Source organism: Diospyros lotus, chromosome 4 (genome assembly GCF_014633365.1).
Source record: "Diospyros lotus cultivar Yz01 chromosome 4, ASM1463336v1, whole genome shotgun sequence".
NCBI classification, from domain to species: Eukaryota; Viridiplantae; Streptophyta; class Magnoliopsida; order Ericales; family Ebenaceae; genus Diospyros; species Diospyros lotus.
The window spans coordinates 1,967,727-2,089,956 of NC_068341.1; the positions used below are offsets into that span (position 1 = coordinate 1,967,727).

General features: G+C 37.5%; 14 protein-coding genes and 1 long non-coding RNA gene across 29 annotated transcripts in view; 9 read left to right on the plus strand and 6 right to left on the minus strand.

Moving 5' to 3' along the window:
• Positions 1-170, minus strand: part of LOC127799137 (uncharacterized) — a 660-nt gene extending 490 nt beyond the window's left edge. The window contains exon 1 of the mRNA XM_052332885.1: positions 1-170. This exon is cut by the window's left edge and continues 490 nt beyond it. Coding sequence (XP_052188845.1) covers positions 1-170 — 170 coding nt within the window.
• LOC127800380 (eukaryotic translation initiation factor) overlaps positions 1-5,021 on the plus strand; it is a 26,164-nt gene extending 21,143 nt beyond the window's left edge. For both annotated transcript variants that reach the window (XM_052334967.1, XM_052334966.1), the window contains one exon: positions 4,445-5,021. The gene's annotated coding sequence lies outside the window, so the exon portion shown is untranslated. The remainder of the gene's footprint in view (positions 1-4,444) is intronic.
• Positions 5,022-5,305: 284 nt separating this feature from the next.
• On the plus strand, positions 5,306-8,076 carry LOC127800382 (uncharacterized). Its single transcript, XM_052334969.1, has 2 exons — positions 5,306-6,463; positions 7,567-8,076. The coding sequence occupies exons 1-2, from the start codon at positions 6,219-6,221 to the stop codon at positions 7,628-7,630; spliced, it is 309 nt and encodes a 102-aa protein (XP_052190929.1). The 5' UTR covers positions 5,306-6,218; the 3' UTR covers positions 7,631-8,076.
• A 1,734-nt stretch (positions 8,077-9,810) lies between these two features.
• Positions 9,811-15,097, plus strand: LOC127799196 (heterogeneous nuclear ribonucleoprotein 1-like). Of its 2 annotated transcripts, XR_008022558.1 has the most exons (3): positions 9,811-10,150; positions 12,758-14,080; positions 14,588-15,097. XR_008022558.1 is itself a non-coding variant. In XM_052332992.1 (2 exons), the coding sequence occupies exons 1-2, from the start codon at positions 9,929-9,931 to the stop codon at positions 13,955-13,957; spliced, it is 1,422 nt and encodes a 473-aa protein (XP_052188952.1). In that variant the 5' UTR covers positions 9,811-9,928; the 3' UTR covers positions 13,958-14,295. The 2 variants fall into 2 exon arrangements, 1 of the variants encoding a protein (XP_052188952.1); XM_052332992.1 differs by lacking the exon at positions 14,588-15,097 and having other exon boundaries at positions 12,758-14,295.
• A 445-nt stretch (positions 15,098-15,542) lies between these two features.
• Positions 15,543-26,474, minus strand: LOC127799195 (uncharacterized). Of its 3 annotated transcripts, XM_052332988.1 has the most exons (24): positions 26,277-26,474; positions 23,611-23,828; positions 23,019-23,124; positions 22,823-22,924; positions 22,606-22,665; positions 22,416-22,494; positions 22,174-22,321; positions 21,327-21,450; positions 20,232-20,412; positions 19,611-19,639; positions 19,254-19,402; positions 18,562-18,664; positions 18,275-18,370; positions 18,148-18,203; positions 17,930-18,053; positions 17,586-17,648; positions 17,415-17,474; positions 17,165-17,326; positions 16,756-16,829; positions 16,588-16,681; positions 16,298-16,434; positions 16,113-16,193; positions 15,916-16,021; positions 15,543-15,830 (listed from the first exon to the last, which is right to left on the minus strand). In XM_052332988.1, the coding sequence occupies exons 1-24, from the start codon at positions 26,472-26,474 to the stop codon at positions 15,750-15,752; spliced, it is 2,631 nt and encodes an 876-aa protein (XP_052188948.1). In that variant the 3' UTR covers positions 15,543-15,749. The 3 variants fall into 3 exon arrangements, with proteins under 3 accessions (XP_052188948.1, XP_052188949.1, XP_052188950.1); XM_052332989.1 differs by lacking the exons at positions 22,606-22,665; positions 22,823-22,924; positions 23,019-23,124; positions 23,611-23,828; positions 26,277-26,474 and having other exon boundaries at positions 22,174-22,333; XM_052332990.1 differs by lacking the exons at positions 22,416-22,494; positions 22,606-22,665; positions 22,823-22,924; ... (1 more) ...; positions 23,611-23,828; positions 26,277-26,474 and having other exon boundaries at positions 21,327-21,400; positions 22,174-22,315.
• Positions 26,475-26,509: 35 nt separating this feature from the next.
• LOC127799194 (protein unc-13 homolog) lies at positions 26,510-32,259 on the plus strand. 2 transcript variants are annotated; one of them, XM_052332987.1, is made up of 6 exons: positions 26,510-26,559; positions 28,294-28,849; positions 29,072-29,962; positions 30,128-30,583; positions 30,663-30,849; positions 30,933-32,259. In XM_052332987.1, exons 2-6 carry the CDS (start codon positions 28,379-28,381, stop codon positions 31,904-31,906), a joined length of 2,979 nt encoding a protein of 992 aa, XP_052188947.1. In that variant the 5' UTR covers positions 26,510-26,559; positions 28,294-28,378; the 3' UTR covers positions 31,907-32,259. The 2 variants fall into 2 exon arrangements, with proteins under 2 accessions (XP_052188947.1, XP_052188946.1); XM_052332986.1 differs by lacking the exon at positions 26,510-26,559 and having other exon boundaries at positions 28,180-28,849.
• A 166-nt stretch (positions 32,260-32,425) lies between these two features.
• LOC127800623 (protein NRT1/ PTR FAMILY 5.2-like) lies at positions 32,426-36,899 on the minus strand. 4 transcript variants are annotated; one of them, XM_052335335.1, is made up of 4 exons: positions 36,656-36,899; positions 34,297-34,514; positions 33,628-34,202; positions 32,426-33,336 (listed from the first exon to the last, which is right to left on the minus strand). In XM_052335335.1, the coding sequence occupies exons 1-4, from the start codon at positions 36,807-36,809 to the stop codon at positions 32,493-32,495; spliced, it is 1,791 nt and encodes a 596-aa protein (XP_052191295.1). In that variant the 5' UTR covers positions 36,810-36,899; the 3' UTR covers positions 32,426-32,492. The 4 variants fall into 4 exon arrangements, with proteins under 4 accessions (XP_052191295.1, XP_052191297.1, XP_052191298.1 ...); XM_052335337.1 differs by having other exon boundaries at positions 34,297-34,522; positions 36,656-36,819; XM_052335338.1 differs by lacking the exon at positions 36,656-36,899 and adding an exon at positions 34,613-34,925 and having other exon boundaries at positions 34,297-34,522.
• Positions 36,900-40,867: 3,968 nt separating this feature from the next.
• On the plus strand, positions 40,868-48,602 carry LOC127799233 (cyanate hydratase). Its single transcript, XM_052333068.1, has 4 exons — positions 40,868-41,169; positions 41,705-41,776; positions 48,011-48,119; positions 48,357-48,602. The coding sequence occupies exons 1-4, from the start codon at positions 40,907-40,909 to the stop codon at positions 48,393-48,395; spliced, it is 483 nt and encodes a 160-aa protein (XP_052189028.1). The 5' UTR covers positions 40,868-40,906; the 3' UTR covers positions 48,396-48,602.
• A 2,196-nt stretch (positions 48,603-50,798) lies between these two features.
• LOC127799234 (uncharacterized) lies at positions 50,799-58,726 on the plus strand. The gene is made up of 2 exons (XR_008022566.1): positions 50,799-58,142; positions 58,265-58,726. It is a non-coding gene; the product is annotated as an uncharacterized LOC127799234 (long non-coding RNA).
• A 1,785-nt stretch (positions 58,727-60,511) lies between these two features.
• LOC127799053 (uncharacterized) lies at positions 60,512-80,771 on the plus strand. The gene is made up of 10 exons (XM_052332764.1): positions 60,512-60,687; positions 62,139-63,559; positions 63,660-63,797; positions 70,227-70,298; positions 78,354-78,395; positions 78,477-78,566; positions 78,733-78,840; positions 78,998-79,090; positions 79,200-79,279; positions 79,400-80,771. Exons 2-10 carry the CDS (start codon positions 62,213-62,215, stop codon positions 80,301-80,303), a joined length of 2,874 nt encoding a protein of 957 aa, XP_052188724.1. The 5' UTR covers positions 60,512-60,687; positions 62,139-62,212; the 3' UTR covers positions 80,304-80,771.
• Positions 80,772-81,388: 617 nt separating this feature from the next.
• LOC127799012 (50S ribosomal protein L28, chloroplastic) lies at positions 81,389-83,762 on the plus strand. The gene is made up of 2 exons (XM_052332688.1): positions 81,389-81,717; positions 83,410-83,762. The coding sequence occupies exons 1-2, from the start codon at positions 81,516-81,518 to the stop codon at positions 83,640-83,642; spliced, it is 435 nt and encodes a 144-aa protein (XP_052188648.1). The 5' UTR covers positions 81,389-81,515; the 3' UTR covers positions 83,643-83,762.
• A 696-nt stretch (positions 83,763-84,458) lies between these two features.
• Positions 84,459-102,638, minus strand: LOC127799011 (AUGMIN subunit 1-like). 2 transcript variants are annotated; one of them, XM_052332685.1, is made up of 7 exons: positions 102,397-102,638; positions 86,016-86,313; positions 85,798-85,930; positions 85,587-85,721; positions 85,372-85,495; positions 85,021-85,158; positions 84,459-84,929 (listed from the first exon to the last, which is right to left on the minus strand). In XM_052332685.1, the coding sequence occupies exons 2-7, from the start codon at positions 86,278-86,280 to the stop codon at positions 84,822-84,824; spliced, it is 903 nt and encodes a 300-aa protein (XP_052188645.1). In that variant the 5' UTR covers positions 86,281-86,313; positions 102,397-102,638; the 3' UTR covers positions 84,459-84,821. The 2 variants fall into 2 exon arrangements, with proteins under 2 accessions (XP_052188645.1, XP_052188646.1); XM_052332686.1 differs by lacking the exons at positions 85,587-85,721; positions 85,798-85,930; positions 86,016-86,313; positions 102,397-102,638 and having other exon boundaries at positions 85,021-85,163; positions 85,372-85,488.
• Positions 87,291-91,004, plus strand: LOC127799013 (uncharacterized). Of its 2 annotated transcripts, none has more exons than XR_008022514.1 (3): positions 87,291-87,589; positions 90,027-90,139; positions 90,634-91,004. XR_008022514.1 is itself a non-coding variant. In XM_052332689.1 (3 exons), exons 1-3 carry the CDS (start codon positions 87,391-87,393, stop codon positions 90,689-90,691), a joined length of 351 nt encoding a protein of 116 aa, XP_052188649.1. In that variant the 5' UTR covers positions 87,293-87,390; the 3' UTR covers positions 90,692-90,998. The 2 variants fall into 2 exon arrangements, 1 of the variants encoding a protein (XP_052188649.1); XM_052332689.1 differs by having other exon boundaries at positions 87,293-87,570; positions 90,634-90,998.
• Positions 102,639-105,473: 2,835 nt separating the features above from the next.
• Positions 105,474-111,366, minus strand: LOC127799014 (protein NPGR2-like). 2 transcript variants are annotated; one of them, XM_052332691.1, is made up of 6 exons: positions 111,015-111,366; positions 110,085-110,328; positions 109,324-109,576; positions 107,369-108,585; positions 106,845-106,998; positions 105,474-105,971 (listed from the first exon to the last, which is right to left on the minus strand). In XM_052332691.1, exons 2-6 carry the CDS (start codon positions 110,319-110,321, stop codon positions 105,655-105,657), a joined length of 2,178 nt encoding a protein of 725 aa, XP_052188651.1. In that variant the 5' UTR covers positions 110,322-110,328; positions 111,015-111,366; the 3' UTR covers positions 105,474-105,654. The 2 variants fall into 2 exon arrangements, with proteins under 2 accessions (XP_052188651.1, XP_052188650.1); XM_052332690.1 differs by having other exon boundaries at positions 110,085-110,373; positions 111,015-111,363.
• Positions 111,367-116,654: 5,288 nt separating this feature from the next.
• LOC127800082 (glycine-rich cell wall structural protein) lies at positions 116,655-118,067 on the minus strand. 4 transcript variants are annotated; one of them, XM_052334504.1, is made up of 3 exons: positions 117,195-118,066; positions 117,102-117,158; positions 116,655-117,059 (listed from the first exon to the last, which is right to left on the minus strand). In XM_052334504.1, the coding sequence occupies exons 1-3, from the start codon at positions 117,976-117,978 to the stop codon at positions 116,821-116,823; spliced, it is 1,080 nt and encodes a 359-aa protein (XP_052190464.1). In that variant the 5' UTR covers positions 117,979-118,066; the 3' UTR covers positions 116,655-116,820. The 4 variants fall into 4 exon arrangements, with proteins under 4 accessions (XP_052190464.1, XP_052190462.1, XP_052190463.1 ...); XM_052334502.1 differs by having other exon boundaries at positions 116,655-117,158; XM_052334503.1 differs by having other exon boundaries at positions 117,102-118,066.
• Positions 118,068-122,230: the final 4,163 nt, after the last annotated feature.

Below are 122,230 nucleotides of genomic sequence, written 5' to 3' on the forward strand. Positions count from 1 at the left end.
CCCTTGATCTTCATGGTCTGTGGAGGTGTTAACCCCACCACAGAATTCAGGGATAGCTCCACCACTTCCCCTATTCTGACTGTGTCTTCTGTTTCCCTTGAATTTTCTCTAGTTTCAGCCTCTACTGTTTTTTCTTCTCCATCTTCCTTTTCTTCCTCATAAATTACCATCACCTACAGCTCTCTATTCTTGCACTTGTGCCCCACCGAGTACTTCTCATCACAACGAAAACAGAGACCCTTCGCCCGTTTGGCTTGCAACTCGCTCTCGCTTAGCCGTTTAAAAGGAGGGTTGCTCCACCTACCGATGGCTGGTGGCCGATGCGAGGAGGCGGTGCTGTGTGTCGCCAACTTCAGCGGTGCTGGTGGAGGGGGCCGAATCACCGGCTGGGTGTTTGTTACTGGGAAGGAAAGGGCCGATACTTGAGTTGGGCCTGATCCAAGATAACCTCCGCAGACCACCTGATTCCTCTCCTCAATCCTTTGGGCCAGCTCCATCATCTGCTCCAGTCCCGTTGGCCGCAGTACCCTCATCTCCGCCCAGATATCCAGCTTCAGGCCATTTAGGAAGTGACCTTCCAGAAACGCTTCTGGCAGACCTTCAAGTGATGAAGCTAAGGTCTCAAAACAAAGGCGGTAGTCCTTGACGGACCCCGTCTGCCTAAGCGCGAGGAACCTTTCCTCCGCGGTGCCTTCTTGAGTCAATCGGAATCGATTGACCAGCATCGCTTTGAGCTCCTCCCAAATCCTCACGCGCCGATGCCTTTGCTCCCACTGAAACCAGGCGAGAGCAGCTCCTTCAAAACAGAGCGCCGCCGAGTCCAGCTTCTCCGCGTCCGACAGTCGATTCACAGCGAAGTAGCGTTCTGCCCTAAAGACCCACCCCTCAGGGTCGTCTCCCTCAAACAGTGGCATCTCCAAGCGTCGACCTCTCGTCTCCAGTCTTGCGAAGTCCTCAGGCACTCCGCATTTGTCTCTCACTCTTTCTCCCACCCCTGGTGTCTCATCCATTGTAAAAGAGGAACCCAAGGGTACGTTCTCCTCACCTCGTTTCCCTTTCCTATCCTTCTCCTGTGCCTCCCACCTCTCTATCAGTAAGTTGAATTGGTCCAACATCATCACCATGTTCTTCTCTATGTTATGCACCTTCTAGAAGTCATTCCGCATAGAATCCAACCCCACTTGCAATCCCTCCATTCGCCCTTCCATCTGTTGTTGATAAGTTTCCAATCTTCCCTCCAACTCCCCTACTCTCTCAGAGACGGAGATACCCATGGATCAATGCTCTGATACCAGAATGATAGAACTCTTACTCAATTGATTGAATTCAGCTATTACAGTGGAAACTACCCAATTACGGTAGCTTGCAGCAATGGAAATCAGCAATAGCAAGAAAAGAAAACAAAAGAAATCAGGCCTATTCTAGAGGGCCTCACTCTCCCACACCTTTCTCTCTCCTTTCCCCTCACCTTATATACCTTCTCCACAGTCTGTTACAGCCACGTGAAGGAATATTCTTCCCCTAACAAACTTTGGACTCTTCTATCCCTTGGTCAATTTCCTTGGCTACCCTTGATTTCTCCCCTCCTTTTATGCCTCTGATAGGTATGAATAACGGGGGTCCTAACAAATATGTCAAGATATTATGTTGTCGGTGTAGTAATTTCTTGTATTGGGTTCAGGCAGCTTTGACACATAAGCTCAATCACTCCTCCTATTAGGATGTGTACAGCAATACAAACCTGAGCATTTAGAGTTTGATAAAAACTTAAGTTTTCTTGTCTTTCATACACTTAATTCCTGAATTTGAAAGATTTAGCGATCTAAAATAATTTAAAAGATATAACCATTTCAGTGCTGTATTCTCGGAATCAAATGAAAAGCTGTAATTACTCTGCTGTTGCTGAAATTATAGCAACAATCAATGTGATGTGTTTCTGAGGAAAAATAATTCATCGTCTTGACACCATGGGTCCTCACACAAAATTGCTAACTAAAGGTGACTTGTGGATTCACGGAAGCAGGTAGCTTGCCCAAGACCTCCCTAGTAAACTACTGATGTGGGAGTGAGTCTTAACCAACTCCTCTCCTTTAATTCTCGGCATTCTTGCCAGGCAAGAAACCTCATATCTCAATGTAAACCAAGTTAGTTTGAAACACTTTCTTAGCCCTCAGCCACTCAATAATAGTCCTGGGTTGGCTTTGACACCACTAATTACACCAGAGGTCCTCACCCAAAAGTGCTAACTGAAGATGACTTATGGGTTCAAGGAACCAAGTAATATTTACCCAAGATCATCTCATTGAACTATCAATGCGAGATTGGGTCTTGACAGTCCAGTTATCTAGATATTATGTTGTTGAGGAAATTGACAACCACTCTTGCCAGGAACAGTCAAATCCATGAAATTTAGCTCTTGAGCAGATTCTCATGATCTTATTAGATCATATCTTCATCTAGTCATTTTGAATTTTAGGAACTTATCAGCTTCTTTGTACTCCTAAATCTTCCATCAATTGCTTCCTATTAAAAATTAATGAAATTAATCTTGTTATGCAAGAGTCAAAACCAACAGTTTAGCAACATGTTGTCTGCTGTTGGTTTGTGTTTATCTTTAGCCTAATTAAATCCCAGGTTTCCTTCAATTGCTTATTACAGGGTTTTGGCTAGCTTCTGTTTTTCTTTTGAAATATGATCTTTTCTTTCTGTACTGATCTGAGACCTAAATGCTGAAGGCATGAGGTGGACCTTTGTTACAAATTGATGTTCCTCTATGGTTGTTCCAGTACGTGAAATTTGCAAGGATTAAAGAATAAATATAAACAAATCACATTAAGAATAACAATGATAGAAACAGAAGCCACAATGGATAGGATATAGTTCAAATTAAATGTGCTAGTATAAAAGAAAAAAGAAGCAACATGATGACAATTTTAAGATTTTCATTATATTACCCTAATCAACCTTTTGAAACTGTTTCTCATCCTCCTCCGCATAAAACCTCCACAGCACTATTTGATAGTCTTGTCAGCATAGAAATGAGAAATCCAGCTGTTAGTGATCCACTAAAGCTAGAAAGAAATTTTGGCTTCTCAATTCGGTGAAGGGATGGAAGTTAAGCAGGCTTCCAAACAGACTTATCTAGCTTTTACCACCTTTTCTCTCATTCTCTGTTTAGCAATCTTGTAAGGAATTATCTATTTTTCAAATGAACTCCACACCTCCAAAAGGACAACTAAAATACACATATATATGTTTCTGCTACAGTTTCTGTCCTTGAAGTTCCATTTAGTACCCAGAAGAAATGTAGTAACATAATGCAAGAGTAAAATGAAATCATGTAAGAAAAACCAACTGTTGTCATGTGGAGTTTTAGCCTCCATGTTAGAATGTGGATGCTCATATTGGGAGCAGCAGCCCGGGGATGGCATTGAAGTTGATATCAACTAGTTATTAAAGGGATGTGATGCTGAGAATTGTCAAAAAGATATGGACTAATAGTTGGAGTAGGTAAAAATTATGCACCTATTTGCTTCAACATTAAGAATCATGCTACATACTTTCTCGCTGTAATATGAGCCTTTGTGCAAAATTTTCCAATATTTCTCCATCTCCATCCTGTTCAGACATTATCTTTCCTGCTAGTTTCTTGACTTTAATCATGTTTACTTTTGCCTTATTTTCAAAATTGAAATGATTTTTGGAGATAAAGGTTTGGATACTGAAGTTTTCATCTCTCCTTTATTTTTTATGGTGTATGATTGGAAAGCCAGTCAGATCCATGTGATTTTAGGGACATTGTAACAACTCATTTTTTCTGTTCAAATCAAACTAGGGAAGATAGGATTTAAAATCCACAGATTGATCAAAATATGTGCCAGTTTAGTAACATAGTGTTGCCCACGTTTTTCCTGAATGTAATATTCCAGTAACCCAAGTTCTTGAAAGTGATGATCAAGCTCCAGATGCTTTTTCAGCAGTAATGAAAGAAATGATGCTGAATATGAAAATACTTAAGTTCTGCAGTTAATACAATTTGGTCGATCCAGAGCAGGGTTAAGAAGGAGATTTTTTATGGGTCATATTTACACCAGTACTGAGATTCCAATCTTTCTCCCATCTTTATTCCATGTTCTTTCCCCTGATTGATCAAATTACCAGCTGAAGCTTGTGCACAAAATACCAGTTGCATAGTACCTTTATAAAGCTAACTAAAATTGAACCGTTTGGTTGTGGTGCTGATAACTAGCACACTGGAATGTAATGAATGAAATCCAAGCATAATAGATTAAAATTGCTCTCTATAAAAATAGACGTTTTCTCATCTTTCAGTCCTTGCGGAGGGTATCTGGTTGAGTGTGTTTATGTATATTCATCAGAGTTTACCTTTTCGATAACTTGACTGTTACACATTTGGGGACTTAACCTAAATTTTTGTTTTCAGGTTTTGCATATTTGAATCTGAATTCTGGACTGCCTATATTGGCGAGTAGGCAATTGAACCCATACTTGATTAAACTTACTGGAAGATATTTCAGCGTTGCATTTCATGGGAGCACTAGATTTCCAGATTGAAGAACCAGAAAAGGGATTTCAGGGTGGAGAAGTGACAGCTCCCAACCGAACTATCTCAGAACCCACACCTTCAAAATGTTCATTGCAGGACCCATCACTGGATATCTACCTGGAAAACAGCTCAATTGCCCAAAGAGTTCCTTCTTCATGCAGATTGCCTCCAGTTTGTTCAGCCTTGAACTGAAGAAAATATTTCCACCTCCTCTACCGGCATTTGGCACCTAGCTTCGGCATCAAAATTCAAGTGGTTTTGAATAGCAGGTCACTTTTGTGCCCAATCTTGTAATGCACAGGATCAAAATAATTTACTCTTCTCGTGTTTCTAGAGGTTTGCTTCTTTATGAAGCTGCAATAAGTCAATAACAGTTTGCATTGGCATGTAATGACTGAAAATTCATCACTCCTGTATTTCCAATATTTGAATTACTGGTCCTCCTGTTTCTCCACTTGTTCTTGGTTAGCATTATAACATTGTTAGTTGTTACACATTCAGTTTCAGTTAAAGCTTCAACCTAATTTACTGGGAAAATGTTATCTTTTCGATATAAAATAGGTAACAGCCCACAACTTTGTGAATTGTGACGATACTTTTATCATTAAAAAACTTGCATTCCTCCTATGCTAAAAATGGTGATCTGGTGCATATATATCGGATGGTGTTGTAGAAAGAACAAGTCTTTTCTGAAGCATCAGTGAGTTATCTATTATGTTGATTGTTCCCTTGCCTTTTGCGAATAAAACAAACAAACGAATTCGAAAGGAAGTGCCAAATGGAGTCGACTGTTGACGTTAACTACTAACGTGTGTATATTTGTACGTTGGCAAATACAAATATACGTTCAAGAAAGATGTCGTTTTCAAAGTCTTCCCGTCAGAAAACTAGCGCAAAAGTGAAAAATAAGCGCACTTTCGCCACTATCGGTGTTTCCCATTCGAATCGTTCTCTCTCCCCTTCAACTCCATTGATTTTCTGGGTTTCCTGTTCTTATACGTGTATGGTGTATAAAGTATAGATCTTTACATCAATATCTTGATTCAGATATTTCGAATCTTAATTATTCCTTTTATCAGTTTATCTGTCCTTCAATTATCCCATCGTTGGTCAATCTCTCTCTCTCTCTCTCTCTCTCTCTCTCTCTCTCTGTGTTGATATTTAACCTTTTTAAGTGTTGAATTAGTTTTGTTTTGGGTTTTTGTTCGTTTCTTCATTGGTGTGAAAGCTGTAACGTGCTGTGGCGTCCGGGCGAGTTGACTTTGTTGGGTGAATTACAGCTTTCGTGAAAGTTCTGAGTTTTTGATGTTAGGGTTTCTGTGAAGTGGGATTGTTCATAAAGCGATTTCTTTTCGTTAGGGTGCTCATATTTTCGGTTTCTTCTCTGGAGTTGATTTACGGATAAAGCGCCGAGTCTCTGCACCATACAGAAGCGTGCAATGAGATTTGGCGGCTAGGGTTTATCAATTGAGGTACTTCTATCTATGACTTAACTGCGATTGTTCAGAAAACGTTGTGTTTTAGATCAGTTGCCAATTGTCGAGCTTCTTTGCTCTGGGATTGATCCGTAGATTAAGCTCTGAGGGTGCACATGATACATATATATTTGTATTGCTGGAAAAGCTTGGAGTGTTTAACACTATAGCTATCAATGGATACAAAGGGCAAGAATTTTGATGATCTGAAAGATAGCTCCCACAATAAGCCCCTGGTTAGTGTAGACCAAGAAAAGGTCGAATTGAATGGAGCAATGAGAGTACATACTGAGGAGGAATCATTGTTGGCGCCCCCCAGAAGAGGTGGGTTGTCGAATAAGTCAGAGAAGCCAAAGCTGAAGGTGCAGTGGAATGACAATGTAGGGAATAAGCTTGCAGAGATAGTGGAATTCCAACCAAGGTAATGTGTTGCTTCAGTTCATTTAATCTTTCATCTTTCGATTGCGGTTTATATGGACTGGCAAAGCTGTTTTAGACGTCAATTTGTCATCTGAAAGCATAAGTTGCTTGCTGTTTATTTTGTCGGGTTCATGAGGCCTGTACCACGCATCTGGATGAGAAAGTAGCATAATTTCATTTAAGATTAGTGCAAAATGCATTTGTGGATGGTAATTCTGTTGATTTTTCAGTTAAGAAACGAAGTAATAAAAAAGAAATAAGGATTATTGAAGTACTGCTGTGTCTCTTTATATGGGGCAGAATTACGGCTTGGCATTCTGGTTTAAGACCTATTCCTTCTAATCAACTTCAGCTTTAGTATTTTTCATGGATGGAGCAGGAAACTTGAGTTCTTTGTGAATCCCAGCTGAGTTGGACCTATGTTATCACTACCCATCAGGAATATTGCTAGAATCACATGCATTATGATAAGTCTAAAACCTTGGTTTGATCTCTAAGCTAAAGTCCATCCCGGGTCTTTTTGGCTTTACAAGTCCATTGAGTCCATTACTAGGGTTTTGTAGCTGTCCAATTATGCGATTACTGCCTTTATTACTTCTCAATTATCAAACAAAAACTGAGTTCATAACATGTTAGATAATGTTATTCGCACGCTTCCTTTTACTTCTGTAGAGCGTGACGAATATTTATGATGATTATAACAGTTAATTAGTTTGAAAGAAAGCTATCCCCAATCTAAAATCTGAGATGTTGGCATGGGGAAGCTTAAATGCCATTTCCTAGTAGGTTCTTGAAGTATGTAGAAAGTAGTGTTTTGGGGTGATGTAGATATGCATACCAGCAACTAAATATGGCTTTCTTCATTTCTTCTGTGAGGACACTTGACTGCATTTAATTGGTATCTCGCAATGAAACCTCAACAACTAGTGGAACTAATCTCCTAAACTGTTCAATTCCTTCATTGCATCCATAACTAAGATCAGGATAATCTCTCAGTCTTGAGATAATCTGCAAACCAGAAGTGTGATCTACTATTTCCTGGATGACACTGGAATAGATAAACTGTACTGTTCATTATCATCGTTATCTTATTTGTGGCTGCAGTGATGTCAGTGACTCAGAGGATGAGGATGCCGATTCAGATGCTTGCATCTGTGCTATAATGTAGAATTAACGTCAATAGACAGACTCACTTACCAGCAATGCCCGGTGAAAGAGACTCCCCAACAATCTCCATTTCTGAGCCATTTTTCCAAAAAGTTGGAAGCTGGAAGCTGGAACTCCTACTAACTTCCTGCTGTATCAATGCGACAAATCCCTGATATTTGACACAGCAATCACTCAGGAGAAGTTGCCTGTCTTGTCTTTCATCCGAATTGGTTCAAATTTTGGCCGTTCACCTGAAGAAATCAGTTCTTTGCCCTGGCTGAGAACAGCTGAAGATGGCGACAACGACAACCACGACAATCTTAGTCCTGGGTTTTGTGCCATGTTAAGTTTTTATTTACTTTGTCCATCACAGTATGGTTGGATGTGTGTTTGATACTTGTTTAACAGGGTCTTGTGTATGTATAACCAATCATATGTATAATGAAGTGTTGAAATTTTTTCTTATTTCCCGTCAGCACAGGGTGGAACTCCAAAGAAAACTATTCAACTTCAACCTCATATTGGGATCTATATTAATGACCAGTTAGTTTTTTAACAATAAATAGAAAGTTGGGTCTATAACGATAATAGAAAATTGTTAAAAGAGGTTGTTCCAAAGAGATTTTTTGTTATTTAAGATGGGGGCGGTTAAATTTATATTTTTGTTATTATATTTTCATGTTTTTTTTTGGTGATCAAGTAAATTTTTTGTTATTTTCGATTATACGTTTGACTTGAATTAGTTTAAATTTTGACCATTTACGTGAACTGAATAAATCAGTTCTTTATCCTGACTAAACATATGAAGATAGTGATGACGATGATGGCGACAATCATAGTCTTGAGTTTTGTATCATATTAAGCTTTCTTTTTACTTTGTTTGTTATATTATAGTTGGATGTTTGATTGATATTTGTTCAACATGATCAATCATCATGTACAATGAAGTGTTGAAAATTTTTCATATTTCTCAACACTACATAGTGAAACTTAAAAAAAAAAAAACTATTAATTTGTTCAACTTCAACCTCATATTAGGATTTATATTATTGACCCTTACTTCTTTAACAATAATACAAAGTTAGGTTTACAATGATAATAGAAAGTTGTTAAGAGGTTACTCCAAACAAATTTTTTGGTATTTAAGTTAGGGGTAATTAAAGGCCAAATTTATATTTTTGTTCCTATATTTTTTAGTCTCTTTTTCTTGTGATTATTTAAATTTTTTATTGTTTCGATTACACCATTAATCTACATTTTCAATTTAATTTAACTCTTAATACTTTGATTTTTTTTTTATATATATGACTACGCAAATTTTTCATTATTTTGATTACACTTCTGTACTTATATTTTTTAGTTAATTTAATCTCTATATTTTGACGTGTAAAAAAAAGTTAAATTAACTTATTTTACTTTATTTTATTTAAACATCAAATAGCATAGTTAAATTAACTAAAAAAATACAAGTGCAATAGTGTATCAAAATGACAGAAAAATTCAAATTGCAATATGAAAAAAAAAGTTAAAGTGTATTAATTAAATTGAGTTAAAAATATAGATGGTGAGGTATAATTAAAATAAGAAAAAGTTTAAATAATTATATAAAAAATTATAAGGGTGTGTTTGATTGGAAAAAAATGAAAAAAAATATATTTTCTAATTTCATGAAAAATAATTTTCACCTCCTCTCTAATTACAATTTTTTATGAAAAATAGGTCAAAACATACTTTAATGTGTTATATCATGAAAATTTTTCATAGAAAATATTATGCAATATTTCTATTGATATGATATTTTTCATGAAAAATAATTTTAATTAAACATATCCTAAAAATATAAGAATAAAAATATATGTTTAGTAAGAATGGTATGTGTATATTTGGCACTATCTATCATTAGGACAGTAATATTATGCTGGATAACTTGCGTGACATCATATTTGTATTATTATATATTATGAGGATAATAATAATAATACAAAAATAACTTAATATTGGACCGAGTGGAAGAACTGTTGAGAATATCTATGTAATGCCCTTATAATCTAACGTCAAGAAATATCGGCCGTGAAATCGGGGCCGTCAACTTCCACTCTGGAAAGCTTAAAAGATCTCAGCCCTCCAAATTCGTCAATCTGGTCCGTAGATTGAGATTACTTTTTTCACTTTCTATTTAGCCCCCGTTTGACCATCCCTACATACCGAGTCGGCGTGTTCGCCGCAAACCCTCATTCTCACTTGCCCGAAATCTGTCTGCGGTAGCGATAGTTTTAGAGAGGGAAAGCGTAGAGAGATTTAGGTAGAGAGAATAGGCATGGATTCGGATCAGGGAAAGCTATTCATCGGTGGGATTTCATGGGAGACCACCGAGGAGAAGCTGAAGGACCACTTCGAGATCTACGGCGAGGTTTTGCAGACCGTCGTGATGCGAGACAAGCTTAATGGCCGCCCCAGGGGTTTTGGCTTCGTGGTCTTTGCAGATCCTTCCATCCTTGATAGGGTTCTTCAGGACCAGCACGTTATAGATGGTCGAACGGTGAGATTTAATTTAACCTCGATTTCTCCTTCGGATGGGTTCCTTTTTTCATTTTGCTTTTTGGGTTCCCACTTCTTGAGTGCTACTTTTACTGTAATTATTTGTGTTCTCTTCATCTTCGTTTGTGGGGTTTTGCAACTTCAGTACTATCCTGTTAGGTGCTAGGGTATAGACATACTTATATGTACCTGTGTAGACATACCTATCTGCACATATGTGCTAGTGCCTACTCGCATGATTTAGAATGTAATTGGTAATAGAGTAGTAGTAATATCTTCTATGTGAATCGTGATCTTGAGCAAGTGCATAAACATACTCCTTTGAGTGGGTATGTGAAATCATATTGCTCAGATCTATCTGGTTTTGAATATCTTTAAAAACACTCTCTTGACGTTGATATAGAACCAACGATAGAGTAGTTGGGTGGTTCATAGGTACAACCTTTCAAATTTCATGGTTTACTGATGGATTTTCCAGTTATTTGGAAGGCTGCAATTTCTTAGTGGCCAAACTTCCTGTTCGTATGAATTGGCTGTGTGTATATGATCGTTCTTTCTTATGTTAATGTACATTTTAAACCTTTTGTGGTGATGTTACTTTTGTATGGAATAATTCATTGGTTCAGTTCTTTGTTTGTGATTAGTTTACTCATTTTTAAGGTAAATGGGGGATTTAAGTTGTTTTTGTATCAGGACGGTTCTTATTCTGCATGCACATGCACAGACATGGTCCCCTATATTGTTTTCAGTGCTTGTATTGTTCTGTGTTGTTTCCAAGTCATTCTTTGGTGAGGCATTTCATTTTCCTGTCTGTAATTCAGTTTTAGGAATATAGATTTTGTTAGGCGTTTGTTGCTTGGACAGCTTTTGATTAGTTATTTACGTCTTAAAATATGGATAATTTTATAATGATATAGTATAATGGGTGTTTTCTGCATTTCTTTGCTTTCTGGTGTCTGTTTATATGGCTAAATGTCATTATTTGAAGAGTATTTTACAAAATTAAAACTACTCACAAAAATAATTCCTAAATAGAACTCCTCCAATGCATCACTTGTCACCTGTTACATCACAATTTCATGAAGTCAGTAGGTAACCACTGGCTGATCCAGCACTTCTCATTGTGGAAAAAATTCTTATTTTGTGAGTTTTTTTACGACATTAAAACTATTCACAAAAAAATTCCAAGACAAAACTCTCCCAAAACCACTCTTCCAACATGTTGCCCAACACATCGCGCAAGGCAATGGGGTTATGGGAACCGTTGGCTAAGCCAGTGGTTCTCATTGGAATCACAATGGAAACCATTGTTGGGAACAACGGTTCCCACTTCAAGAACCCACTTTTGGAACTGCTAACTGGGCCAATGGTCCTTTTTTTTAGCTCCTATGACAAGTTCCTTGGTTTCTTATCTTGCATTATATCCTGTCGGGTGAGGTGGTTTATTTTGGGAAATAGTTTAGAGGGAGTTTTATTTTGGGAAACTTTTTGATGGAAATTTTTAATTTGTGAGAAACTCTTACTGCTATGTTTTCTTGTTATAGGGTCAGTGAATCTGTGTCAATCTTTTTCAATATAGTATCAGATCAAATTGAGTGATTTATGATATTGTTTCTTGTTTTGGCCTTTGGACATTCCTTGCTACTTGTGGTGGTGTTTTTTTCTTGGCTACACATTTTTTCATGTTCTTTTTTCTGTCCATTAATCTCGCAGTTAACTGAGTCCCTTGGATTGTGATCCACAGGTGGTAAATTAAATGGGTTCATGGTCTCTATTCTTACCAAAGAGAATCGGATGGAGTGATTATGTTGTTCTGTTTTGTTTTCCTTTTTTGTACTTTTGTTTTACCCTATTATATGCTTTTGCTGTTTTCTTATTTTTTAAAAAGATGAAACAACTATTTTCCTTTTGTTTTTTGTCTGATATTAAATTATTGGCTTTTGTTACAGATGAGTTTGTCTTCTAGTTATTGGCTCCATCCATGTCATAGGATTTTCATTTTTCTTTTTTACTAAAATATCAAATGTAGGAGTGAGTTATAGTTTAAGGTGGAGGAAGTATTGTCTGGAGGATTTGGGTTGCATGCCCTGCTTTGCTGCTTCTTTCATACACACAATGAGTTTTTTCTATTCTTTTCCTTGTGCTACATTGTAGATCAATTTGAGGCTTCAGGTAATGAGCCAAACAAGAAAAAAAGAAAAGCTGTAGCTTCAGGCATGGCTTTGGTATTTGCACTTGCATATTTTTGGAATGTCTAAGCCATTTCCTTTTTTTTTTTGTTGGACTGTCAATGACGTTTTACGTGTTGATAACCCTATCCATGATTTCCACGCCCTACTAACATTTCTGATGCTTTTGTTAATGGATTAACATGTGTTTGTGTGAGAATATTACATAAACTGATTGCGTGAAATTCTATCTTCCTTTTTTAGTTGCATTTTCACCCTTTTTTTCATAATTAAATCAAAGTTTGAGCTTACATTGCGATCATCAGTGAGATTTGACTTTCTTTATGTATGGTTGAAGTTGCAGATAAGCATGATTGAACTTTCTCTGATTCTTGCTTTGTTTCCATTTCACATTATAACTAGTGATTTTGATTGTTTAGGTCGAGGCCAAGAGAGCATTATCAAGAGAAGAACAGCAGACTTCTTCCAGGGCTGGAAACAGTAACAATGCTAGAAACTTTGGTGGTAGTGGAAATTTTAGAACCAAGAAAATTTTTGTTGGAGGCTTGCCACCTAGTTTAAGTGAGGATGGATTCCGTCAGTATTTTGAGGCTTACGGTAGTGTAACTGATGTAGTAATCATGTATGATCAGCATACCCAGCGGCCCCGTGGATTTGGATTTATTTCCTTTGATAGTGAGGATGCGGTTGATAGGGTTTTGCATAAGACATTTCATGACTTAAATGGTAAACAGGTGGAAGTGAAGCGTGCTCTTCCTAAAGATGCAAATCCTGGTGCTGGTGGTCGTTCCATGGGTGGTGGTGTAAGTGGCGGTTCTGGTGGTGGTGGTGGTGGTTATCAGGGTTATGGTGCAGCTGGTGGCAATTCAGGTTCTTATGATGGCCGAATGGATTCCAACAGGTACATGCAGTCTCAAAATACTGGAGGCGGGTATCCGGCTTATGGTTCTTCAGGATATAATGCTCCTGGTTATGGATATGCTCCTACCAACAACAGCATGGGTTATGGTGGTTATGGGGGTTATGGTGGTGCCAATTCTGGGTATGGAGGCCCTGCTGGTGTTGCCTATGGGAACCCAAATATGCCCAGTGCTGGCTATGGAAGTGGTCCACCAGGTGCCCCACGAAGTTCATGGAGTTCTCAGGCCCCCTCTGCTTATGGTGCTATGGGTTATGGGAATGCTGCTTCTTGGGGTCCTGCAGGTGGTGGTGGTCATGGTAGTGGTGGGCCTGGTTCTGCATCCTCAGGTCAATCTCCAGGTGGAGCTGCGGGATATGGCAACCAGGGTTATGGTTATGGTGGATATAGTGGAGCTGACGGGTCTTATTCAAATCAAGCTGCTTATGGTGTTGGAGGTCGTGCTGGAAATGTTCCAAGTAACAATGCTCCTGTTGGTGGGGGCGCTGGTGGCGGAGAGCTACAAGGCAGTGGCGGGGGCTATATGGGAGGTAGCTATGGTGATGCCAATGGTAATTCAGGGTATGGAAATCAAGGATGGAGGTCTGATCCATCCCAAACACCTGGAAGTTATGGGGCTCAAGGAAATGGACCTCATGGTGGGCAAGCTGGGTATGGTGCTGGATATGGTGGGGCCACTCGACAGGCTCAACAGCAGTGATTTGACGTCTTTATTCTGTCTGGAACGTGTCTTCTTTGCTCCAAGTACATTCAATCACTCCTTTTCCCGTTCAGCATGCAGGAGCAGTGTCTCTGGTTGGATGTCATCCAGGCAATGGGACTGGTTGGATTGCTTGACTCCTAGTAGTATGCAGTATCTATTTAAGTACAATTTTTGGGGAGTAGAGTTTTACTCTTCTTTAGTAATTGCCCTCGAGTGTAGTTTAAATTCTGCGTGCTTATAGTTGTGCCATTAGCTGATCTGGATCATTCCGTCATTATCATGTTTAAGCTTTAGTATCTTATATTGAACTTTATTAATATGGTTTGGTTATGTCACCATCTTTTTTGTCAAGGAATGAGGAGTTAGCATTTTCTCTGGCCACTTACGCAGGATTTAGTTGATATAGGCAGAGTCTTAGATACATGTTTGATGATAGTAGTATCTCATACTTTTTCGTTGATATGACTAGTACAAATGTAGAAATACTTGTCAGGTTTTTCATTTTATAGGACTGGAGCTCTAGGCCAGTTGGGTTGATCACTGTAATGGATAGTGATAATCATAGTGGTAGTTGAACTTTGAGAACAGCATAATCATTTCCCCTGTATTTGCCCTTGTGTTGTACAGGAGGGATGCTCGAGTTCTAGAAGTGGAGCCAACTGTCCACTCAGCTGAACACGAGCTTCATGATGGGGGTGAGTTTTAACATGGAAGGGGACTTGGAAATTGCTGGTTGGCCTAATGGATTTGCCTGAGATTCTCATGCGGAACCAGGCCATGCTGGTGCCATCATTTTTGCAGACCATGACATTTCAAGTTTGGAATCTCACAAATACACCATTCAAGAGGTTGTGAGCTGGTGGATTATTGAAAGCTGAACAACCTGCGGTATGGTGACTGGTGCAGTTGGGCAAATTTTCACTTCAAATTTCATTCAGACCCTAATTTTTCTGAGATCATTAGTTCTATAGAGACTTAGCGGTAGGTCATTGGTTACAGAACTTGACAGTGATGCCCATATTAGTATTTAAGCCCGCTGACTAAAATCCTAATAGGTTGCTGCTTGGTAAAGAATTTGCCAGAATAATGAATGCATTTACTAATTGGTTTTATTTTATTTTATTTTTTGAAGTGCAATATTGTGCCAGTAGATGAAAATGCTAGTCTCCCGTGTAAGTGTGATTTATCTGCATCCATGTCATGCTATTAGCTTTGAATCTATTGATTCCTTGCATTGAAGAACATGATTGACCTTACCTGTGAGTCTTATCTACTAGAACCGATAACCCATTGCTTGGTGTCTATATTTCTTAGAAATGTGCTAGCCTAGTAATCTGCTAATCTTTTTGTTAGAGGTGCCCTCCGGTCCAGTCTTTCTTGGCTGGAAATATGGCCAGGATTACAGGGATACGATTCTGTGGTTTGAACTTTACGAATCACCCATTGAAGAGTGATTTGGAAATCGTTCATTTTCTTCTTGTTGCTAGGAGTGTGACATTTTTAACCTAACTTGCTAGACTTGTATTTTTAGATTTTGAGTTGCTCTCGAGTATGCTGTCAGGTCTTTGGGCTTCTCTTTGGTTCCAAGATTAATGGTAGTTCTGATTGCACCTGAGAGTCAGTTTACTGGAATCGTATGACGGCAACAAGCAGGAAATGAAAGATTTTTTTTTTTAAAAAAAAAGTGTAAAAAATGAATAGGGATTTGGTCACTGAGGCACAAGTCACTTCTTCCCCTCCCCACCAAAAGTTACAATGCTCGCATCATAGGCGAAAGCCTCACATTTGACTAAGACAGTCCATAGGCAGAAGGCACATTGTTGTATGGATTCCCCAATGCTGAGACATTGCCAGGACGTGTGAGCACGATCTGCATTCAGATTGAAGCCAATTTCATTCGTATGAAGCAATAATAGTAGTGGAGGGATTTATTCTGGTCCACTATAGAGTAATACCTGGTAATTTCCAAGCGTACAAGATTTAAAGCCAGCTGCACAATAATCAAAATAATACTCCCATGTCCGGATGAACTTCTCATTGAATCCCAGAGCAACGATTTTGCTGAAAACAGTTAAAAGAGTTACTAAGCGTGTTTGTTAAGTTTATCAGTGTGTATTTAACAGACGATAATCGTGCATTGTGGGTGTGGTACCTCTGTTGGTTCAGAAAATTCTTCCTCCAACGTCTGAGGGTCTGATAGTAATGGAGGCCAATGTTTTCCAAGTGCTCAACACTGCACTCGAGCAATGGATTAAAGTTTTCGAAAAATGAAGCTTGAACGAGAGTTGATGATAAATTATATACGAACCAATATTTAATTTTACTTTTAATTATTACCAGAGTCTGGATGAAGCAGCCATTGCTGATGTTAATCTGCTGAGTGAAGGTAGGCATCCCCCGGGGAAAATGTATTCTTTTATAAAGTCTGAGCTTCGCCTGTACTCCTCATATCGCTCATCTGGTATCGATATAAACTAACCACAACATCTTAACAGTTAGCAAAACACCGAATGCCCATTTAAGTTGTTAAGGTAATATTGCTCATAAATCTTCACGAGTTCCAATTCAGAACACATATGGTACACAGTTATCAATTCTTTTTCTTCTTATATATACGTGTATTTCACCTGTAGAACAAGAAGCCCATCTTCTGCCAATACTGAATCACAACATCCAAAAAATTCCTTCATGTACTCGTGGCCTACGGCTTCTATCATCTCACTGCAGATGATTGTCAATAAAGTGTGAGCATGGTTTTGCTACAATCCGGATAACTTCGAGATGGAGGAACTCACCAGGATATGATTCTGTCGTATTTGTGTGTTTTGGGTAATTGGCGGTAGTCGCAAAGGAGCAACCTTATGTGGTCCTGGCAATGAAAAATTGAATGTATAATAGACTTGATGAAGCACAGCTAGAGAGATGCAAAAGATTTTGCATTCTCAATCAGGTTCTCAAGTGAAGGGGCAAAATAGAGCCCAGAGGTTATATAGTTAGTGTATTTTGAAGGGTAGGTGCAAGAAAGGATTAACAATGGTATGAGAATCATAGTAACCAAGAATCAGCAAGAGTTGGGGGTTTGAAGATGATCTTGGCATCTACACAAAAAGGGGACTTATTTGCTTAAGCAACTTTTATATGCTTCAGAGAGTAGACATCTATGCTGTAAAGTGATCCCAAGTAGAAAGTTAAGAGTTTAATTACCTCAAGACCAGCCTCCTTGACTTTCATTTCTGCAAATCTCAACTGCTCCTCGGATAGGGTGATGCCGGTGTACCTGCATCCAGTCCTCCTGACAACTTCAATAGCCAAGCTTCCCCATCCACATCCAATCTCAAGAACTTCATGCTCCTTGCTGATTCTTGCCTGTATTGTTAATCAGTCATTGGAGTGTTTCAAAATATGTTACAGCCAACACTTGAACTAAAGCCACCTTTTAAACATAAAGACTCACTTTCTCAATCAGAACAGAGATTTTCCTCATTTGTGCAACGCTCAAGTCTTCATCGTCTGACTATATAATTTTGAAATAGAAATTAGACTGACCGTAAATCAGCTAGTTGAACAAATAAAGCAGATGAACTTTTCTCTGGAGAAAAACAATCAGAACACTGGAGTCCCTGACCTTAAATATTGCACAGGAATATGTCATTGTCTCATCCAAGAAAAGCGAAAACAGATCATTACTCTAGAAACCCCAAAACAGAACAAATTTATTTGTCAGCATTAGGTATTGTGTAGCCCACATTAGCTGCAGTAATACAGAAAGAAACTAAAAGTTCTGAGAAATGCACAGGGATTCTGAAAGAGTATAGCTTCAACATAGGTGATTCCAATTCTCTTTCTTCACCTAGTGGTATTAAGGCATGTGATTCTTCTTGTTGTTGCATTCCAATTCTCTTTCTGACTGATACTCTATTATAAACTTGATGGAATAGATCGAGTAAGCACATTAGTAGTGTGTTATACCAGGTCATAGTGCCGAGATATGTTTCTGCGAGCTTGGGTAAGAGTATTTTGCCGTGAAACATGCTGAAAGAAATATTTTGCTGATCCAATACATGAAGTGAAAAGCAATGGTGTCCACCAACCCCTAAAGCCAATACAAACACATAACCAATTAATGAAGTCTTGGAAATGGCTGCAAGCAGCAGTCTATTTCATCTAGTCTATGGTACAAACTTCACCTTTTGTTATTTAGCTTTGAGACAGAAGTCTTCAACTCTCTGTTGGCAACAAAAATCTGCAACAGAGTTCAGCAACACAAACGCCGATACTAGATATTTGAAATTGATCGAAGACTGATTGTCTTACCATGAATAGGTTCTGAAGACCTTCATTTTTATCAACCAGAGAAAAATCTCCATTAATATATGCATCTGCTAGGCCTAAGTCAGCATGTGTAGCAACCTGTCAAAAATAATGTGTAGCACAGAGATCTGGTTAAGTTAATCAGCAGAAGCATACTTGATTTGCTCCATCTGGTTATAAGTTTTTTTCCCCCTTTTTGCCTCATAATACATGATTTACGAAACTACCGGTTTTATCTTATCCTCTTATTTTCTCTTCTTCAGTTTGCAATGGCTTGAAAAAATACATACCTTCCAGTAAAACTGGGGATTATGAACTCTCAGGGTAGTTTTAAGAAGACATTTTCCTGAAGTTCCTTCAAAGGTGAAAATTGTTCCTCCTTCCTCCAGTAAACTGCGGTACCACAAAGAACATCACTTTCTGGAACACATTGTCTAATTTTTTTTATTATTGCCACAATAAATTGAAAGAAGAACAGTTCCCTATTGATATTGAATAGCGGGTCATCTATCCATTGAAGGTAGATTGAAGTATATGGATAAATGAAAAACCAATTAACCAAGGAGTTGAACAAAAAAAAAATCGATATGTGGCTCCTAGGATCAATGATAGACAGCAGTTACCATGTAATTATGATGCAATTCTTTTTCTTCATTATGAATAGCAAAGAATGGAATCATAGACTGTCAAGAACACAACATCTTTTAAGTATAAATGTCAGATGCAGAAAACTTTTGAGTATGTGTGCCATCAACAGACCCTCTTTGCAAGGCGGAATGCTCAAATTTCTAGCCTTCAATCTATATATTTGTCTCCTAATAAACTGAGACACCTTAAGCATTCATTGAGACTACGACGGACAAAAAATAAGATGATGAGCTTAGGTATGCATGCACACCAAAGACGTAATATCAAGGGTGAAAATTTTGAAACTTCAAAAATTAATGCCAAGGAAATTAGATATTCTTTTGAGTGAACTCACGTTAAACAACCAGTTGAGATATAGTATCCCAGGAATCTCGTAACAAAAAGGCGAGCTCCTGTTTCTAGCAAAGAGGGTACCATATGTTTGGGGTTCTCAAGAACAACACAACTTTTTCCAAGCAAGCCATGTGCAGCAACTAGGCCAGCCTGTGAAAAGATTTAGCTAATTGTAAGCAGCTATGATGCCAACAAGAGAAATCTTCATATTTGGGAGGAACAGAGATGCAGGAAACAGCTACTAGATGAGCCACATTAGCCTTGAAGAGCACTTAAGTGTTTGGATTTCCTTTGAAGTAACTATGACATGCTTGTTCTAAAGGAAAACATCAGCACATTTTAATTAAATAAACCCTACCTTTAGTCCATCCTCATGGAAGCCATAAGCTGCAGAAACCAAATATAAAATGCACAAAATGAGTCAGTAAGCTAAAAGCTATTCAACTACAGTCACCTGACTGGAGCAAATGCAAGCTACAAATCTTTTATAAAAGGGTAGGCATGGTACCATATGATACAGTTAGAACAGTTTAATGAAAATTGTAATGAGAATTTAAAGAGTCGAAACATGATATCTCTTTCATATCTCTTTCAAAACAAAATGGAGAGTATGTAATCTTATGCGGAGCTTTAGTTCTTTTACTAAGGAATATTAATGAAAACAAGCATAGTTACTGAAAATTTTCCGAGTGTAAAAAGTGTGTATATAAAGTAAATTTCTTTATATTGCATTTTTGTAATTGTAGTAGAAGATTTTTTTTGGGCTGGCTACCATAATCCGAAAATCACAGTTCCATTACCCTCTTTCTTCCCGAAGATTATACTTAGATGCTACACATGTATTTCAATTTTGCATCTAGCGAGCTGAGCTTTAATTGTGAATGTTTGCATTCTCAACAGTCGCCAAAATATGAAATCCCATGTAATTCACAGAAAAGGTTTTTGTCTGTCATCTAACCAAAGAACAGAAGACACTCACCCTGGTATGCTCCACAGAACCATATCCCTCTTTTCCCTTGAATATGGCTGAGCTCAGATGATGCTTTTGCTGCAGCAACTGATGGGACTGGATGGCTAGTTGACCATTTTAGCAATGAATGTTGTGGTGCAAAAGGTGGATTTAGAGTTGCCAGATAAGGTAGCTTTGTCTCACCAAGGTTCTACGTGTTAAGAAGCAGCGCTAGGAACAAATTAACATAATAATCCCAGAAAAGGGCTCATGTATTGGGATGCAACAATTTACATGTAATTTTAAGGAAGCTGAAATTTTGTAATAGTTGGTTTTTACTCCATCTGTGATCAGGCCACTTACTATACATTTTGACTAGCATTTTGTGCTTTCTACACAAGTCTAAAGTAATAACAGAGAGCTTAAATGCTTTGGGTAAATGGTTGATTCGCCTTGTAAGTAATTTGCTAGTCTTGTGATTAGGACCAGCTGTTGCTACTCTCAGATGGCAGCCTCAGAGGAAGGTGACTTCATGTTTGAAAAAACTGTCCCAAGAGTGAGGGAACCTAGATATGGCAGACAAAACTTCTGCAATGTGATCAAAACGGTTAATTATCTGTCCTAATTTCAGGGGTATACCATTCCCCGAATGCTGACCTTGTCTTACTTCCTACGATCTGTTTTTAGCAATTTCCCTGATATCAACCCCTTTTACCTAGCTAAAAACTTGCCATACTGAACTGTTCCCACAGTAGGTCAAACTATTATGGCCAAGATAGAACTTGGCCAGCTGAATTTTACAGTTAAAGTTACATTGGGGTTAGAAAGATTCTTTTGTTTTCTTCTTTTAACTCTTTATCTCTGGCTTTAAGCTTGATGAACATGCTAGGTGCTTTCAGGTTTCCATTTACCTATTTAATGGTGTTCCCTACATTGTTTGAGAGTATGCCTTTTTTTGTTTTGGAAAGAGAATTAAGTTGTTTTTTCATTTATTTTTAGGTAATGACTAAATTTGTGCACATTAGTTGCTCTGTGACATATCAGCCAATCGCATTCTAAGGCGAAATAGTGCTACTTGTATATATAGAAGTGTGTGTAGTTACATGAGAAGAATGTGATACTAACCTGGAGCACATTAAGCCAGTATGTCACACATACTTTGCTATCAGTAGTACCAAGAAAATTCCATGCGCTCCATGCTGCTGGGTTTCGGGGCATTAAATTTTTGTCACGATGAAGGAAAATATCACTGCCATTAAGAGTTCAAAGAATGATTGTGCACTTGAGATGACATAGTGAGGAGAAAACTTGCACCAATTTCTGCACTCTCTCTTCACAGAACCCAATAAGTTTCCATGTCATATTTGTCATGTACATCTAAATAAATTTATTTTTCATGTCACAATTACAAAGTTTAGATCATTTGCATCTGAAGCCACAAACATATGGTACAAAACACCTGGAGAAACACAGGATTGTAGAACATATAACCACATCAGTGAGAGATTAGATCGATCTATATCAGCTGGAGCTCTTAATTTTGGGTCAACGAGACCTGAAAGAAAGGGGCATATGGTACTGAAAGAAAGGTTCTTCTCATATTTCCATTGACTTTAAACAACATAAGGATTTCTATCAATCAAAGGATTTCGAAAATCAGTTTTAGAAAAGAAAAGAAACAAATCTTCATCATGTAAAGGATTGGTATCAAAGGATCTACAAACTTATACAAGGTTGTTTATACTGTTAATACTTATCTCTGCCTTTTACTTCTCCTAAATATTCTGCTCTTTGTCGTCATCAAAGCAAATACATGAACTAAGCAAAAACTAATTCTGCATGGTTCATCATAAAAACAGAAAGACACAAAAAAGATGTATGGAAAATGTATCCTTGGAAATTGATTTTAATCTGCAAGCTGAACATATTTCTAGTAAAAAAGTAATATCGACAGCAAAAGTAAGGACAGTACCTATAGACATATTGGAAAGCACCAAGTATTCTCATTTCATCATGTGTTGCTTGTTTTCCCAACATTTTCAAAGCATCTGGAGCATGAACAGCCATTATGCATCCATTGTATGTTTCTTGTGAACCATCTTCACAGGTTATGAGGCAACCTGCTCAAATTCCTTTCAGATTTACAATTAGAATACATCATAAAACCTTGACGGGTACAGTAAAGGAATAAGAGTAGAATCACAATTATGTTACCATCATCAATCGTTGAAACAGATCGAACCTCACAACTGCTTCTTATTTGACAACCTCTACTCACCAACTGTTCTCTAACCTGTACGTTCATTCTTTTAACATCAGTTAGCAATTAGCATATTCTTTCTCAGTCATAACCACCTTGGCATAGTTGCAGCTACTAGGTTCATAACTTGCTAATCGAACTCACCTTATTGACATATTTATGTGAGCGCCATTTGACAGTGAGCCACTGAGGCCGGCCAAAGAGCTGTGCAGAAAGAGTTTGTACAAATTTAAACAACACTTGAAATGCACGAGGGAAAAAGAAAATAAACCTCAGTCTGTAACATGGAATGAACATTCTACATGAACCACAAGACCAACGAGAAACTATTGATGCAACTATGAAGATATGGCCAACGTACCTGAAGCAAATGGTGATTGCGACAAAACGAAAGGATGGAATATGCAGAAAAGCTCATTACTCCTTCTGAAGAACATGACCAGATTGAAGCACATACTGGAATCTGTGAAATTAACAGATTTTGAATTGCTTTAAAATCAGAATTATATTGATGCAACTGCTATAAAGCTTTAGCATGTGAAAGGATGCAGTCTCACAAGGTAAGCTTTTTGAAATAAATCAGAGTAACCCCGTATTTTGATGAAATGGCCCAAGGTCTCATTACGATCAATGTCCGGGTTGTTTTCATGATCTTCAAGGTACCTGCAAAGCTATCAAATTTGAGATAAACAAGTCCCCCCAGTAAAAAGGAATTAGTATTAGGCAAGAAGCTTATTGGTCAGGCAAGTATTAGTTCATTATAGGCCACATAGATGTCTTCAGTTTGGAGTTGAACCTGTGTCCTAATACTTCAAACTTGTGGTCAGGCAAGTACTAGTTCTTGTTTGGACAAAATTCATGAGGAACAATAAGTTTTAGGCTGGGAGATACAAACCAATTTCTTTCTGAAAATGGGATTTTGTTCAAGAATTGTACTGGTGTTGAAACAAGATTCTTACAAGCTGCAAATGCATAGTTTCGTATTAGCATTTATTCAAACACTGAGAGGGCATGACCCACATTATCTTCTTGCTTTAAGGCGCATTCAAGAGGAATCTTTTCATCAACATTGAGAAGCTACATATGCCCTGATCAAGTAAATGAACGTTGTTTACACATAGAGAAACTATCTCTCATGGTTACAATTACCTTAGAACATCCTCCTTGAACTTGATGATTTCTCTAATCATTTGCCAAAAGTAGGGATTCAGCACATTCTTCTTCTGTGCAAACAAGCCTGACAAGCCATTTCGGCTGCCCCACTCACAGCCCTGGCCTTTGTCTAGGCTCACTGAGAATGACATATCAGAAACTTCCATATCCACTCCAAGACTTTCAAAAAGTTCCATCATATTTGGATATGTTACCTGTCCAAGTGTGCAATATTTGCTTAATTATTTTACCACGCGACACGATACATAATGATCAACTCTATTTAATAAGATTAAGATATGTGATGGCTGTTATCATATTCTCATTTTTCATATCAAAATAAGAAAGAAAATGAAGAATCTACCTTAGATAGGATTCTTAAAAAGGTTAGGTCACTACAATTGTCTCATTCATTCAATTATAAAGTCCTGGGTAATGCATATGGCCCATGTGTAAGGTTTAGGATTCAAATCTCAATTTAAAGGCTAAATAACATAAATAATCGCTAAACTTCAATTTAGTATATAATTCCATAACTAACACTAATTGTTGTTAAAAAAGGCTACCGAAATACTAACATTTTTATACTTTAGTGCAAAGTTTGGTGATTTTTTTTTTTTTTTACTTTTGTGCAAAATTTAGTGATCATTTTTGTGTTGTTTAGCTATCCACCACATTATTAGATACGTCAACAAACATGATTCTTGTTAATCTCTTTTAATTGGTAGTAAATATGAAATTGTATATTGAATTGAAATTTAATAATCTTTTAGTTTCAAATTGAAGTTTAGTAGCCTTTTTATATCTTAATAGTGATCATTTATGTTATTTAGCCAAATTTAAAAGATAAAACAATTATAATTAAAACTAAAATACTTGTTAATTGCGTCCAACTACCATAATTAATATCTTTTTTCTTCTATTATCTGTTCTTAATGGATAAGTTTAATCAAACAACACTTTCACACAGTATTATAACGAAGAACTTGTGGTGTTAAATTATTAAGTTGATGACATCCCAACCCACTAATCATGCAACAATAATCAAATGGATGATATGCTTTCTAGTTCTAACAACAATCGAGTGAATCTTTGTGTATCTCGAGGTAAAATCTAGATAATTATTTGATATTGATGATAAATAATTAGAAATAATCATCGAAATAATTTAAAATTAAGTTGTACGGAGACAAGAAAAAGAATACGATATGATATGAAATATAAATTGAAAAACAGTATTTTTTTTAAAAATAGAAAATGAAAATGTGAGAGAAACGAGTAAATAAAAAAATATAAGAGTTTTTTTTAAATATAATTTATAAAAAATAGTTATTCAATCCAAAAATAAACATAAATTCTATAATACATTTAAACAAATTTCAAAAATAAACTCTAGAAAAAATTAAAAATTTTAAGTTAAAGAAGAAAACAGTTTTATCTCTAATCTGATTAGAGACAAAATAATCTCTTTGTAAATGAAAACGTGTTTCCAAATTAAAAACATGTTTATGATATTTTTTCTAGTCTTATGAAATGATCTTGGAACTTTTTCGAAATTATAAAAAGTTTAAAAATATTTTTTTTGCTTTTTAGTATTTCAGAAACATAAATATTTTGGAGACGGTAAAATGACGCTCGTGAGACGTTTTCATGCATCATAAATTAAGAATTCAAAAATTAAATTAGTAAAAATGTAACTTCAATATATATTCAAGAGTGACAAATAACGTGACACTATTATTTTAATATATTATGTATTTATATTAACTAGACACAATATTATATACTAGTATAACAGTGTTACACCAAATATTATTTGATTGTCTAAATAATATTTTTATTAAATTATAGCCATTTTTCTCGTTTTAAGTGTTGATCATCAATATATAGTTTTTTATTTTTTTTTTAATAATGATGCGTGACATCTCACAAAGTATACACAGTAAATAAGTGTACTTAAATTTAAACTATTGAGCTAGCTTCAAAAAATAAATCACAAGAGGCTTGAAGTATGAAGATAACCCCACACTAATAATAATACCCATAAAAATGGCTCAAAGGTCAAAGCATAGAGGAATTAACCCATCAACTAACCAAGCATAAGGTCTATGATTATACAGAGCTGAGACCTTGTTTTCTTGACTGTTTTTTTAATTAAATTATATTATTTTATCAAATTAATATATATCATCAAATAATAATGTATGTATATTAATGATGATAAAAAAAAATTAATATTCATTTCTTTATTAAAAATATTAAAAATTTTATCGTTATTAATTAATATATATTATTATTTAATGATGATGTGTATTAATTTGATTAAATGACATCATCTAATTAAGGAGACAACCAAAGAGAGAACGGAAAGGGACAACAGATGTGGACTTCATGGTCCTGCATTCCAACCACCCCACATGGGTCCTGCACGTGATGTTTGTTTGGGGTGGGTATGGCCAATCAATCCTCTTTATAAACAGTAATTATAAAAATATATTACCTTAATAAGACATTCTAGAAACATATTAAATAAATAGTATTTAAAATTTGTTAATATAAATAAATAAAAACTGATATAAAATATCACTGGGCTCTTTGGATTTTAGATTGTGTTTTGAATCGTGTGGTGTGGAGGAGAGCATAGAGCATTGCAGAACACTTACTCGGTTGAAGACCATGAAGCCGAGGTCCAAATCAACGCCGTCGACGGCCACCGTCCTGGCATGGCCACCCAAGTAGTCCTCCTTCTCGTACAGCACCACCTCCACCTCCGAGCCGCCCTTGGCCGCTACAGCCGCCGCCGCCGCCAGCCCGCTGATCCCTGCCCCCACCACCGCCACTCTCATCCTCCTCCTCGACATAATTATTGGTCAGATTAATTACTCACCGGCCGGCCCCCAAAACCTGCCCTTGTATAAACAACAGCTCAAGATTTACTACTGTGCTGTACGTGCTACAGTAACTCGCCCATCGTTATTAACAATTACTGGAACACTATCTCATTCATTCAGAATACGAGAAAAGGAGAAAAAGAGAAAAAGAAATTGTTTGATTCAATAGAAGCTAGCTAGAATTGGAGTAGTTGGTGGCATCTCATCGTCATTGCCTCGGTTCTCCAAAATCAAGTCGAGTTTTCAAACATTGCACAGAGTACAGATATTTCATACATATATATATAATGCTTGAGAGAGAGAGAGAGAGGGAGGGAGAGGGGGGGTGAAGGGGGATAGGGAGAGAGAGACCCAACCATTTTTATCTCTGCATCTCCTCAGCTTCTTGTTGTGGTAGAATTGGAGAGAGAGAGAGAGCGCACACACATATATACACATATATATGCGCAAATATACATATACAAATATTGGAAATGTTGACCCACAAATGAGGGTAAGTTTCGTGGATTCTCTTATAATTGTAGAAAAGTACCAAAAGCTAGAGAATTGATATGAAGTATGAAATATATTCCGGAATTTTGAATTACGAACTCTTTTATCTTTGTTGATGGATGCATGAAGTAGACCAGACAGACACTTCAATCCCAATTCAACTGTTGAATCGTGAATAGCATTAAACTTAGTTTGGTATGAATTTGTACATGATGATAAATAAATAACATTAAAAATTATTTAAATCAAACAAACGAATAAGTAATTTATTAATGTCAATTTAATAAATCGTGAATTCGATAGTCCTGTTATATAAAGATTAAAAGTTAACGTGCAATTTCCCTCTTCTCATAGGATAGAAGTAAGGAGGGTCATACCAAATAAATAGCATTAAAAATCAATATTATTCGTCCATGTGGGCTGCTGGAACACGACCCGATTTTATTGGCACCTTTCCCAAAGATGGGTTGCTTTTTCTGCCGAGCCACGCAGTCAATCTCTAGCCACAAGATTTTGGTTGGTTTATTCGCATACTCTTCACTTGCCCTAAAAATCAATCGTGCGATGGGGTGGCAGATTAGGTTGCACCCAACCCAAACCGGCAATTAGATGCCATCCAAAATAGAAATAGGAAAATATTTTTTTGTTAAAAAAAATTTAGAAACAAAAATGTTGGAAAACTATGTAAATAAAAAATAAAAGGACTTCTCTTATATTTTATATTGTATAACATAGGGAAATTTTGTCTGTATAGATATTTTTTAATATTTTTTAAAATTATAAAAATGATTTAAAAATATTTTTTAATGTTTCAAATTTTTAATACAAAAAATATTTTAAAAATATCAAAATGACACCCGAGACGATTTCGTGCGTCATAGGTAGGTAGCGGGGAATGAAAATGAAGCCACTACGGGCTTGGGTTTGCTCTTGGGTTGCTAAGCAAAATAACTGTGGGGGACCCATATGGTAGTGGGCTGGACCAGGCCCAATACGTAGTCAGCTAAGTGGACAAGACGGGAGCCCAAACTGCCTTGGCAGTCTCTTGGAGTTGGGACCAATGCCGAGATTAATTTATTCATTCATAATTTATTAATTAATTAATTAAACGAAGGGAAGCTTTTCCTTGAAAAGTATGAGAAATATACGGAAGGCTAATAAAATCCAATGACCATTTCTTTCTCGTTTTCTTCGCAAACCCTCTCTCTCTCTCTCTCTCTCCTCGATTGCTGTCATTGCCAACATCAGCAACTCTAACTTCCTTCTCTCTCTCTCTCTCTCTCAAATTCTTCTAAAGATGCTCGTCTTCTCATTCCTCGGCCGGAAACCAGACTGCGATAAACCAATTCCTAGCGCCCGAACCTGACATCCCTTCGCCAATCATGGGTCACCAGGCCCGCCGTGAGTTTCAACCCGCGTCCAACACCGTCGAGGTTTCTGACCTCGTATGGCCCTTCGGCCGCCTCGACGGCATCGACGACGACGACCTCCGGGAGACAGCCTACGAGGTATTCTTCACGGCGTGCCGGTCGTCCCCGGGCTTCGGCGGGGGGAGGCACTCGATGATCCACCCGGCGACGGAGGGGGGAGAGCCGGCGTCGCCGGGGAAGGTGAACGGGGTGGGGATGGCCGTGACGAGCAGGATCAAGAAGGCGCTGGGTTTGAAGATGTTGGGGAAGTTTCAGTCGCGGAGGGCCAGCTCGATCGGGTCGGGCTGCAACAGCCCCGTGGCGGGTCGGTCCAGGGTCCGGCTGCCCATGACATCGGCGGAGATCATGAGGCAGCAGATGAGGGTGACGGAGCCCAGCGATAACCGGCTTCGTAAGACGCTCATGAGAATCCTTGTCGGCCAAGTATGTTATAATTCATGATTCATTTATACATGCATTAATTGCACGTGCATAATAATTATATATATATATATGCGGATGTATATGATCATAAACTTTATCGTTTCTTTCTTGAAATCAAACTGATTCTTTCATCTAATTGTGTTTAGCCATATGGGATTACGATGAATCAACTGTTAGATGCATGAATTCTGATTTGATTAATTAATGTATGATATGAAACAGATGAACAGAAGGGCAGAGACGATAATCCTGCCGCTGGAGCTACTCCGGCACCTGAAGCCGGCGGAGTTCAACAACGCGAGCGAGTACCATTTCTGGCAGAAGCGGCAGCTCAGCCTCTTGCAAGCAGGCCTCCTCCACCACCCTTCCGCCCCACTCGACCCCTCCAACCCCTTCGCCGCCCGCCTGCAAGACATTATCCGCTCCGCCGACGCCAAAGCCGTCGACGTCGCCAAGAACTCCGAGTCCATGCGCGCCCTCTGCAATTGCGTCGTCTCCCTCGCCTGGCGCAGCTCCGAAGGCTCCCCTGACGACGTCTGCCACTGGGCCGACGGCTACCCCCTCAACGTCCACATCTACACCGCCCTCCTCCATTCCATCTTCGACCTCAAGGACGACACCCTCATCCTCGACGAGGTGGACGAGCTCCTCGAGCTCATGAAGAAGACTTGGTTGACGCTCGGGATCAATCGCTCCATCCACAACCTCTGCTTTACATGGGTTTTGTTCCAGCAGTTCGTGGTCACAGGTGAGGTGGAGCCGGAGCTTCTCGGCGGGGCGCTGGCCATGCTGAAGGAGGTGGCGGCGGACGCCAAGAGGGCAGACAGAGAGCTTGTGTATGTGAAGATGATGTCGGCGGCTTTGAACTCGATGAAGAAGTGGGCGGAAAGGAGATTGTTCTGCTACCACGGCGCCTTTGATCGGGCACCGGCTGGCTTGATGGAGAGCCTTCTTCCTCTGGTATTCTCCATCAACAAGATTCTAGAAGATGATGCCATCGGGTTTCCGGCTGCTGATCAGCAACAGAAAGTGGACGTTGTCTCAGCCACGGATTCAACTAGGAACAGAGTGGATCGATATATCAGATCTTCTCTCAAATATGAATTTGCCAAGGTTTGCTTACAAGCCTTTAAAATATATATATATATATATATATGAGAACCTGCATAATTATTTGCACGTAGGGACAAGAAAAAGTTCCCTTGCCCATGTTTTGTTATGAAACTAATAGATCTATATCTGTTCTTTCTTTGTTTTTGTGTCAATGTTGTGACATAGTTGCTGGAGAATGAGAAGTTCGATGATACTACTCTTGAAGTGGTACCAGAGGTGGCTGAAACCCTCATCAAGTTAGCCAAAGAGACTGAAGAGTTAGCCTTGAAGGAAAAGCTAATCTTCAGTCCTGTGCTCAAGAAATGGCACCCAATTCCAGCCGGGGTTGCAGCTATGACGCTGCACACTTGCTATGGTACCTTGCTGAAGCAATTTATGGCCGGGGTTTCCTTGCTCTCAGCCGAGGCGATCAATGTCTTGCATAGAGCCGGAAAGCTAGAAAAGGTGCTAGTTCAAATGGTGGTTGAAGATTCGGCTGACTGTGAAGATGGTGGAAAAGGCACTGTGAGAGAGATGGTTCCATATGAGGTTGATTCAATCATATCGAACTTCTTGAAACAATGGATGCATGAGAGGTTGAAGAAAGGGAAAGTCTTCCTTCAAAGAGCTAAGGAAACTGAAGTATGTATCTCTGTTAATTGTTTATCTGCATCTTTTGATCTTAGCATACGATTTCTAATTCTTGAAATTTGTTTTGCAGTCATGGAGTGCGAGATCCAAAGGCGAACCATACGCACATTCAGCTGTAGAGCTAATGCTAATTGCCAAGCATACTGTGGATGACTTCTTCGAGATTCCATTAGGCATTTCTGAAGATCTAGCTCATGATCTTGCTGATGGCTTGGAGAATATCTTTGGGGAGTTTGCTACTTTTGTTGCATCATGCGGTGAGGATCAACTCTTCTAAATGTTGCTTCTCAAAAAGAAGATGAAAACTGATGGGTTCTAAAATCCTTGTTTCGCTCTGCAGGATCAAAACAGAGTTATGTTCCAAATCTGCCTCCATTAACGCGATGCAGCAGTGGCTCGAAGATCTTTAAACTATGGAGAAAGGCCAGCCACTGCAGTGTTAGAGCACACGAGACACATCTACAAGGTGGCTCAAACGAAGGCCAGCATCCCCGGCCTTCGACTAGCCGGGGGACACAACGACTCTTCATCCGGCTCAACACCTTGCATTATCTTCTTTCCCAAATTCAATCCCTCGACAAAACCCTATCACTTTCCCCTCGAATCGTTCCCTCCCCGAAAAACCACCACAAGCACAGACATCATGGCTTTTCCTCCTGTTACTTTGAGAAAGCCTGCTTGGGCATTCAAGCTGCCATCCAACGTGTCTCAGAAGTTGCAGCGTACAGGCTCATCTTCCTAGACTCGAGCTATGTATTCTATGACAGTTTATACGTTGGTGATGTAGTGAATTCGCGTATAAGACCGGCCTTGAGGATTCTCAAGCAGAATCTCACACTGCTTTGTACCATTGTCACCGAGAGGGCTCAGCCATTAGCATTAAAAGAGGTTATGAGAGCCACTTTTGAGGCCTTTCTCATGGTTCTACTTGCAGGAGGAAGCTCCCGCACCTTTTTGAGGGAGGACCATGATATGATTGAGGAGGACTTCGACAGTTTGAAGCGGGTTTTTTGCGCTTGCGGGGAAGGTTTGATATCTGAGGATGTGGTGGAGAGGGAGGGTGAAACGGTGGAAGGGGTGGTGGCATTAATGGGGCAGCGCACTGAACATCTTGTGGAGGATTTCAGCATTGTGGCTTGTGAAGCAAGTGGAATAGGGATTATGGGCACAGGGAAGAAGCTGCCGATGCCTCCAACAACCGGCAGATGGCATAGATTGGATCCAAATACCATATTGAGAGTGTTGTGCCACAGGAATGATCGGGCAGCGAATGACTTCTTGAAGAAGGCATTCCAGTTAGCGAAGAGGAGGTGATGAAGAACGAAGATGATGTGTACAGTAGAAGCAAAAAGGATGCAGGCTCATCTTTTTTACTTTTTTGTATCGAAATCTGAGATTGGATTCAGATCATGTGAAGGTACTTGCAGGAGATGCATTGTATCAGAATTGCAATGGAATGGAATTTATGTAAGAAGTCAGAAAACTAACCGATTGCTGTAATATGAACAAATTGTTGGGGGCTGAGAGAGAATTGTACTTATGTTGCTAGCTCCTTGTTCTTTGCAGCACTAGGAGATTTAGTACGACTTACAGGTGGGCATATGCAAATGGATTTTTTGCTCTTCCCTTTGTTAATTTCTCTGTTTTATGTACATCTACTTACTATATATGTTCTTGAGCTATTGTAATTTTTTAAGTGGTTAGGTTAGTTTGGTTGAAGAATAGTATTCTAAACATTAACTGCAAAAAGTAGAAAAAATCTAGAAGATATATAGTACAAGGTGGCATATATATATATATATATATACGTCATCCACTCAACCATGCATTGAATTAGCATCATCTAAAGATCATCAAACATTAAAGCTGGAACCCATATTAGTAGCTAATTAATTTGCATTCAAATGCTATCCGATCCTCGTCTAAGAATCTCCATTGAATCTGAAACTTCAGCCTTGTATACATAAATCCTAGTCACGATCGAGAAGAAAATGAAGTTCAACAAGTTTAGTACCGCGAAAAACGCATAGTAATAGTCCAGATGAGAGGCATTGAGGTTGTTGAGAATCCAGCCATGGTGGCCATGCTCCATGGTGATACGAGCAACTGTCGAGAGAAGGAAGCTGCTCAAGAAGTTCCCGATCCCCAGACTAGTCATGGAGTAAGATGTCCCCAGGCTCTTCATGTTTTCAGGCGCCTGGTCATAGAAAAACTCGATCTTCGCCACCTCCAGAAATGCATCAGCTGTTCCCATGAGCACAAACTGAGGCAGCAAGATGAATATAGTTAAAGGAACTTGCTCTCCATTTTCAATTAGGCCATGGTCCCTGGCAACACCTAGCCTAAACCTTTCGGTTAGCGACGCGATTAGCATAATAACAATATGGAGAACCAACCCTATTCCCATTCTTTGCAGGAGAGTGATGCCTCTAGGGTTCTTCGTCCATTTCCTCATAATTTTCACAAAGTAGAGATCATAGATAACTATACTGATAAGCAAGGAGATTGTCACAAATCCTGCTAGGCTGGCTGGAGGAATACTGAATCCAGCAAGCTTTCTGTCTAGAGTAGTGCCTTGTTTTACAAAAAGGGTGTTGATCTGTGCAACCATTGTGCTGGGAACAAATGTGGCAATCAAGATGGGTATCATTCTCAGCATCTGTTTGGTTTCCTCCACTTGGGTAACTGGGCATAGCATCCATGGTGTAGATGGGCCTGCCTTCACACAAGCTTTGTTCAGGAACCTGCATAGGTAAATCCAAACATCATATACCACAGACATATCAAGTTTTTATTTTGCTATGGGATCTGTTAAACTAATTCTAATTCATTACTAATAAATGTCTGTTATCTTATATTTTTACAAGACTCTTGCAATTCATATCATATCTAAACTTCTACCAAATTTATTTCTTGATTGTCTGATATTTTTAATTATAAACTATTTTAATTAACATTTAATTCATTCATTTATTATAATAAAAAATGAACTAGACCATTTTGAATAAATTAATTAAAGATGGGTAGAAGCAAACCTCAAGGTGCGTGTGGGATCAATCCGAAAGGACCGAAACTTGCTCTTCTGGGTGTACTTCTCCAAATCAAACTCATACAGCTCTTTAGGATCGCTTGGAATGGGTAGCCGCCACTTCCTCAGGGCAGCCACTATAACCTTAGCCATTCTTGTGAATGGACTCCCAGTGGGCACTCTGTGCCTGTAATAAGGGGTGCCCGCCAAAAAGATCAGAATGGACACGGCAAGGCCCAAAGTTGGAAGCCCATAGCCCAGAGCCCAGCCCACGTTGTCCTGTATGTAAACCAGGATGGTGTTGGCGAAGAGAGTACCAAAGAAGATGCTGAACATCCACCAGTTGAAGAAGGAGAGCTTCTGGGCCTTCTCCTTGGCCTCGAAGTCATCGAACTGGTCCGCTCCGATGGTGGAGATGTTGGGCTTCGTGCCGCCGGTGCCGATGGCTAAGGTGTAGAGTGCGCCGTAGAACACCGCGAGTTGAAGAGTCGAGGCCTTCCGGCAGCGGGTCGGATCAGGGTCCGAGCAGGTCGGAGGTCGTAGTCCGGGAACTGAAACTGCCAGTGTTAGCAGTGACATTCCCTGTAACCAACAATAACAAGGTCTGAGTGTGTTCTAATCGGTTGGTTGGAACTTGGAAGCGAAGGAGAGGATGATTGGGTGTAGTAGAGCGCACCGAGAGATAAATGGCGGAGGCTATCAGGAACGTCCAGTAACGACCCAGCCACGCGTCCGCTACGTAGGCGCCAAAGATGGGGGTGATCCAGACGGTGCCGACCCAGTTGGTGACGTTCTTGGCGGAGGCCACAGTGCCCTGGTGGAGCCTCTTTGTCAAGTAGAGTATCAAGTTGGACGAGATCCCATGGTAGGCCATACGCTCGAATACCTCGTACACTGCAAACCTTGATCAAAGGAAAATTCTAGAAAGGCCGACCAGTTTACCGATTGTGTTATCGAAAGAAGGAAAAAAAAAAATGATATTGCCCCCATACCTTGCTCTCTTCTTTCTCTTTTCATGGATTTGCGCAGCTCCTGCTCTGTCGTTGCTTGTGCCATGGCCACCCCTTGTCTCGCTGTCATCACCTCGTCTTCGTCGCCTTATCTCATCAATAGTTGTTGTATCGACTGTTGGCGAGACGAGACGACGATGGCAAAAAAGTGACGAAAAAGAGGCGAGATGACGGCAATGGCAGGGGGGACGACAGAGTAGGGGCAAGGGCAGCGGCGGGGGCAATCGTCTTTTTACCCTCTTTTCGTTAGGGCTCAGTAGGCACGTCGAGCCCTCACGACTCTTGATCAAATTTATATTTTTAAATTAATTTAATTTTTATAGTAATGTGTATTTTATTATTTTATTTATATATGAAAATAAAATTAATTTAAAAATATAAATATAGAAAAATAATAAACATAATAAAAAAATTAAATTATCATCGAAAATAATATCAAAATATAAAAAATTAAATTGATTAAAAATTAAACTTAAAGATATAATTAAAATAACAAAAAATTCAAATGATTATAAAAAAATAAAAATACATAAATAAAAATATAAATTTAACCAAACAAATTTACTATTCAAACTCACAAAATAATATTAGGCGTTCATACATGATACATTCATGTTAATTATGAAAATATTATTTGAAGACAAAATTATAATAATTTTGATGACACTAACATATTAATATATTATAATTTGTATCAAATTGATATATAATAATAATGTATAAGTATTATAAAAAAATATGCTCAAATTATATTTTTTGTATTAATTATTTGAGTCGATCAGAAATAAAGACGAGTCGTTGTTAGCCGTACGATGGGACAGTGAATAAAGTAATGTGTCGGTGGATGGTAGGCAGCTGTCCCTGAAAGGAATCCCGAACGTGTGAAGATGTGACGAGACACGTGGCGAAATTTGCTTGGTGGTTGGAGAGAGAGAGAGAGAGGGAGAGAGGTTTTGGACGTAGGTGAGTAGCAGGAGACGGGTGTAAATAAAGCTGAACGTATGGGTGGTCACCGGCAGCTTGAACTTTTCAAATCAATTTAACATCTTTTATCTTAGACAATTATAAATTTTTATTATTTTAATTACGTTTTTAAATTTATATTTTTAAATTAATTAAATTTTTATATTTTAACGTAAAATATAATGTATAATTTATTATTTTACTTTACTCTTTTTTATACATAATTATATAAAAATTAAATTAATTTAAAAATATAATTAAAATAACAAAAAAATTAAATTATCATAAAAAAATAAAATATAAAAATTAAATTAACTCTAAAATTAGATTCAAGAATATAATTAAAATAATAAAATTTTAAATAATTATATAAAAAATATGAAAGTAAAAAAATAAAAATATAAATTTAACTCACATTAATTAATTTCGCAACATATATGCATGCATGTATGAGATTATCACTAATTGCGTATTAAATTACTTTAAATTCTGCTGCCAAGAGAAAACTTGGACGAAAATATGATGAACCCTTCATAATTACGTACCTATTACTGTGATTTTTAAAACGTGAATATACCCGAGACAGTATTTGTTAATTATAATATAGATAAAAAAAAATAAAAAATATTTTAAATTATATTTATTAAATTTATTTATCAACTCACTAAAAAAAATCACATCACTTCTTATTTAAAATTTTATAAATAAATTTATCTAAAAATTTACGAATAAATTTATATAAAACCCATATGCCCATCTCAAACAAGTATACTTCTCAATATATTTTAAAAAATTTAACAAATAATTTCACATAAATCTTGAAATAAATTTGAGTCTTATTTTGATTATTTAATATTTTAATTTAAAAATTACTTCAATCTTAGGTGCTAATTTTAATAAACCCATCCTTAGAATATATAAATATATGACAGTTGATCGAATAATCAGAATTACCCAGGAAAGAGAATCTCAATGAAGAAGAAGAAGACCATTGAGAGGCTTTTCAACAAATGTGGAGCCATTACTGCACAGAGAGAGAGAGAGAGAGAGAGGGGTACGCACCAACTACGAAGGAGCATGCCCTCCATCCGCCTCGGCTAGATCTGAGGGCAGGGTTTCCTTTGAGATCCACAGTTCCATCTCTTGTATACTCATGATGATGAAGACCATGATCATCATCAGTACTCCTTACTGTTAGCCCTTCTTCCACAGCCATCTGTATATATGTATATATATATATATTCCTCTCTTTCACTCTGCTTATATAATTTGATGATTGATGCTTTCGGACTCGTGAATGGCTTTCGATCGGAACGAAGAGCAATAAATATAGCACACGTACACACTCTAGGGCCTGTTTGGCTAGGCTTTTTTTTTTTTTTTACTTTTGAGTGGGATAGTATTTAATTTATTTAAAACGTTTAAGTTATAATATGTTTGAGTAAATGTACTCTTAAATTATTAATTAAAATTATTAATTAATAATTATGCATTTGATTTGAAAGAGTTAATAAATTATTAGAATGTGACAAAAAAGATAAAAATAAATATGTTATTAAATGAACAAAAAAATCATCAAATACTTATTTTTAATAGAGTTAATTATAAATTATTGTTATATATATTTGTTAAAATTAATTAAAAAATATATTAATATAATATATATTGTTGTTATATATATATATACACACTGTTATATCACAAAGACAACTATGAGGAGATGGGCAAATAGGGGTTCTAATATCCCATATTTCCTAGTGTTGAGCAAATTCAAATAATTGGAAATTGATTTTAAAAGATAGTTAATTAATTGTCAAATCAATTGAAGGGAATATCTCAAAACATGAATATCTTAGAAAAAAGATATCTCATTGACGAGTGTCTTGAGATGAGATTTATGGCATTGAAAGAAATCGGAATAGAGACAGTTCCCGATACAGCTAAGCTATAGCCTCAGAGATTGAATAATGGTGATGGATTTTCGAGAAGTTAACGGAATCCTGAGAAACTTCATATTTTGCATAAAGAACAACTCTCAAGTGGTTTCACAATAAAACAAATGGATTTATAATCAAAACATATATTCGACCCTAAGTGTAATTTCTTAATCTTGTCGAGGGAGGTCGAAAATATGGTTTTTTTTAATCTTCAGGGGTGAGATAAAAGGTTTAGTACTTATGAGTCTTAATGGGATTGTTGGAAAACTCATGGACTTTAACCAAAATGGCATTTAAAAGAAGCTTGGGATGATAGTGTAATTTTTGAAATTTGCAGTGTGAACACAACAGCATGGTTGACCTGCCGCTGCACGTGGAGCCAAAATATGGCGATGGGACGACCGGATCTTTGTAGGGTATAGCCAAACATGGGCCTAGGAAGCTTGTGGATGAAGTAATAATCGATGATTGGCCAAATGACGGCCAGATATTGCCTATAAATAGCAAGGGTTTTGGTCAAAATTTAGCACACAAATTACTCGAGTTTGGGAGTGTGTTTGAGGGATTGGATAGAGGGTTTTCGTTCATGTGTCAAGATGATCAATTTTGAAAATTTTAGAGTGTTTTCATGGTAGTTTAAATGGGTTTCAAAGGTCGCCGGTAAATCGGGTAGGGTCGTCGGAGCCAGTTTATAAATGGCCAATTTGGGGCATTTTTAGTGAAGATTTCAGGCAAATAAGGGTGGCATTAAGACTGACTTGAGGCGTACTTCAAAGAGGTGGCAAAAGATCGGCCATCGAAGGAGATTCCAGGTCACCGACAGTGAAGTAACTGCTGGATAAAACAAGGTGCATACATCACGTGAGCGGATCCCACGCGCAACATACGCACCCAACTCGTGAGGTGAAGCCAGGGGTAAAATTTTTTTTTTTTAATATTTTTAAAAACTTATTTTATGAATTATGGTGAAAAAAATTAGAAAAACCTTGAAGAAGTATTTATTTTATAATTTTTTAGGAGAAAATAAAAAAAATTATGAAAAATAGAAGTTGATATTCTTTTGAATGAATATAATGTATAGGGATCGTTGGGGCCAATAAATTGATCCAACTTGCTAGCTGGTTGTGCCAAAAGAGATAACTCATGTTTGAAACTGTTGCAAATACAAAATCGTGATTTATAACTGTGAACCAATTTTGCAATTGTCTTTCAATATGTCTTTAGAAGTAAGCCTAATGCATTAAAAGAAAGAAGAAGAAGAAAGTATGGATCTTGGGAAGTAAGCCTAATATAATTACAACCTCTTAATCAATTTAATTATGTTTTTGTTTCTTTATTTATTGAGATTGTCCCTCAAATTTGAGTAGGTCAAACTTTGATTGCTTCCATATGCTTTAAGAAATGAGGTCATATTATTTCTAAAGTATAGATCAAATGGTTGAGTTATGATAAGTTGAGATTCGTATTAATAGGTTATAAGTTCGACTTTTTGTCTTACGCAATGAAGTAAAATTTTTATTTGTGATTTATCTTCTCTATCGAAATTAAATATACGGATGACGAGAAAGTGCACAACAATAATCTCAAAAAAAGGAGACCCCATTTCTTGATAGAACGAAATTTTATGAGGATGAGAGACAGAGAGAAGTGTGAAAGACAAAGTAAGATACGTGAAAGTGAAAGAGAGACTCGGAAAAGAAGGTGGTAATTTGGGTTCAAAAATATCACAAGAATTTGAGTTGTAACAAAGTTGTTTCTACGTAGCATTGTCCCTTGATTGCCCTGACGACCGTAGTATGGATGGTTTACAGGGTAAAAGATTGCATCCAAGGATGCAGGTTTGAGTCATGACAACTATAGTGTGGGAGTTTCATTCTTTTGTTTGAGTGATTCCTTATGGATACTATATATTTTATCTCCTACTTTAAGGATCATCGTGTATCGTAATTAATCACTTCCACATACATGGGATAATACGTAGGACCCTCAGTACGTGGGACAATATGTACGACGTTAAAGTGATCGATGAATTTCACCTTTTTGCACCAAGCATTGTCCCTTGATTATTGCTTTTGTTGTCCCGTTCATGGTACGTCTCAGCTTTGATTGCTGTCAGTAAGTACTGTCAATTTATAAATATATAATAATTATTAAATTGACAGCATGACACCGTACTGCCAATTTAAAAATTATTTTTTTACCAAAATTAAATAAATTATAAGGAGTAGATGGCTGAAAATTTAAAAATGGGTAGAGACATGAAAAGTCGAACTTTTAAAACATCTTAATAGATATCTTTGTTATAAAAAAGTGAAATTATTAAATATATTTTTACCCGTGCTAGTGAACAGATTTAATAATGTCACTTACCCTTTTTCTTTCTCTAACGATAAAGCCATCTCTCTCTTTCTCCATTAATAAGTGTTTTGGAGCCATTTGTTTGAGAGATTTGGGGCGAGGGTTTGGTTGTGGAGCTAGTCGAGAACATTATACTAGGCGACAAGGAAATGGTGCTCAAGGGCGAGGCGATAAATAATGGAGAGGACAAGGGTAGGGGTTTGGGTAGCTACGGGAACGAAACTGCTTAATGGGTTATGACTTTCTAGTATTGGAAAAGAAATATTAAAAGAAAAGTAAAGAGGATATCTCTAAATTATTTTGTGTATAATTTGTACACAATATTAAATTAAGATTTCATACATTTCATATACAATTTTGAAAATATTTTGAGGCAACATTTCGGTGTTTTTGAATCATTTCATGTATCAAAAATGCTAAGAAATACTAAAAACACTTTTTTGGGCCCTTTCTACAACATCGAAAGCATGTTTCTATCAACGAAAATGTTAGAGATGAAAAAAAAATTGTCTTAGACTCAAAATATTTATATTTATTGTTTGTATTATTTTTGATTAATTTTTAAAATTTATTATTTATTTTTTAACTAACAAGTCATGCTTTGTAGATGATAAAACTTATGTACATATTTATTTGAATTATTATATTATTTATATTTTATTTTTTAATTGAATAATTATTTTTTATAATTTTATATATTAAAAATTATATGTACAAAAAACGCTAGAACTCTCTGAGATTGGAAATAGAAGTTGTATTATAGCTAGGTGACAAATGTTTTCTTATCGAGAAAACAAAAATATCTACCAGCACGCCAGACTTGATAATATCTAATGGTCCGGCCCATTCAGGAACAAACGGGCTTATTAGATCCATAGGCCGTGGCCCGAATCGGCCCCAATCTACAGCCAAGTTCTCTGGGCCCACGCCAGCTCACCCAGATCGTTCTAGTTTCCGGATATGAATAGGACGAGAGAGAGAGAGGCTGCGTGTTTTGCATCTGCTTCGATCAGGAGCAATGGAGAAAACGGCCGTGGTGACGTCGTTGCAGGCCGTGAAGCAGAAGTCCGGCAAGACGCACGGCCAGATAGCGGCGGAGACGGGCCTCACAAACGTCTACGTGGCGCAGCTATTGCGGCGCCAAGCACAGCTCAAGCCGGAGACTGCCCCAAAGCTCAAGTTGGCCCTGCCCGAGCTTCCCGATCATCTGCTCCAAGAGATGATGCTACCCCCCATGAGGTCCTACGACCCCAATTTGATCCAAGAACCCTCTGTTTACAGGTTCCTTGTTCTGTTCTCATCAATTAATTCTCCATCTTTGTGGTTTTGTTTAATTCGTCCTTCTTGGTTGTTTGAATGGAAAGGGGTTTGGAAAAGCAACTCTTCTATCAGTTTAATCACCGTACAAGATAAAATTCCTTAGATATGCTTATCTGTTGGTTAGAAATTGTTTTTTTTTTTCCACTGTTGTGGATATGCTATCTTTAATTGACAAATTGTTATGCTTTATGAATATGATCCTGTTGTCAAACATCTAGAATGGTCTAAATGTGCTATTCTTGGAGACTGCTGGGAAACTAGTTATCATTTGATTCGAAATCAAAGAAGAAATTCCGTGATGATTGGTGCTTATTATCCTTACTGGGTGTTCTGTTGATTGCCGTTCTTATTGGAATATGTGTGTAAATATGGTGTTCATAAATGACATATCTTGAGGTTTGGAACGTGTGAAAAGTGTGGAGAAGTTTAATGTAAATACTGATTCATGAGTGCTACCAAGTGCTTGTCTTATATTTACTGATTGGTTTGTTTATAGACTGAATGAAGCCGTAATGCATTTTGGTGAGAGCATCAAGGAAATTATTAATGAGGAATTTGGAGACGGCATGTAAGTTTCTATTTCCACTCATTTTCTTAGCTTTTGGTTTTCTATTCCATGTGCCATTTCAAGACCTTTAATTAGATTTCTTGTGTAGAAAACTGTGTAATGCTTGTTTTAATGCTTTATGTTATTTTTCCTGTCATTCATTTGGGAATTAGTCGATTTGTTTGCATTGCACTCGGTTGCTTGGTAACTATAGGCATCTTCACAGGACTTAGAATTACTAATCTTATACTATAAAAGGCTGAGTGAAAGGTGGCCCCAACATATTTTACCTACCTAAGTGGCTAGTACACATATGTAGAGGAGCTATGAACATGTTCGATGATGACACTTCTTAAACATTTGTGGATACTTCCTTTTTAACACGTCTTTGTAAATGGCTGAAGCATTTAATGCTATGAGGTGAATGAGGCTCTCTAAGCCAACTTCGCTGTATTTCACAAGGGGAGACAAGTGAAAGGTATCTTGAGGCTTCGTCACTTTGAAACATTTCAAAATATCACAGAAATTCTGCTCTCTAGAAATTTGGAAGGCCCCAGGACCGCCCTTAGTTGCCCTATAGGCTATAACCCCCGGCCCCTATGCCAAAGCAGTTGAGTGCAAGGAGGTCAGAGCAGAGCTGCAGAGGAGCTTCCCAGGTCACAAGCTAGTTAGGAGAAGCAATTGACGTGATGTTTACCGTTGAGAAAAAAAACCATATAGTGATTTTGAATTCTAATCTATTCTTTGCACTACCAAGTGTAGCTTTCCATGATAACGCAGTAGCAATTAGCACTTATTCTGATCTGTTCTTGCCAATTGGTCCTCTTCACCAATATAATCCACTTTCTGTATCCAATTCCAATGGCTTGATTTTGTATTACAGGTGATGTTGGGGTAACAAATATCGCATTTTTAGCTCTAAATATGTTTAGGGTTTATGTTGCTATTTGCTAATGGACAAAGATCAGTAACTAATAGTGAGGTTGACTTGAAGAGAGTTTCGAAACTTTCGAATCCTGATTTCTTAAAGAATCTTGTTGTGGTTGTTGGGAAAATCGGGCAATTTTCCCCAAAATCAAAAGCACCAAAATAATACCCGATAAAAACTATTGAATATAAACATAAACAGAACACCAGAAAATTAACGAGGTTCGACCAATATGGCCTACGTCCTCGAACACCACCAAATCTTCTCTAATATCAAAGAGAGAAAATACAAAGTGTGTAAGAGAAATACACACTCAAATGAGGGGGTACAAATGCAATAAATGCAAACTTGTTAGGATACATTTAACAAAGGGGAAGGGGGCATTAAATAAGGTGAAGGAGGATCTCCCTCCCACTGCCCAACCGATGTGGGATATGGGAGGAAGCCATAAAAAGTCTACAAATCTCCACCTTGGCGAATCTCTCAAATTCCAAAAAACCTCAACAATCTCTTCAAAGAATCAATAATCAGTAGGTGTCTTCAAATGCGCTATGAAGCGCCAACTTCAAATACTAAGGATATAAATCAAGTCCAAACAATGTTGAAACTTGACTGCTGTCACAACCTTAGTCATCATATCAGCAGGATTTTCAGCAGTTGGGATCTTCTGAATCTGTATCTCTCATTCTTCTAGAATTTCCCGTACAAAATGATATCTTACGTCGATGTGCTTCGTCCTTGCATGATAAACTTGGTTCTTTGCTAAATGAATAGCACTCTGACTGTCACAATGTACCTTGATGTACTTTTGACCAATTCCCAATTCATCAAGCAACCCATAAAGCCAAATAGCCTCCTTCATAGCCTCTGTAACTGCCATGTACTCTGCTTCTGTGGTAGACAGAGCAACTGTAGACTGTAAGGTAGACTTCCAACTGACCGGTGCCTTTGCTAATGTGAACACATAACCAGTCGTAGATCGACGTTTATCCATATCACCAGCATAGTCGGAATCACAATAACCAACTATGCAATTATCCATTTTCTCATCCTGCTCAAATACTAAGCCAACATCTACGGTGTTCAGAATATACCGTAGAATCCATTTCACAGCTTGCCAATGTTCCTTTCCAGGATCATGCATATACCTGCTCACAACTCCAACTGCCTGTGAAATATCGGGCCTTGTACACACCATAGCATACATCAAGCTACCAACAACTTTTGCATACGGAACCTTTGACATATACTCTTGTTCCGCAACACTCTTCGGAGATAAAGATGTACTTAGTTTGAAATGAGGAGCTAACGGGGTACTCACAGGTTTTGACTTTTCATTCGTGCCGAAACGTTGTAGTACTTTCTTCAGATATGTTCTCTGAGTCAAACAAAGCCTTCCTCTTTTCCTGTCTCTGATTATCTCCATGCCAAGAATCTTCTTGGCTTCACCTAAATCTTTCATTTCGAACTCCTTATTCAACTGAGTCTTCAGTTTTTCAATTTCTCCACTATTCATTGAAGCTATCAGCATATCATCAACATATAAGATAAGATAAATAAAAGATCCATCTTGTAGCTTACGCAAATACACACAGTGATCATATTTGCTTTTTGTGTACCTCTGCCCCAACATAAACTTGTCAAATCGCTTGTACCACTGTCTCGGAGATTGCTTCAATCCGTACAACGATTTGTTTAGTTTGCAAACCCAATTTTCTTTATCAGCAACTCTGAATCCTTCTGGCTGAGTCATATAGATTTCCTCTTCCAAGTCACCGTGTAGAAACGCAGTTTTCACATCCATCTGAACTAGTTCCAAATTCAATTGCGCTACCAAGGCCAACAAAATTCTAATGGAAGAATGTTTCACAACTGGAGAAAACACTTCATTATAATCAATACCTTCCGTCTGAGCGTAGCCTTTAGCCACCAACCTTGCCTTGTAGCGAACATCATTCTTGTCAGGAAATCCATCTTTCTTTGCATATACCCATTTGCATCCAATTGCCTTCTTTCCCTTCGGTAAGCTGGCTAGCCTCCATGTCTCATTCTTCTTAAGGGACTGCATTTCTTCATTCATAGCTTTCCTCCACTTTTCATTTTCTGAACTTTGGACAGCTTCATTGTAAGTGGCAGGAACTTCATCATTTACAATTGGAGATGCATAGGCCACCAAATCGACAAATCGAGTAGGCTTTCGAATCTCTCGTCGTGGCCTTCTTGTTGCTATTGATTCTTGTTGCTGTGGAGGTTCTTGGGTTGGAACCTCTTCTTCATCTGACGACTCCTCTGCCACAGGAGTGTCTCCACCTGATTTGATACTTATTGCTGGGTCAATTCTTCTTTCAAACTCCACCTGTTTTGGAGTATTCTCCACCTGTTGTGGAGCATCATCAAACTGTTGCACAACTTCATTTGTTACTTTTTCCAACATGGCAAATTCATCAAAAGTAACATCCCTACTAAAGATTATCTTCTTCGATTCCGGACACCAGAGTCGATAGCCCTTTATTCCAGAAGTGATCCCCATGAACAAAGCTTTCTTTGCTCTTGGATCCAACTTGGATTCCTTAACATGATAGTATACAGTGGAACCAAAAACATGTAAGGAATTATAATCATTAGCAGGTTTTCCAGACCATACCTCGAAAGGTGTTTTTCCACAAATAGCAGTTGATGGCAATCGATTAATGAGATGACTCGCATAAGTCACAGCCTCAGCCCAAAATTGTCTGCCCAACCCAGCATTGGACAACATACACCGAACTTTCTCCAGCAACGTTCGGTTCATGCGTTCTGCCACCCCATTCTGCTGTGGTGTATCTCTAACTGTAAAGTGTCGAACAATACCTTCATCTTGACAGACCTTATCAAATGGATCATTTCTATACTCACCACCATTATCTGTTCTGAGTCGTTTGATCCTTCTGCCAGTCTGAGTTTCCACCATATTTTTCCATTTAAGGAAACATCCCAACACTTCATCCTTTTTCTTCAAAGAATACACCCATACTCTTCGGGAATAATCATCAACAAAGGTTACATAGTAGTGTTTACCTCCCATAGATGCTGTCTTGGATGGTCCCCACACATCTGAGTGAACATAATCCAGAATACCCTTAGTATCATGGATTGCAGTGCCAAACTTCACTCTCGTCTGCTTCCCTTTGATACAGTGCTCACAGAAGTTTAATTTGCAGGTCTTGACGCCTTCCAATAATTCTTGCTTGGCTAAAATTCGCAAAGATTTTTCACCTGCATGTCCCAAACGCATATGCCACAGTTTGGTTACTTCTGTATCCCTGTCATCATCTGAAGCTATTGCTGCTGTTGTCCCAATAGCTGCATTACCCTGATAGTAATACAAGTTATTCTTCTTTCGTATACCTTTCAATATTACAAGTGCGCCAGAGAACACTTTCATAACTCCATTTTCTGCAGTTACCTTCAATCCCTTGGACTCCAATGTTCCCACAGAAATGAGATTCTTTGTCAAACTCGGCACATATCTTACATCTGTCAGTATTCTGGTTGATTCATCATGATTCCTCAAATGGATTGTGCCAACTCCGTTTGTTTCACAAGGTGTGTTGTTTGCTGTGTAAACAACTCCTCCATCAAGTTCTTGAAAGTCAAAGAACCAATTCCGATTAGGACACATATGGTGGCTGCAACCCGAATCCAAAAGCCAAGCTCCAGAATAGCTTGTTGAAGACGTAAGAACTAATGAAAGGTCTGAATCTTCATCATTAACTTCAGCAATATTTGAGACGGCTTTCCCTTTGTCAGATTTGCCCTTAGCTTTTAACTTTGGGCAGTCCTTCTTCCAGTGGCCTTTCTCCCGACAAAAGGCACATTCATCTTTGTTCGGTCTGGGTTTCGAACTGGACCTCCCTCTCCTTCCTTTCTTTTGGCTTTGCAAACGGCCTCTTACAATCAATGCTTCTGCTGCGTCATGCGTTGTTTCCTTTTTATCTTTCTTTCTCAACTCATAACTATACAAAGCAGCACAAACTTCACTAAGAGATACCTGAACCTTCCCGTGAAGTAGAGTCGTCTCAAGAAATTCAAACTCCTCGGGAAGGGATCCCAACAGCATCAAAGCCAAATCCTCATCTTTGAACGTTTCATCTAAATTTATCAAATCAGCTACCAACTGATTAAAGGTAGTGATATGATCATTTATTGTGGTACCAGGAACATAAGTAAAGCGGAACAATCTTTTTTTCATGTAGAGCTTATTCTGACCGCTTTTCTTCAAAAATTTCTCCTCCAATGCCTTCCATAGTATACCGGCAGAATTTTCCTTCGAGAATGCATACTTCTGCTCTCTGGACAGGCATGATCGAATTGTACCACACGCCAATCGATTGATGGTCTTCCAATCTTTTTCTTCAACATCTTCTGGTTTCTTTTCTTCAATGGCGATGTCTAGACCTTGCTGGAAAAGAGCGTCTAGAACCTCGCATTGCCACATGCCGAAATGACCCGAGCCATCAAACACCTCCACTGCAATTCTTGTATTCGCCAGATTCCTCGCCCAAGTGGACGAAGAAGAAACTCCCGATGTGGATTGTTCTGAATTCTTTTCGCCTGCCATCTCTGCCATCTTCTATATTCAATAGTTATCAAAGCGGAAACAATCCAAGAAAATCTTTTCTGATGTGGAAGATCAGACACAACTGCAACCACAGAGCATACTAAGAAAAACTTGGCCAAAAAAAGGAATCTTTTCTGATGTGGAAGATCAGACTCAACTGCAACCACAGAGCATACTAAGAACCTTGGGCTCTGATACCAATTGTTGGGAAAATCGGGCAATTTTCCCCCAAATCAAAAGCACCAAAATAATACCCGATAAAAACTATTGAATATAAACATAAACAGAACACCAGAAAATTAACGAGGTTCGACCAATATGGCCTACGTCCTCGAACACCACCAAATCTTCTCTAATATCAAAGAGAGAAAATACAAAGTGTGTAAGAGAAATACACACTCAAATGAGGAGGTACAAATGCAATAAATGCAAACTTGTTAGGATACATTTAACAAAGGGGAATGGGGCATTAAATAAGGTGAAGGAGGATCTCCCTCCCACTGCCCAACCGATGTGGGATATGGGAGGAAGCCATAAAAAGTCTACAGTGGTAGCCTGTGTGTTTTGGATCTGTCATATTTTACAAATTAGAGGGGGACGGCCGGCTACATTTGGATGACTTTGCAACAACTTTAACATTTTATTTTTGTGCTTGGTTATAACAATTTCGCTTTGTATTCATAGATTTCTAACATAATTGGACTTATTATTATGTCTGGATGTTTAGCATGTCAGCTATAGATTTCTATTGCTCGGTTGACAAAGTTAAAGGAGTGGATGGGAAGGACCGCGTGGTTGTAACTTTTGATGGCAAATACCTGCCCTACACTGAACAGGTTAGTTGCTTGTGCTGCTACTCTTTCATTACATACGCTCCAGTTTTGTATATTCTTTCTCGTTTTACTTCGAGTTTCTTGCTAGCCAAACAACCTCATGATTTTCAATGACGATGACACACCTGCCAACCCAGCGCCACCCCCCCCCCCCCCCCGGGGGGGCGTCTTTCTTTGACTTTGATCTTCAATCTTTGTGATGACTTGGATGTCCCTCTCTCTTCCCCTCTTCTGTTGCAGAAATCTGAAGATATGGTCTCAAGATCTCAAGGAAATTAAAGATGATATGGCTCTTCAGCTGGTAAAGGAAGTTTCTTCGTCACTCATAGCTTTAAACTTGCATTGTCCGTCCTCTATGGCCCTTAAAATAGTGTTCATCATTGAGCTGTTTGTATCTGCACTTGCAAGAACATATGAACTTCACGCGTGTATGTGTGCTTGTGATGGGTACTCAAATAACTCGTAGTAAATCATGCTTTGCACTCACTCACAGCAATCTTGCAAAGGTCGTAGGGTTTAGGGTCGCTAATTCTATTTCTTTAGTCTCTTGGAAATTTGATTTGTACCACCTACTTAACTCATGAGCATTCATTTTTTTAATGGGTTCATATGGTAAAGGGATAAATTCATATTTTTGTCTTTGTATTTTTATTTATTTTTTTATAGTCACTCAATTTTTTTACTATTTCGATTATATTCCTAGACAATATATTTTCAAAAAATTTAACCTTATATATATAATTTTTTTCATGTGATAATTTAATTTTTTTATTATTTTGATTACACTATTGGATCATGCATTTCTGAGTCAATTACATATCTCAAAAATATAATTGAAACAATGAAAATGCAATTGGACCCTGCATTGGCGATATGTGCAATTGATTAAAAAATGTATGGTCTAATGGTGTAATCGGAATAATAAAAAGTTTAGATTATTATACGAAAAAAAAAAATTAAAAAATAAGGGTTAAATTACTCGAAAATGTATTGTTCATAAATGTAATTGAAATAGTGAAAAGTTTAAATGATCATTTAAAAAAAATGTAAAAATACAATAGTTAAATAATGGGTTTGATTTACCTTAAAGAATTATGACTCCAAGTGAAATGTGGAGATTTTAATGCTATATGAGATTGTCAAGTGTATTGAAAGGCGAAAATGTACTATTTTTCTAATTTACATGTTCTTAATGTAGAGTTAGAAAGAGTCATAGAGGGGCTTACAGATTGGGGGCAAAAAGACAAAATTGCCTCCGTTTACTTTGTAAATTTGCAAAGTGACCCACTGCCCCCGCCCCTGCTCTCTCTTCTCCCATCCTATGGCCACCGTCCTCGCCTCTCTACCATCACTATCTCCCCTTGTCGACAGTCGATATAACGACTATCGGGAAAAAGGTGATAGCAACAAGATGGCGATGGCAGCAATGCGACAAAGACAAGACGAGACGAGACGGGGCGGTGATCATGGGAAGGGAGAGTAGGGGCAGGGCAATCCATAGGAGGAGAGAGAAAAGAGCAGGGCGTGGGGGCAAAATTATCTTTTTGCCCCCATTCGGTAAACCCGTTGATTATCATCCCGGGCTCTCAAGACTTTTCCCTTAGTGTAATATTTAATTGAATGAGCATTTTATTCTTTTTTTATCTCAACAAATAATATGAAATAATAATATACGGTTAATATTAAATTCTTTCTAAAAATCAGAGAAGTGATAAACATTTTAGTTAAATCAAAATAATTAAATTGAATCAATTAAAATTGTTAATTTTATTTGGTACAATTTGTAGGTTGATTCAGTTTTTAAATTTGACAATTTCATTTATTTTAATTTTTATAATAAAAAATTTAAAATAACAGAATTGATTAAATTATAAAAAATGATGTTATTTTTTTATTATTTTGTTCAATTTGAACATTTATTTGATATGTTGGATTCTATTTTTAACATAAATTATGTTCAACGAAATCGATATACTTAAGAACTATATTGTATGGAAACACTTTATAGGAGTTATTTTTTTGTTTCTGAAACGTTTTCTATTCCTGTTTCATATCATATTTATGTTTATTTTTTTAAAAAAATATTCATTTTCACGTTTTCATTTTCTATCGAAAACATTTTTCATTTCTATTTTCCTTGTAACATAGCTTAAGAATATTTGAGTAATATACTTATAATGTTGGGCTTTCATTTCAATCCACGTCAAAATCAAATATTAGCTTGAATGATTTACTTACCAAAAAAAAACACTGGATTTCCAATTTTTCTCCTGAAATACCACAAATACCCATTCTATCCCACGGAAACCCTCCGTTCCCTCAGGCTTCCCAGCTATATATATGTCCTTCTATGAACACAAGAATGCAACTTCGCCGCCGCCGGGTTTTTCGTTTCTGGCCGTCTCTTATCTGATCGCCGGGTTCTTCCCTGAGGTCGTGAAGAAGATGATGATGTAGTGCGCATGATGTTTCAAAACTTGATGGTAAGACATTTCCGTGAGGCCGTGAAAATGAAGCTTGTAAGTTTGCATTTAGCTGCTCTTCTTCACCATGATTCTTGTGTTTCTTGGACACTGCAATGCAAATGATTTTCATTGATTTCCTCTTCACAGGCTTCCCTGAAGTTATTTGAGGCCTCTCCCTGCTTCCAATGTCTTGTTCGGAACAAATTTATGGGTAAGATTTGCAGATTTAAATTCTTACCCAAAAATGGTGGAGTAGGGCTCCTGGCTGTAACACTCTAATTTTGTTTGGTTTTCTTTTGTTGTTGTTGTTATCATGAATTACTTTACAAACTGTTAATTTTGAAGGACCTAGTCCATCTTGGCAAAGCTTAAGAGCTTGTGATAAGCAATGCTAAGCTTTGAATGCTAATGGACTCAGATTAATTGTCTCTCCTCCCTGTTCTGGGCTTCTTGTACTTGTACACTGTGGATCTGCAGATCATAGGAGAGGGATCATGAAAATGGTCGTCTCTATCTCATAAAAATTTGTTTGGCCTTGTTTGTAACATTTTATCTTGTAACTCATGATATGAGACACATATCAACACTGCTTGTCAGATTTCCCATTCTCTCTTTTCTCCCATTTTTCTATGGCTTTTTACAAGACCATTTTGGTAGGATTATAAATATGCTAATTGGATCGTATTGACCCAATCGGGCCTGGCCCGATAGAGGCCCAAAACCTCCACCGGTCTTCCGGCCCAATCTTGGCCCAACTTCAACTTGCAACGACCATCATCACCATTGTGTATTGGCACTCCCGCGCCCACTATGGATCCCATTCGCATTTAATGCAAGTTCCATCTGCATTTATTGTCGGTCCCGTCGACACCACTCCTCCATTAGGGAGCCTCACCAGCGCCGGATATCATTGTCCCATCACCTTGCGACACTCGAGACAAGCATGCATACAGGGGGACTCTCCCCTTCTTTATTCTATATAAACCAGCCTGATCACAGACCAATGTATGTTCTTTTCAGTTGATCGACACCCTGCCAACTTAATCCCTTACTCATTTCACCATCAGAGTATTTTACGGGTGCTACCACCTCCCATTTCAATCATTAGAACTAGCTTCGACATCCTGGAATCTCCCATTTGGCAACCCTTTGAGCTAGAAGGAACATTTGGCGCCCATCGTGGGACCTGATAAAACTTACTTATCCCATAATCTCACCAAACCCTTTCAAACCAATCCCACCACCTTCCCATGGTGCGAACCAGAAGCATTCCTAACCAAGAACCAAATGCCAACAACCACCAACCAGAGAATCCAACCATCATGGAGGTCCTCTTTCGAACCGTCCAACAACTCCAAAACCAGGTTGTTGAGTTAACCCAAAATTCGCAGCGTGACCAAGGCAACGAGCAGGTCAATGACGACACAGAAGGTAGTTGCCGCCAACAACACCAAGCTACCCACACTCCCATTCTTTCACTTTCCACATCCCTATGTGCTCTGGGCCACCCCTTCTCATAGTTCATTATGTATGTACCTTTGCCAGATGGCTTTCGCCTTCTCAACACTTTGGAACCATATGACGACACCTTCGACCTCCAGGAGCGCCTGACTATGTTTAATGCCACAATATTGTTAAGCGGGAGCCCAGATCCGATCATGTGTCGAGCGTTTCCCAGCACACTTAAGAAGTCAACCATGTTATGGTTCTCCTCCTTGGAACCAAACTCTATTCATCACTTCTTCAAGCTAACCACACGCTTCGTCACCCACTTTTCCACCAGTCGAACACATCATAAAACATTGATAAGTCTCATCAATCTGAGGCAAGGAGAGAACGAGTCACTCCAAGCCTTCCTGCATAGGTTCAACCAGGAGGCCATTCAGATTAAAGATCTAAACCCAACCGTTTCTCTACATGTTATTATGACCGGGCTTAAACCGAGGCCCTTCACTGACTCGCTAGCTCAAAAACCTCCAGCTAACCTAGACGACCTCGGGTTACGGGTTATATAAATATGGAAGAAGTCTCGGTCGCCCAACACGACAACCCCCAACCACAGGCTTGACCGCAGCCAACCCAACGACCAAGACCCTTTGTTGAGCATCAATGCTGTCTTGAGAGAGACTTTGGCCGAGTACGAGAAAATAAAGATCGCCATAGGAGACGCAGAGAGTCAGCCTAAGTCCTTGAGCCACGTCGATTGTGCTATGACAACTACACTCCCTTTACAACCTGACGAGATCAGATTCCTCCAAGAGGTTTACAATTCAAGGGTCATCCTACTCCCCAAGGTAAGAGCTAGGCCTAATCTTGATCCCAACTTAGACACCAGTAAGCATTGTGATTACTACAGGATGTTCGACCACACGATCGAAGAGTGCGCAGCCTTTAAGGATCAGATTGAAAGGCTAATCAGATAAGGTCACCTTCTGCGGTATGTCTACCAAAGGTGAGGACGGAGTGTCGAGCCAAGTGATGTTTGATGCCCAAGGAGAAGCTACAGCCCGCGAAACTGACCTAGGGCTAGGAAGGGTTGGGATACTCGGTCGAATCCCGCTAATCAGATAAGGGGGGTCATCAACACAATCTCCGGAGGTTTTGCGGGCAAGGGAAACTCGAACTCGACAAGGAAGCGACATCTTCGGGCAGTGATGTCGGTAAGCAATGCCAAGAAGAAGTCATAGAGGATAGCCCGGCATCCGGTGATCTCCTTCACCAACGAAGACTTGAGGAGATTGATCAAAATCTCAACGATCTTATGGTGGTCTTGGTTGTTACCGCCAATTTTTTAGTTAAAAAAGTCCTTATCGACTAGGGGAGCTCAGTGGACCTACTTTATCTGTCAACTTTCAAGAGATTGCATATTCCTGAGGAAAGCCTTAAGCCTTTCCATGGGAGCCTGGTTTGGTATCTCTAAGGAACAAGTAAACATCAAGGGCTACATTGAACTACTTACCACATTCGGCATGGTGCCTCTCTAGAAAACCATCAATGTTAGGTACCTAGTAATCGATTGTTGGACTCCATACAATGCATTCCTCAGCTGCCCTTCTTTTAATGCCCTGGGTGCAGTTGTCTCCGCCTCGCACTTGGTAATGAAGTTCCCGATATAGGCCACTGAAGTCGGGGTAGTTCATGTTGATTAGAAAGAAACTCGGCAATGCTATAACGACAGCTTGAAGCCTCGAAACCCTGAGCCTCGCAAGGAACCCAACAATAGACAAGACCTTGGTGCTGACGTTCCCAACACCAGCTCCTGAGCTCCTCGGAAGAATGTGAACATGGTCGAACTTGATCCTCGGAGTGGGCCCCTTGATAGCCGCCCCTGGCCCACGGAAGAGCTATTTGCCACAAGTTTGGGGCCTTGCCTGGAGTAAATAACTTAAGAGCAATTGGTCGAGCTCTTGCAACAAAATATCGATTTATTCGCCTGGACACTTGCAGACATGCTCGAAATCGACCCCTCGTCTGCCACAAGTTGGCATTGGACTCGTGTGCAAAGTCGGCCGAGCAAAGGAAAATGAAGTTAAGGGAAGAAAGACAGAAGGCGGTGGTTGAGGAGACAACCAAACTGTTAAAAGTCGGGTTCATCGGGGAAGTACCATACACCATGTGGCTGGCTAATGTGATGATGGTAAAAAAAAGCTTTTAGCAAATGGAGGATGTGTGTTGACTTCACAGACCTAAACAAAGCATGCCCGAAGGATTCGTACCCTTGCCAAACATTGACAGACTCATCGATACAAGTATCTGAGCTTTATGGATGTGTACTTGGGCTACAATCAAATCAGGATGCACCCGAACGATGAAGACAAGACAACCTTCATTATGGAAAATGTCAACTTTTGCTACAAGGTTATGCCCTTTGGGTTGAAAAACACCGGGGGCAACTTGTCAGCGGTTAATAAACAAGGTATTTTTTGAACAAATAGGCTGAAATATCGAGGTATATGTCAATGACATGGTTGCAAAAACCCCAGAAGACAAAAATCACTGCTCGGACCTGGCCGAGATCTTCAGGCAAATCTGGAGACACAATATGAGGCTCAATCCAAAGAAATGTGTTTTTGAGGTATAGGCGAGAAAATTCATCGGATTCATACTCACCAACCGAGACATAAAAGCCAACCCTGACAAGTGTCGCACAACCCCAACACGGTGAAAGAAGTGCAACGCCTAACCGGAAAGATTGCAGCTCTCTCTCGGTTCGTGTCTAAATCGGCGGATCAATTCTTGCTATTCTTTCAATGCCTCAAGAAGCCAGTAGAGTTTCGTTGGACAGAGTAATGTGAAGCCGCTTTCTAGGAGTTGAAACACTTTCTGGCCATCCCTTTGATCCTGACAAAATCGGAATCAGGCGAAGAGCTTCTACTCTACCTTTCAGTAACCGAGAACACACTCAGCTCCATCCTGGTCAGGGAAGAAGACAAGAAGACACAGTGGCCGATCTACTTCGTCAGCCGGGTCCTGCACGGGCCCAGGGTCCAATACTAGAAAATAGAGAAGTTGACACTTGCATTGGTGACAATAACCCAAAAACTAAGGACCTATTTCCATAGTCACCAGATCATAATTCAAACTAATCAGCCAATCTGGCAGATTCTCCAAAAGCCTGAGCTCTTTGGGAGGATGATTGCGTGGTCAGTAGAATTGTCCGAATTTGGAATTCAATACCAACCTCGAAAGCACATCAAATCTCAGATATTGTTCGACTTCTGTGTTGAGTTATCCTCTCCTACCCAAAACTCGAATAGTAACCCCTAGGTTTTTTTTGTCGACAGAGCATCCAATATGAAGGGAAGTGAGGTCGGCATCATTCTAGAGGGGATTGAAGGGATATTGATTGAGCAATCACTCAGGTTCGGTTTTAAGGCAAGCAACAATCAAGCAAAGTATGAAGCTCTTATAGCCGGACTCATCCCATTCCGACAGAGAAATTTGACGCCAAATGGGTTGAGCGGAAGACAAAATCCTAAGCAAAAACTTATTTCATGAATCACTATGTACCCTTTCGACATAGTAGCGACACAAGATTCATCCAGCTTGGGCAATCTGGCACGATAAGAAGAGGGAATACGATTGTTGTCCACCAATTAAGCAACCTTGTTGGTTGTTGGGATGGAATGGTTGGCCATAAGGAATCGACAGGAGCATCCCTCGAGATCCTGAGTACAGAAATAAACACTCCTTGGTGCCATACTATAGAAGGGCATGAGGAATAAAATCAGAAGATACAAGGCTTAAAGGAAGAAAAGATAATTGTAAGGGTTCGGTAGCCAAAGGACACGTTTCCCCTAAAAATAGCACAAAAGAATGAATTTTCTCAACAAAAGAAGGGGTTGTGCAAAAAAGAGAAAGCGGGTAGCACAAAGGAAGCAGTGGGGTACAAAGAAAATCTAGATCCTTGTGGCAAAGGTTGGATCCTTGCAGTAGTAAGGGTTGAGATGCTTGCAGCAAAGAAACCAAGAAAGATGATAGATCCTTGCGACAAAGAAGACAAGATGGAGAAGAAACTCTTGCAGGAAGAAAGCCAAGAAAGAGGAATCCTCGCGGCAAAGGCCAAAAAGGAAAGGAACCCTTGTTGTAATTAACACAGAAAGGAGAAGAAGTCCTTGCGGCATAACAGGGGAGGAAACTCTTTCAACAAAACAGAAGAAAAAGTGGGGAGATCCTTGCAGCAAAAAAGAAATCCTTGCAATAAAGGCCAAGAAAGAGAACCCTTGCAGCAAAAATCCATGCGACAAAGAAGACAAGGACATAAATCCTTGCGGCAAAGGCCAAAAAGGAGAAGAACCCTTGCAACAAAGGCCAAGAAGGGAGAAGAAATCCTTGTGGTAGAACAAGGGAGGAAAAGAGTTTTGGCAAAATAGAAGAAAATCCTTGCGGTAGAGAGGAGTTACTTGAAATTTTGTTGCGACGGAGAGATATTCTTTCCAGGGAATAGAATAATGTCACCAAGGGTAAAAGCACAAGGAATGACCAAGGTAAAAAAGCATGGAATTTATAGGAGTTCTTGTTGGAAAACTAATGGACGACGCAAAAACCATCCCGTGGGTAATAACTGGTCTCGCGACAAAGTGGGGGGCAATAATTTTGGAAAATTTTCTACTCTTCCATTTTACCTTAAGGTAAAAAAAGAAGAGTGAGGGACAATTGTTGTACTGCCTATAGAAAGATGATAAAGAAAAAGAGAGGATTTTTTAAAGTAAAAAAGGATCCTTAGAAATGACCTTGCGGCAAAGGTGGCCTTGTGGCAAAAGGGTCTTGCAGCATTGGCCTTAGTCTTGGCATAGAGGGATCATTGAAACAACATGCCTTGCGGTGATGGTGTAATTTCGATGTAAATATGCCTTGTGGCAGTTTGATGCTTGTGACGGTATGGTTGTAGTGGCTAAGTAATCCTTTTGGCAAAGAGCTTCACAAGGCCAAAGACCATCGCGACAGTGTGATGATGTTCGCTTTGGGAATTATCTTAACAAAAGCCTCGCACGGCTAAGGGGCTTATGGCCAAATAATCCTTGCAGCAGTGTGATTCTTACGGCGCAGTGGTCTTGGTCTTACGGCAAATGCCTACTCTCGGCAAGACCAAGGCTTCCTCTTAGCAACTGACATGTGTCAACACCCGATATTATCGAGATTTGTGCCCTACAAATACCCTACTATAGAACTCAGAAAGAGGGAAAAATTTTGGTAAACTCTAAACACTCAAAGCATTTCGACTGCTTCTTTGCGAATACTTGTTTCTCGTGGGTATTGATTTAAGCAACGGAGGGTCATCACGGGTGAGGATTCCCACGAGTCTTCTAACCTTATTTTTTTTAAGTATCAACAGGAGAATAGAGAATTTTCAGCAAGCCCAATTCCTTTCGGCAAGAGACTTAATCCTTGCGGCAAGCCCAATTCCTTTTAGCAATAGTCTTAACCCTTGTGGCATCATCCTTGAGGCAACATCCTTGTGGCAACCACCTTGGGGCAATAGAATCCTTGCGGCACTCACATCCTTGGGGGCAGTTTTATTCTTGTGGCAGCTTTTGTTCCTCTATACAATTATAGTAACCTCAACAGCCCATGCCTTTCTAGCGGCATATAAATTCCCTTTTGGCAGTATCATTTCGCTTGGACATTGAGCTTAGGTACCCACAATTGCTAGTTTTACATCATAAAATCTAATTGTTGTATTTTAAGGTAGTATCTGACTGTTCTCTTTTTTTATAGTTCATGGAATTGTTGGTCATTGGAGATGAAACATTAAAAGGACAACCTTTTCATGATTTTGATTAAGGGGTGATAGATCTTGGTGATAGTCAATGCTATACGTCATGTTTGCTACTTCACATTGCAGTTTGATATTCTCTACATCAGAATAACATATTTTTAGCTCTTCCAGTCCATCTTGGCAAAGCTGATAGCCATGCCATGGCAATGTTCAGCTTTGAATGCTAATGGACTAATATCAAATGTCTCTCTAACTGTTCTTTGTTTCTTAATAGTACATGGAACTATGGATCAGTGGAGATGAAACATTGTCACTTCAAAAACCATGGTCTTGGCTTGTGTGGTAATTTTTGACTCAAATTACAACTGGGTTACTAACAGTGAAGGCGTGGAAGAATTTATTTAATAACTATGTCCTACTCCATTGCTACTCTCCTTCAAACTCCTTCACATTCTCTGGTGTAGGAATCAGTGACTGAAGAAAGGCAAAATTCGGACCAACAGCAATCAACTCACACAATGGCAAAACGGTGGCTTGCAGTGATGCAATTGAATTGCAGCCGCTCTTTCCTTGTTTTGCCAAACACAAGAGGACCTTTTTACCTTCCTGGCCTTAAACCTTAAATCCTAAATTCTCTTATGTTAAAGTATCGAACTCTTAACTTTGTGTATATTCACCAAGATTTAAAGGGACTCTTTCTCTATGTCCATCCATATCGAGCTGGATAAGTAGAGAATCTTTTCAATGTGCAGGACCCATTTTGTTAATGTTTCAAAGATATAGATTGTTTTTTCTACTAGGATTGTGTTGTGTGAAGAGTTTGTAAGGGACATTGGAAAAATTTGTCTTCCAAACAGTCTTCAAGCAAAGTGACACATTATTGTGTATTTGTAGTCACAAGCAATGGTTACATATTATATTTTTCATTTTTCATGTCTAATTTTCAACTTCACCTTCATTTTTCCTTTTTAACAAACAATTGGTATAAGTTTAATAGTAGGGTCAGTAAAATTTTGGCTTAATCAAAATAATCAAATCAAATTGATTGAAATTGTTGGTCCAGTTTGATTTTTTTATAAATTTTATAATTTTAATTTAGTTCAATTTTTGTATTAAAATAATTAAACTAAATGAAATATATTTTTTATTCAAGTAAGATAAATTTTTTTAATAGAATAATATTATTTTTATTTAAGTAATAATTATTTTTAATCTAGTAATATTTTTGAATTGAAATTTGTTTATAAAGGGTAATTGAGTACAAATTATTTTTAATTGAGTAATATTTATTTTTTATTTTTAGGTTTTTTTGATTGGTTTTGTTTTTTTTTTTTTGTATTTGTTTGATTTTTTTAGTCTTCCATTTGTTCAATTTTTATATTTATTCAGTTGATTCGGTTTGATTTTTACAAATGTTTAATTATTTTGATTTCAACATATGTAAAACTATTTTGTTACATTGAAAATTGAAGAAAAAAGTATTGCAATATCAAACATGTTTTCTACTATTATATAATGCAATAATGTATTTGTATTTCGTTCAATAATGTTATAAACATTAATAATCATATTATTACTATTATAAAGTTATATTTTTTATTTTAATAAATTCTTGTTAATATGATTATAATCAAATTAAGAAAAATTAGGTTGAATAATATTATTAAATTTGATATTACTAAATTGGCATTTGGTATACTGTTAGTATTTCAATATTAGTGGTAATAAAATTTCTATCATTAATGAAATTGTTATTTATTTTATTATATTATTACTGATTTTTTCCTACCCCCAATTCGCCTTTGGGGTTGATTGTGGGTAAAGAAGGATTTGGACCCTAAGACTATGGTTCATAGTCACGTGCTCCAATCCTGTATCTTATAATTTTATAAGTTATAGGTCTCACGTGATTTTCACGATATTTATAATTGGGAGTATTCTCAAAAAAATGAGTTTAGCATCTCCTTAATTATTTCGAGTTAAGAAAATATAAAAGCAAATCAAATTGAGTGTATCTAAAATGATATTATATTTTCAATAAAGTTTGTTAGAATTAGATTTAAGTGTTAGATAAAAATTATGTAAGAAGATGAATAGCTTGAGCTTGAAGACGTGGTTATCCAACAAAAAGATCTAATTGTTATATAAATATTATAGTGAAATATATATCCTTAAGTAATATTTGTTAATTAAGATTAGGATTGAAAAAAAGTGAAATATAGACGATATTTAATATAAAAATATTTTTTATTGTATTTGTTAAATTTATTTGACGATTTTTAAAAAAAAAAAGTCATGTGATTTATTATTTAAATTATTGATCATTTTATATATTGATTTGGAAAGTATTTTAATTTTATATTAATACAAATTATTTTACTTATTTTAATAAATACTATTTTAGGGAAATATATAAAGGTAGACTTTTTTTTATATTTATATATTATTAGTAAACTTAAAAATTTGTATTTTTTATTTAAATTGATATTAATATTGGATTTGGTTAAAGTAGGGAAAAATTTAGTAACTTTCCAAAATTGACAAATTGGAATATCCATTTTTTTTTTTATTTAAAAAATTTATATTTAAACACGTTTCCTAAAACTTTTCAATTTATATATGAGATAATAAAGCTTTTTACAAATTATTTTCACAAATCAACGGCCCGGAGCGTCAGCAATTGCTTAAACCCATAGGGGCACTACGGTAAATTCACGTCCAGATAATGGCATCCCCCCTTCCCAAAATGTGCATTCTAGGTTTCTGCTCCTCCGAAACACATTGATTGATTCAACTCCGACCTCTCTGAAGTCGTCTTCTGCAACCGACTCTGCTTTCCTCACTTCTCCGGCGAAGATCTCCGTTTTCGTCTCCTGTTTCCATCTCAGTAAGTTTATTGTTCACTCTTTCCCCGATGCCCTAACCTCAATTCAAAAGCCTCCCTTTAGTTGTGCGCATAGTTTGTATGTGTATTGCTCGTCCGTCCCTGATATTCGAGTTTAATGACAATACCATGAAGGCCAAGAATGATTCCATGCGCAAGATTTTGAATCTTTTATGTTTATTGAGTTTCTGTGTTTTCGCTTTTCATTTGCCTTTTTTTTTTTTTGGTGAGTAAAACTATCGTTGAAAGAAGAACAAGTGACAACTTACAAATTGGGGAACCTGTAAAGAAAGGGAATCTTTAGTGCATGAGGCTCCCTGCATTGCGAATGTCAGTTGAGGGTTATACTTGTAAGCAAGCTTACTGTAGCTTTGCAAAGAGGCTATTTTCACTTTCACAGCTTTAAATTAGGGCCTTCTAGTTGAGAAGGGTTATCCTTACTGTTGCAACCAAGAGTTATATTGTTACCTATGAAAATAAAAGAAGTAAGAAATATTGAAATAGGATCTAATCTAGCCGATCATGAAGCTGTAAAAGAACAAAGATTAAAGGAGTCTTTTATTAAAAAAGACTAGAAGGAGTGGATGCTCTCAAACCACAGGAAAGGGGATATGGGAATAGATCATTCCAAAAATGTCCAAGGTGCACTAGGCGGGATTGGACCCAGAACCTCTCAGTTTACATGTAGTCTCAGAGTTCTATTTCTGCTGAAGTTACTACATGGGACTATCCCTTTACCAAATATTGCATTGCCATATGGGTGATGCTCCTCTTCAAACGCTTTGCGTGAAATTCAGATATGATTATGCATTTAATAAGAGGTCTTAATAATTTTTTCCCATGCCATCTTCTTGCTTCCCAGTACCAAAAAGGAAAACAATGTCATGTGCGCTATTCGTTATTCATTGCCATGTTATGTGTACTATCCGTTATTCATTGTCATGTTATGTGCACTATCCGTTATTCATGTCATGTTGTATGCACTATGATATTACATTCAGTTTTTTAATAAACTAGCATGGCATCGCCTTACCATCCAAAAGCTTAAGCTTGCAGCCCTTGTTTAGACTCCATATATGTTTTTTATTTGAAGCAAAATAAAGAACAGAAAAGGTAAAAAGAAGAAACCTCAATAATAAGATATCTATTCAGCTTATTATATAGAGTCTGAATTTTTGCAGACAAGCATTATTTTCACCCAGTTGTTTGTGGGGTGTATAATTTTAGGCTTTCATAAAGATAAACATCATTAAGTTACCTTGTAACATTTTATGCCCACTAATAGAGTTTGTCATGACATAAAATGTGAAAACAATGCATAGGGAGAAAGCTTGAAATAACTAAAGGCGTGGATTTTGCACTTTAGAGCTTTTTGTTGGATAATATGTGAGTACTCATGTGTGTATATATATTCTGATATATTATTTCCTACCATGGCCCATAACTGACATCAGATGTGATTTCAAAATTCATCAATGTTCCTAGTGACACTCATTGTGTCCAATATGTCAATAGAAACTATACAAGGATGAGCAAATCAAGTCGGCATAAAGAGAAGCATGGAAGCAGGAGCGAGCTTTCTAAAGATAAATGGAATGAGGGAACTGCTGCTAGGACAAGACCTTTTAGTTTTGATGAGATAATGCTTAGAAGAAAGAACAAAAAACAGTCAGGTGATCTTGAAGCTGCAGGTGGAGAAGAAGGAAATAGATCAAATAAAGAGATTGTTGAGAAAGCATCTGATCATCCTGAATCTGGCAGAGTTTACAGGAAGAGCATTGGTTCTGTTGTTGTAAAGCACTCTTCAGAGGAATTGATGAAGGTTGGTTCCCGAAAAAAAGAAGATAATGCTTCCATGAATGAAGACAAAAGGAATTATAAAGAAAGTCGTGAATCCCAAATCAAATCAATGGCCTCGCTGAACAAGGATGACAGGCAGAGCCGGCGCAGCAGAAAAAATGAAGAGCGGTCAAGTGGTGATTCTGAAAATGAGCATGAAAAGAGACGTGCAAGAGACTTGGTAAGATGGGAAAGATACGAAGAAAGAAGTAGGGGAAAATCTGAAAAAGAAGCCAAAAGGAAACACAGAAATGATGATGATGAGAGAAGTAGGGACAAGGACACTGTGAAGAAACATGATTCAGGGAAATGGCACAATTCAGAAATTTCAGAGAGGAAGGGAAGGACTGAGTCATCAAGACTGCATAATGAAGAATCGAGGTCAAGAAAGAGGCGGTCAAGGAGTAGAGAGTTGCGTGATAAGGACAGGGTTAGAAGGTCTCTTTCACTCTCACCAAGGTCTCATAAATGCACTACAGATAATGTTCGGGGACATGGAGAGTTATCTACAGATAGGTCAAGAAGGCAGCAATCTGATGATGATAGGAACAAGATTTCGGTTAATAGTTCAAGTAATCACTACAGGAGACATGGTGGATCTGCAAGTGGACTAGGTGGTTATTCCCCAAGGAAAAGAAAAACTGAGGCTGCAGTTAAAACTCCTTCTCCACCTCATCGGTCTCCAGAGAAAAAAAGTGCAGGGTGGGATCTCCCACCAGCTGGAGCAGCCATCAATACTCCTAGTTCTGTAATTTCTAATCTACAGTCTTCCAATCAAACTGTGTCATCCACTAATGAGCTCTCTACCGTTACTCCTGTCTCTTCCATGACAGTGAGGGCCCTTCCTGGGGTTTTTGCAAATGCTGCCATTGAATCTATCCAGCTAACACAAGCAACGCGGCCTATGAGGAGGCTTTATGTTGAAAACTTACCTGCTTCAGCTACTGAGAAAGGTGTCATGGAATGTCTTAATAATTTTCTCCTATTTTCAGGTGTTAACTATATACAGGGAACCCAACCATGCATCAGCTGCATTGTGAGTGCTTTACTTTTCTTTTTTGTATAATTTAAATTGTCGTATTTAATTTTTTTCTAGTATGGAAATTTTTACTTGTCTAACCTTGTTTTTACTGCAGATTCACAAAGAGAAGGGGCAAGCTCTAGTGGAATTTCTTACACCTGAGGATGCTTCAGCAGCTCTTTCTTTTGATGGAAGATCCTTCTCTGGCTCCTTTCTTAGAATTAGACGACCCAAAGACTATGTTGAAGTGGCTGTAAGAATTATATATCACCCACCTCCTTTTCCTACTGCTTATAGATTTAATTTATTATTATTATTATTATTTTGTTGTTCTTGGATTTAGTGCGAATATGAAGTCATATCAACATTAATTTTGGTAATACTTTGCTCAAAAAAGTAATTTTAGATGATTAAATTGGATTTGGACTTGTCACTTCTTTTTGTTTTGTTTGTTTCCTTCTTCCTAGTGACCAATGATGAATGCTGACCTAATTTTCCTCCTCCAGTGTTTGATCTCATTTTTGATTGCTGTATAATTAAGTCTTTCTTCCCTTGGTTTAGATTTTGTACAATTTCTATTTTATCTGCATAACATAGAAGTTGCTAGTTCAGGAGCTGAATCACCTGTTATATTAGAAACCATTAGAGGACTGTGCTTTAAATAATAGCATATCCATGTATAGGGTCACTTTGCAGGGAGAAAATGGAGAAAAGAGAAAAAGGGTAAAAGTGCTGAACCATTGGTTGCAGCTGGAATTTTTTTGCTTGGATGATAACTAGGTCAAAATATACATTTAGACTGGCCCCAGCACCATAGAATTGTTATTTTCATTATTTTCCCCTGAGAAACCTGAGAATTCAATAAATGAATGATACTAGTCTTGTCATTGTTCAAAGGAGTGAATTATTTTTTTTATAGGTTGGCCTTTCCAATTAGGTTCCACGAATGGTTGAAAGAAAGTTCCGTGGGGTTGATCCCTTTTCTTTCCCTTGCTTTTTACTATTTATGAGCCATTCATGCATTCAAAGAGGGAGGCTTGAATTGATACAGGATGTTGTTGCCCAAATTTGTCTCTTATAATGGCTTTAGGATCCTTTTTGTCTGGTTGATATGGTAAATATTAGGCTATGGATGAGTGTGCAACTTTAGCCATCACAAGTTGTCTTCTGCCACCTGATGAGGGAGACGGAGGGAGGCAGAGAGGGTGTTGTCAAAATTTATCTTGCAGTATTGCTTATTGTTCCTCTTCATGAAACTGATATGGTTAACAATAATCTATGGGTAATATTGCAACTTCATCTGCTAAAATTTGGCTGCTGCCACCTAATGATTATTTCAAAGTGCCTTTTGTTTTCTACTACAATCCCAATCCTTAATCCCACTAGGTGGGGTCAGCTGCCTTTTGTTTTCTGTTCTTCCCCCCCCCCCCCCCCCCCCCCAACTTTTTCAATCAAAGCTAATTTGCATGTCTAGTCTTGTAGAGCATGAGTTTCAAATTTCTACTGACGGTTCCTGCAATTAATTTTTAATGTTAATGGCTTGAAATTCTGGTTATCAGCATAGATGCCTCCCATTGTAAAAGAAGTGTTTTTTTCCCCAATTAAAACCTTAAAGAAAGATCATTTTTAATATTCACGCATAAAAAGTGTGACATGCCATCATTAGAGTATCTTTATCATTCTTAACTTATGAATTAATCCACGTGGTTGCTGTTTTGAATTAAAAATAAAAATGTTCATGTTTATGGAACTTCAACACTTTTTTTTTTTATGAAGCTATTTATTGTATGCTATTTGGGATTCAGGAGTGCTTAGCCATTATGGGGTTTAAATTGAAAATGATAATTCTTTATCCATATTTTGGAAGGCATGACATTTCCAGAACACCCCCTGCCCAAAAAATAATATGTATATTTATTAGCATCCTTGAATTCAGGGCGGATCTAATTCTAGAAGAAAAAAAATTAATTGATGGTATATTCTTTAAAATGGAGTAGTTTGCCTTTTTTTTTCACATGTGGAATAGAATTCATATGGAAACCTCAACTTTATTGCTGTCATTTTCTTCCGCACATAATTTAATCTGTACCCTCTATGTAGAGAGTTTTTCTGACCATTATCTTGGATCTCTTAAATAGGGTGTTTATGTTGGGTATGTCTTAATTCACATTCACGATGGTGATGAAGCTGACTCCTAAATAAAGAAGAATACCAGGTGTAGTGGCAAGTTTGTTGTGTTTGCTGCTTCATTTGTTTTCTTTTGCCCCTCCTTTTTCATCCCCTGAGAGCTGTTCTTGACCTAGGCCATAGGAACATGCATGCTTGTGAAATGCAGTTTGGTGTTACCTTTACGTGATTTCAACTTGCTAAGGGTATGGGAAGTCTGTGTTACCCAGTTGAATGGTTGCCTCCTGGTTCCTTTCTTTTTGATTTTGGATCAAATTCTTACTTGATTTAAAGAAATTGATGACGGTTATGTGATTACAGATGTGACCCTTTTTACATCCTGCACATGATTTTACCCATTCTTTTCTCAGCCACCCATCTTCCTTTTGCTTCTGTATGAGAACAGAAGTCACTGGGTTTTTTATTTTGGTTGTTGAAGAGATTTTCTTGACATTTTTCAGAAGACATAATTACGTATGATGTTTATATGTTTAGAAAAAGCTCATGACAAAGTTCATAGAGAAGTCTTATGGAGGGTCTTAGAGAAGAAATGAATCCAAATTACTTATATACAGATTTTTAAAGATATGTATCATAGAGTAGAAAAATGTGTCAGAATATGTGGAGGAAATATTGTGGCTTTCGCAAATATAATTGGATCACGTCAAAGGAGACGTTAAGATTGTATCTCTTTGCCCTAATAATGGATTAACTCATGAAACATATAAAAAAAGAGGTGCTTTGCTGCATGCTATTTGTATATGACACATAGTTGTCAAAGGAGCAAGGCGCACAAAGGCAAAGAGTGCTTGGGCCTAGGCATGAGGCGCAAGATGAAGCATGAGCCTCGTGCACATGAAGCACACATTAATTCAAAATGCTTATATAATACTTATACACCATTTTTTTCAATATGTAAGGAGGTAGATGCAAATGTATAAAATCATAAATGACAAATAACCAAACCCTAGAATAATAACTAATATTATTGCGGAAAAAACAATTAGTTTCTTCTAACTACAAATGAAATTAGAGGGGAAAAAATGACAGCTGAAAACACAAAAACAATTGCCAAAAAACAATTAGTTTCATGTAATTTCTTTTGCAATTAGAAGAAAGAAAAAATTACAGCAGAACACACAGCAAAAACAATTAGTTTCCTTTAAATTGCAAAAGAAATTAGAAGACAGAAAAATAATCAGTAGAGCAAGCAATGAAAAACAATTATAGAATATCTTTACCTAGCCCCCCCCCCCCAAAAAAAAAAGAAAAAGAAAAACAATTATAGAAAACAATTTGTTTCTTGTTATCCTAGGGTTACTTAAATATGAATCTTTAGCTGAAAACACACCTCTCACATACACAATCATTCACGGTTTGAATGATATCAATCAGAACAGAAAACACAAACAAATTAAAAGCCAACAGTAAATACAAAAATGAACAAAAACGGAATTGAAAGAATAAGAACGCGCAAACCAAACATCCACAAGAACATCGAGATTATCCTGGTTCAGATTGCCCTTTAGGCCAACCTTACATCTAGCCTAAGAACCCTCCAAGAGCAGCCTTCTTTGATTCAAAGAACAATGACCAGTATAGCTGGTTGCACCCACGATTACAAGCCTTCTCTCAAGATTACAAAAGCTATTCTAAAATCATAACCTTTCCTCTCTCAAAGCTTTCTCATGAAACAATAATATCATACGTTAATGATGCCTAGCTCCCCTTGACATATTTATAGAATATTAGGGCGATAACTCCTAGGCTATTACAAAATCAGGTATTGATATTACCAGATTACCCCCAACTTAACAACTAATTACAAGTGAGGCCACCGCCTATCTCTATCCTCTAAAACCGCATAATAACCTGTGCAAAGATACTGATATCACTGCCATCAATACTCTAGACAAACTCTTAACATCTTTTGCAATTAGTTTCTTCTAAATTGCAATAAAAATTAGAAGAAAGAAAAAGAAATTAGAGTAGAATACACAGAAAAAAACCATTACAGAAAATAATTACTTCCTTTTGCATTTAATTTCTTCTAAATTGCAAAGGAAATTAGAAGAAAGTAAGAAAAATGTAGCAAAATGCACAGTGACACAACCAGCAACCACAATGTCATGCTGGCTAATAGAGAAAAGGTCACAGAGAGGATGGCTGACTGCCTTTGGGTGGACTCTGTAGGTGAAAACAGGTTACCAGGGGACAGACGAGTGAACATCACCACTAAAGGATCCCGTCAAGTGGGAGATTCGGTGGACCTCTGGCTTTCACCACTAGGTTTGCCTCTCATAGATATATGATAATATGCAATCAAATCAACAAGAAATAAGATCTAAGATGTCAAATCGTCAAGAAATATGTACAAGGCACATGAGGCGTGTGCCTAGGTATCACCTCATGCATGGCGCTGCACCTTAGTGGTAATGAGGCACACAGGGTTGCACCTCACACCAGGCATGTCTTTGACAACTATGATATGACATTATCTCAGTAAATGAGACAAAAGGAGTGAATACAAAGTTCTAGATATGGAAGAACACTTAGAAACTAGAGGTTTTAACGTTTAATTTAACCAGATTGAAAACTGCATATATGGAATGTAAGTTTAGTAAAATTTGGATGATGTTGTGGTAAAATTTGAAGATTGGGTCATCCTAAGAAAATATTTGTTCAAATATATTAAATCAATCGTTCAAGAGATGGGGACATTAATAAGAATCTTACCCGTAGGTTAAGGCAAGATGGTTAACATGAAAGTTGCATTAGTCGTTTATGTGATCATAAGATTCTATGAAAGCTAAAAGGAAAAATTTTATAAAACAGCTATAAGATCCAACTTTTGTTGTATGGCATGAAATGTTGGACAATTAAACATCAATATGCGAACAATGTGAGCATAGTAGAGATGAGGATGTTACGATGGATGTACGACCATATAAGAAAAGATAAATTAGAATGAGACTATTTGCAATAAGGTCAGAGTGGTTACCATTAAAGATAAGGTGTGAGATACAATAAAGATAGTTCAGGCTTGATATGTTGTTAATAATTCAGTGTTGATGTCTATGGACATTGTCATGGTTTTAGAGATGTCAAGTAGAGAGCCTTCTTGCCACAACAAAATCTAAAAATGAAATTGGTTGCAAAGAGCCTCTGTCTTCCAACATTCCTTAGTGTTTTTCTTGTGTCTTGTTAAGTTTCTTTTTCAAGTTATGGGCATGTCCCTACTTCTCTCTCCCATAGCCTCTGCTTGCCCGAGCAGGGACGTGGTAAAAAGCATTTCTCTACTTCTGTGGATCTTGAGACCACATATTATATGATCAGTTTTTTATGCGTTTATGGCCCTCATGATGCTTCTGCCTGCTCTAGTAGGGACTTAAAACAATTCAGTTCTTCTACAACCTGTGATCAGTTTCACATGATTAACTCCGTGAATTAATTGATTTCTCATGCTAATTTATTGATGATATGTGTTCAATTTTATTTATCACTGTATGGTTTGATCATTGGTAAGTTTTTTGGAACTATGGTAGCTGCTCTTACGTAAAGGCATATTCTAATGATTTGAAGACATTTTGATTCCTTTATTATATCTTATCACTTCTTAAAGAATATGGTTTTACGTGAAGCTGAATTGTGCTCTGTTACATTGGTAAATGCATATATTACTCAGTTTCAGAAGCTTCTTTTTTTTTTTTTTTTTGGCTCACATTCTTGTGTTCCTTTTCACTTGTTATGTGATTTTCAGAAGGTTGATTCACAGTCCTCCATTTGGTACACTTTTTTTTTACAAGCTTATGATGCTATAGTTGATATATTCAATTATCAGGAAAAAGTTTCACCGTATTCTGGATGCTATAGTCGATGGATTCAAGTTATTTCTGAGTAATTGTTGATTCATTCTACATTTGATTGGGCAAATACTTAATGGAATGTGTTCATTTTTAGTTATGCAAACAATGGATTTTGATACGTCATAACGGATTATAATTTTCTTGGAGATAAGAATTAGATAAGGAGTCCTCTTTGAGCTATCACATTATTTTTCCAAAGGAAGAACAGTCCCCCATTTTTCCTTAGCTTGAGCTTCATTGCCTCTATTAGGATTAAGCCTGGAAATAGAGTCTCCATTATTTTGACATTTATGCTCAGTCACAAGTAAATGAGCTAGCTCATGGACTTTTGGACTTTTTTTGCTTAGAATTATTCTGAGGAATTATAGTAGAATATTAGATTACATGAGATGATTATGTGAGAGTACTTATCAGGGGAAAAAATGAAAGGAATAACATGAGTAAATTATGTGTTTATTGTTATCCATCTCAAACTCAAATTATTACTATCTAGTTTCCTCCCACTTGCTGACTGCATTTATGTGATAGTGTTCTCTGTTGCTTTAATAATTTAATCTATGTCTGGTAGCATCTTATGCTTTGCTTTTCTGAGGTGTATTGTGGTTACTATTCATGTAGCAGGTTTTCAGACAGTTGCTATTTTCATGCAGACTGCTGTTTTTGACAAATCAGTGGCTGCAGTAGATACCACAAGTGATATTGTGAAGGATTCACCTCACAAGGTGTGACATAAAACCAAATTTAAATAGCTCTTCAATCATCTGATTCCTTGAATAGCTCTTCAATATTTATATATGTATGTATATGTATATATTTAGCTTTGCATTTCTGTTTATGTAGTTCAGTTATTTCATTCAGTTCATAACCTAGTGTCAGGACCCTGTGTTCTGACAGGGAATTTCTCCTCGGCGAGGGGAATTAGGGTTAGGAAAGAGAGAGAGAAGGAGAGAATGAAGGGGGGGAGAGAGACGAAACAGGGGAGTTCTGAGAGAAGTTGAAGAGAGAGAAAATAAAATATCAATTTGGTTATGAAATTCATTAATTCTCTTATTGAATTGGGAACCCTTATATAGCCCCTTTCCCTGCCAACCTCCAGTGGTTATGTTAGCATTCGGAATATTCAATGTGATATGAGTTTCCTAAAATCGGGTTAGGGAATCTTGGCTAAACCAGTCTTAGGAAACTCTCCTAAATATACAGCTGCTATCATTTCCTATTGTATAGTTTCCTATTGTGTATAGATCTATAGTATCTATAGTTTTCCTATTGCATAGATTGATTGCTTTCCTTTTATGTAAATATCTCTTAGATTGATTGCTTTCCTTTTTATGTAAAACCTCTTTTATAAAAGAAGAGCCCATGTAATTAGATTAAATGGAATAATAGAAAACATAATTTTTATTCCATTGCTTTCATCAGAATTTTTATTCCATTGCTTTCATGGTATCAGAGCCATCACAGCCCTACAAACCCTAGTGCCTTTATTGCACCTTTCAGCACTGCACCTTCCGAAACCCTTCCTACATCACATGCATTCTTCCTGCCTTGCTGCCGGCCTTCTCGCATTTTTTTTTAGCTCTCTGTAGCATGTTTGAACTATTTGAAGGAGTGATAACCGGAGAAACCTCACCAGCAGTGATCAAGTTCCCGCAACAGGCCCAGAAGCTGGGCATGGAGCAGCATCAGGGGAGTTGCCCAATTTCCACCTGTCCTATCGACTAGATGGGAGAAACTACCTGTAGTGGGCTTAATTGGTAAGGACATTTCTTAAAGGAAGGGGTAAGATCGGTCATCTCACTGCCTCTCCACCAAGGCAACCGATCCTATGTACCCAAAATGGGATATTGAGGATTCCCAAATAATGTCCTGGTTGTGGAATGCTATGCTTCCAGAGGTAAGTAAGAATTACATGTTTTTGGGTACTGCTAGGGAGATTTGGGAAGTTGTGAAGCGAACTTACTCCAAAATTCAGGATGCATCAATCATCTATGAAGTGAAAACTAAAATTAATGGTTCTAAACAAGGGGGGGCTGTCTATCACTGAGTATTATAATCATATGAATGGTCTTTGGCTTAAGTTAGACCACTACTAGAATATAAAGATGATTTGTAGCATGGATGCTGCAACCCTTAACCAAATAGTTGAACAGGATAGGATTTTTGAGTTTTTGGCTAGCCTTAACCCCGAATTTGATCAAGTGAGGGTGTAGCTACTTGGTTGGGGAAAACTTCCCTCTCTTAATGAAGTATTTGCTGTGGTAAGAAGTGAAGAAAATAGAAGGCTGGTGATGCTAAAGGAATCTGCCACTAACGGATCAGCAATGGCAGCGAACAAAGGAGAGGTGACACGACCTAGATCTGGGCGAATAGAGGCTCAAACTCGAGCCAATGGAAGAGATGGACTATGGTGCACTCTTTGTAAGAAACCCAGGCATACCCGTGACACATGTTTCAAGCTTCACAACAAAGAGGCTGTCCTAAATAGGAATGGAGGAGGATTCAAGAATCTGACTGCAAGAAATCACGTTTATCTATCACATAAGGAGCAAGAGGAGGACCAGCCAGGAGTGGAAGCTGAGGCTGATAGCAGCTCAAATCTCACTCCATTTAATGCTGAGGAGATCAACAAGTTGAAGTCCTTCCTCAAATCAATGCAAGATGGATCCTACTCTCTAGCACAATTGGAAATCTTAGGTAAATGCACTCATTCTGCATTCTGTTCTACCTTAAAAACTGATCGGAATGATGTTTGGATCTTGGATTCAGGCAACAGACCATATGACACCTAACCCTTATGTATTTTCCACCTATCAACCTCTCAGGACCACCAAAATGATCACAATTGCTAATGGCACAACAATTCCTATTGCTGGCCATGGCAATGTGGATCTTGGCCCTAATCTCTCCATTAAACCGCCCTAATCTCTCCATTAAACCAGTCCTTCATGTCCCACATTTATCAGCTAATCTGTTGTCCATTCATCAACTCACTAAAACCTTAAATTGCCAAGCTGTGTTTTCACCTAATTTGTGTGAGTTTCAGGCACTAAAGACAGGGACGAGGATTGGTGTTGCTAAAGAAAAAGGTGGGTTGTACTGCTTTGTAGGGAAGGCTTCTTATCCATCTAGAAACCAGCCACCGGTTGCCTGTTCCTCTCAAACTACAGCAGATCATCACAATATATGGCTGCATCATTACCGCCTTGGTCACCCTTCTTTTACTCTATTAAAAGTTATGTTTCCTACTTTATTTCATTCTATTGATCCCAATATCTTTCATTGTGATGTATGCATTCTTTCCAAACAGCATCGTGTTCCTTATCCCATGAGTAATAAAATCAGTTCTAAACCCTTTGCTCTAATTCATTCTGATGTATGGGGGCCTTGTAAAATTCCTAATCACTCTGGGGCTCGGTGGTTTATCTCCTTCATTGATGATTGTACTCGAATGACATGGATGTTTTTGCTAAAAGATAAAGCTGCCATAGGAACAGTATTGCCAAATTTTTGTAAGATGATTACTACTCAATTTGGAACCCCTATACAGAAATTTAGAACTGATAATGCCCGGGAGTATTTTAATCACCATATGCACCAGTTTTTCCAACAAGAAGGAATTGTTCATAAATCTTCTTGTATAGATACTCCACAACAAAATGGAGTAGCTGAGAGGAAGATGAGACATCTCCTTAATGTGGTTTGTACACTTCTTCACCATCATAGAGTTCCTAAAAGTTTTTGGGGAGAGGCTGTCCTCACTGTTGCCTTTCTTATTAATCGAGTACCCACAAAGCTCCTTCACCAACAAAGCCCTCTTGCTTGTCTAACTACTCATTTTCCAGATTTTAATGTGCATAATCCTCTTCCTCTTAGAGTCTTTGGGTGTGTATCCTTTGTTCACATATCCAAACAACATCGAGATAAGTTGGATCCAAGGGCACTTAAGTGTGTTTTCCTAGGGCATTCTCCTACTAAAAAAGGATATAAGTGTTATCATCCTTCTACTCGCAAGTTGTATGTCTCCAAAGATGTTACCTTTGTTGAGTCCTTTTCTTTTTTTGGTACCTCGCCAGCTGGTCCCCAGGGGGAGAGACTTTCCTATGGGGACTACAACTTCGATGAAAGTTTTGATGATACTCTCTTGTCTGTCTCTCAGCATACCTCTCACTCTAGTTCTAATTCTCTTGACCACACCAGCCCTATTACCGCTCACACAACTTAGCCATCACCAACCCGACCTTCTCATCCTTTCATTAGTCTGTCCCCTGCTAGTCACAAAGAAGTGCATGATCAAGCTAAGTTGGGTGAACAAGCTGCCATCAAACGGCTACCCTCTCCAGTTCGGTACAAGGGGTCTCCTTACATCTACAAGCGAAGGCAACCTATCCAAGACACACAGCATACACCACCCTCAGATTCTGGTCTAGGTATGAATCTCACGCAAGATACTTTCTCTTCTGATGGCCCTATCTTTGATGATTTAGACCTACCTATTGCAGTTAGAAAAGGGGTTAGGAGCTGTACACAACATCCCTTAACCAATTTTCTCTCATATCATCGTCTCTTCCAAAGGCATAAGAGTTTTCTAGTTTCCTTGGATTCAATTATAATTCCTAAGTCAGTAAATGAGGCATTACAGGATCAGAATTGGAAACAAGCTATGTTGGAGGAAATGAGCGCCCTAAAAAAGAACCATACATGGGATCTTGTGTCCAGACCTAAGGGGATCAATCCGATGGGGTGTAGATGGATTTTCAACGTAAAATACAAGGTTGATGGCACCCTAGAGAGATATAAGGCCAGGCTGGTAGCTAAGGGATACACACAATCTTATGGAGTCGATTATCTTGAGACATTTGCTCCAGTCGCAAAAATGACCACAGTACGAATCCTCCTCTCATTGGCAGCCTATTTTGGATGGAACCTACAATAGCTAGATGTAAAAAATGCATTCCTCCATGGGGATTTGGAGGAGGATGTATATATGGAATTGCCACCAGGGTTCCAAGAAGGGCATGAAGGGAAGGTATGTCAGCTCTAGAAAGCTCTATATGGGCTTAAGCATAGTTCTGAAAGGCGCGAGGCATAGCGAGGCGCAAAGGGTCCTGGAGTCTGAGGCGCGAGGCGCACAAGGCGAGGCGCGCCTTTGCGAAGCGAGGCGTACCTTTTAGAAAAAAAACTAAAAATCTTGTAAAATCATAAAAAACTATCAAATTATCAATAATAACACATGCATATTATTAATGTTTCATTATCTTCAAATTCTAAACTAACAACATCAAAGTTAATTCATTCATCATACAATTTCTAAACTAGAAACATCATCAAAGTTCAAACTTAAAGTCTCAAACTCAAACAAGTACCAACCATCGTGCAAAGTTCTAAACAAACATATAAACACTACAAGTCCACAATCAATAAAGAAGTTTTAATCATCATCATCATCATACCCTTCACCAAATTGAAAATCATCATCTTACGGTGCCATATTTTGCTCATCCTTGATTCCTTGTTATTTTTCTTCTTTTGCATGTACTCTCCAATCTCTTGTTTTATTGATGGAGGACATTTTGGAATAGCTTTAGTATTCTCCACAATCAATAAACACTACAAGTCCACAATCAAGAAAATGCTTTCATTTTGAAAAATGCTATTTTTCTAGGTTTGGAAGATTAGCGCATTTTTTCTAAGTCTGGAAGATTAGGGCATTATAAGGAGACATATAAGAAAATGTTTTCATTTTGAAAAACTAACTCCCGGTATTTTGATAGTTAATATTCATTGTTGTTAAAATGATTTTTAATGAATTTTTCAAGAAATAGTAGATATGTATTTTGGGGGTGGTAAAATCGCTAAATCCTGAATTTGTACTAAAATCAAAATTCTATTTTCTTATTGTTATGGATTTTGATTTTTTAGATATTTTTATTGAATCCAAATAGGGGGTACTTTCTTATTTACATTTATGTATTAAAGTAAATGGAAGGTAAAATATAAATAAAAGAAAATGTGGACATTTACTTAAACTAAAGAAATGTAAATAAGTAGTGATGTATACATGTTGAAACTGAGAAGAGGGGATGCTGGAGAGGAGAGAAAGAAATGATGCAGGCAGGATGCAGGCGCGGTTTTCATGAGGCGCGCCTCAGCGCCTCACCTTGCAAGGCGCGCGCCTTGCAGAAACCGCCTCGCCTCAGCCCAGGCGAGGCGCCAAACTGGCGCCTTAAGGCGCCTTGCGCCTAGGCGCGCCTTTAATAACTATGGGCTTAAGCAGTCTCCTAGGGTTTGGTTTGGATGGTTTTCCAAAGCTATGAAAGTTTTTGGGTATGACCAAAGTATGGGAGACCACACTCTCTTCATAAAACACTCTAAAGAATGTAAAGTGACAGTTCTATTAGTATATGTAGATGATATGATTGTCACAGGCAATGATAAGGAGGAGCAAGAAAAACTCAAGGAAAGGTTGTCCAAAGAATTTGAGATCAAAGACTTGGGGGTTCTCAAGTATTTTCTGGGAATTGAAGTTACCTATTCTAAAGCTGGGATCTTCCTTTCTCAAAGGAAGTACGTGCTGGACTTGTTGGCAGAAACAGGGTTGACAGGTGGAAAAGGGTCTAAAATCCCTATTGAACCTAATAGTAGGTTGTGGAACAACCCGAGTAGCCAACCAGTGGACAAAGGAAGGTACCAAACACTTGTTGGAAGGCTGATTTATCTCTCCCACACAAAGCCTGACATTGCTTTTGTACTCAGCCTTGTGAGCCAGTTCATGCACAGCCCAACCGAGGATCATATGCTTGTTGTAAGAAAAATTCTAAGTTACCTCAAGTCCGCTCCAAGCAAGGGAATTCTATTTAAAGCAGGAAATGAGCTGGACATCAAGGGTTTCTCAGATACTGATTATGCTAGGTCTATCACAGATAGGCGGTCAACAAGTGGTTATTGTGTTTATCTAGGCGGGAACTTGGTGTCATGGAGGAGTAAGAAGCAAAGTGTTGTAGTAAGATCAAGTGCAGAAACGGGATTTAGGGCTATGGCCCTTTGCCTATGTGAAGTTTTGTGGCTAAGAATTATCCTTTAAGACCTGAAGATTCAAGCCCAAGGACCAATTAGCCTTTGGTGTGACAATCAATCAGCAATTAGCATAGCCCATAACCCTGTCCAACGTGACAGAACTAAACATGTTGAGATAGACCGACATTTCATCAAGGAGAAATTGGAAGCCGGCCTAATTCATTTACCCTATGTGCCATCCAAAGAACAAGTTGCGGATATCCTAACCAAAGGGCTACCAGTGAAGAGGTTTGAAGACTTGGTAAGCAAGCTAGGAATATGGGATATACATTCTCTAGCTTGAGGGGGAGTGTTAGCATTCAGAATATTCAATGTGATATGAGTTTCCTAAAATCGGGTTAGGGAATCTTGCCTAAACCAATCTTAGGAAACTCTCCTAAATATACAGCTGCTATCATTTCCTATTGTATAGTTTCCTATTGTGTATAGATCTATAGTATCTATAGTTTTCCTATTGCATAGATTGATTGCTTTCCTTTTATGTAAATATCTCTTAGATTGATTGCTTTCCTTTTTATGTAAAACCTCTTCTATAAAAGAAGAGCCCATGTAATTAGATTAAATGGAATAATAGAAAACAGAATTTGTATTCCATTGCTTTATTTTTATTCCATTGCTTTCAGGTTACAATCTTAACAGCCTGGTTGTTACACCCCCTCTAACAGTACTAACAGCTTCCTACAACCCCTAACCGCCAACCAACAGCCTAAACCGCCTACGGTTACACCCTCCAACTACCTTAACCATCTACTGTTACAATCATAGCAAGTAAAATACAAAATTTCCCTGGGTTCCACATAGGATCCTTACACCTAGCCATCCTATAGTAAATAATAGCCTCAATGAATTGTATACTGATGTTTTGTTATACCTGTCTATTGTGTTATTTATATTTGTTTTTAATTTGTATTATTGTTCACATTTTCTGTTTACTCCAGAATTCTGTTTCAGTTAACGAGTGAATTTTAAGAAGTCTCGTGATTACAACCTAATTCACCTTGATCAAGCTTTTTTGGCATTGAAACTTATTTGGTCCACTTCCTCACATGCTATTAATGTCTATACATATTTTATGTGGCTGTTGGCACTACAGTCATTGTCAGTCCTTTCTGTTTTGCAGCAGTTGTTTGAGCAATTATCTATGCATGCTTTCTATTTCAAGCCATGCAAACCATTCTTCTTTTAAATTCCATGTATGCCTTCAACTTTTGTCTGTATTCTGTTTGTTTGGCCAGTGTATGAAATGAAATAAACAGGGTAAATGGTCTCTGAAGGAAGATTAATATAGTCACTCAGATCACTGATATAGATTGCAACTTGTTTGAATTTGAAATGAAAAATAAAGATGCCTTGTATTGTTTTCCCTAAAATGTGTAGGTTGTTTTCCTGAAAATATGGAGGTTGATAATTACAGTGAGTTATTTGTTTGCTGTGAAACTCTTATTGAGTGGGTCTTGCACTTGGACGGCAGTCTTTTGTGAATTCTTCTACCAATTGACATTCCTTCAATGCTTATTATGAATAATGCGCATTGAGGTTCAAAACATGATTTTACATCTGTTACTGTTAACATGGACTGGAACTTCTAGCTTTGTGTTTTTTTTTTTTTTTTTTTTTGGGGGGGGGGGGGGGGGGGGGATGTACATTCTAGATCCTATTTTATGCTTTCCCTTCTAAATATTTTGCTAAATGCATCACTACAGATATTCATTGGTGGGATCTCAAAGGCTATTTCATCTGAAATGGTAACATGATAAATGTCTAATTGATTTATTGCATATAATTGTTTATTTCTGATTATCATCAATATCTATGCTGCTTTCCAGCTAAGGGAGATAGCTAGAGCATTTGGGCCTTTAAAAGCATTCCACTTTGAGGTTAATGTTGATATTGGTGAGCCATGTGCTTTTATTGAGGTATGAGATCTATTTTTTTTTTTTTTTCTACTTTTGGTTATAGTAATTCCTTGATGTATAGAGACACTCTAGGATATGCCTAATTAAGTGAGTTAAATTATACTCTATTGTTTTCTGTGCAATATTCTTGTCGATTTGACGGTGACCACATTTCATACTCTTTCAGTATGTAGACCAATCAGTCACTGTCAAGGCATGTGCGGGTCTGAATGGTATGAAGTTGGGAGGACAAATGCTAACTGTTGTCCTTGCTACTCCTGATGCATCATCAGATGTATGCTGTCATTAGTAGCTTTTCCTATTAATTTTATATTTTTTAATCATGTATACACTTTCCTTTTTTCCTGCATCATCTGTTGCATGTTGTGAGACATGTTTCCATATTCTTTTAAGCCTAAAGATGCAGTTTGAACCTAATTTAACACTTCCAGGAAAGTATTGGCAATTCACCCTTCTATGGTATCCCTGAACATGCCAAAGCACTTCTTGAGAAGCCTACAAAAGTCCTGAAGCTTAGGGATGCGGTATGTATGGTATCTTGGGTATATTAATCTGCATGGCTATTCATCATATTTTTATTAAGCGGATGTAATTAAGTTAATCACTTTTTATCTTTTGACAAATGTGATTTAGTTGGATCCAGAGAATCTCTCATCACTGTCTGAACCAGAGCTGGAAGAGATATTGGAAGATATACGATTAGAGTGTGCCAGGTCCAGAACACATTTCCTTCCACAAGCCACCTCTCTCCCTCTCTCTTACTTTCTTACCCTTTTATCCCTCCTTATTAATCATCAACTTGAAAGTATCTTTCGTACTTTTCCAATCTGCAGGTTTGGTACAGTTAAGTCAGTGAACATTGTCAAATGCCATGATGGTCATACCATCACAGAGAAATATAAACTCTCAGATGGCATTGTATCTTCAAGCATCTGCCAAGATTTGAATTGTAGCAAGAACATAATAGCAGAAATATCTGGAGATCATGTTGTTTGTGATTTGCATGCATTCAGCAGATTGGAGCCTCCAGGTAATGCCAAGGAACCTGAACAAATTGATGAAGCGGTACTGGGCGATATAGTCTGTGATGACAAACTCGCCGCCGATATCGCAGAAGATAAAATGTGCAAACCAGCTGCTATTGATGGTAAGGGGGGTCTTAAAGATCCATTGTACAAGGATAGTTCCAAGGCCACTTCTTTAGAAATTGATGACCAACTAAGCTTGGAGGATCAAATAAATGCCGCTTCTGTAGAAATTGATGAGCAACAAAGCTTGAAGGACCCGATTGAGGGTTCTGGTGCTGACACAGTTGATGATCATAGTATGACAAAGAAGGCTGAGATTAAGAACGGATCAGTGGTTCAAGAAAAGTTGAACCATGAGGATGACATGGTTGATGATGGTATTCTGACAAAGGATGCTGAGACGAAAGCTGACCCAATGCTTGAAGAAAAGTTGACATCAGAGGAAAGCAATGGAAAGCTAGAGGAAGCTTCAGCTCAAAGTAATGGTGGCACAAAAATGAACTCAGATGCATTCGAGAAAAATGAAAATAAGGACCAAGGTATTGATCTTGACATTTTGTTTGAACCTGGATCCATTCTAGTGGAGTATGCAAGAACAGCAGCATCTTCCATGGCCGCGCATTCTCTGCATGGGCGCCTTTTTGACAACCGAACTGTGACAGTGGAGTATGTTTCTTATGATCTTTACAAGGCAAAGTTTTTGAAATGAAGTTTGTAAGGGGCTTAAACCGCACACACCGGATATCATATACCCTACCAGTTTTGGTCCGTACAGCCATTTCTGTTTCAGATATGGTTCTGAAAGCCTTGCTCTCTGCTTCTTAGAAGTTAATTGTTTCTACTTAATGTCAAGATTCAAGAGCTGATATGTCGGGCTTTAGTGATGCTTTGGAGTATATGATCACAATGATTTGACCTTTATAGAGGTGTATAACTGCCAAGATTCAAGAGCTGATATGTCGGGCTTCAGTGATGCTTTGGAGTATATGATCATAATGATTTGACCTTTATAGAGGTGTATAACTCAATAGACACTTTGTTCCTAGAATATATTTCTGGTGTTTGGTAGTGCCAGGATGATATTTAACCATTTTGGCTGCAGGATTAATCTGTACCGAGTGTAGAAACTATGCATTCATTGAACCTCTTAACCTTTTTTTCCCCTCTTTTTTGGCCTTTTTTCTCTTGCTCCCTTCATTCGCATTGAGGATTTGGTTTTACTCTCATACTTTCAACTCATTCATTTGCGATGCTTTGAGTTAGATAAATGTTGACTTTATCATTAATACATGGTAGCATTTGAACCTAATATTTTTAGCATTTAGGATTTAAGATTGCAATTGAATCGAGTTGAGCTTAGGCTTAGCATTCTAAGATCGAGCCTTAAAAGCTCGATAAAAATAGTAAGAGTTAATAATGTAAAAATATTTTTTTTTGACGTAGTTTTTAGGCTTGAGTTTTAATTATATAATAATTATTGTGAGGTAACTCATTTATGTTGTTATGAAATAGTAAGAGTTGATAATGTAGAAATGTTTTGTATTTGCGGCAAGTGAAAATTCTTCCCGAGTTTAAATTTTTTTATTAAATGTAATATGTAGATTTTATCATTTGATAAAAATAGGCAAAAAAAAAAATCAGTCGCAAGACTCATAATTAAAATTAAATTAAATGCATAAAATTTGCGGATAAAATAAGTCGGTCTCGGGTTCACTTGCCCCAGATGTCCCATCCGAGGGTGCACCGGTTAATTCCTATCGCACCAGCGGCGCAGGTTATTTTTCCGGGAAATGGCGAAAATGGGAATACGAGTAACCTTATCCGTTTGCCCCAGTTGTCTCCACCGCTAACAGTCCGCGCATTCCCTTGGGAAACATTGTGAAAAAGCAGATACAGAATCCAGAGAGAGCAAGAAAAAGCTATGGCCATCGCTACAGCTTCAGCGTCGGCACTGCTGATCAGCCAGTCTTCCAAGCTTTGCTTCTCCAGAGCACAGCTCTCGACGAAAGGGGAGCTAGGGTTCGTTACTTCGCAATTGAGTGGCGTCAAGATTTCGTTCTACAAGAATGTGTTGCCCAAACCAATCGCCGCCCCTTTCCATCCTTCTCTTCAACCTGTGGCCCGTAATCTCTCTTTCTGTCTCTCTCAATACATTTTGCACTGTTCGTAAAATTCGTTATGTGAATCGATTGAATTGCGTGTTTGAAAGTAATTTGTGTAGGTAATGAATTAATACATTCTTCTTGATGGGGGCGCCAGTGTAATGTTTGAGCTTTTATCTTATCCAAATGTGGAGCTTTATAAACCAGAAAATAGACCATACTTTCATATTATAGTTGTTTATACACTAGCTTTCCCGTAACAAAGTATGTTGTTGAATATTGAGTTCATACATTTAAAGATTTCCTTTTGAGTTTCTTTTGTTTTTACTCTTTTGTGGTTGTCTTGTGATTTATAATAAGTTTATTGGATGATGCAGCGAATAGAACTTGAAAACATTTTTGTTAGTTTGATTCAACGTGTTCCTTGTCAGACATGGCGGTTTAGTTTTTCTTGAGGAATGGAAGATAAAATGAGGCTGCATAGTTTAACAATTGAGGCTCAAGAACACAATGGTTAATTTGCCCACAAACTGGGAGGTGAGGGGAAAGACAAGAACAAAGTAGAAGAGAGGTTAATCCTTCCCCTTTCCTCTGCCAAACCATCCAACACATTGTTCTCTGTCCTCCTTCGACTCCTTTTTTTTTTCCCTCCTTCCCCTAAGCCAACCAAGATAAACACTTTAGTCCACAGCACCACCCTAGTCCTATTTGAACCACCACATTCCCCTGTGATCTTGCTCAATGCAGTGTACCCAATCAAAGCAATCCACCTCCCAATCTTTCTGTGCCACTTGTAAGTTGGGTAATTCTTGTCTTAAAAAGGAAGGGATGTTCTTTGATGGTGGTGTGGGGCTAGTTCGCTGTATGTTGGAATGGCTTTTACCATGGGGTAGTTCTTAGACATGATAGTGGGAAGGGTGGCCAAAGTAGCTTCTTGTGCCCCCCTAGGCAATGATATGGGTGATAAAAGTGGATTTGGATGGGGATGGTGGTGGCTTGGTCACTCTATCTTGGTGGTTCGCAACAGCGATGAGAACATGGAGAACCAGGTTTTGTAGGGGTGATAGGGTACTCATGATGTTGAGGTGAGGGAGGAGATATAGAGAGAGGGAGAGAGAGAAAGAGGATATATAAGTGATTTGATCATATTTATGATGTAATTTTTTTGTGTTTGTTTCATTAATGGTTGAGTAATGGGGAGGTCAGTATGTAATTTGCCCAAAATTCAAATACATTTTCCTTATTCTTCTGCAAAGTTTTCCATTCAATTTGTATCACCTGTTCTACTGTCATTTGTTGGAAATCAGTTCCACTGTCATGTTTTGATACATTTTATTTATTTTTTTAAATTGGTGAACTTCACCAATTACCTTAGTTGAATATCTTCAATTCTACCATCATTTGGTGGAAATGAGTTCAAAAATCAGTTCCACTATCATGTCTTGATACATTTGTTTTGCTTAAATGGGTAAACCTCACCCATTATCTCCTCGAAACATTATTCTCTTTGTTTTTGTTGTAGTCTTTGATAAACTAAAATTAGAAATGGAAAATAATTGAGAACAATGGATAAAGTCTTTTTCATAATAGTTATAACATTTATTTTAAAAGCTTTCTATATGCATCTGTAGCGTAACATATTTGTCTTTAGCATTAGTCATTACCACTCTTCCTATACTATATGAACAAAAAAATCATGAAATTTGTTTCCAGGTAGAATCTGTCCATTCACTGGGAAGAAAACCAATAGGGCAAATAAGGTTTCTCACTCAAACCACAAGACAAAAAAGTTGCAGTTTGTTAACCTCCAATACAAAAAAATTTGGTGGGAGGCAGGGAAACGATATGTGAAATTGCGGTTGTCAACCAAGGCAATAAAGACCATAGAGAAGAATGGACTAGATGCTGTTGCTAAGAAGGCTGGGATTGATCTTCGCAAGGAATAGTGAAAGTTTGGCAGTTTTGCCTAATTGTTAGAAAAAAGCATCATCCTTTCTATGTTATTTCCGTGGCAATTTTACAATGCTGAATTTATTGGGTCAGATATAAATCTCCATTTTTATTGATGTCTCTTTTCTGACATCTTTTGTGCCTCTACTTGAGGTGAACTAATTTCTTACTGCTAACTTTTGCAACTAAGATATCCCCTATCCCCACAGCATTAGAGCAAGAATAATTTCTTCCACTGTCCATCTAATTAGTTTAGTGTTTTTGATAGCTTCTGCACAAGAAGAATATTGAATATTTATTTGCTCAACGGTGAATATTAAGTGGCAAATCTGAAGGTGCCTTGTCCAAAGGTCTTAATAATCATGTTGGTGTGAAGGTTGTTAATGGATTGTGCGAAAAAGCAATTAACCCACATCCTTTAATAGTCATTTTACCTTTGTTTTTCTTCTAGTTTGGAAGCAACTTTCTTTCATTTTCTTCTAGTCTATAAACACTCCATCCAAGTAATCACATATTCATCATGTGTTCTCGGAGGGTGTTGGAAGCACGGGGATAATGCACATGGCCTACAGTGTATTCGACTATCTTTCTTTAAATTTTCATTATTTTAATCAGATCAACACTGTCTACCATCTTCAGAGTCTTGATCTCTTGTATGGTTAAGACACTGGTAAAATTTTGAACATAGCAATTTATACCCTAATTGGATTAACAATTATGCTGGTGCTGAAACACTGTATTTCTGTTCCATGACTTGTTAATGAAATGATTCATCTAGCAAATTGTGCAAGTAACTCACTAAGGTTCAAAATATAGAGTAATTTAATGAAGCAAATGAAGAAGTATTGGAGATGTGGAAATGATATCCACCATGATTAAGAATTTGTACATTAGCACAAAGATCTTAGTGCGTTAATAGTTATGGGTAAGAGTCTGTTTTATTCTCTGTGTTTTCCCTTTTTCCGAACTCAGCTTAGCTTCCCTCCTCCAATAATTTTACTTTCGGAGAGGAGAATCTGGAGATAGGAGAAAAGACAGGTTTCTTTGAAGAGAAAAAGAGGAAACCAACTTTATCGCATTTGCTTGGCAAAACTTGTCACAGCTTGAAAGGCACATCCTTACATTTCCAATGTGGCTAAGACAATGAAGACATCGATAAAGCAGAGGCTGGAACGTTACTCTCTCGTGCCAAGAGCTGACTGCAATACGTCTTCAAGGTACTTCTCAGCAGCTTCAACCTCCATTTGTTTGTTTTGAATGGCTAAAGTAGCCAACTCCTTATCCTGCACCAAATACACATGGATGCACATATGTATTTCAGAATACAATGCAGGAAAAATGTGAACAACTATCCAAGTTGAAAGAGAGCATTACAGGAGGCAAGTCATGATAACTTCTGAGTGTATCAATTATGGGCATTTTTCTTTTCTCCAACTCCTTCATATGCTCAGCCATCTCAAACAAACCCCTATGGCTTAATTCTGGACTGTAGCCAATATGATTGAGTACCTTCTGCACTAAAATTCAATATTACCAAAATGACAAACATATTAAACAAATTGATAAACTCCACGAGTAAGTTTGGCAATAAGAAGCTATAATGGTTTTCTTTGCTACCAAGGTTGAAACCTCCTTAGGGGTGAGTCCGGTAAATTTACTTGGTATATACCTGAATGGTAGTAGATGTGGGTTTAAATAGAGCAAAAGAAAAAAAAAAAAAGATACCCTGAAGTTAGCATGTTGTTGCATGTATTGCTGTTCTTTGGCAGCCATAATTGCCAAGTTCTTTTTCCATTTTTCCGTCTGAGCCTCACAGGAAGATGCATCATCCTGCAGTTGTTGAAGGGTTCTATCCAAGAAACAGAAAAGAGAAGGATAATCCCCCTGTAAATGTATTCTATTTTTCCTTTTCATATAAGAATCTTCGATGCTGAAATTACCTTTTGAGATTAGTCAGCCTTGCTATGGCCTTCCGAGTGTGATCAAGTAGATTTTCTGACTCCATCTGTGTTTTATTCCTCGTCTCTGCAACTTCAGCCTTCCTTAGAAACATCTCACCTATTGCTACAAGCAAACTGAATTGTCTCCAAAGTAAGACCTCAGCATCAAAAGCAAAGACTTAAAGAGAAGAACATCCACCAAAACACTCACCCGCCTAGTTCAGTATCTCTTGTACCTAACAAATTTGCCACATTTGCAAGAGCTTCCGCTGATGAAACCACATTTTCCGGCAAGCTCTCTCGTGCCAATCCCGCCGCCTTCAACACTTCGCTGATCCTTGCGGCTGCAGCCGTGAGAATAGGAAAAAAGAAGTTGCTTAATTAGAATGAAATCGTGGAAATAAGTATATCACCAAAAACAACAATCACCTTGCAAACGATATTCTGCTGCTTTCTGGAGGAGATCGCTCTCAATTATCAAAGAAGCTTGAGTTTTCGCTTGGGAACGGCTCGCGAGATTGTGTAGAAACGATACGCTCTGAGGAGTGTATTTGAAATCCGGAACGACTTTACCGGCGGCATCGAACTGAGATGAAAGCCAAGCTATTACTTCTGCAGTCTGATGAAAGTTGAGACTGCTTCCGCCTTCAACCAGTGAATCACCATCGTTTTCTGCAGCAACTACGTCGCTCATTATGCTACTGTTCTCCTTCAAACTTCCTTACGCCTAAGAGAAGCATTCCGAGAGAATTACATACTAATCGACATTTATGCGAAGAATTTTCTTTTCTCGAATAAACAAATTCCAGACGATGAATAGGAATTCATTGCAGCATTGTAAAACAAGAAGGTAGTGATCTTGTTCATGATTTGTGCATACAGACCGTTGATGAATTGAATTGCCAAAACAAAATTGAGAGAATTGTAATTGGATGTTAGAAAGAAAATGGAAGGGCAATTCAATACTCGTGTCCAATCTCTTCTTCTCATTGGTGCATCGTCTTTCTGTTTTTTTGGATCTCAGAAATAGAGGGGGGGAGGGGGGGGGGGGGGATGGCAAATCGGCGAGCAATTCGGATCGAATTTGAAAAATTACCCAAAAGAAAAGCAAAATCAGAAAAATAAATATTATAATCAAGCCAAAGATCATTTGAAGTTGAGTAATTGCAATTAGAGTTGACTAACATTTTGGTTAATTTGAAATAATTGAATCGAATTGATTCAAATTGTTAATTCAGTTCAATTTAAATTGTAAGTTGGTTCGGTTTAATTTTTAATTTTAATTATTTTAATTATTTTTATTTAATATTTATATTAAAATAATTAAAATAATCGAATCGACTCTAACATTAAAAACGACATGATTTTTGTACTTTGATATTTTGATTTTAATGGTTTTTTTTTAATTTTTTCTGTCAATTTAATTTTTCAATTTTTTTTAATTTAAAAATTTATTTAATCAATTCAAGTCAATTCGATTGAATTAGCCATTCACAGAATACGCACCCCTAATTGCAATTTACATGCAATTTAATTAAATCACTTAAAACGTGTGTTTATAGTTATTATTTGTGATTTTCATATAGACATTTTTTATCTATTCATGCCTAACCAACTGGTTTGGCCACCCGAGCCTCAGGTGCGAAACCGGAACCACTCACGTAATCCTCGAGAAAAGGCGGTACGTTTCAACTGTTTTAAACATTCTCTAACCGACTGGTTTGGCTATCGTAACACCCCCTCCCCTTCAGTTTTAAAAATCTCCTCCTCCGTTTCCCACTCTCTCTAGCTCTAGGGTTTGGGTATGGGAGTTTGCAGAAAGGCGGAGCAGAAGAGTCCCGATCTGAAAGGCGAGTCCCGATTGAGATCACGGAGAAGCCTTACGGTGACGATTCGTTGTCCTCCAACTCCGAGGGATGAAGTCGTCGTCGTGGAAGTCCAAGATCTACCGCTTGTTCAACAGAGAAAAACCTGTTCAGACAAGGTGATCTATGGAGGGAAACGTAATTACCTCTCTCTCTCTCTCTCTGTATATATATTGTATATATATAATGTGCAATTGTTTGTTGGTCCGGCGACCTAGGAATATTCGTGCTGGAGACGAGACTTTGATTGTGAGCGTTGGACTTTGACTCGTAATTCTGCTTAAAATGTCTGTGCATAGAATCGCTTAAAGAAAGGTTAAAAACGTAAGCGTACTGGTTATAGCCTTTTAGAATATACCCTAATTTGTTTGTTGTGACAGAGGAACCATTCTACATGATAATGACACTAAGCTCGGTTGTCATCCGCAGAAATCAAGAATGAACACTATACCTTGAATTCGGATATGCTTAGGGTTATATAGATTAACAATATATTCGATCTTTTCCAGTAATTGATTAGACTGAACTGCGTTTAAAATCAGAATTTTGAACCTTTTTAAATTATTAACCAAAGCTTGAACAAAGCTTTAGTTGATTTGGCTCGATTAGTGAAACATTCTATATTTGGTTAATCAAGGCTGTAGAAGTTTGAAGTGCTTTTAGTCTGAGATGGCTCTGTAGTTAGATATGTAGTTTGGTTTTTCTCTGATGTCTATTTGATACTTTTCATTGCACTTCCTGAAATGAGCTTCTGATGGCTTTGGATGCTCATTTAAAACTAATTCATAATTTTCTTTTAGACTTAAAGCAATGATTTGGTAATACATATACATTTATGTGTCATAATGTTTAAGCAAACATGTTTAATTTGAAATACATTCAGATTTGTATTGTAGCTATGGTTAACTGAAGGTGGTAGCCAGTGGCAGCTAATATGTACGCTATAGTTCCTCAGATTAGTGTTGATTGAGTTGTTGTATATATCTTCTGGCTTTGTGCCAAACTCATTCTCTTCCCCTTCTGTTGTATCTTCATAGGTTCCGAAGCCAATCCTTGTTCTCCTACTACATTTATATTCTCTTTCTCCTCCCCTGCTCTTATTCTCATTCAACCTATCCTTGAAGAATTCCTACACGATCCCCGATTTCTTACCTTTTTTTACAATCACAATTCAACACCTTAAAAACTAATTTTCTGATTTCAGGCTGACTTATTGCAAACTGGATCTTTAGCAAAAATGAGTTGGAATGTCTCGAATTGTTGGTGCTGCAGTGTTGTTTGTTGATATTGGCTGGCTGTGATTGTGAGAATGAGCTAGAATGTCTCAAATAAGGCGTCTGCTTGAGCGGAGCTATCCACTTGAGTTCTTTAATGACCCAATCCTCTCATATAATCATGTTCGGTACTTTCTTTAGTTTCCCTCTAATCTTTTTTGCTGCTGAACGAAATTCTTGGATAGGGTTTCTTCTCTTACACGAAAATTTATGGGCCTGTTTGATTTCATTGTCATTTTCAATTTTTCATTCTTGGTTTCAAGATTTTGGAATGAAAAACTGTTCATTGTTTCTATTTTTTTTTTTCCAAAAAAAAAAATAATACCTCTTAAATTTTGGGAAAAAGTAAAAATGCCTATAAGGTGTTCCATGTTGGGTTGATTTTTGTTCCAATCCTACCGTTTCTATTCTGAGCAATGAGCATTAGGTTGCAATGCCATAGACTAAACAACGTGAGACCACAACCTGTGGACCCTAATGGTAATTGATTATTCAACCAAAGTAGTCAAGAGTGAAAGGCGCCCTTAAGGCGCTATGATATTTTATGTTATATGCCTCAGATGAACAATCAATATTTTCCAAGCAAAGACAAAATGTAGCAGCAGATAGATTAGGTTGAGTTTGCTTTTCTCTACTTGATTTCTTAATTTTCCTCTTACTGTAAGATTCTCTGGGACATTCACATGCCTTCTCTGATTTTCAGAGACAACAATCTTTTGTTTTCATTTTTTTTCCCATTTTTTCCTTTGTTAGCCTAGGCGAGTGCCTGAGGGCCTCAATCCCTCTGCTGAGGTGCTGTAGGCGGCGCTTGAGTGAAGAAGCCTCGCCTAGCAATATGCAAGGCCCATGGCACCTTGCGTCACCCGAGTGCCTAGGCGGGCGCCCCTCTCACCTTTGACTACACTCTGCTCAACCTCTTGGTGTCCATCAGACAAGACACAACACTGCATAGGGAGCCTTTGATGGTAAGGAAGTAAAATTATCAAGTTGTAGCCTAACTCCAAGGTTCAAGTAGACGGATAACTTCTCTTTCTTTTTATTTTATTTTTTCTGAATAATTATTCTCAAGCATCTTTGGTAGTGCACTCACTTTTAGTATTAAGGAGAAAATTGAAGTATTAATTATTTGTTTTTTTCAATTAGTTAAAGGAATCAGCTTTGTTCAATGCTTTGGAGGATTAACTGACCGTGGCTTGTGCAAGGTCTTTTGTTCCATTTGTATATGATGGTTCTTCTGATTTTTGGCCTTCATTTTGAAATTTGTTATGGGATACATATTTACATTTCTTTTTGAAATGCAGTGTAGGATGCCTCAAACGTATGATCGGGAAGTAGGTGTAAATCTGGAGAAGGGTTTTGCTGCTAAGACAAACAAATCCATTTCCAAAATAAGCAGGGGAAGAACTTCATATAGGTAATTGTTTGTTAATAATCGTTTGATACCACTTGATTGTCAGTAAGAAAGGTGAGATGTAGGTTGAGCAACTTTAAAAATATCTAAACTTGCTCATTGAAGTAGTCTCATGAACTCATTTTTTCAAGAGGGACCAAGGGAAGACGACTTGCTCCTGGGGTCAACTCGTGAGAGTTTATTCCATACACAACTATTCTGGACTTAACCTTCTTGACTACTCCTTGTTTGTCTGACAAATTGGGTAGGCCTCAGATTGGGCAACTCGGGGTTCTGCCCAGTAATAACAGAGACCTTAACTTGCTTAGGCCATATTTATAATAATAATAATAATGATAATAATAATAATAATAAATCATCTCCAATTCTCCACTTCCCTCTTTTTTGAACCCTACCTCAAAAACCACGCTTATCATCGAATGACTTTCCAATCCTCCAAACCCGCAATTGGATATCCAATAAAAAGGATGCGAACAAGATTGATGATTCATTTGCAGGGAAAGCAATGGTCGAAATCAAGAACCAATATGCAGTGTTTTATGCCAAGGTTCTTAGTTTAAAAGAAATACCGCAAGGCCTGGCGAAAGACAACCAGACAAGGATAAGGCAGAAATTCGACTCTACATGTGGCCGCTCGCAGTTGCACTTGGCTCTCGGTTTTATTTATTGAATCGATTGTACGGACAACTGTAATGCTTTTGGTCCCATTTCCTTTGTATCGTGATATGAATGCTTTTTGTCCCTTTTTATTTGTATCGTGATATTGGTGCCGTCCAAATCAGCCGATTGGGTTAACCATCGGGTTATCATGGTTAAAAATAATGAAGACTTGATTAAAAAAAAAAAACTAATAAATCATTAATGGCCTCCAGGAGGGCCGTCTTTCAAGGGACAGCACGAGTTTACACGAACTGTGGGCCAGTAGAGAGATGGTATCATGACTGGCCCCGTTTTAATGGGCTTGGGATCTTTATTCATCCCAGTTAATTGGGCCGTAAATAGTCGACGGGTGGGCCTCAAGTACCTGTGACACGGGCAGACATTGTCGGCTGGTTGAATGACGTGGCAACACAGTGGCATCTGGTCAGATGAGGTGAGGCGCATAAAGGCAGCCAACTGACGTCGCCTGGGCCCTGGCAATGAAGTGGGCCACCAAAATAATATCCGGCCCATTATGCTGACACTGGCGGCTGGTCTAGTGACGTGGAAATACAACGGCGGCCTGCACGATGATGCGGCACAACATCGGCTGCGGGGCCTGTTTAGTGCGCCACCAACATCGGCCGCCCACTTCCCTTCAGCCCAGTCAATTGCGCCGAAAATCGCCCCATTCTGCTGACAATGGCGGGCGGCCCGGTACGATATGACGTGGGATGACATTGGCGGCTGGGCCTGTTGAGTGGGCCGACAACTTCTGTCCGCCCCATTCTGCTGAAATGGCGGATGGTCGGGTGACGTGGCACTGCAGCGGCGCTCGACCTGTGGAGTGCGCCGGCAACTTCCGTTGGGCTCAATTACTCGGTCCCAGAGTTGGCCCATTAGGAAGACAGGCAGCCTGCCCGGTGATCGGGTGACATGGCACCACATTGGCTGGTGGGCCTATTGAGACGGCCGCCAATCGGGTGACGTGGCACTACAATAGCGGCTGGACCAGTGAACCTGCCGCCAATGTGGGCCGACAACTCCCCATGGGCCAGTTAATTGGGCCCTGATACCCAGTTGGGCTGACAATGGAGGCTTTTCAGCTGGTCGGGTAACGTGGCACCCAACGGCGGCTGGGACTGTTTAGTCAGCCGGCCATGGGGGCCGACAACATTCCTACGGCCCAGTTAATTGGGCCCTGGACCAGCCCACTTGGAATGCCAGCCTGTCAGCTGGTCGGGTGACGTGGCACTTCAATGGCTGCAGGGCCTGTTAAGTTGGCCGCCAAACGGCTGAAATGGCGGTACAATTGCGGCTGGGCCTGTTAAGCCTGTCGCCAATGTGGGCCGACATCTCCCCATGACAAAAAATTGGGCCTGGTATCGGCCCACTTGGGTGACAGGGGCGGCCCGTGGGCTGATAGGGTGACCTGGCACCCCAATGGCGGCTGGTCTGGTGAGTCGGCCGCCCATCAGTTGACGTGCAACTACAATGGCGGCTGGCCCCGTCAACCTGGCCGCCAATATGGCCCGACAAATCCCCTACAGCCCAGTTAGTTGGGCCCAGAATCGGCCCATTTGGGAGACAATGGAGGCTAGGCCTGTTGAGTTGGCGGCCATCCTAGGATAACTTCCCTACGGCCCAGTTCTGCCCCGAATCGGCCCGTTTGGCAGACAATGGCGTCTGCAGGCTGGTCGGGTGACCTGGCGCAACAATGGCGGCTGGGCATGTTGGGTCGGCCACCAATATGGGCCTACAACTCAACTACGGCCTGGGTATTGGGCCAGAATACGGCCCATTTTCTGATAAAGGCGTCCTGCGGGGTGACGCGGCAGTGCAATGGCGGCTGGTCGGCCAGTGGGACCGCTCCCGCCTGGCCCACTCTTCTAGACTGCCCTCGCATTGGCGGTTGGTCGGGTGACGCGTCACGACAACGGCGGCCGGCCCGAGATCGGCCCATTCTATTATACATCTACAGCTGTTCTGGAAACCTGGGCCTAGTTTGACAGCTGGATCCATAGCTGATGGATCGACGAGGATATCAGACGACTATTGGGCCGACATTCTAGCAGCGCGGGCCTGCTTTAGCAAGTCCGCAAGTTACCGATTGGCCCCATTATAATATGATGCCAGCCGAAGATACACATGGCTCGGTACGTGTAAAATCTCAGTAAAGCTGTGGGCTCCCGAATGAAGTGTCACTACTTTGTAAATATATATATATAAGCAACAACAACACTTCCAGTACTTCCCAACCATTCTAAAAATATATCAAATAATTGAACAAATTAAATTCTGACTGAATAACACGTCCCACACACTCCGACGTCGTAATAGCTGTGTTCAGTACATGGAATCTGTCTCCAGACGGCAACGTTTACCCATGGACCTCAAATCTGAGAGAGCGCACAAGTACCCCCGTTTACTAGCTGGGGTTCATACCTGTTGAGCCCCTTGGATCGCATAAGTGGCTCCTGCATGTCAGTTTCATTGGCGAGGAAGCCAACACAAGATTTCCAACAAAGGGTGCACGTTTAATTTTATTAAAACAGATTACAGTTTCTCCCCTCTTTTTTTGGTTTTCCGGAGAGAAGCTTGAAAAGGAAAGGCATAAGCACTACTTATGAAAAAGTAATCTTCCATGCATCTTTTTGTGCTCAAGAGTATAATCTAGAGAACATTGGTGGGGCTATAATCTACAAGAACCAAGTTTCTCAGAATTTTTTAGATGATTATCCTAATATTCCATGGAAACAAGGTACTAAAAATTTGAATCGCCGGCTTAGGCCCTTCCCTCAGGCTGGCACCCACAAATGAAGCCAACACATAGCGACAGTCCTTTTTGTAGCCAATCCAAATTTATTTGTTCATTTGTTCTTGTATTTTTGTTCCTTTAAATTTGATTCCAGAATAAAACAGTATCCCCACTCCAAAATAAATAAATTAAATTAAATAAACTGAAGGAAGTGGGTGGGGGCGAGGGCATTATGGGAAGAGTATTTGTCCCTAAACACGTTTTGGCCTTCTAAATCTAATATCCCTACTAGCTTATGTACGATGAAATTATTACATATGCTTACCAAAAGAGCCTCTCATGCACTGGTCTTTTCTGATGCGTAAGCAAAAAAAAAAAAATCTTTTTTTTTTTTTTTTTTGAATTCTACCTCTTTCCTGTGGTATCTCTTCTCTGGAAGTAGGGTACCAATAATTTGATCCATTCACCAGCCAAAAATGCCAGTCACTTATTGCTACTACTTGCAGTTTCCATGTTCTCGATGATGTTCTCGATGAAGCCATTACATGTAAGCCAAGTTCCAATCAAGTCATTTAACCCAATATCTAGTACAATGAATGATTCATGTTACAGCAAAATTTTGGATAACACTTACAAGTGGACAATGTGCAAATGAGATTAGATGGATAAAGAAGTTATTGCTGTGCAGATAACAACGGCAGCATGGACATGATTCAAGGTAGGTAATCAGAGGTGATGATTATGTTTATGTCAGTTGCAAGTTTAAAGTAAATTCTACCCCTGATGGTCTAACAAATGAAAAGGCAATGAAAGGTAAAACCTTCAACTAGAAAACACTACAATACAAGATTCAATCATCATAATTGTAATATGTAAGGCAATGGTAGCAAAATGAATTTGAATCAACACAAATAACATCATTCAGAGCTTTAATGGCAAAGAATCCCAAAGGTTGAGAACTTAAGATAGTGAAACCCAATTTCAGAGCTTGGGTGTTCTCCAAAGGTTGAGAACTTAAGATAGTGAAACCCAGATATGATTTGGTCACTTTCGCTATTTGCATGCCTTATGCACAATTTTGATAAGTCCTTGCAAAATAAATAAATATGTCAAATTATCTTATTTATTAGATAGAAAATAGATGAAAATATGATAATATTTGACATATTTAACCACTAATCATTAAGTGGTTAGAGGGTTAACTAACGGTACTATTTTACTGTTATGTTAGTTAGGTGTTTTGTTATATTGTTAAGAGTTGCTGTTATAGTTGTTGTTAGAGGCTCTATAAGAGACCTACAGCTAAAAGGAAGGATCATCGAAAATAATAAGTTCTTTACTTTTAATACTCTCTCTTGACTTTCTCTTGTTCTTCATTTTCCTCATTCTATTTGTTCTTCCTAAATTCATTTCTTTTTTCTCGGAATTCAATTCGAATTCCCTCACTTGCCCAGCCCACAACCAGAGGGCTTAACAAGTGGTATTAGAGCCAACGATTCTTGGCCATGGTTCTGACTAATTCCAGTTGCGACTCCGATGAACTCAATTGAATTTCGAGAATCTTGGTTCGGAATTAAACGCAAGATAGGAGCAAGTTCAAGCGGCAATCTTGATTGAAGCTGGGAGCGAGGAACCCAACGTACTGTAGTGATCCACAGCGATTAGCTTTGAATTGTGGATTACCGATCCATAGCAGATGAAGACGCAATCGACGATTGGGTGCAAAATTGAACGAGTTGCAAGAGGCAATTCAAGAAGCAGCAAATTTCGGTGATTTCGAAAAATTCAAAGTTGGGGTTCACGGCTTCAAGGCATGATCGAAGGCAAAGGCAAAGTGTTGACGTACGCAAACAAGAGCAACATTAACGGACGCCAGCAAGAGAGCGACCCAAGACAAGGCAAAACTAGATGAAGCAACTCGACCCAAGATGAGGCAAAACTGACGAACACAACGCAACCCAAGACGAGGCCAGTGTTATTAAAGGCCCAAGGCGCACTAAGGCGCAAAGGGTCTTGGAGCCTGAGGCGCAAGGCGAGGCGTGCGCCTGGCAGGTGTAAAGCGCATGTTGACTAAGAAGAAAGAAAAATATACTTCTTAATTGAATAATAAGTCATAAAATAGATCCTAATCACATATCAACATTTATGTTATCAAAAAATTCAAGAATTCAACATATATTAAATAAATCACAACATAAACATACTTCAAGAAGAAGCAGCAGTAGGCATCAACAAATAAAAATTAAAAAAAAAAAAAAAAGAACTGAAGAAGAAGAACTACAACAACAACAACAAGAGGAAGAGAAGAAGAAGAAGAAGAGAAGAAGTAGCAGCAGCATAAGAAAGAAGAAGAAGAAGCAGAGGAAAAGAAGAAGAAGAAGAAAAAGAAGCAAGCTAGTAGTAGCAGCAGCGTAGTAAGAAGAAGAAGAAGTTTAACAGCAACGGAAGAAGAAGAAGTTTAGCAGCAGCAGAAGAAGAAGAAGTTTAGTAGCAGCAGCGTAGTAAGAAGAAGAAGAAGAAAAAGAAGAAGACGAAGTTTAGCAACAGCGGAAGAAGAAGAATGTTTAAAAAATAAAACATGCTGAAAAATCAGTTGTGCCTGATGGATGTGCGCCTGAGGGAGGTGTGCCTGAAGGGCCTAGGCGCGCCTGGCTGGATCTCGCCTCGCCTGGGCATGGCAAGGCGAGATGGCTGCGCCTTGAGGGGCCTTGCGCCTAGGAGCGCCTTTAACAACACTGGACGAGGCAAAACTGACAAACGCAAGCAAGGGCAGTGACCAAAGTGGTGAATTGCGATTAAGGAAAATGGGCGAAGAGCACCAAGATGAAGTAATTGGAGGTTAGGATGGAAGCGTTGGAGTTTGGGATGTCACAAACTCAAGAGGCGATGGTTCAAAGCAGGGAGGAGATGGCGATTTTGAGGGAATCGGTACGGAGGGAATCGGAGAAAAATCGGGAGGCTTTGGAGCAGTGTAAGGAAACCATGGAGTAGTATGGGCAGAGGCTCAACAGCATGCCCATCATGTTGTCCTCCTTGCCTCAATTACGGTTGTCTCTAGATTTTTTGCCACGGCAGACCTATGATCCACTTCTGCCACATCAGGGCAGTTGTCCAAGAACTCAGGGGGTTCTTGAGGTAGAGGACCAGCCTACCGGAGAGCAGGAGATGCAGGTTAGGAATTTCCCGCCTTTGGCTCATAACCATCCACCCATGCCAAGATTGGAGATTCCAATGTTTGATGGGATGAAACCAAGATGGTGGGTAAGGAGATGTGAAAGATTCTTTCAATTCTATAGGGTATCGAAAGAGCAAAGGATAAACTTGGTTGCGACTTATTTGAATGATACAACCGATTCTTGGTGTCAAGACTAGATCCAAGATGAGGGAAATCAAGGGAGTTGGGTAGAATTCGCTAAAGAGTTGTGTAAGCGATTTGGTGAAAGAAGCATGGCCGATGTGATCGAGGAATTTAGTAAATTAAAGCAAGAAAGGTCAATGGTGGAGTATCAAGCAAAGTTTGAAGAATTGAGATATATTGTGTACTGTGCAACTAGGATTGAAATAATAATATTTGGTGTCTAATTTCATCAGGGGCTGAGGGAAGAATTGCAACCAATGGTGAAGATGATGATGCCTACATTCGTAAGGCAGGCAACAGAGAAGGCAAAGCTATAAGAGCTCACATTGGAAGCGATCTGCAATAAGTACACAATGGCGGTGGATATTCAGCCTTTGTTCTTTCAACCAATGGAAGTGGATCAAGTGAACGTGAATCCTAAGATTTTTCCTAACCTTGATACAACCAAATCAATTACTATGGAGTGGTGACAGAAGTTAGGATTATGTTATAAGTGTGGAGACAAATTCAGCCCTAGCCATCGATGTCAAAAACAATTGCTTAACATGGAAGGAATAAAGGATGAAAATGAAGAAGAATAACAGTCGAGAATTAGGTGACGAAGAAGGCATTGTTGTTCTAAATTCTTGGGGACAAGAATTGTTTGAAGGAGAGGTAGAGTGTGCAAATGGGTCGGGCAGCCCATGGGCCCGCCTCCCACCCCACCCCAGCCCAATGCTGTAGCAAACGGGACGGGCCAGCCAAGCCCCAAGAATGCAGGTCGGGCTGAGCTAGTCCTTTGTGGCCCGTAGCTCGGCCCACCAAAATGGCATGGCCCAGGGAACATGGCAATTCAATATAATTATCAAACCAAATTGAATTTCAAATTGCAAGGAATAATTTCAAATTCAAATTGCTTTCACTATTATAAGCGATTGTTAAAGTTGTTCAGTCACAAAAATTGCTTTCACTACCTTATTCTCTTGCTGATACACTATTTTATAAGTTGTCCTACTCTGTTACTATCTTGTTAATTACTATACTTTCTAATGTCTCAATATATTTGATTGTTTTCATTACTCTACATTTACAATCATGTCTTCCCGTCGCTCCCTCACTACTCGTAGAAATGATCCTTGTAATGCTTCTTCCATGGAGCACCCTCGAGCCAGTACATCTTCTACAAACCCCCAACGATCTTCTATTCCATCCCCAATGGGACCACTCCCTTATGATTTTTTTAACAATTGGAGTGGCAATCAATGGGCATGGTCACACCCATCATTTACTGAATCAGAAACACAACTTCTCGAATCACAAGAAGTTGGTCACACCCATCTTCTACAAATGTTTGTTAACCCCCCACCTCTACCAACTGAGCAACCCTCACCAAATGAGAGTTAGACCTCCTCAAAACAACCAAATAAGGAATCATCCAACTCACAACGCAACTCCAAGCGACAAAGAACTAATAATATATGGCAGGTGTTCGAGATCATTAATTTAGTCGGGAAGGGTCAAAGAGCTCTATGTAAATTTTGTAAAAAATACTACTCATACCAATTAGGAGGTAGGACTAAACACTTGATGATACATGCCTTGAAACATGATAATGGCGGCCTAGACACAACGCTTACACAATTGCAACAAGGTAAGGGTTTGATTTTTCGATATAATAGAGAACTTGATAAATCTAGCTTAGCAAAACTAATAATTAAAACCGAATCTTCTTTTTTGTTTGCAGAGAATGCAATGTTTAAATGGTATTGTAAAAATGCATTACAACCTGCAGTTAGGGGTTTTTCACGAAAGACTATAAAAAATGAAGCGATGAAGTTATATCTAGAATATTTAGAACAATTAAGAAATACATTTAATGGAAATGTGTCATTAACGTCAAATATTTGGTATGATGTTATGACAAATAACCACTATATGTGCGTCACCATATATTGGATTGATGAAGAATGAAAATTTCAACAAAAAAAATAATCAAATTCATAGAATTAGTAGAACAACATAGGGGTAATTTAATTGCAAGTAAAATTCGAGAGACCAATTATAATTACAATATTAGTGATAAAATAATGACAATCTCATTTGATAATGCGAGTAACAATGGTTCTGCCATTGAACAACTAAAACGCGCATTCCATTAATTTTAGATGGACAATTGTTTCACAATAGATGTACATGTCATATTCTAAACTTATGTGTACAGGATGGTCTACAAGTATATAATGAGGCATTAACTAAAATAAGGGGTGTTTTGGCTTTAATTCGAAGTAGTGAATCTCGTTCCCGAGAGTACAAATATTTTCTGGTTGTAAATATCCTACCACACATTTTTATTCGAGAAATATTTCCTATTATTAGTTGTTTTGCAGAACATAGGAATTCAAATATATATGGACAATTTCTAACCCTCATGGAAAAAAAAATTAGAAAATATTGGACTAATATACCACTATTATATCTTATGGCAATTGTATTAGATCCCACACAAAAGTGGAAAGGTGTTGAATATTTTTTGGAGTTTTACGAAGCGATTATGGGGGTTGACACAAGAAATAAAAACAAAAGTTTGAAATTTAATTTTTGAAATGAATAATTTCTATGAGTTCTGTTTTGGTAATAAACCAAGTAGTGAAAATTCTTATTCACAAGGGAAGTCTAAGAGATTCTTAAAATGGGGTGGTCCGCATACTTCAAATCAAAAAAAACAAAAGGCAATCCACAAACATCTAGTGGGTTTAACGAACTTGAATTCTATTTAAATAAGATATCTTCATTTTCTGATGACCAAATTAATACATTTGATATTTTGTCATGGTGGCGTCAAAATCAACACACGTATCCAGTGTTGGCCACCATGGCCCAAAATCTACTAACCCCCCCCCCCCCCCCTCTCGTGTCCACAGTGTCATCGGAGTTGGCTTTTTCTGCAAGAAATATGGCACTCAACCCAAAGAGATCAAGATTGCAACATATAACATTGAAAATGTGTGTATGCTTTAAGGATTGGTTGGATGTTAAATTTGACGAACAAGAGATAGATTTGCACGATGAATCTAGCGAAACTACAGGGTCATCTACAGCACAGTGATTTTCCCTCTTAAAGTGAATACGCCCTACAATTATTAGAAAATTTGAGCTGGAAATCGAAATAGGAAAAATAAGGAGGAGATTTGAACAGGAAGAAGGAATGGCTACATCAAATCAAAGGAAAAATCAAAAGAGGAGATTTGGCCCGCAAAGATGGCATGGCCCTACTTGCAAGCCCCCAGCCCGGCCTAGCCCACCTTGGCCCGTTTGTTAAGGGCCATAGGGCCGTGCCAGGCCCCCATTGCCCGGCCCAACCCACAAAATGGGTGGGTCAGGCCCGGCTCGGCCCACCCATTTTCCAACTCTAAGGGGAGGGGATTGTCACAACCTTAGGGGTAAGTCAGTAAATGATCAGCAATAACCGCTTGTATGAACCGTTACTTGCTAACTAGGTGGGGTTAAGTGGTTAGAGGGTTAGCTAGCTAACGATATTGTGTTGTTGTTATGTTAGTTCGGTGTGTTGTTATATTGTCAACATTGTTGTTATGGTTGTTGCTAGAGGCTCTATAAGAGACCTACAATAGTAAGAGGAAGGATCATTGAGAATAATAACAAGCTCTTTACTTTCAATACTCTCTCTTGACTTTCTCTCGTTCTTCCTTTTCCTCATTCTATTTATTCTTCCTAAATTCTTTTCTTCTTTCTCGGAATTCAATTCGAATTCCCACAATTGCCCAGCCCACAATCAAAGGGCTTGACAAAATATAATCTGCCTCCCTTGCCCAATTTATTTGGTCTGGGAATCCAGCACATCTGCTTGATCGTAATCGTTTGGAACTCGTCTTTTGGATGGACTTTTTCTGTGTTTCAGATCTTCGGGAATTTTTCCCAGTTCATGACAAGCACCTCTAGACTCCAGATTTGGACTTATATTAGTTTTGATCTTGGTCAATGCCCCCAAAGACATTTAATCTTCCTAGCGATCTCAACTCTGGTGACTAGATCAACAATCCTATCTGAGATATCTGAGAATGGTCCAAAGAGACCAAATCAGTTATTCAGGCTGGCCACTCCCCATCATCAATAGGTATAGGTATATATTTAATATTCCTGCCAAGTTTGGGGCAGACAGTGTTTTCAAAAGCAGTGCAATGGACACTCTTAACCGAAGGGAAGCCCGCATGAAATAAAGAGAGTAAACTTTTAGAAGAATCAATAATTTAAATTTAAAAAATCATTAAAAAACTAAATAAGAATGAGGGCCGAAAATTTAAGAAAATATGAGATGCCATTTTTCATTTATATTTTAGACCTGTTTACAAGTTCATACAATCATAGCCAAAAAAACACAAGGGGAAAAAAATCATCCCTAATTTATAATAATCCCCAATCAATCAACCCCCAATTTACAGTAATCTTTAATCAATCAATCAACAATCTCAAATTTACAACAACCAGAAAAAAAATAGCAATCCCTAATTTACACCTAATTGCATGTTCTTTCAATATTTATTGCTCAATAAATACAACTAAGTCTTCGTTTTTTCTTTAATGTAGATATGATTTTATTTAGATCTTTGTAAGATCTGATAACAGCTTTTTTTGGGAAAACATTCCATACAAGCAGCCACACCATGCAAAAATTTAACAAACCCAACTATTCGCAGTGTCTGACCAAAAAAAAAAAAGTGTATTTCTAAAGTGCAATTTTAAGTGCTTTGAAGCTCGGGTAAAAGCGCAAGTTAAGCGCACTTTAATCGCATGGCGCTCAACTAAAGTTACTGAGATTCACACACAAAAAGCCCTGAATGTGCAGAGCTTTGCACTTAAAGCACACTTTTTTAAACACTAGGCAGAGTAAACTACAAACCATAACATATTCCATGCACGCTTCAAGTTTTTTCGCAATTCCCCCCATAATTGATTGAGTCAATCCAAAGCACTTCTGATTCAGATTTGGTCTCAAACCAACTTTGAATTATATCTATTGCTATAATCTTTGCTTAAACTATTCTATCGATTCCAAATTCTCTCAAAGGAAATCCTAAACCTTAGGATCACTGTCAGGCAAGCCATCCCAGACCCTGCCTAAGATTGTATTTCTTTCTGCAGTTCTTTCCTTACCCGATTCTCTTAGTCCCAGACTATTTCGATTAATTTCATCCTAAACCCTTTCGATTTGGGGAACCTGCGCCAAAACCTAATCAGGTTATATCCGTTTTCAGTAATTTTCTATACCTAATGTTGATCGAGGCCATTCTGTGAGAGCTAGGGCGAGAAGAATCCGCTTTTTCCGAGTCGTTCCTATCCATTCAAAGCACATCCACTCCAACCTCGCCTCCAACAGAATGATAAAGTAGCCAGCCACACGCCTCACATTATAACTAGATGCATCAAATACGGCAATTTTCGGTAACCACCAAAAACATCAACAACTTATCATAAATTCGACGACACAACTTTACAGAGAAAACGAAATACCTCAGAATTTGAAACCAAATCGAGATCGTTGGCGAGCGAGAGATCCGACGCCAGGGTTCGAATGGGCGAAACTGTGAGAAAAGGCGATGGGGCGAATGGTAGATCCCAACCTTCTCCTCTTCGTCTTTGTCGTCATCGTGGCGTAGATCGAGCACGACGTGTCGATGCCTTCTTTTAAATTCGTGGTTGAATTCCACGTTACTCGATTTCTTGCCCTTCTCTCTCTCTCTCTCTCTCTCTCTCTCTCTGCGCGCGTGTATTTTATGCTTCCGAAGCGGGAAATGAAATTTTAAGGCGGTTCTAATAATAATAATAATAATATAATATAAACTAGTTAATCCTTTATTTAAAATTTTTATTCAAATTATTTATACAAATATGAGTATATTTTTAAATAAATATATTAAAAATAAAAAATTCAAAACTGATTATAATCCATTGGAACCAAACCAGATCAATCAGTTTTATCCAATCTAATTACAACACTAATTCATCTAGGATTTAGAATTCTTAAAAATCTCAAACACCTCAATTCCTAGTAGTGGTTTTATCCTTTTATCTAAAATTAGTGATAAATTCGTGCGCTGCACGGAAGAGTTTAATTTAAAAATAAAAGATTAAACTTGTTATTTTAAATAATTCTAACATAATTAATAATTATAATTTTTTTTTAATATTTAATCTTTTATCAAAATTTAAGTTTAATTAATTATTCGTTATTCAATATACTAATAGAGAATACTCTTAATTCAATATATCGCCATTCAATATGTTAAAGAATAATTAACATATTAAGTAAATCACTTAGCAAAATATTTATAATTTTTTTTATTTATTATATTATATTTATTTATAAATAAATATTATAAAATTTATAATATATAAACTCAAAGACGTTCGTTATTTTCTATTTATTATATTATAAATATAAATTAAAATTCTTAAATATGAGTAAGAATAAGTTTTTCAATAATAACAAATTTTTAAAAATATGAATTTTGATTATTCCATAGTCTTAAAAATGTGATACCTTAAATATTAATTAACATTGAAAAAATCAAGCATTTGACAACCTTAAATATTTTTTTATGAATTTGTTAAGATATCACATTTTCAAGATAATAATATAATTATTAAAGTAAAATTAATAATTGATTAATCATTACATTTGATTTAATACAAGTTTTTGAGGGAAAAAAATTCACTATCGATTGACACTTGATAAAATACTTTGTTTGACTATCTTATTTTAATATTATATATATATAGAATAAAGATATAAAGATAAAATTTTAAATAAATAGATAATTTTATATAACTTAATTAATAGTTCAAGTTGTCTATTAATATTTCTTAAAAAATCCATGCAAAATTAATATAAATTTTATATGCAAAAATAACTTGGCAGATTTTTAGAGGAAACAAAAATTTGGAAACTATTATACTTTAATATAATATATTATATATTATTATATTATATAAAAATAAAATTTTATTTAATGAACAATTTTTTGTGATTTAATTAATACTTTAAGTGTTTATTTATATCCCTCATAAATAATATTTATTTTTGATTAATTGATGAATTAATTAAATATTTAATCTTCACATAATAATGTATTGAAAAATCCATTATTAGCATTGAAAAACTTACGTATTTAAAATCCATTATGAATTTTACAGTAATTAATACTTGTTGTTTTAAAGTAATTGAAAATTTTAAATTATTAATGCAATAAGTACTAAATGCAAATTATTAATGCAAGTTTTGGCAGGAGTTTTTATTTCAGACTATCATAATTTTATATATATAAAGATAATTTAAACAAGGCCAAAAATATATTTATGTAACTGATTTTTTGCATTTTCTTTTTTGTTGTGAAATCCTAAACTTTTGATTGTTTTAAATGTGCAATTGAACATAGACTAAAAACATATTTATTCCTTTAAATTTAATGTGGTTCTAAATGTACGTCATAAAACGTATAAAATTACTTGAATAGATACGTACTACATAATAGTTTTCCTTTGTCTCTTCAACTCTCTTCCCTTTCTCTCTCCCTAGCTATGTCTCATTTTTATTTGACTTCCCATGTGTCTCTTTCTGTTGGACTACATAGGCCAATCAAGTTAGACGGATCACAAGTATGCTTGACTCAGCGATCACCCCAACATTTGGGAGATCAAATATATGGCTAGTATAAAGGTAGCATTTATTTTAGGAAACATAACCGAAGGTGATCCAAGAGACACTAGAGATAGAGGAGACACAATTAGAGAGATATGGAGTTAAGGAGATGCTGGAGGAACAGAAGGAGTTGAGAAGATGTCGTCGAAGAGAGAGGAAGCTGAGGAAACACTAAAAATAGATGAGATGCCTGAGAAAGAGAAGGGGCAACTGAGGAGATACAAAAAAATTATTACGTCAATGCAAGTACGTATCACTTGCTGATCAAGTATTTAAATGAGTGACTTTGTGCAATTTTGAAACACATTTAAAATCACAAAAAAATTAAAATTAAAAAAAAAGAAAAAGAAGCAAGAATATAAATATACTTTTGGTTTAAGATCATAAACACGTATAGAACCACAAAAAATATGAAGTTCCATAAGAGACAATTACAAAAATTTAAAAGCATAAATATGCTTTTGGCCCTTCAAACTACTCATTTTTTAGGACAAATTTAAGGGTACTTTTTTTTAAGTAATTGAGGTGTATAAATAGAAAGAAAAAATCTATATAGAATACAAACTAAGGCATACCTTAACGTATACTATCACATAAGTGAACCAAACACTCAAGATCCACACAAAATTAAATCTAAACAACAACACAAGAGCTACATGAAATAGAAAATAATAAACGGCTCCAGATGTTGTCGTCTTTTAAGGCCAAAGACGCTCCAATGCACGACTTCAAATGGACGCAAAGACCAGGAACAAGCAAATTTAAGGGTAATTTAAGGGACACAAGAGCATCACATAAACAGTCTTATCTTACATTTACAAATATATAAATGTAAGATAAAACTGTTCCATATCCAATAGCATGCAACTTTGTCCATGGACTATAGCCATTACCAAATATAAAATCAGTAATCAAATTAAACATTGCATATAAACACATTCTATTACATAAGTTAACTACCACCTCTTCAAAACTAAATACATATATATATATATATATATATGATCTATCTGGCTGTTTTTGCTTTATCAGAAACAGATTAGGTGAGATGGATCAACTGAACTCATCATCTATCTGAAGGGTTCAACCGGTGCAGATTCCAGGAGAAGGGCTGCCGCCTCAAAACATTCGGCAGCTTCTAGCGCCAATGCACCAACCTCGGCCTTGTAAAGTAGCCCAAGATTGTACCAAGCAGAAGGGTTCGTTCTGTCGAGCCGCAGCGCATCCGTCAGAAAGCTACGCGCAACCGGGAGGGATTGGTCGCTGAGCTCTCTAAGAACAACGGCTGTGGAGATCAAGCTAGGAACGTGATTGGGATCAACATCCAGAGACTTCTCGAAGGATTTGAGAGCTTCCCTGTGGAGGCCCTTTGCCTTGTAGAGCAAACCTACAAAAGTCACCATAACCTTTTGAAATCTTTTTAAGTTACATGAGCCGGGCGCCACATTGATCGATCTTTGTCTCTACCTCTAAGTGAAAGAATGATTTGTTTGTTCTTTCTCAACAAAGAATACACACAGAAAGGGAGCTTGTATGGCTAAAGAATATGGAGCAATTACATAATGATGAATCAAACTCAAAGCATCAGCTTTGAATCGCAGGCTAGCTTTATCGTTGCCTCTACTGCATGATGAAGATTTTGTTGGAAACACAAGCAATGAAAAGTTCGATTGTATATTCTCATTATCTTCATCACCCTTTAAACTCGTATCCAAAGAAAAGTTCGAAAAATGGATTCAATGTTTCAACTTCAAATTTGCCTTCTGAACAAGTTTGGTTTATACACAGAGGGGAGAGATTACAAGTTTAAGCATATCCCAAAACATGAGACCCCGGGCTTGCCAATGTTACTACAAGGCAAACAATATTGATACTGATACTTTTCTTGAAAGGTAGAAACAAACCGAGGTGCAAAAGTTCTTTCTGATTTAGAAATGGAAAAAAAAAAAAAAGACTATATTACAATCAACTTAGTAAGCCTCCAAGTACTATTGCTTTGGAAGATTAAAATTGAGGGAAGAGGAAACACTTTGAATATAAAACAAGTGTATTGGATGTAAATGCCAACTAATATGGCAAGTTCACTTCTAGAAATTAATGGCATAATGTTCATATGGTTATTTAGAAGGAAGAGATGAAGTACAGAACCATATCAGTTGGTACAAAAAGAAGGTCTAGTTAGCTAGCTGGCCTGCGTATAAATCAAAATTCCAACAAAATAGTGGGTAAGAGGGCAGAGAGTGAATGAAGCATACTGTACCTGTGGAGTGCCATCTAGAAGCAGAATGAGGATTGATATTCTTGGATTTTAAAAGACAGACCTCCGCATCCCTCCACTGCGATAAACTCGTGTACACATCTGCAAGATCATGCCATGTTTCCATTTCGAGACTTCTGTCTCTGCTTACCCTATTCTGCATAAACAAAAAACAAAGAAAAAGATTAGAAAACTTAGTGATACAACTAAACAACTCATCCATACCAGCAGACTTCTGGTTAACTCAATGCAGAATTCAACGTTAAATTTTAACCTTCCTTTTTTTGGAATAATTTTTTTTTAACATTTTCTTTATAGAAACCTAATTAAAGTATGGAAACCACAGGTTAATAAATGGTCTGGAGTATTACTTGATAAAAAACAGACACTTTGAAGCAAATCCTTGATCTATTCAAGGAAACGCATAGAATATGACCTCCAATGAAAAGAAATTCTTTAGACCTTTCCATCCAGGCTATAGATAAATCATTCAAACGAACTTAACATGTATATCATCCAATACTTACCTTCAAAGGCTTCTTCTGAACCCCAAAGTTTTTACTCTGGACTTGAAGAACTGCAAGAAGATGGGTATATGTTTCTATTGCATCCTTTAGTTGGCCTTGTGCAATCTGAAGTTTAGCTTTGGTACGAAGCAGCTCTGCTTGATCCCACTTTCCGGTCTCATCTAAAGCAGCATTAATTATATTCACAGCATCAACATACCGCTTTTGAGCTGACAAAATGCGAGCTAGAAGGATCCATCCTTTAACACTAGAACCAGCCTCAAGTTTCAACAGTTGCTTTGCATAGTAAAGAGAGACATCCAGTTTTCTCTGCTCAGCATTTTCCAGACTAAGATGGAATAAAATATTAGGGTTCATACCCCTTATCATTCTGTTGGAAGTTTCTAGTGCCTCAAGTGCCTCGGAATGTCTTGAAATTCTCTGAGAATCAGAGGCAACATTTCTAGATTGGGCTGAAAGTAAGATGCCAAGCAAACAGTTTGCAACACTTACCATCTGTTGACATCTTCCTTTGAGTATGGGGAGGACTTTCCGGGCATACACTATACCTTCTTCAACACATTCGGGATTTTCCCCACAAATCTTTGAAGCCAGTAATAGCTCAAAACTGCAGTTATGGTTCTCCCTATCATTCAACAGGTTCCTCAACAGATTCATGGCCACAGTTCTCTCACCTTCCCCATAGTAACATAAAGCTAGAGTGCTGAATTGTTCTTTTCTTTCCATGATCCCAGTAGGCAACTCTTCAATCTGATGGGCAAGGGCCCTAAACTCGCCTGCAATAGATAGTGCAAATGAAAGGTGATCCAAAACTGATGGGTCCCATCCAATCCTTCCAAGTACGAATTTTCTAAGAATAATCATTAGCAAAAGAACGGCCTCTTCTGTATTATTTCCTGGTACAAAGGAACTTTCCATCTGGGAGCGAAGATTTGGAGGCGTTGCATGACTTCCGCTGTAAAGAAGAAAAATTGCAAATTCTTTTTCTATCTTCGTTATGGTCTCCACATCAAGATGCCAATGATAGAGGAGGGCCCGCCTGTATGACAATATTGTTTCTTGCGGAACCCAAGCAAGTTTCCACAGCTCTGGCAGTAACTCTACAGCTTTACTCAAGGTCTCCTGCAATTTACAATCAGCAGCAAAATTTTCAGGCAATCCCTCAGGTAATGCAGATTCAACAGTGTCCAGAATTACATCGCATGATTGAGCAGCTTCTGCACATAAGCAGAGGAAAAAGGATTAGCCATCATAAAGAGGGATATGTAAGTCCGAGCTTCAGGTGATCCACATTTCCTTGTGTTGTGGGCATGTGTTTGTGTGCTTTGTGTGTGTGTGTGTGTGTGTGAGAGAGAGAGAGAGAGAGGTTCCTACAAACACAATATTAAAGCATACAGGAGGCTAGTTTTATTTACGATTGTCTATATATATCACAGATAAAAGTGATTTCCAAACTAATCAATTAAAGGTAGCAACAGTCTTAAAAGCCTTTTATATGATCAACATGTAAAAGAGGAACTACTGAAAGGCATAACACAACCAGCAGTAATCAATATGCACTAATTCAAACAAGCTTGTGATTGTTCCTCTTCCTCATATAATTGATAAAAAAACATGCACACACACGCACACTCTCTTATGCATGTTATTCAAATAGCATGATATGCATGGTTATGCCCATTCTAAAACAGTTTATCCTTCTGAAAATTGCTGATTTTAACACTGTTTCCCATGTATGTGTATAACCTGTATGTGTTTATTTCTGCATGTGTTTTATACAGCCTATTCATTCAGCACATGTTTAAATTTGGAGCATCTCCATGTGTGTTAGCTTATTTTTCAAACAACAGTTGAACTAGAAAGTTCATGAAATGAAAATATCAACATAAATTAACACAAAGGCAGATCACCAAATAAATCAATAATATGGAGAATCCTGGAAAGAGCAGGAACACCTTTAAACCTTCCTAGAGCCTGCAATGACTTCGCCTTGAGAAAAATTGCCTCAAGAAGTAAACTGACAGCATGCATAGACATTGGTGGCACAGCATCACTTTGTGAATGGCGTCTAGGGAGCTCAGATCTTCTAGCCAGGGAAATCTTCATCTTAGGGGTCACAGCAGCAACATCTATTCCTTCAAATACATGAAGAGCAGCCTCTACATTCCCTTTCTGATACTCAAGCCGACCTAATAATGCTCTTGCTTCCTATGTGTTGAAAAGGTCTTTTAGCTCATGACAAGTTGTAAGATATATATTGAAACTACACAAAATTTTACTACAAGCGATTGCAAGTGGATCAGTAAAAATCTCAAAACTGGAAATATTGTCTATTTTCTCATCTCAAGTATCTAACTACCATACCGCTGACATCAGATTGGCGTATCAAGAGCTCCAAAGTACGGACATAAATGAGGACCATTATCTTAAGATAGTCTACAAACTCCCTAAGAAACAATAAATGATATCTAAGTACACAACCTCATTGCAACAAAAATAAAGAGTGACAGTATGCCAATTAAAAAACAAATATCTAAGTAATCTGTGGTAAAAGTACATCAATTTTCTGGGTTACCTCTACATATGAGAATGAGATTATGAAAACCATAAATGATATCAAATTTGTATACTGTAACATCGTCTGTTGGGATAATTGCAAATGCAACCAAAAGGTTCAAAAGTTCAGCACACAACGGGATGAGAGAAAGAAGCTGACCTCATAGTTCAGAAAGCCACTCTCACGGAGAGACGATTCAGCTTCTTCAATGTTGCCGGTATCCAACTTTGAATCAGCTTCACCAGCTCGAGAGGAATACCCACTCGCTGAGTAGTCCCGCGTAGCAAGCGACTCTGATGAAGGAATTATTTCATCTGCTCTCAACTGCTCCCCGGAACAAATACATTTCATCATCTTTCGCAGCCTTCCACTGGCACTAGTTTTTCTTTTATTCATCCAATTCCTAATTTTCATTCTCACTCATCAAACTTGACCAATAAGTCAAAAACTGCAAAAATATTAGAAACCCTCTCAAGAACTTAACTAACAACTTCCTTGTTTATGAATTCATGAGTTCTTAATTTATCAACAAAATGGCATATTCGAAACCAGAGAGTAACTATTCAGGGCAAGGAAATGAAAATGTATATGCTGCAGCCATGACAGGCATTTAACCCCAGATGGAGAAAGAAATCAAAATTCTCTCATTCTCTTCTCTTCTCTTCTCCTGTATAAGGGTTAATATTTAGACCATAAAATCCAAACTTCCTCTGAAAACATAACAAAGTTCATAAACATATCCACCAAAACAGAATCAACCTGACGAGAAACCTTATAAAACTCTCAAAACTCAAAACGAAGTTCAAACCTTAAACCCTAACAACCAGAGCTAGGACATTTTTTTTATACAATACCCATCCGCATTTGCCCGTGCCCCAATTCACAGAACCACCCACTCAAAGGCGTATATAACAGTCAAAGAACCCAATATAAATTCATCTAAACCCAGTTAAATGCACTACCAAACACACCATAAAGCAGCAAATAAAACAAAATTAAAAGACCTCAAGTTGAAGAAAAAGAGACTCGCATACATATCAAGACAGAAGCAGCACCGGTAGTCAAGAAATCACATTATTAACAAGGTACCTTTTGATCCAGAAAAGGGATTATTGACCGAGCCCACAAGACATCAACACCACCACCATCCATCCCTCCAGTTCATCCAAGAAAAAAGAAAGGTTGCTTGATTTTCTGGCTTACCCAAGAATCCAAAGTCCGAAGAGCCCTTTTGGTAAATAACTTTCTGTAGTTATTTCTGGGCAGGTGTAGTTCAGCAGTAGTACTTCAGACGGATTCAAAAAGTCAGGGGAGTTGGCGCATTGAATATGAAACCCAACAAACGATCTGATTCTATTTTCAGAGTTGTTAACGGCTGGGATTTTGTTTTTAACCTTTTCTACCGAATAGTCTAATCATAAAACATAATAATAATAACAATAATCATAATATGGAAGTAATTAATCGGTAATTAGAATTGTTCACGCTTCGCAAGAAGAAAGGTCAGAGCTTGGGGAAGGAATTAGGAATTAGGAATTAGGAATGTCCAAAGGGGCCCAGTTTTGAAATTTATTGCCCCCCACTCATTAATTCTTCAGTCAACTTCCCATCTGCCCAATGAATGATTCTTAATTTTTTTCGCTTTGGCTGGCTGCCGAGTGCTGGCTCCCATCTTTTCTTCATTTCTTTAGATAGATGAATTTGAAACTGGGAGCCTTTGCCCTTTGGGTTTTACTGTCATTGCACGGCGGTGCATGCTTAATAATGCACTGTCAGTCCCAAAATTTTGATGTGACCCCATTGAAGTTTTGCCAGCTAACCAATTCCAGCTTTTTGTCACCAAACAATTATGTTTGTATGTATCATTAGATAAGTTGCAGAGTTAAGCATCTATTTAATACAGAACTGATATGTTGACCGCCTCGGGCAACCTTATGTTGCCCGACGCGGGCCCCACCCACCACCAAATTCCTTCCCCCCACCCATGCTGCCATGCAGGCAATCCCCCCCTCCCCAGCTCCCAGACACCCCCCACCACAATATATATAATAATTTTATATTTTTTTAAAAAATATTACTATAAATTATTATTTAAATACATTATTCTAATTATAATTATAATTATTTTAATAATTATAATTATAATTAATTAATTATTACTATAAATTACTATTCTAATTATAATTATAATTATTTTAATAATTATAATTATAATTAGAATAATGTATTTAAATAATAATTTATAGTAATATTTTTTAAAAAAATATAAAATTATTATATATATTGTGGTAGGGGTGTCTGGGAGCTGTGGTGGGGAGGGGATTGCCTGCATGGCAGCATGGTGGGGGGAGGGAATTTGGTGGTGGGCGGGGCCGCATCGAGTAACATAAGATTACCTTACGCGGGTAACATTTCAGTATTGCTATTCAATATACATTTTTTAAAATTATTTATTATTTTATTTATATTTTAAAATTAATTTAATTTTTATGTTTTAATTTTTTTAAATAATTAAAACCTTTTATTTTCTATATCACACTCTTAAACTTATATTTTAAAGTTAATTTAATTCTTATAATTTGACATAAACAGTGTGATGTGTATTTTTTTATTTTATTTTATTTATATATATAAATATTAAATTAATTCAAAAATATAAATCTAATAATATAATTAAAATAATAAAAAATTTAAATTATTATATAAGAAAAAGATAAAAATAAAATTAAGTCAATAATATTATTAAAATAATAAAAAATTTAAATAATCACACAAAAAACGTTAAAAATATGAATTTAATATCGTAGATAATATAATATATTATTTTAGAAAAATTATTTAAAATACTATTTTACCCTCAAATAAATTAAAATTTTCCAACCACATCCCAAATATCCCAACCCGCAAATCTCTTCCTTCTCATCTTCCTTCTCCTCTTTCCCATTGCTTGATCTCCAGCTTCACTAGCTCATTTTTCGGCGTCACTGTCTTCATCTCCGACATCACTACCAAATGTCAACCGCCGGCAACAAATGAAGAAGAAGAACTAGCAACATAGTGAAGAAAGAAAGACGAAGGAGCAGCAGCTGAAGGAAGAGGATGAAGCAGCAATCAGTGGCCGCCGGTCGTTCCTCCATTCCTCTTTCTCTTTCTATCTATTTGTATGTTTCTTTTCGGGTTCTAGGTGGCTGGAACCCGTTGCAGCGATGACGGTTTCCAAAAACCACTGGTTCTAATTGCCAGCAAAACCCATTTCCGGCGAGTTTTAGTCACTCTCTTTCTCTCCCCTCCCCATGTGTCGGTCTATCTCTATCTCTATATATACGTATATATATATATATATATATCTCCCCCTACATTGTGGGCGATGGACTGTCACCGGCATTGTAGCCAATCCCCGGTAAGCAACTCTATCGCCGCGAGCAACCCCATTGTCGGCAATGGAGTTGAAAATATGGTTATATCTATATATTTTTAATGTATTTATTTTCACAAATAGTGATTTTTTTTTTTTGTCAAATACTTATTTTTGCTTTTGTAATTTTATATTTTTTTTATAATTTATTATTTCAATTATATTTTTGTAAATGTATTATCCAGTGAATTTAACTTTTATACTTTAAATTTCTTTTATGTTAATTATATATATTTTTTTCAATTACATCTCTACATAATTGATCTTGGACATTTTTATGTTGCCCAACAACGCGGCCCCATCTCAACCATCACCCCCCCTACATGCATGCATGCATGTAATTTTATATTTTTTTAAATATTATTATAACTTATTATCTAAATAAATTATTAATTCTAGTTTGTTCAGTTAAAATTATAATTACTTTAATAATTGTAATTATAATCATAATAAAAAATTTATTTATTTTTTTAATTATAACATAATTTATACATATTTTGTCTTTTTTTGATTATGTTTGTCAGATAAGAATGTAATTGAATCAATCAAATTACTTAGATATGTCTAATGTGATTTAATTTGGGAAAGACCGAAATAGGGGATCTAATTAGGGAGAGTTTTAAATTTGTTATTGACTAGACTAAGTAAGTATCCGACAACATAAATGATTCGATATTTTAATTTTTTTAAATTTTTTAATCTATTTGATTTGAGTATCTATTCAATTGAATTGATTCAGTTTTAGAAAAAAATTAATCTATTTAATTTGAATAATTTGATCAATTCAATTACACTCCAATTTGATAGACACAATTAAAAAAAAATATGTATAAATTTTGTTTTGATTAAAAAAATAAATTATTAATTATAATTATTAAAGTAACTATCACTTTAATTAAATAAACTAGAATCAATAATTTATTTAGATAATAATATTTAAAAAATATAAAATTATATGTATACATGCATGTGGGAATGGGAGGATGGTCTCTATGTATGGGGGGGGGGGGGGGGAGTCCACGTCCACGATGGGCATCTCTATATCAGTATTTTTTAATTAATTTAATAATTATATATTAGTGTAAAAAAAATTAAATTAACTTATTTTATTTTATTTTTCTTATATACATCAAAATATAGAAATTAAATTGATTAAAAAATATAAATATATAAATGTAATTAAAATAACAAAACTTTAAACTATCACATAAAAAAAATTCAAAGTATGTAAAATTAAATTAACTCAAAAAATATTAAGAGTGTAATTAAAATAATAAAAATTTTAAATAAACACGCAAAAAAAAAACATAAACGTATATAAAGCAAAATGATGAGTTTTGATTTGTTCTTTTTTTATCATTTTATAATTTTTCACAACTTATAAACTTTTTTTATCAATGCTTTTATTAGCTTAAAAGAGTACGTAACTCAACAAATTTGAACATCTTTAAGCTAAAACTAGCTTAAAGCTCTATTTAAGAAAAAGCTATCCAAACAATCTCTTAAAACATTTCATATCAGTATTTTTAAAATTATTAAAAGTGCTAAAAATAACCAAAGATACACATATTTTTTTAAATAAATAAATTTATTAAGATAGTATTTATTAAAATGAGTAAAATATAATTACATTAAAATTACATATCTATAAGATCTAATATAATTTATTTGAATATGAAAAAGAGTAATTTATTTTTAAAAAAAATTAAAATAAGGTACATAAATTTTTAAAATAAATTTAATAAATATAATAAAACATATTTTTATTTATAATATTTTGTATATTTCACTTTTTTTTAGCTATCAAAACCTAAAAAGCAATTATAACTTAAAAGTAATTATAACTTGCTGGCAAACTGTCCTTTTCCAGAAGAGACCAAAGGTTGCATTGCTTTGCTTTGCTTTGCTTTGCACACAAGTAAACAATTCAGCCTTTGCCATTATCTTAAAAATAACTCCAAGTGTGGCATGTAGCTTGTAGATCATAAAAGAATAACAGGTAGGCTAGAGTGATATTTATTTTACTATTCTTCCAATTGATATTTGTTCTTTTTAAAATATAATAATAAATTTATTACCTATAAATATCATTGTTTAAATTGTTTGGAATTTATAAGAAAATGAACAATTAGAGGGTTTGAGAAAGTCTTAGTATAAAAATTTCAATTCTTAAAGTCAAACATTAAAAAATTAAAAGTTGTATTAAAATTATTATCAGAGACCGGACATTTTAAAATAAAAGTCTGTTTATTTATAAAGGAAGATGACACTTTCTTAAATTTCATAGAATTAATATTTTTATGGATAATGTATATCTTAAAATCGATTAGGATCATAATTTTTATGCATAACATTTATACATTTTTAGCCCAACAAATTATTTTTAACTTTTAAATTTTCTTAATTTTTAATTAGATTTTACCTATAACACATCAATTCAAAAACTTGGTTGTTCAATTTTAGTTTTTTATTTTGGATTTAGGTGATGGACTGACTTCGGGCCTGAGACCGTCCAAATAGACCTCTCGCCCTTCCATGAATTTGAGGCCCAATATGCATGATGGGCCTTTGCCAGTGGGCCCATCTCTTCCATATTCAAGTGGTTCAATATACATGAATTTCATATTTGATTTATTTTTATGTAAAATATATTCAAGCATAAATATTTTCATAAAATACTGCTATTTATATGCATTTAAAGGCTAAGTTTTGGTTAGAAAAAGGGCAATTTTTATTTTTTATTTTTAAATACCAGAGAAATTTAGTAAATAAGATAAAGATAATTTATTTTTTTTGGTATCAAATTGGTAACATAAAAATTATATTTTTGGCCTGAGGAAATTTCAATCGTAGTGAAAAGACAAAATTGCCCATAAAGGGGTTGGGTTTGAATCCAATGCCGGAATATAGATAGAAGGCCTTTCAAGGCAGGGAGAAAAACGTGACCCAATGAATTAGGCCCAAACCCAAACCCAAGCCCCTGCCCAAACCATATCATATGTTGGCTAGGTCGATCTATGGATTTCAGACCCAATCATCCATGCGAGACGATCTTATTTGTATACCAAGCAGACATCCAATTGGTCATGTGGTGCAATCATAGTTCTTCATCAAATCCCTTTATTGTGCCTAAGCTCACAACATTTTTAAATAATTAGATATCTGCGTTGACTATGCGTTTGACTTAATAATATGTTTAGCCCATTCCCACTGTCGTGCATGTAATTGGCTTCGATCATGAATCATGATCATCATGATCATCATCATCATCATCTGTTTGCTGTTTATATATTCGAACGCGATACGTAAAGCCGTTACATATAGAGATAAATATTTAATTAATCTCAATAATAAATTTGACAAAATTATTCAAAGTAGTAGTACTGATTGATGGGTAGATGATACAGAAACAGTTGAAGCAGCACTGTTTTTGGGGTGTATATTGAAAGCGATTTCGCGTTTCAAGCAACGTATTGCAGTTCAATGACCTCCAATGCCGCCTCCTACTCCTCCACCAAATCCCCCACCTACTCCACCCCCGCCGCCGCCTCCTATTCCACCACCAATGCCTCCGCCCTTACCGAATCCTCCCCCGGCACCGCCCCCAACTCCGCCTCCTTTCCCGAATCCTCCACCAACTCCGCCACCACCGCCCTTTCCAAACCCTCCGCCGGCTCCACCGCCACCACCAATTCCACCTCCTTTTCCAAATCCTCCCCCTGCACCACCACCAGCTCCAGCTCCTCCCCCAAATCCGCCACCTGCACCACCACCACCTCCAGCTCCTCCCCCAAATCCGCCACCTGCACCACCACCGCCTCCAGCTCCTCCCCCAATGCCGCCACCAGCACCACCCCCAGCTCCTCCCCCAATGCCGCCACCAGCACCACCCCCAGCTCCTCCCCCAATTCCACCACCTTTCCCAAATCCTCCACCAGCTCCTCCCCCGACCCCGCCACCTTTTCCAAATCCCCCACCTGCTCCACCGCCTGCACCACCACCGCCTCCAGCTCCTCCGCCAATTCCACCACCTTTCCCAAATCCGCCACCAGCACCACCTCCAGCTCCTCCCCCAACTCCACCACCTTTCCCAAATCCTCCACCAGCTCCTCCCCCGACTCCGCCACCTTTTCCCAATCCCCCACCGGCTCCACCGCCCTTTCCAAATCCACCACCAACACCACCACCCTTGCCAATGCCTCCCCCGACTCCACCACCTTTCCCAAACCCACCACCAGCTCCTCCGCCAACTCCTCCACCTTTCCCAATTCCTCCTCCAACTCCACCACCCACTCCTCCACCTTTTCCAATTCCACCACCTGCACCACCGCCTAGACCCCCACCCCCACCAAGACCACCTCCGCCGCCAGCACCACCGCCCCCGCCACCACCTAATCCACCCCCTCCTCCAAATCCGCCGCCTGCACCAACGCCACCTCCAAACCCTGCACCACCTCCAAATCCACCTCCACCGCCAGCCCCGCCCCCAAACCCACCCCCAAATCCTCCCCCTTTACCCGGACTCAGAAACTTCTCCTCCCTATCACGCCTCACAGTCGCCACATCTCTGCCCGCCACCACAGTCGCCAGAACATGGAAGCAAAGCACCGATAACACTGCAAGTCTCATCGCCATCATCGATCACCGTCTTCAAGGAATGTTCAGAGAACCCTCTCTGAACAATATTTCTCTGTTAGCACGAATTAACAGCACGAGAGTAATGCATTCATTTATAGAGAAGCTAGCAATTAAAGGACGATCTTCAAGTCCCACTCTGATGAATTTGACTTTTGACACTCTGGATCTGATTTTACACATTAAATGGCCTCAACAACTATCTGCCATATCGCCACATTCAGACCATTATTACTACGCGTTTTTGTTTATTATCTTCAATTAATTATTAATGCCTTTTCCCATCATCTTTCATACAAATACAACCCAAGATGCCTCCTCAACCCTCCTCAGATTTATACGTTTAGTCTTAATTATGATATATTCTAATTAATGAATGTATTAACTTACAAATATCATTAAGACTTTTACAATGCAAAGAGAGAAAGAAATTTTTTTGTTTCATCAATAAAGGTAAGTGATATACGGATTAAATGAAATGAAGGATGGATGGATGGGAAGCTCACTATTATACACTACGCCCGAGTCAAAGTTGTGGGCCCCACCATCCAGCTTATTATGCATAGTTGATGACCAAAATAATATATAGTTGATGCCCAGCTTCAAACCAATTTATTAATGAAATAGAATTAATGCCTAATGTTAATTATTATTTTAAAGTAGTGGTTAAATAATAATCAATATATTTTATGTTCAGATAAAGTATATTTATAGCATACCCTTTGGGATGGCACAAATAATCCATAATACATATTCGAGAGCTTGGATTATCACAAGATTGTGAGTTATTTGCTCTTGTGTGAATGTTGATAATTTATATTTATTTGAGGAGTCAAAATTTAGGATTTGGCCCACCACTCACTTATTCGTTTGCTCAGATGGAGGGCATGACAGGTCATTGATTTTAAAGAGGATGGGATAGACAACTATGCATTGATGAGACCTCTCAAAATTCTCACGCTGAAAAAATATATTTATAGTTTCTTATAACTCCCTTTAATCAGTTTGACCATGCGTCAATTTGTCTAATGCCATGAAGATTGATACCAAAAAAAATGTGATTTGTTATTATTTAATTATATATTTAAAAGTACATATATTTGGAAAATATTAATTGCTACATGTATTATAGTATCTTATTAATTAAGGGTATTCATAGGTACGTAATAATAAACTCAAAAAAAAAAATTAATCTTTGGTCTAATTTTTTAAATTATATTTATATTAATATTTATAATTAGATTCCAGCATGCCTATAAACTTGGCTTGCCCTAATTATATTATAAATTGTTGTTACTTAAATATAATAATAAATTTAATAATTAAAAACGTCATCGTCAAGTTAATTGAACTTTGAATGAAAAAGAACGATGAGATAGCATAAGAAAGTCTTACACAAACATTTCAATATTCAAATCATACACTAAAGACTTGAAAATCACATTGAAATTAATATTAGAGACGTGCTCTTTTAGAATGAGAGCTCATCTATTCATAGAGAAGTATGGAACTTTTCTAAATTTCTTAAAAATATGATTCTTTTATATAATGTTTATCTTAATATTTAAACATCTACTGAGTTAAGATTTTTATAGATAACATTTATACTAACATTGCAAGATATATTAGAATTATCATATTTATGGATAATGCTTATACTTTTCGTAGAATTCCCGAAGGGATATTCAAATATCGAAGTTATCTTGTTTACACTTTGTTCGATATCGAGAGAATTACACATTTTTATCCTAAAATAAGTTATTATGAGGTTTTAGATTTTTTAAATTTTTTTATAGAATTTTGCATATGACCATTATAAATAATAATAATATTATTAAAACTCTAAAAATAAAGAGGGATTCAAATTATCTGATAGATTGAGGGAGGATTCAAATGGGTACAAGCTCAATTAAGAGCAGGTAGAACAGTTGAACCATGAATCATGAATCATGAATGGTACCACACTATTACATGTGCTGCTACCGCTGTTACATGTGCGAGGTAGATGGAGAAGTTATTCCCATGTCCTAGCTAGCTAGATGTCTTGTTACGTTTTCAAAGCAATTAATGGTTGCAATCAATGTTTTAAAAATTGGAGCGGGAAGCGATTCGGCCTATTAATTAGGTCACGAGTTAGTTAGTCTAATCGATTAGATTGAAATGGTCTGATCAGATGATGTCATATATATATATTTTATAATTAAATAATATATATATATATTAAATATATATTTGAAATACTAATATTCTATATATTATTATGTGAAATGTTATTATTAACTAATATTTTATATATAATTGTTATATATGTTATTAAAGAATTAATTAATAATTAAAATTTTAAAAATAAGTGAGAGGGTAAAAAAAACTAGGATCAACTCGGTTCTCGGTTCACCGGTCCAACAGGATTTTGACTGGGTTGAAGGAAATTTAATTTTCTAAGTCAAACCGGATCGTATAGGCAACCGATTCCCAGTTAAAGTAGTCCGATTGATCGGTCTGGTTTGATTTTTAAAACAATGGTTGCAACCCCCTGTCAATTAAACCAACCAAAGGGAAATCGAAAATGTTATTTATACACTTAAATGTGATAATATAATATAATATATTAAATACTAAATATTTATAATTCATATTTATTGACTACTTAATTATTTAGTTAATATTGAGCGTGTAATAAATATACTATTAAACATGTAAAAACAAAGTAATAAGGTACCACGTTTAGTGATCGTTGAATTACAAACTCAGTAATAGATAAGTTGTGAGTCGTCGATCAGAGTAAAAATAATGGGATAAGATGGGTAGGTCGCTAGTTGCTGGTTGAAGCAAAAAGAAAAGGGAAAAGTGGGTCGGTTGCGACTCACAGTTTGCTAGTTGAAGTAAAAAAGAAGAGTCAAGATTGGTCGAGACAACGATAATCAACAAAATACTTGGTTCTTTCGTCTTGGTCGATGAGTGTAAAGACAATAACCAAAAATAAAAGGAAAAACAAAAGGAATGATTGGTTTAGTCGATTTTTTATTATTATTATTATTATTTTTAATTTACTCTACGTATAATTCGTACATTATTTTAAATCATATTAGATAGTTAATATATGTAAATTATAAATGTTAAATATTTAATAGATCAAATTTAAAGTTCAAGAAGATGATACCCTTTTCATGTAAATTTTGAGTTTAGTCTTTTAATAATATTTATATATTATATTTTGTGTCAGGTTAACACATTAGTTATCATTTCATTATTATGAGATTAAAATAATAATAAAAAAAAAAAAACAGAAAGACGCTACAACTAATTTACCATGGATGCCTAGTTATGAAGTAACCGTTGCGGGGTCAGAGTGGGGAGTGAAGGGGAAAGTGGAATTATAAGTGAATTATGGCTGGCGCTGACCACATAATTAAATTCTCTAAAGCCATGGACAGCGCTGCTGTCCCGTGGCTGTGGCTGTACCTGTACAGCCTATCTAACACCCCCAAAAAGTCCAATAATCATCCATTATTTATTAGGTATGGAAATAAATATAATATAAAATTAAAATAATAATAATATTATTATTTTTAAAATGACAAAAACGAAAAGGAGGAAAAACACATAAATAATAAATATAGGAACCTTTTGTAAATAAAAATGTTAATATAAAAATTTATAAAAAATGTTATTAGTACCTGTCACTCTATGGATATGGTTCAAAAATGGGAAAATAAAAGGAAATACTTATATAATTGTTATTTCAGCACTCAATTATACTATTTTTAATATTAATATAAATATATAACATATTAATATATGAATATTGTCAAATTTAAATATTCCTATTTATGCGAAGAAAATGATGAAGTTAAAAAATTAATATGATTTATATATTTTTTTTTCTTTAATTAATGCTGAACTGTCTAGGAGGACTCTACAAGGACTTAGCTAAATGATGTATATCCCACAAGTACTGCTTCTAAAGGCAGACATCACACGTGAAGCTTTAAATCCACGTTACAGTTTCTAGAGATAAAAATAAATAAATATATATAGTGTTATTATTATTGTTAATCGAACTCCGAGACCAGATATTGAATGGGCCGGATGGGTGTTGGGCCAGCGTGACGAGTAATAATATGTTCCAGAAGGTTGGCTATCTAGGCCAGGCCCAAGTCGGCCCAATGGAAATCCTGGGTACTTTTTATATGGGTCTAGGACTCTATGGCAGTCATGGCTACTTTTTTAATTTAATTTAGAACACTTATATTGA

What these genes read in the sequence shown, in the direction of transcription:
- LOC127799233 (XM_052333068.1), top strand. Translation starts at nt 40,907, where the DNA reads ATGGAGAAAACGGCCGTGGTGACGTCGTTGCAGGCCGTGAAGCAGAAG. An exon ending in GAGGAATTTGGAGACGGCAT is followed by an intron (nt 41,777 to 48,010) that starts GTAAGTTTCTAT and finishes CTGGATGTTTAG; the next exon opens with CATGTCAGCTATAGATTTCT. An exon ending in ACCTGCCCTACACTGAACAG is followed by an intron (nt 48,120 to 48,356) that starts GTTAGTTGCTTG and finishes CTTCTGTTGCAG; the next exon opens with AAATCTGAAGATATGGTCTC.
- LOC127799195 (XM_052332988.1), bottom strand. Translation starts at nt 26,474, where the DNA reads ATGTCGAGGAGGAGGATGAGAGTGGCGGTGGTGGGGGCAGGGATCAGC. An exon ending in ATCCCCAGTTTTACTGGAAG is followed by an intron (nt 18,371 to 18,561) that starts GTATGTATTTTT and finishes TATTTTTGACAG; the next exon opens with GTTGCTACACATGCTGACTT. An exon ending in GTCTTCAGAACCTATTCATG is followed by an intron (nt 18,204 to 18,274) that starts GTAAGACAATCA and finishes ACTCTGTTGCAG; the next exon opens with ATTTTTGTTGCCAACAGAGA.
- LOC127799012 (XM_052332688.1), top strand. Translation starts at nt 81,516, where the DNA reads ATGGCCATCGCTACAGCTTCAGCGTCGGCACTGCTGATCAGCCAGTCT. An exon ending in TTCTCTTCAACCTGTGGCCC is followed by an intron (nt 81,718 to 83,409) that starts GTAATCTCTCTT and finishes ATTTGTTTCCAG; the next exon opens with GTAGAATCTGTCCATTCACT.
- LOC127799014 (XM_052332690.1), bottom strand. Translation starts at nt 110,339, where the DNA reads ATGAAAATTAGGAATTGGATGAATAAAAGAAAAACTAGTGCCAGTGGA. An exon ending in GGCTCTAGGAAGGTTTAAAG is followed by an intron (nt 108,586 to 109,323) that starts GTGTTCCTGCTC and finishes GCTTATGTGCAG; the next exon opens with AAGCTGCTCAATCATGCGAT. An exon ending in TTCTAGATGGCACTCCACAG is followed by an intron (nt 105,972 to 106,844) that starts GTACAGTATGCT and finishes TGACTTTTGTAG; the next exon opens with GTTTGCTCTACAAGGCAAAG.
- LOC127799011 (XM_052332685.1), bottom strand. Translation starts at nt 86,280, where the DNA reads ATGAGCGACGTAGTTGCTGCAGAAAACGATGGTGATTCACTGGTTGAA. An exon ending in AGGCTGACTAATCTCAAAAG is followed by an intron (nt 85,496 to 85,586) that starts GTAATTTCAGCA and finishes TTTCTTGGATAG; the next exon opens with AACCCTTCAACAACTGCAGG. An exon ending in AACAACATGCTAACTTCAGG is followed by an intron (nt 85,159 to 85,371) that starts GTATCTTTTTTT and finishes ATTTTAGTGCAG; the next exon opens with AAGGTACTCAATCATATTGG.
- LOC127799196 (XM_052332992.1), top strand. Translation starts at nt 9,929, where the DNA reads ATGGATTCGGATCAGGGAAAGCTATTCATCGGTGGGATTTCATGGGAG. An exon ending in ACGTTATAGATGGTCGAACG is followed by an intron (nt 10,151 to 12,757) that starts GTGAGATTTAAT and finishes TTGATTGTTTAG; the next exon opens with GTCGAGGCCAAGAGAGCATT.
- LOC127800382 (XM_052334969.1), top strand. Translation starts at nt 6,219, where the DNA reads ATGGATACAAAGGGCAAGAATTTTGATGATCTGAAAGATAGCTCCCAC. An exon ending in ATAGTGGAATTCCAACCAAG is followed by an intron (nt 6,464 to 7,566) that starts GTAATGTGTTGC and finishes TTGTGGCTGCAG; the next exon opens with TGATGTCAGTGACTCAGAGG.
- LOC127799053 (XM_052332764.1), top strand. Translation starts at nt 62,213, where the DNA reads ATGAGCAAATCAAGTCGGCATAAAGAGAAGCATGGAAGCAGGAGCGAG. An exon ending in AACCATGCATCAGCTGCATT is followed by an intron (nt 63,560 to 63,659) that starts GTGAGTGCTTTA and finishes TTTTTACTGCAG; the next exon opens with ATTCACAAAGAGAAGGGGCA. An exon ending in CTCCTGATGCATCATCAGAT is followed by an intron (nt 78,841 to 78,997) that starts GTATGCTGTCAT and finishes TAACACTTCCAG; the next exon opens with GAAAGTATTGGCAATTCACC.
- LOC127800623 (XM_052335335.1), bottom strand. Translation starts at nt 36,809, where the DNA reads ATGGCTGTGGAAGAAGGGCTAACAGTAAGGAGTACTGATGATGATCAT. An exon ending in GGCATGCTCCTTCGTAGTTG is followed by an intron (nt 34,515 to 36,655) that starts GTGCGTACCCCT and finishes CAAGGTTTGCAG; the next exon opens with TGTACGAGGTATTCGAGCGT. An exon ending in GATCCCACACGCACCTTGAG is followed by an intron (nt 33,337 to 33,627) that starts GTTTGCTTCTAC and finishes TTACCTATGCAG; the next exon opens with GTTCCTGAACAAAGCTTGTG.
- LOC127799013 (XM_052332689.1), top strand. Translation starts at nt 87,391, where the DNA reads ATGGGAGTTTGCAGAAAGGCGGAGCAGAAGAGTCCCGATCTGAAAGGC. An exon ending in GAAAAACCTGTTCAGACAAG is followed by an intron (nt 87,571 to 90,026) that starts GTGATCTATGGA and finishes TTTGAAATGCAG; the next exon opens with TGTAGGATGCCTCAAACGTA. An exon ending in AGGGGAAGAACTTCATATAG is followed by an intron (nt 90,140 to 90,633) that starts GTAATTGTTTGT and finishes ATTCATTTGCAG; the next exon opens with GGAAAGCAATGGTCGAAATC.
- LOC127800082 (XM_052334501.1), bottom strand. Translation starts at nt 117,978, where the DNA reads ATGATGGCGATGAGACTTGCAGTGTTATCGGTGCTTTGCTTCCATGTT.
- LOC127799194 (XM_052332987.1), top strand. Translation starts at nt 28,379, where the DNA reads ATGGGTCACCAGGCCCGCCGTGAGTTTCAACCCGCGTCCAACACCGTC. An exon ending in TCAAATATGAATTTGCCAAG is followed by an intron (nt 29,963 to 30,127) that starts GTTTGCTTACAA and finishes GTTGTGACATAG; the next exon opens with TTGCTGGAGAATGAGAAGTT. An exon ending in AAAGAGCTAAGGAAACTGAA is followed by an intron (nt 30,584 to 30,662) that starts GTATGTATCTCT and finishes TTTGTTTTGCAG; the next exon opens with TCATGGAGTGCGAGATCCAA.